Source organism: Pempheris klunzingeri, chromosome 20, assembly GCF_042242105.1.
Source record: "Pempheris klunzingeri isolate RE-2024b chromosome 20, fPemKlu1.hap1, whole genome shotgun sequence".
Classification (NCBI taxonomy): domain Eukaryota; kingdom Metazoa; phylum Chordata; class Actinopteri; order Acropomatiformes; family Pempheridae; genus Pempheris; species Pempheris klunzingeri.
Genome location: NC_092031.1, coordinates 21,088,206 through 21,232,384, shown reverse-complemented (window position 1 = coordinate 21,232,384; position 144,179 = coordinate 21,088,206). Strand labels below are relative to the sequence as shown.

Here is a 144,179-nt window from a genome sequence, read left to right as displayed (position 1 = left end):
ACTGTGCATAGGGCACCAAGTGCTGGCAGATTATCATGCTCTTGCATAAATGCGCACATTCACAAAAAATGGTTGCATATGCTGTGCTGAGATTGTATCAGTCAGGTCAATAAAAGGTGTGAAATATGATTTCCTGATACCACACTGTTACTAATAAAGTATGATGTGTTTACTCAAGTGGGCACCTAACATATTATTATTTACATTTTTTAGTGTTTGAGCTTTGCTCATTTCTATTAGCAGAGTGCTACAGAGATTTGATAGAACAGAAATTCCCCAGTGCATTAGTACATTGGTATTTTTGCTTATTGCCATTTCCACCTTTGTCGGCCTCCACTACACATTACCACACTAACTAAAGCGTTGAAACACTATAGACTTACACTAACTTTATTCTTTACACTATACACTAAGTATTCAAATCCCTTTGAAAATGGCTTTGCTAGTTTTTCCCTCGCCAATATTTAGCCTGACATTGGAAGGTTATTTATCCCCCGTGGCAACAAGCTAGGCTGATATGGTTGATACCAATGGATGCCGGAGGTCATCTAGTTTCATATGAACATATTTTATACTTTTTACTTTTCTGTTTGAAGTTTATTCTTATTCTTTTGGAGCTGTGTGTAACAAAAAGCAATTTCCCCCTGAGGATTATTAAAGGAATTCTGATTCTGATGATATGTTACTAGAGCCTCTTTAAGTCACCAACCCCACCAAGATGAGTGTACAACTCAAGAATGAAGTCTAAGCTTTATGCTGCAAAAAGAATTTGGTGTTCCCTTGCCCAGGTAAGGGACTCCTGGAGTCAGACCTGGGAGGGGAGCTCGCCAGTGAGTGTTTGGGTCCACGGGGCCCAGCTGGGCCCAGCCCGAAGGAATAATGTGGAACCACCGTCCTGTGGGCTCACCACCTGCAGGGGCCGTTACAGGGGTTGGGTGCATGGCAAGTCGGGTGACGGGCCAAAGCGGGATTTTGGGCATGCATCGTAGACTGGCTCTAGGGACTTGGAACGTCACCTCTCTGGCGAGGAAGGAGCTGGAGTTGGTGCGGGAGGCTGAGAGTAGTTGGGCTGGCCTCTATGCACAGTGTCGGCCCTGGAACCAAACTCTTGAAGAGGGGCTGGACTCTCTCCTTTTCTAGAGTTGCCCAGGGTGAGAGGTACCGGGCAAGTGTGGGGATACTCTCGAGTCCCAATGTGTTGGAGTTCTCCCCGGTGAGCAAGAGGGCTGCCTCCATGCGACTACAGATTGCTGGGGGGAAGGCTCTGACTGTTGTGTGTGCATATGCACCAAACAGCAGTTCAGAGTATCCAGCCTTCTGGAGGAAGGGGTCTGGTGACTCCACAATTCTACTGGGAGACTTCAACGCTCACGTGAGTAATGATGGAGAAACCTGGAGGGGGGTAATTGGGATCTGAACCAGAGTAGTGCTTTGTTTTTGGACTTCTGTGCTAGGCATGGACTCACCATAATGAACACCATGTTCAAGCATTGGGTGGTCATGGTGTACATGATACCAGACCACCTTAGACCAAAGATCTATGATCGACTTTGTGGTTATGTCATTGGATCTGCGGCACATTTCAATGTGTGAGATGATGTGTGTGCGCTGGGTGTGTTGTGTCCTCCTACAAGCCTGTATTTCTGTAGTGTGCTGGCCTCTCTGGTGAGCCAGGCCTCCACGGTGGTCCTCTTGCTCTGTAGAGAGGTTTCCCTCTGGGTCCGCTCGGCTGGAGGCAGTGAAGACAGGCTACTCAACTGGGCTGTCAAAGCAGGAAGCAAGAGACAGGCAGGACATTACAAACACCAACACCACACCAACACAGTTAGTTATTGGTTAAAAATGCAACTTTGGTAATCAGCCCGACTACAGGTCAGGTCCTTCTCTATTAAGATGTGTCAGCCAAACAGGCTGGTGATCAGTTCTCCTGGCAGCACAGAGACAAAATACCAAACTGCAGCTGAAGCTGAATTTTAACTTTTCTGGTTCAAAGAGGAGAGGATTTCATTGTGTTTAATCATTTGTGCATACAAGCCAATGAGTGGCCAGTGGGTTCTGTGCTGCTTTAGGTCACAAGTTTATCTTTGGTATTACATTTCAACTCATTTTTAGATTAGGACCACTCATCAGGTGCAATGGCGTGTAACAGTGTGAGTTTGATTTGCCTATATTGATTGGACCAGTAAATGACTCTCTACATCATGTATATATCTACACACGTGGACAAAATTGTTGGTACCCCTCTGTTAATGAAAGAAAAACCCACAATGGTCACTGAAATCACTTGAAACTTACAAAAGTAACAATAAATAAAAATTTACTGGAAATTAACCATTGAAAATCAGCCATTACTTTTGAATTGTGGTTCAACAGAATTATTTAAAAAAACAAACTAATGAAACAGGCCTGGACAAAAATGATGGTACCTCTATAAAAGATTGAAAATAATTTGACCAGAGGGACATGTTTAACTCAGGTGTGTCCTTTAATTGGCATCACAGGTGTCTTCAAACTCATAATCAGTCAGTCTGCCTATTTAAAGGGTGACAAATAGTCACTGTGCTGTTTGGTGACATGGTGTGTACCACACTGAACATGGACCACAGAAAGCGAAGGAGAGAGTTGTCTCAGGAGATTAGAAAGAAAATTATAGACAAGCATGTTAAAGGTAAAGGCTATAAGACCATCTCCAAGCAGCTTGATGTTCCTGTGACAACAGTGGCACATATTATTCAGAAGGTTAAGATCCACAGGACTGTAGCCAACCTCCCTGGACGTGGCCGCAAGAGGAAAATTGATGAGAAATTGAAGAGACGGATAGTTTGAATGGTATCCAAAGAGCCCAGAACAACCTCCAAAGAAATTAAAGGTGAACTCCAAGGCCAAGGTACATCAGTGTCAGATCGCACCATTCGTCGTTGTTTGAGTCAAAGTGGACTTCATGGGAGACGACCAAGGAGGACACCACTGTTGAAAGCAAATCATAAAAAAGCGAGACTGGAATTCGCGAAAATGCATATTGACAAGCCACAAAGCTTCTGGGAGAATGTCCTTTGGACAGATGAGACAAAACTGGAGCTTTTTGGTACGGCACATCAACTCTATGTTCATAGACGCAAAAATGAAGCATACCAAGAAAAGAACACTGTCCCTACTGTGAAACATGGAGGAGGCTCGGTTATGTTCTGGGGCTGCTTTGCTGCATCTGGCACAGGGTGTCTTGAATCTGTGCAAGGTACAATGAAATCTCAAGACTATCAAGGCATTCTGGAGAGAAATGTGCTGCCTAGTGTCAGAAAGCTTGGTCTCAGTCACAGGTCATGGGTCTTCCAACAGGATAACGACCCAAAACACACAGCCAAAAACACCCAAGAATGGCTAAGAGAAAAGCATTGGACTATTCTGAAGTGGCCTTCTATGAGCCCAGATCTAAATCCCATTGAACATCTGTGGAAGGAGCTGAAACATGCCATCTGGAGAAGACACCCTTCAAACCTGAGACAACTGGAGCAGTTTGCTCACGAGGAGTGGGCCAAAATACCTGTTGACAGGTGCAGAAGTCTCATTGACAGTTACAGAAATCGTTTGATTGCAGTGATTGCCTCAAAAGGTTGTGCAACAAAATATTAAGTTATGGGTACCATCATTTTTGTCCAGGCCTGTTTCATTAGTTTGTTTTTTTAAATAATTCTGTTGAACAACAATTCAAAAGTAATGGCTGATTTTGATTGTTTAATTTCCAGTAAATTTTTATTTATTGTTACTTTTGTAAGTTTCAAGTGATTTCAGTGACCATTGTGGGTTTTTCTTTCATTAACAGAGGGGTACCAACAATTTTGTCCACGTGTGTATATATGTGTGTGTGTGTGTGTGTGTGTGTGTGTGTGTGTGTGTCCTCACCCTGGATGCGGAGATTCTCCTGGTACTGGATGATGAAGTACTCCTGGCTGTGCTGCAGCTTTCTCAATTCACTCTCAGTCTCCTGTGTGGCCAGGCGGAGCTCCTCAAAGGTCTGGTTGATTTGCTGGTGGCGCTGTGACAGGCTATCCGTGGCCTGCCCTCCACTCCCAGAGCTGGCCTACACACAGTACATTCATGTGGGTCCAGATGTTGCTTTTTTTTGGACCAGAGCACTGAAAGCGCAAGGAACCTATTGTTTTTATAGAAATTATTTTTCTCACTAACAGTATCAGATTTTTGAGTGGCTTAAAATGCTTGAAAATTCATAAAATTCAGAGTTCTGGATTGAATGGGTCTGTGGCTTGTGGCCAGCTGGATCCATAGGGCCCCCAAACACAGGCTGGAATGCTGGAACACAATTGCTTTAATGAACTAAATTTGGGGGGATCATTGCTCTCATCATTCTGAATGTATTCATTTTTTTCAGATTTTTTTCACCAGACAGAAAGTCAGCCACTTTTGATTTTGTGCAAAAACACATTGAGGCTTTTAGGATGCACAAACGGTCATAAAATTTCCACCCACATTCAAATTAGTAAGTAGTTGTATTTACATGGCAACCTGGCTTGGGCATAGCATGTTGGCACGATAGAGCCCCGTAAATACTTGGAGCATTTTGAGGTGCCAGGGGTGCTAAGTTAACTTAATGTATCTGGAGAGGCAAACCATAATATATGATATGGGTCCTAGACCTGAGTATGGTACCTCAGCCCCTAGAACATTTGAAAGTCACTGAGTCCACCTTTAAATCTAGCATACATGTACAAACATTTGTTAAGCAGATTTATCCAGTCCAGACTTAAAAAAAAAGTCCTTAAGTCCAACAGGGAGTTGGCCATAATTAATTTGTGGTAACGCTAATCATCATGGGCGGTTCTCAAGAGTCTGATGAGTTTATCTGCTAGTAGTAAAAGCGGATTTTGAACTCCTATGTTTTGACACTGCAGTAGCAGTTTTGTCACTCAAAACTAATACATTAACAAGGTTAAACCATTGCTTAGCTATGCATACAGTTATGCTATGCTATATATGCCCAGTTTTTGTTACCAGTCTGTCTGTGTGCTGCTTTCTTAATCTGTTGATGAGCCAGGCTGGAACATTGATTGGGGCACCACCGCAATAAAATAGGAAAAGGATAGCCAATTGAACTGATTCAGTCTCATAAAATAACTAAACTATCAATTTGGTATTATGATTAATAATTAACTTAACTACTACCAAAGCTACCATATTGATAGCTAGCTGAAGGATTTCAGAGTTCTTGGCAGAATAGAGGTTGGCAGTATTCACTCTTGTACAATATTAAAGAACACAGCATGTGTATTAAAACATTTATTAAAACAAAGTCAAACATAAAAGTAATCTCATAAAATGTACCTCACTAACAAACAAGAGGGAGAGAGTGTGTGTGTGTGTGTGTACACACGTGTACATGTGAATATGCAAAAGAAGGTAAGCCTATAAAAAAGTGGGAGAACCAAAATGGCTGCCAGCCCCCATGGTCTGTGGGTCAGAGGAAGACAAAGGGCAGTCAGCTTTGTCTCTCAGTCGAAGCCAATTTGTAAAGCTGTATGTGTGAGTGTGTAGGATGAAGATGTCAGGTTAGGAAAGGATGGTTAGTTGCATGCGAGACAAGTGTCTGTGTGAGCAAACTAACATTAAACATTACTACTACAACATATTAACATTAAAGCAAACCAAAACATTAACAAGGTTAAACCATTGCTTAGCCATGTATACAGTTATTCTATGCTACGTATGCCCAGTTAGAGTTTGTTACCAGTCTATCTGTGTGCTACTTTCTTAATCTGTTGATGAGCGATGCTGGAACAAGGGTTGTGGTTCTTTGTCCTTGCTGTCCTGGTTGCAGGCTGAAGGAACGCAGTCGCTCCTTTGTTCCTTGCTAATTAGCAGATCTGTGCTAACTTGCTGGTGTGCTCCTGTTGCTTTGAAGATCAGCTGGCAGACTTCAAGTCATACCTGCTGACGCTGAGAAACTTGGTTCAGGCAGGGCTTTGTGTCACTACCATGAAAAAGGTGGTCTGCTTGATACAGGCCACACTGGGGAGAAAGCTCCAGGCCTGTAAATGGACTCTCAGGGTCCAGACGAGGAGAGAGCAGAGCTGGGCCCTCGGGGGTCCAGGCAAGAACTGAGAGAGAGGAAGACCAGTGGGGGAGCTCTGGTTTTGTTGACCTGAGGTTGTAGGGTCATGTGCCACACATTGACCAATGGTGGCAGTAAATCTGGGTACATATGTGCGTTTAGCACACATGTGTGAAATCAAGGTACTCAGAGAGGGAGCCCTTTGTTCAAAAGACAAAGAAACATGTAGTCCTCACCAGTTTTGGTGGGACCAAAACACCCATATTGAGTAAAAGTCAAAGCATCACCTATTAAAAACAGGATATCAGCCTTATGTGACAAATATCATTAGATTTACATTAAATTTATATGGTGTGGTCTACACATAATGGACAGTGACATGAACTACAATTAGTCCTCTGGCACCACATAGAGCACACAGGAAGTGAATTTTTTGTTTTCATTTTTCATCCTCTTCAGAATGTATACATATCTTGTGTAAACCACTTACATTTGTTGCTTCTTGAACCAGCCTCTCCTCTGAGTGCAGGATGTGTTTTATGCAGCGCACCAGCTCCAAAGGACAGCGGTCATAAGTGCTCTGCAGAGATATACATACACAAACACATACCTTGAAAGTCTGTGATAGTTTTCATTTGAGTGCTCCCTGACACCCCAACAATAATATACAGATTTTGAACAAAAGTCATCAGTATGCATGGACAGGAGTCAGTCAACAGAACCCTTCAGCAGCCAGCAGTATATGGCTCTATGTGAGGACACTAACCTGACCCCCAACTCTTGGTAATTGTGTCAATGCTGCTCTCTTGGCCAGGTCTATCTTGGAAAAGAGATTTTAATCTGAATCAGACTTTAACCTGGTTGAATAAAGGATATATAACTAACACTAACCTGTTACCGAGAGATCTGTCTGTATATGTTTAGCAAGTAACCACTGATGTACTGATGCACACAACACAACAGAATGCCTGCAAATACATCATCCACATCTACAAGGTTTACCTCTTCAACTCATCAACAAGGCTCCTCCATTGGTTCTCATAGGGTCTGACCATCCTCACTTAGTAGTGGCCATCAATCCTGTAAAGAAAAGTCTGGCTGGAACCCCATTAGCTGTCTATCCTGCCCTGGGCTGAACACTAAATGCCCCCCAATGCCATCTACTGACCAAATGTTCAGCAGTCTTTATGCATCACGTGCAATACTTGCACTACAATACTTCCAGAAAAACATACATTAAGGCTACGTTTCATCAGGTTCACTGACACAACTCTTTATAAGGTGATGTCTTCAAATATCTAGTTTTGTCCAACCAACAGTCCAAAATCCAAAGAGATTCAGTTTATAGTCATATAAAGCAGAGCAAAGCAGCAAATCTTCAGATGTGAGAAGGTGTTACCAGAGTGTTTGACATATTATATTTATTTCTTAAATATCATTAAACTTATGGTGATCATATAGGTCTTGTGTGTGTGAATCAAAAATAAGAACTGTCCATTTCTATTTAGCTCAAACGCTGATATGCCAATACACATCAGCCCAGAACAGATGACTACCCCAGCCAAAAGAACTAAAAACGGACAAAGCCAAGCAGTTAGGGAACCACTCTTTTAGTGTATGGAGTGATATTAGCAAATTTTTGTCAAACAGACTGCTGTTTTCTGTTGTTGCTAGCGTTTCTTCTCAAAGCTGTGAACAGAAATCACATCTTGCTCCTCTTCTAGCATTTCCTCTGCAATTTCTGTTGTTCTCTCTACCTAAGTTAGAATGGACAATTAAAGTTAATTGCATTACCTGTGCAAATGAAAATTAAAACGAATAAATAAATGTTTTGACGATCAGTCAGTCCAAGTATACCGTACAAACATAGCTTTAATTAGGTAAGTGATTCACAACAGTGATTTTCAATACAATTTTCGTATCGGCTTACTACAAACAAGAATAATGATAATACATTTCAGAGTGTTTGTCATGCCTACAAAGATTTATTTATTGTCTGTGGGGAAAGTTTCTGTGTTTCACTGGGTGTCGTCTGCTGTAATTCTGACTGTGGCCACTACACCAAAACACATGAGTGAAGGTAACACAGAACAGGACAGGTTTGTTTGAGCTGCTGGAGTATCTCCACAGCTGACAAATGAGACCTGTTGCATGTTAAGTGCACCGAATTGTTTCAGCATAACATTTCAGTGACTAGCAAATCAAGGTTTCAGGGCAGGGCAGTTTTCCCTCATCGTACAGTAGTTGACTGGTACCTTGAGCTGATTGGCGTAGTGGCCCAGCTTGATTTTGAGCAGGAAGCCATCCTCTCCTCCCTGTAGCTGGGCTTTCCTCTGCAGCTCGGCCACCAGGTTGTCCAGCAGACGCTTGGCTTTGACCTCCTCTGCTGGGTTGTCCAACTCTACTGAATCCCTGTGACAGATAAAAAAACAAAAACATTTTTAAATCTTAATCCAAAACCCCTGTCAAGCTCAGTGCTGCTCCATACAGAACTGTTTCGTATTATTAAACCTGGGCCCTACTTTGGTTTTTTTTTATACATATTTTGGGTATGACTGGTAGGTACAAAAAGTTTTGGAAATGGTCCAAGAGATCACCTCAGCCAGCAGCTGCAAACAGGTTACAATGGCTGTAATGGAATCCTTTAGGGCAAATGCACCCAACAAATCATGTCCTCTCAAAGTGCTGGTTTTTGCCACTGCAGAGTTGCAAACCCATCAGGGGTGGAAAAAGCTGACCTCGTGCCAAGCTGGCCAAGCACTCTGTGGCACGAGGTGACACATCAGCATGACCGTGACGTCCCAGCTTGTGGTAGTTGGACAGATCTATCACTGCAGTTTATACCACTACCCCACCAGAGAGGAAATTACTTAAGGGAGATTCGCCATTTCCCCTTTTCCCACTGTGAGTTACTGCTCTGTCTTTCTCAAACTCAGTGTAAACCACCACCAAAAATTTGAGTGTTACCCTTTTACTTATCTTTACTTACCACTTCAGTTCAGTTCTCTTATCTTCTTCCTCTAGCAGGTGGCAATTAGCATTTAAGGAGCATTATTGCCTCCTATTCCAGTGTAAGGGTGGCTTAACACTATATTATAACATTTATTGAATGTTCATTATATTTCAAATGAGAAAAGTTAGTAAATCAAAAGTGATTTACTGTTTTATCGCCCAGCTTAGGAGATCAATCAGCAAAATATCTACACAACATTACAGAACTCCTACTTGCATGGTTTCTTTTTATCACAAAATGTGGCCATGTACATGTACGGCTACATTCGCAGCTTGTATTGCTCACCCAGCTCTGCCCTGATCAGCAGACCTCTGTCTAACCTGATGGTAGTCACTCACTCCACTAGCTTATCATTAGCCCATTAGCCTGTACACTGCAGCTAAAACTGGAGCGGCACCTCAGATTTTGTTCTTCAACACAACTGTTTCTGTAACTCAATTTTAAAGTCATTTTTCAGCAGCCAAGTTAAAAATGTCTGATTTTCAGGCTATTCAAGTGCTTCAATTTCTGTGTGCCAAATTAAGTACTGCAAGCCCCCCACAAGCATTCTCATTATTATTACACATATTCTATAGGCATTGTGGTAATATGGTTATCATGAACTCTTTTGGCCATGATAATTGTGTAGTATAAATCTGATATTGATGTGATAGCCCTAAAACTTTTCTTTGAGAAGTTGCATGTGCATTTTTGAATTTTGAGTTTTGACTATTGGTCTTGATCCAGTTAATATCCTAGCATATCCTAGTTTTTTAAGCTGCTGCAGACATTAGGGATTTTTTGCTGATTCTAGTGCACAGCCCATTATAGATATCAACACATGGGTTGATGAATGGATGAATGACAGTTTCCAGGTTTTCAGAGAACTTGTTCAATCTTAGAAATGTTGTTGATCTGACACAAACAAGCCTGAACAAGTGATTTTATACGTTGTCACAGGTTGCAGAGTAAGATAATGATATGATAGATATATCTTATAGGTATAAGATGTCTCAAAGCATGCAAACATAGACACAATTCTGACCAAGCACTGAACCTTGCATCATAATACAGACAAGAATCTACTGTAAATCTGGAAGGTGCAAGCTGCATAATCTACTTAAATTTCTCATCAATTTTGTGATGCTGTCTCTATCACGATAGATTAATATTGTCATTTTAACAATGTAATTAAAAAAAGATCAAGGTATACAGCATACCAGAGCTGGCTTTCAATCCACTGCGCCAGGTAGTGTCGCACCTCGATGGGGAAGTGTTGGCCATACAGCGCCTGCATCTGGTGCAACGCCTCGCCCTGCAATTGCTGGGCCTGGATCCACATTGCCATGTTGCTCCTGTGGAAGCAGAAAAATGGTCTAAGGAATATTTCATATCAAGTAAAAGAAAATAAAGTTCAACAAAAGAAAAAAAGTAGAGCAAAAGGCCAAACTGCTGAGCTGTTCCAACGGCATGCATCTGTTCCCGTTAAACTCTCGAGAAAGCCTTACAGCTACATACAGATCACAAAATACTGGAATTATTCAAAAACTACAGCTGATTCAGCACAAACAAGATAGTCTACACTTCCCACAACTCAGCGTCAGATCATTGGTTTGACTCCTCTTGACACTAGATATGTGCACTTCAAACCAAAACACTATTCGATAGTCACTGTTAAATAAGATAGATTAAAATAAAATAGAATAGAAATAAAATAGATTATTCAAATAGTTGAGCCACACACACTATCACCGCCACCAGCTGCAGTAGGCATAGCGGTTGTATTATTGGCCAATTTGCTCACCATTATTGCTGAAATGTATTATTTGTGGCAGAATTACACATTTGACATAAGCCTTTGAATTCAAGTTAATTTGATTGCTCCATCCACCTGGACCAAGACCACAGTAGGAGGGGCGATCTCCCCAGCAGGAGGAGAGAGAGAGAGCCTGGATACCCAAGAAACTAACTGTAAAAAAGGAGTCAGCCTTTCAATTCAATTCAATTTATTTGTATAGCCCAGTATCACAACAGAGTTGTCTCACAGTGCTTTACAAAGTTCACTGAAATAAACAAGTGTAAGCGAACAAACAATCTTCCCCCCTCCATCACTGTCTGTCTTGTCCATCAACAGTAAAACAACACAAGGAAAAAAAAAACTGTTATCATCAATTTAACATTATATCCCAGTCTGGACTGGGTACACCAATTCAATCAGTGCTGAGCCGTATTAACTATGACAGGACAGCACTACTAACCATGGTAGGACAGCACTACTAACCATGACAGGACAGCACTACTAACCATGGTAGGACAGCACTACTACTAACCATAGTAGGACAGCACTACTACTAACCATGGTAGGACAGCACTACTACTAACCATAGTAGGACAGCACTACTACTAACCATGGTAGGACAGCATTACTAACCATGGCAGGACAGCACTACTAACTATGACAGGACAGCACTACTAACCATGGTATGACAGCACTACTACTAACCATGGTATGACAGCATTACTAACCATGGCAGGACAGCACTACTAACCATGGTAGGACAGCACTACTAACCATGACAGGACAGCACTACTAACCATGGTATGACAGCACTACTACTAACCATAGTAGGACAGCACTACTACTAACCATGGTATGACAGCATTACTAACCATGGCAGGACAGCACTACTAACCATGACAGGACAGCACTACTAACCATGACAGGACAGCACTACTAACCATGACAGGACAGCACTACTACTAACCATAGTAGGACAGCACTACTACTAACCATGGTAGGACAGCATTACTAACCATGGCAGGACAGCACTACTAACCATGACAGGACAGCACTACTAACCATGGCAGGACAGCACTACTAACCATGACAGGACAGCACTACTAACCATGGCAGGACAGCACTACTAACCATGGCAGGACAGCACTACTAACCATGGCAGGACAGCACTACTAACTATGACAGGACAGCACTACTAACCATGGCAGGACAGCACTACTAACCATGACAGGACAGCACTACTAACCATAGTAGGACAGCACTACTACTAACCATGGTAGGACAGCATTACTAACCATGGCAGGACAGCACTACTAACCATGACAGGACAGGACTACTAACCATGGCAGGACAGCACTACTAACCATGGTAGGACAGCACTACTAACCATGGCAGGACAGCACTACTAACCATGGCAGGACAGCACTACTAACCATGACAGGGCAGTGCACTACTAACCATGGCAGGACAGCACTACTAACCATGACAGGACAGCACTACTAACCATGGTAGGACAGCATTACTAACCATGGCAGGACAGCACTACTAACCATGACAGGGCAGCATTACTAACCATGACAGGACAGCATTACTAACCATGATAGGACAGGACTCCATGACAGGACAGCACTACTAACCATGACAGGGCAGCATTACTAACCATGATAGGACAGGACTCCATGACAGGACAGCACTACTAACTATGACAGGACAGCACAACTAACCATGGTAGGACAGGACTACTAACCATGACAGGACAGGACTACTAACCATGACAGGACAGCACTACTAACCATGGCAGGACAGCACTACTAACCATGACAGGACAGCATTACTAACCATGGTAGGACAGGACTACTAACCATGACAGGGCAGCATTACTAACCATGACAGGACAGCATTACTAACCATGGTGGGACAGCATTACTAACCATGGTAGGACAGGACTACTAACCATGACAGGACAGCATTACTAACCATGGTAGGACAGGACTACTAACCATGACAGGGCAGCATTACTAACCATGACAGGACAGCACTACTAACCATGGTATGACAGCACTACTACTAACCATAGTAGGACAGCACTACTACTAACCATGGTATGACAGCATTACTAACCATGGCAGGACAGCACTACTAACCATGACAGGACAGCACTACTAACCATGACAGGACAGCACTACTAACCATGACAGGACAGCACTACTACTAACCATAGTAGGACAGCACTACTACTAACCATGGTAGGACAGCATTACTAACCATGGCAGGACAGCACTACTAACCATGACAGGACAGCACTACTAACCATGGCAGGACAGCACTACTAACCATGGCAGGACAGCACTACTAACTATGACAGGACAGCACTACTAACCATGGCAGGACAGCACTACTAACCATGACAGGACAGCACTACTAACCATGGTAGGACAGCACTACTACTAACCATAGTAGGACAGCACTACTACTAACCATGGTAGGACAGCATTACTAACCATGGCAGGACAGCACTACTAACCATGACAGGACAGCACTACTAACCATGGCAGGACAGCACTACTAACCATGGTAGGACAGCACTACTAACCATGGCAGGACAGCACTACTAACCATGGCAGGACAGCACTACTAACCATGACAGGGCAGTGCACTACTAACCATGGCAGGACAGCACTACTAACCATGACAGGACAGCACTACTAACCATGGTAGGACAGCATTACTAACCATGGCAGGACAGCACTACTAACCATGACAGGGCAGCATTACTAACCATGACAGGACAGCATTACTAACCATGATAGGACAGGACTCCATGACAGGACAGCACTACTAACCATGACAGGGCAGCATTACTAACCATGATAGGACAGGACTCCATGACAGGACAGCACTACTAACTATGACAGGACAGCACAACTAACCATGGTAGGACAGGACTACTAACCATGACAGGACAGGACTACTAACCATGGTAGGACAGCACTACTAACCATGGCAGGACAGCACTACTAACCATGACAGGACAGCATTACTAACCATGGTAGGACAGGACTACTAACCATGACAGGGCAGCATTACTAACCATGACAGGACAGCATTACTAACCATGGTGGGACAGCATTACTAACCATGGTAGGACAGGACTACTAACCATGACAGGACAGGACTACTAACCATGGCAGGACAGCACTACTAACCATGGCAGGACAGCACTACTAACCATGACAGGACAGCATTACTAACCATGGTAGGACAGGACTACTAACCATGACAGGGCAGCACTACTAACCATGACAGGGCAGCATTACTAACCATGGTAGGACAGGACTACTAACCATGACAGGACAGCACTACTAACCATGACAGGACAGCATTACTAACCATGGTAGGACAGGACTACTAACCATGACAGGGCAGCATTATTAACCATGACAGGACAGCACTACTAACCATGGTAGGACAGTGCACTACTAACCATGACAGGACAGCACTACTAACCATGACAGGACAGCACTACTAACCATGGTAGGACAGGACTACTAACCATGACAGGACAGCACTACTAACCATGACAGGGCAGCATTACTAACCATGGTAGGACAGGACTACTAACCATGACAGGACAGCACTACTAACCATGACAGGGCAGCATTACTAACCATGACAGGACAGGACTACTAACCATGGTAGGACAGCACTACTAACCATGACAGGACAGCACTACTAACCATGGTAGGACAGCACTACTAACCATGGCAGGACAGCACTACTAACCATGACAGGACAGCACTACTACTAACCATGGTAGGACAGGACTACTAACCATGGCAAAAGATCGTTCCAGAGAAGTGACACCCAAAAACGAATCCGTTGAGTAACACACATGAGGAGGCTGTCCCACCTCAGCCCGCCCCCTCGGACCTAAAAACTCTTAGTTTCTGACACAGTAGGAAAAGGAATTGCTCGCCGATATGTTTAACTGCCACATTTGGCCAAATAAAAGCTTCAGAAACAGGACGAGTGTTTTGACAAAGCATGTAACTTAGTGAAGAAAAACTCCTCGGCATGAGAACGAAGGGAAGTTTCTCTCCCAACTCCTTTCAGATGTATCTTAGCTCGCTAACACTGCTGTATCTTGACACTGGCTCGTCGGCAACCATATGCAGCAACTTGCAACTTGCAAATGGCGATCTGTGACTATCACTGAACAGAGATACACCCGCTCAGGGGAAGGGTGGGGGACTTACTTACTTGAGGCTAACAGCTTTTGTTAAGACATCCTCCCAGCTAGCATAACGCTCGTGAGAAAGCCCACTGACGGTAACGTTAAAGCACTCAGCCCAAAACTTCACTTTCATGCGCCACATGTAGTTAACTGTCTTTAACTCACCTCTGAAGAAACTGCAACACACCTCACAACACCATTGGTGGGCAGCGGGCAGCACACACACACACACACACACACAACTTTTGAACCTAACACAAGTTAATTGAAATGCATGTCACATTACCAACTACTTCAGCGCCTTCTAGTTGATAGCAAAGCAGCTGTTGTTGACCTGCATCAAGATAAAAATCAAAATTGGAGATAGCTTCCGGTTTAAAATTTCAAAATAAAAATGGTAACGCTATGTCTAATAGCAGTTTATTGGCCACTGGTTGTTTTTTTTGGAATTGTTTCCTTAGTATATATAAGGCTACATAGACAACATGTTTAAGGTTGTTTTTTTTTTAGCCCAATACTTGTGGCAATAATTATTTTGACGTTTTTAATTTAGAGAAACTCTGAATTTCCGGTCATATTCATGGTAACTTCTGGTGACTTAGTACAGTCCTATTTCCGCTAACAGCCCCACTTCTGTAATGAGGAATCAGAATAATAGAAGATAACAGGTTAGATGGAAAGACTTATAAAAATATATTTTTAAATGGAATAAAATGAAGAAGTAAATGAGAAAAATAGAAGTAGGGGCGTCTTATTTCATTTAAATAGTTAATTTATTATCTATTTTATTTATTTTTAATCATAATTTATTTGGGGTGTGTCTAACTCTCTATATAGACCTGATATATATATACGATATTATAAATTTCAAATGCTGTGAACTGTAGCTGATAATAATTCCATTGTACTAACACCTCTTACACCTCTTGCTTACTAGCATCATTTGGAGATAGTCCTATGTATATTTCACAGTGGCAATGAATAATAAAGGCTATTGTGGGAGCAAAAAAATAATAATAACAATAATTTACTTTGTAGAGCATGTTGCATTAGGGCATGCAGAGACACTGTGAATACACTTTGTAATCAACAGTTGTTTTTGTGTCCAGTCCTTCACTTGTTTAGCGAACATTCATGAAAAATACAGAAACTGTGAACCAAATGGCTTTTATTAATTAAATCATTAGTGGTTAAGAAATGAAATGTTATACAGGTATCAATTACCAACACAACAAAAGTGAGGAAATGGTTAAGTATGACCTGCATTTTGTCTTCCATTGACATAAGCTTCAGCTCAGCTGCATGTTGTTACTGCTCTGACAGACATGGTATCACGAATCCCCTTGAATGACTGTGCATTAAACCACTCTAATAATTCTCCACAATTGTGCAAAAGCTAAAATATTTCATCACTGCTTAAATGTTAGCGTGCCTGTAAGAGTGCCAGTGTCATTGGTTTTATTGTGAAATCTGTGCAAACATCACAATTATTGGGCCGAGAAGCTGTTCTAAATGCAGAATAAGTGCAGGCAGCACAAGGCAAGAGGCTATATGGTAAATCTAATCAAAATGCATGATAATCCGCATTAGCAGTGATTCACATTACATACAAAAACATAACACAAGCACAAATCTGAGCTAGAAACTAAACCTTGACAGCACAAAATACAATGGCAATGTGGTCAACTTTGGCAACAGCTATATAAATGAAATATATGTATTCTTTTCCTTTAGATTCACACATGTATCTAATGTCTGTCTCTACGTTAGCCCATGGCTAACCTCCCCATGGTGTATACCCCTTCAATATGCCAGGCTTGATTCCAGCCTGCCCCTACCCCGACCAGGACTAGTGTGGAAAATGCAGGTGGATGATAATGTGTATGAATATGCAATAAAAATGCAGTCAAGGCAGAACATTCAAGAATGAAAAAAAGTTCTTGAATTCGTTCTTGCAAGTGCTTATGAAATATGTCCAGCAGGGGTGAATATATAAATCACATTACGCATCCTGTTACAAACAAGTGTTTGTAACAAGAGACAAACCCTATGTGGCGACATCTGGATGAAATGTTAATTTGAAAGAGAGCAGTGGTGATGTAGTAAAATGCATCTTAAATCTAGGCCAGAGGAGATTATAGTGAGATGATTGGACACCAGGGGTCAGTATCAGACTGCTGTAATAACAAACTCTTGAAACAGTCTCTTGAATAGACACGACCAAGAGCACACAGTGATGATAAGAGTCTAAACTGGCTTTACCAGAGGTTTGTGAAACTTGCTAGAAAGTATTGGTCCTTATCTCAGTTTCTGTATGAAACACATCTTTACATAGCACATTCCACATTTTCAGAGGAAATTCATAAAAAATAATCAAAGTGAGTAGCATTGGTGAGGAAAATGTTGTTGACCGAGGAATGAGCTGTCTCTACCTCATGTTCTGCAGACCTTACTTTTCATGAGTTGTTCTTTAGGAACACTGGCGGTTAAATATTACCTAAGAGTATTGCATGAAGACAGCTAGTAGGTTACATCTGTCTGTAATGAAAATGAAATTTCTTTTGGCCTGTGATGCTGAAATATCTTATAGAGAGAGTAAGCAGAGTAAGATAGCACTTCAGTATTCAAATAGCCAAACGACAAGGGTAGGGTGGAAGATATGGTTTTGCATATGTGATATGTCATATATTTCTAAAACAAAAGGAATTCCAGATAAGAATGGATTTGTACTCAATGTATTAATGAATAATTTGGGAATCCATTGCCCAACAGTCCATAAGATTGTGTTCCTTCTATTGAACAAATACAAGTGAAATTCAGTGGACAGGAGATAAGTTATTTCCATATTCTCATCACACAAGCTGTGAGTGGTTAATGTTTTGATTTAAAAAAAATAAAACAAGAGAGGAATGCTGACAAATGACATTTTTTACAGTGGGAATTTCTCCTAATAATCTCTTGATCAAATCAGATTGTTATCACTAAGTTATTTTTTGTTTCTTCTTCTGTCAATTTTCATGCTAATCTACACAATCAAAGCACAACTCTAAGCATCCAATGAAGTGCCTTTGCAAATTTGTCAAGATTTTAATTAAATGCTAAAACAATTCTGCTTTTTAAAGAGCCAAACCTATAGTTTAATAAAGTAAAAATCAAGTTGTCAAATGATAATTGTGTTTTTCAAACCATTGGCCATCATTCCGATTGATAATAATAACATTGTCTTGATGAAGTTAACTGCTGGGATCTGGGAATGCTGTAACCCAAGGTCAGGTCAACCTGGTCATGGGCCCCGTGGACATTGGGGCCCTGGTGACAAAGACTTTGCCAACTACTGATCCTCAGTTCCTCCCACTCTTTGTGCAAGCGAGAATACGACTTGACTTTGCTCTCTGGCAAGTCTTTGGCCACATAAGGGCACCACAACAAGCTGTAAACACAAAGCTGAGATTTTGTCACCATTTAAAGTTGACATGGCAAGCATGTTAGAGTTCCCTGACATGAACAACGCAATGTAACAACGTAAGGATTCATCTGGAGTCATGTTTTTGTCCACCTGGTAAATGGTAAATGGTAAATGGTCTGTATTTGTATAGCACCTTTCTAGTCATGTCGACCACTCAAAGCGCTTTTACTTCACATCTTCATTCACCCAACATTCATACAGGAGGAATCTAAGTTGGACTGTTCTTTCACGCACATTCACACTCTGAAGCTGCTTCAGGAACAAGTTGGGGTTCAGTGTCTTGCCCAATCACACTTCGACACGCTGACTCATAGCGGCCCACTCTACCACTGAGCCACAGCCGCTAAATGGATGATGAAGATCTCTTTTTGTGCTAATTTGATCTCCACCTCTGCCTGAGGGAGGTGTCTGGTGGTAGCTCCAACTGTGTTTGTCTGCTGTTTGCTGCTAAGCAGGTAGTGCACAGTGTGTCTGTTAGTGCATTTTCACTGAAAACAGCTGCCTGCTGGACATGCGTTTGATGAGAGCAAGTTGTGGGCCAATGAGCTGAAAGATGCAAAAACTCTGCATAGATCTAAGGAAAGCTGCAGAGACAGGTGATAGTTCTCTCTAGGTTCTTCACTACAAGCGACAGCTTTCACAAAACATGTTAGTGCAGTTTTATATTACGGGAGTCTTGAATTACATTTATACACACAGCTTTGCCTGGTTGGTAATATAGACATGGGCGACCTTGGAGTCAGGAGACACAAGAAGTCAGACAATCAGGTTAGCCTTTCATATATGGAAGAGACAAAGAATATTACCAACAAACATAACCAACCTCCTGGTAAGAATACTTCATACAGGTTTCCTGTGTAATGAAGAGTTATTAAAGACATTTTTGATGTATTCATTCAGTTTAACCTTAATAACCTGGATCAATTGTTGGGTTGTTAACAACCTGTCTGACTGACCTGTCAAACTTATAACAGATTCCCAGATTTCAGCAAATACTTTAGTGAGTACAAATTTATCATAATTGATAGGAATAATAGCCAAAATGATAAAGAATAAGACTGAAGTTGAAATTAACTGTAATCATTCTTTAGCAATCATCCCATTTATTCAGTTTTTACAAAAGACCTTCAAGGTTGGTGCAAATGATTTTCTTAGGATCTTGGCAAATTCTTTATTCTTGATCTAGTCGCTGTCTCTATCTCTGTCTTCGTTCTCCTGCAGGGCATCTCGGCTGTCCTCCTCTTCATCATCCTCTGCCTCTTCCTCATCCCCTCCTCCATTCATCATCTCCATCTCAACTTCCACTGCACCCTCTTCAACCTCCCCATCCATCCCACTGAAAGGCTCATCATCTTGGGTCACCTCCACCATCTCTGTGCCTTGAACCACCTCAACAGTGCCCTCACGAATTTTCTTAACGTGGAAGGTGAAGGGGGGAACCTTATACACGGCAGTCTTGGACCGGGCATAAACTACATGGTCTGGTGTGAAGGATTTCTTCATCTTGTCGCGGGATGTCTGTAACTTCTGCTTGCGCTCAGGGTTGACAGTCATGCGTGTTCCAAGCTTTCCCATCTTCTTCTCAATGTTGTGGCGTGTCTTCTCCAGAGTCTCCCTGGTCTTCTGCTTGGTCTTCTCTAAATTCTCTTTTGTTTGCTGCTTGGTCTTTTCCAGGTTCTCTCTTGTCTTCTGCTTTGTCTTCTCCAGGTTATCCTTGGTTTTTTGTCTGGTCCTCTCCAGGTTCTCTTTGGTCTTTGCTTTGGTCTTATCCATCTTCTCTTTTGAGAAGACCGTCTTCAAGGTTTGTACACGCTGCAGGCTGCTGCGCTTGATGCGCTCAGCACGAGTTTCCTCAATGGTGTCTTCAATCTCCACCACCTCCTCATCTGACGAAAGGTCTACATGGGGTTTGTCTGCCTTCTCTCCTTCTTCTCCATCCTCTCCAAGCTCTTCTGCAGCTTCTTTGAGCTCTAGCAGGCTGCCTCTTTTGCTTCCTGACACAGACTCAGAAACCTTCATGGACTTAGAGACGCTGAGTTTTGAGGGAACCTTCACTTCATCCTGTGGAGAAGAGAACATAGAACATGTCAATGCCAATGTGCAATGTCAAAGTGAGATAGGATGAGGTTTCAGGTAAAAGTTAAGTTCTGTTAGAAAGACAAGAACCTGTTTAAGTTTAAGTTTTACACATGAAATTATGGTCCAGGATGGCCAATAAAAATGTAAGCAGAGAAAATTTCAACAAAAAATAGTGTCAAATGCTGAAATAACTGTGAAGCCACAGAGAAATCTTTCTCGTGAACGAAGCTATAGCAACTCCAACAGCTAACTCGTACTATGATATACAGTTGGGCAAAAAAGTATTTAGTCAGCCACCAATTGTGCAAGTTCTCCCACTTAAAAAGATGAGAGAGGCCTGTAATTTTCATCATAGGTACACTTCAACTATGAGAGACAGAATGGGGGAACAGAATCCAGGAAATCACATTGTAGGATTTTTAATGAATTAATTGGTAAATTCCTTGGTAAAATAAGTATTTGGTCACCTACAAACAAGCAAGATTTCTGGCTCTCACAGACCTGGAACTTCTTCTTTAAGAGGCTCCTCTACCTGTATTAATGACACCTGTTTGAACTCGTTATCAGTATAAAAGACACCTGTCCACAACCTCAAACAGTCACACTACAAACTCCACTATGGCCAAGACCAAAGAGCTGTCAAAGGACACCAGAAACAAAAGTGTAGACCTGCACCAGACTGGGAAGACTGAATCTGCAATAGGTAAGCAGCTTGGTGTGAAGAAATCAACTGTGGGAGCAATTATTAGAAAATGGAAGATATACAAGACCACTGACAATCTCCCTCCATCTGGGGCTGCACGCAAGATCTCCCCCCTGTGGGGTCAAAATGATCACAAGAACGGTGAGCAAAAATCCCAGAACCACACGGGGGGACCTAGTGAATGACCTGCAGAGAGCTGGGACCAAAGTAACAAAGGCTACCATCAGTAACACACTACGCCATCAGGGACTCAAATCCTGCAGTGCCAGACGTGTCCCCCTGCTTAAGTCAGTACATGTCCAGGCCTGTCTGAAGTTTGCTAGAGAGCATTTGGATGATCCAGAAGAGGATTGGGAGAATGTCATATGGTCAGATGAAACCAAAATAGAACTTTTTTGGTAAAAACTCAACTTGTCGTGTTTGGAGGAGAAAGAATGCTGAGTTGCATCCAAAGAACACCATACCTACTGTGAAGCATGGGGGTGGAAACATCATGCTTTGGGGCTGTTTTTCTGTAAAGGGACCAGGACGACTGATCCGTGTAAAGGAAAGAATGAATGGGGCCATGTATCGTGAGATTTTGAGTGAAAACCTCCTTCCATCAGCAAGGGCATTGAAGATGAAACGTGGCTGGGTCTTTCAGCATGACAATGATCCCAAACACACCGCCCGGGCAATGAAGGAGTGGCTTCGTAAGAAGCATTTCAAGGTCCTGGAGTGGCCTAGCCAGTCTCCAGATCTCAACCCCATAGAAAATCTTTGGAGGGAGTTGAAAGTCCGTGTTGCCCAGCGACAGCCCCAAAACATCACTACTCTAGAGGAGATCTGCATGGAGGAATGGGCCAAAATACCAGCAACAGTGTGTGAAAACCTTGTGAAGACTTACAGAAAACGTTTGACCTCTGTCATTGCCAACAAAGGGTATATAACAAAGTATTGAGATGAGCTTTTGTTATTGGCCAAATACTTATTTTCCACCATAATTTGCAAATAAATTCTTTAAAAATCAGACAATGTGATTTTCTGGATTTTTTTTTTTCTCATTTTGTCTCTCATAGTATACCTATGATGAAAATTACAGGCCTCTCTCATCTTTTTAAGTGGGAGAACTTGCACAATTGGTGGCTGACTAAATACTTTTTTGCCCCACTGTATGTTAAGTTGAATAACATGTAAGATTCACATATTTGATGACTTTAAAAGTTTGGTTGATTTGTTGTTAATGTATCAAGAGACCTCCTAGAAAGATGCCTATTCTAGACTACAATACAGATACTTGCACTTGTATTACTTGTGTTTGCTAGCACTGTTATATTGTTAGGGTCAAAATACTTAGATATAAAAAATGCTAAATAACTCTCATTGTGTCTTGTCTGCTGTTTAGTGCTGGTGGGTGGTGTACAGAGGGTTTTCCAGAGACGTTGAGTGGTTCTCATTATTCATGTCAAATGTAGTCATTTCATCCATATGAAAAGACTGATTATTGCTTCGGTTAAAATAAGCTTTGGGTAAGAATTAGGGTTTGGTTAGCTGAAGGTTAGGAAAAGGTATGAGCATTGGGATAGAGGTATTATTAAAAGGAAAGGAATGTTTTCACTAATGAAATTTTTCTTTCTATGTGCACAGGTACACACAGGCTAACTGAGGTGAGCCACTGGGTTTGCAACACAATAGAAGCATTAGAGACCCGCCTAAACAGAGATATTGGCTAATGGCATTTGGCAGAGGCCAAGACCAAGCGGAATCTGTAAAAAGACTCCAGGTTTAACTCGTGTATATCATACCAGAGGGAGACGTGACAGAGAAAAACATGTCAGAGAAATGTAAGCCTGGAAATGGTGGTGGTGGGTAGATATTCGTAGTACACATACACACATACAAACACAAACAGACTGGATGCTGAGGGGAGGAGAGAGCTCCAGAATGTTCACATTAGGATCAGGTTGAGTTGAAGTTTTGTGGTCTAATTGTGTTTTTTTTCTCTACAGGCTGACACGTGCTCTGAGTCTCCCTCATCTTGTATTCAAGGAGAAAAACTCTCACCTCTTACCACTCTCTAGTACTATGATATATGTTAAGTTGAATAACATATTATTATTATTACTTTTGGGTTTGAAATTTATTCTTATTCTTTTGGAGCTGTGCGTAACAAAAAGCAATTTCCCCCTGGGGATTATTAAAGTGATTCTGATTCTGATTAGTAGCTTGCTGCCTAGATACACCTATGAAAAACTTAACTTCAGTGTTGACTTAAAATAACGGTGGATGGACAGATATGTCATGTGGACATGCCCTAAACCTGTATTCTTTCAAACAACTAGTAGGGGGTGGTTCTGTACACCATAAAACCAAGATGGTGATGCCCAGAAAGCCAAACTCAAGGCCTCAAAGTGGCAGTCCGCAAACCAATGGATGGCGTAACAATGGCTATGTCCACTAACTTATATATGTATACAGTCTATTCTTGTACTCAATATTTAATTGGCAGAGTAGAAATTTTGTAAAATGTTCCTGTTCCCATCAAGATCCAAGATAGTAATTTGCTCACAGGATAATTTTAATGGCCCCATGACCTTGCCTCTAGCACCCTCCTCTGGAAAAAGAAGCCCCACTGTATGCAAAGCTCTGAAAATGATTAGGGTGTAATGAACCATGGGTCCTTCAGAGCCTGCTAGTTTGGTTTTGGATGTTTATTTTTCTAACATAATGTCTTGCTCACATTTCAGCAAACATTTTTTTTTGCATTGTCTGTATAGAGCACCACACAGAAAACTCTAGTAAGTGTGACTCCACCTGACCCTGGCCCACCCTGATGAAGCATTCCTGCACTCTTCCAGATGAAAGAGCCTTTCTTTCCCTTTCTCTCATATGCCTCCTTCTCCTTGTAAATACAATGCTCCAGCTTGTTAATGAAGGGTTGGAAGGTGGGGTGAGGGGAGGGGGGGTCTTCCTCTTTCCATCACAGCAAATCCTCATCTAGCTGGGCTCCTGAATGTCTGCATGTGGGCCAAAAGTTGTTGCGCATATTGTATGTGTCTTTTCCTCTCCACACTGGCGTTAAGATCAAAACAGGAACACAGCAGAGCCAGAACAAAAGACCTTTGGTAGGGGGGGGTTATTTCTTTGCTGTCATATGAGAACAAGTAATAGCATATGTGGGATGGTGCCTCAGAGGTCTGGAAAGCCATCTGGATGATAGCATCAAAGTGCTGGCTGGAAAGTGGAGGTATGAGAGCTAATGGTGGGTGGGTAGGTGGGGCTCCTATCTATTGTGTTCTGTTGCAGTGTGATGGTGCTTTTATGAAGGTATTGTCCTGCAGTATCTTGGGTAAACTCAACCTTGGATGCGGAATCTTGGCTTTCCTGAACAGCTGTGTTGACAGGCAGGGTGCTGGAAAACATCTCTCTCACTCAAGTTCATTACAGCCTGTTTCAATCTCAAGGACAATGCAACGGGTGTTGTAAACTGCTTAAGCGATGTGTGTTCCAAGTCTCTGACATGGCTTCACGGTTTCTCACAAGTGCTTTTATTAAAGGTGGCAATTAGTGTTGAATGATGGAATACAGCATTTCGCTGTGAGCATATATCAGTTCTTTCCAAGGGGAAATGAATTCTTCAACATTTTGGAAAATTAGCTTATTTGCTTACTTAGTGAGGGTGACTAGAGAGGAATGGCCTAACTTAGCACAAGCCTAGTTCTGTCCAAAGAATACCACCCACACCACCTACGTGTCCAAACACATTTTCAGTTAATCAAATTACAAAAAACAACGAACAAGCAGTGAACCTAGGCCTTAGGGTCTGGGGACATGGATCACTTACTGCTTAGCTCTGTAGGTAATCCAGCTTTGTCTTCCGTGGATCTTACTGGTAATGAGAGGTCTCTAAGGAACACATGTTAGGACGATGGGCATGTGGTTGGACTGTTGCCTTATCACTGAGCAGCCTGGGCATACAGTGTATACAATGTGTGCCTGAGGAAACCCAGTCTGTTAGAGATGAGAGTCGGTCACAAGCTAATGTGTTTGCACAAGAGGGATTCAAGAGAAGCCAGAGTACATGAGGGAATTTTGTGCTGCGTGTGTGTATGTCTGTGTGTCTGTGTTTGTGTCCAAAGTGCATGGAAAGAGAGTGTGGGGAAGTTCAGCTATTCACCTTGGTGTGTTGACTTCCTGACCCTCCTAATTTAATGGGACATTGTTCTTCCATGAGGCTGCTGTGCCTCATGACAGGAAGGTATGCTCAGAGCCATGGAAAATAGATGAATGAGGTATGTAATGGTTCTGTGAGTAATAGCGCATTTAGGTGTGTGTGTGTGTGTGTGTGTGTGTGCGCGTGTGTGTGTGTGTGTTTATGTGGCAGTGACACAACATCTTTGCAAAACATACACAAGGAGATAATTTCCATATCTGGTTTGCACTTAAATTACAAAATAAGGCATGCTAGTTGCAAAACACACTGAACAGTGTGTGTGTGTGTGTGTATGCGTGCATGTGTGTGCGCACGTCTGTGTGTAAGAAACAGCGTGAGTAATTGTGTCCTAGAGCAATGGGAGTATTGTCTTGTGATTTGTTTTATCACAATATGGGACTCTTTGCTCTTTATCTCTATTTATGCCTTCAGGAAATTTGAGTAGAGGTTGATCATCTAAATATTTCAATTGTGAGCACATTATAGAGTAAAGTTATATCCAAACTAGTAAAAAACTCTTGAGTTTTATTATAGTTGTGATCAAATTCAGTGTATGGCACTTAAATGGAACATGAGATAGCAGTTGTCTCTGAAATCATTCATTCACTACTCCCTATTCACTATCTACGGAGTTCAGTGTAGAGGTGTTTGTGTGCTGCTTCTCTTGGACACTATCTAGGGTCTAATAATTCTCACTATACATTTAGAAAGCACTATAATTATACTCACTATATAGTGCGTGACACAGCCATGGTCTCCTCAGTAGCCATGGTTACTAGCCTGTGCATGTGTGACAGCCTCCTCCTTTGCGAGGAAAGGCTTTGGATGCAGAACTTCAGAATGCTGGAGAGGGAAGGAGGACGGACCTGAAAGTTGTACCCTTTTCAAATTGTCTTCTCAGTGCTACCGACTGCAGCTTTGACCATGCAGATAAATGTGGAAACAAAAGCAAAAGCAGAGCAACAGTGTGCATTGTGACCTTTGTCCTATTGTTCCACTCTGCTGCTGTGCAGGTCTAAAGACCACAGTTGTTTCTCATATATTGACAGATAACAGTAAAGTAAAACAAAGCCTTTGTGTTGCTGTTTGCCACAGGGATTTTTTTTTTCACATTATCATCAAGGGATGTTAAAGTCAGATATACGAGAGTATTTGCATGTTTAAGGTCAAGTACTAATAAGAAATAATAATATAATAATTTACAAAGCAAGTCATGCTGGATTGGATTCAATTCATTTCTATACCAAATGAAACTTGCTCCATTTGTATAATCCATTAAGTCACATTATTCTTGGGGGGCCTGTCAAAAATGAACGTAGACTTTACATTCACTAATGGAACACTCAAGTGTACCGTGTTATTTCATCATTTCATTTCACAAACAGAAATGAATGTAAAGTAATAGCAGCCTGGAACAGAAGTGAAAATATTTCAGAATAATTGAACATGGAAGCATGCATTCAAACACAGTCAATAACATAATGGAGTGCACATGAGGAAGTAAACATGCTTGAAGAGCTACCGCATTGGCATGGTCCTGTGAAATGATTATTCAAATAGAGTCTGTATTTTGTCTTATTTTATAGAGCAAATGCAATTTTTGTCTTTATCATTATCTAAACCTTATTGCACATGATCACTTCCATATCACTCTTAATCTGTTATCCTGTTTGTGTTTCCTGAAAGTCTCATTTTATATGTGACCTGTTACAGGTCTTACACAGGAGCATGGACACACACCAGATCTTGTTGGTCTACCTGTACAGCTTTCTCTGATCATAAACTTGTTTTATTTGAGATATCGCTCCCCTGTCATATTGCTAAACCGTATGCTCCAGTTGTTGCCGTATACTTAACCTGTCCACTGCTCTTCAGTACTGAGGAGCTAACCTCATTAATTTATTCCACTTTCAAAAAAATCCTGGGTACAGCCACCCCATTTAAAATCATGCATTCCAGACTAAAATTTGAGATGTGGTTGCATGAAACCTTAGGCCTTTCTCAATACCAAGTATGCCAAGTTCAGACTTCGTAGTTCGGACTCGGCAAGTTTGACTTGGGAGCCACGCTGCATTTGGAATGGCAGCAGACTTGATGACATCTCAGCTCTTAATACGTGTCTACTTCGGTTATCGTCATTAGAATATAAATTTACAATTAAACGAAATACAATATTAAACACAACTCTGCCTCTTTTGTTTCCATTTTAAAAACCATCATAACATTAAAAGAAATGTTAAAAATATTCAAGTAGGGTCTATGTTGACAAATGCACCATAGATTTGAAGTTTAAAAACTATATACTCGCATAAAAGTCTTAAAATTACATCCCATAACATAACAATTGTAGTGTTTCCAAAATTTAAACTTTAGATATCCTTTGTCCGCCATTTCCGCTGGTTGGTACGAAAAGCATTCTGGGATACGTGACTATCAGAAGTCCACACAAGTCACCACCTGATGCATCCTTGATAAAATGGGTGTCTGGGTTTTTGGACTGCACATGGCTTGATGTGGACTTTTGATTGGAACAGTACTTGGGCTGCGAATGATGACGTTTCACATGAACACAAGAACACGAGTACGGACAAGAACTCAGATTGAGAAAGGCCCAAGTCTTGTGGGTTCTATTTATCACTTTCACTGCTCTGATGTTTTTGACCAGTTTCAGCCTATGGACTTTTGTCTGCTTAAGGAAATTATTGGTTGTATGAATCCTTCAACTTCTTTCACAGATTTTGTCAAGAGCTAAAGAGGAGTCTAAAGCAAGCCAAGATCCAATGAGTTAAACCGGTTTTCCTTGCCCCTCCCTGTCCTTCTCATGTTTCATTGCAGTACCCAAAGTAGGGCGCCTGGCCGAGCTAAACTACCACAGACCACTGGCCTTCACATCACACATCATGAAGACACTGGAGCGGCTGCTTCTGCGCCTCCTGAGACCACCACGTGAAAACGTACTCAACCCCCATGGTTCGGGTACCATGAAAATATGGGAGTGGAAGATGCTCTCCTCTACATGTTCCACCAGGCTGGCTCTCACTTGGATGAGCCAGGTGGTTATGTGACACACTTAGAGACAAGCTAAAAAGGTGGAGGTGGATCCCTCCTTCACTTCCTGGATCATGGATTACCTGACAGGATGACTACAGTTCGTCAGGCTGGGGAAATATGTCTCTGGGATGGTGGTGAGCAGCACAGGGGCTAACCCTGAGTCCTGCCATGTTCAGAAATATTCTGTCGACACGGCAATTGTGGCGTGTGGTCAGACAGGGTAATACAGTGAGAGAGCCTTTAGTGACTGGAGTGAGAAGAATCTGGCATCTGAAAACCTCCAAGACCAAGGAGATGGTCAAGGACTTCACCCAGTCAGCATTCGAGGAAAGGGTTTGATCGGCGCAATCCTACAGTATCATTACAAAGGCACTTTCGACATTGTCCAGGGGTCAACACCTGGAGACAGAGAGAAAGAGAGAAAGAAAGAGAGGGTGGGGTGGGTGGGTCATGAGCCACTGCCTTCAACTGAGGTGTTGTACAGTCTAATGGCTCTGGGGACAAAGGATCCTCTGTACTGCTGGTCTCCAGTCAATCGCAGGGCCACACATAGAGACAGACACACCGTCACACCCACACCTACGGGCAATTTAGAGTCTTTGGACTGTGGGAGGAAGTTGTAGTACCAAGAGAGAACCCACGCAAGCACGGGGAGAACATGCAGACTGTAGACCAGCCCCCAGCAGATTCGAACCTGAAGCCTTCTTGCTGAGAAGCAAGAGTGCTAACCATCTCCTTCAATCTTAAAACCTGGACAAATAAAATAAAAATCATCTACATGGGACAGTACTTGGCACAGAGAAAATGTAGACTAAAGGAAGCGTAATAAACACTTAAAGTCTGCCAACATTAGCCACCACCAATGACTGGTCATACCAGATAGCAGCAACCCCCTGGTTGTATTGAACCATGTTTTGTTGCCTATTAAAACAACTTTTCATTTCAAGGGGAAAGGTTGTAAAACTTCCTTCTCTTAAATGTTACATAATGAGTCCTTCATAAATAACGCCAATATTAGTCCCATCTGTGCCCACTCTGCCAGACTGAGTCCTTTGGATGATTGGTGTGTAGGCACCCATTGCTCTAACAGGTCAAGGGTGTGTGTATTTTTGCGTACATTTCTCATGTGAGTGCCATGGGAAAGAGTGTGAAGGTCACACACAGCGTAAAACTCTGGGGAGCGAACTCCCTACTCTCCTCCTGTTTTCCACTTGTCCCCTTTAATCACAGACATGGGACCAGAGAGAGAGAGAGAGACTGCTATATAAAGTGATGGCATGCCACATGCCCCTGAGAGGCAGAGAGAGGGATGAGTCACCAAGCCTGTTGTTGAAATGGAGCACAGAAGAAACCCTCTTTTTCTTTTTTCCTTTTTCTTTCTTTTTGGTCTTTCCTTTTTCTTTTTGTCCTCCTTATGCTCACTCTATCCTCTGTGGTTTCCTTAAATTCGATGGTATGAGAATAAACTCTGTTTCCCTGATCACTGAGTAATCAGACGAATCACGTCACAGCTCCATGGCAACCAAACAAATATTCCTGTGCCAGTTGTATGAAGCTGACTTGCAAGGAAATGAGTAAAATGATCTTATATAGTCCATGGAATACTATCCCATTTTTGCATCACATTTTTCTCCATGTAAATGAATGCGGGGAAGTGGTGGGTTTCATTTTTTTGTCATTTGTCACCATTATCCAACCTATTGTTTCTGATGTTTTTTTAGACCCCTAGCATCAAGCGGCAACTTCACATTTTACAATCATAGGCAATAAAAAGCCTTTACTCAAAAGTTAACAGAGGGTTAACAGAGGATACAGGGGATTCGGCTTACAGCCCACTGGCAGCAATTCGAAATGGGATGATGCCAACTAACGGCGTAGATCCCAAAACAGTAACTGAACACACCCACAACACGGTGTACTTTTTTTTTTAAAGATACAGACATCGAATATCTAGTACAGCTGAATTAGTAATAAAACTACATATAGATGATCTATGATTTAGTTCAATGATGTAAACAATATAATAGTGTCACAGCAATAAGTAATGCATCTAATAACGTAATACAAAGCGGATCTGTTCGTCTGCATAGAAACCATCTTTCCAACACCACTTCTGCTCTGAACAAAGAGACAGAAAAACTTGTTTGTTTTTTAGAAATTTGGAAATAATTCAGACTGTCGACCTTAACAGTAGTCCGCTGTATTAATGAGCTATCAAGGACATTGCCATGTTTTTATGCTGAGAGGTGTTTAACAGGAAGTATCGACATTGAAGAAAAGCAGAGCGTCTTCGCCTCCGCTTCTGCAGCCTTTGTGCTCCCGGAGCCTCCAGAAGACGTGATGCAGACACGAAAAGATAATCCCATTGAATTACATTAGTTTGAAATGAGTGTTCAGGGAGATGGAAAAAATTTCAAAATCTACGCCGTTAGTTGGCATCGTTCCATTTCGAATCATAGATGGAAATTCTGTCACTATTTCACAAACTTCTATGAATCTGGGTTGCAACTTCACCCCACTGGATTGTTGCTCTGATTTACCACACAATGACATTTTTACAAGATGGTTGAAAAACACTTCACTGAGCTGTGTGTGTAAACTAACTCTGTGTGCGTTAAGTGTAAATTGTTCAAAGACACAGTGATGATGATGCCAGTGAGGTCAGAGGGGCAGTTTGTGTGTTACAGTGGTGTTCAGAGGATGAGACGCTGGATGAGGACAAGCATTACGCTCACTGTTGAAAATAAGTTAGGCTGGTAAGGTGCTGCAGCAAATTGTAAACAGAGGCTCTGACTGTGTTTCTGTTTCATTTAACGGTCACTCCTTTAACGTAGCCAGCGCATTAATTAATGGCGCTTTTCCATTACACAGTTTTAGCACTACTCGCCTCTACTCGACTCGACTCGGTTTCAGTCGTTTTCCATTAAATTGAGTACCACCTCAACGTGGTTGGGGTCGTCGTAGCAAGGCGGCCCAAAACTCCAGTGACGTCATTTGTATGCGACACAAACGCAACACAACTAAGAACATGGAGGCGATGGTGTACCTGCTGCTCGGCCTGTGGCTTTTCGTCAGACTCAAGGTACTATGCACGCAAGGTAGTACGCACGCTCATCCAGTGATGTCACTCCCTGGCCAATCAGTGGCCTGCAGTCTGTTGATGTCACATTTTCCGCTCGACTCGGCTCACTTGGAACCCTGGCTGAGTAGGTACTAAAAAATCACCTAATGGAAAACCCTAAAGGTCGAGTGGAGTAGAGCCGAGTAGGTGCTAGTGGAAAAGTGCCATTAGTGGGTGAATATTATCACTTTTGTCAAAGACACCCAGCAGTCAATCAGAATCAAGTATTCACCCAGATCACAGTAAAATAATAGCTAAACATTTTGGGGAAAAACACTTTACCTTAGCTTAGCATAAAGACTGGACGCAGGGGAAACAGCTAGCCTGGCTATGTGTGAAGCTCAAACACCTTCTAATATCTCTGTTTGTGTGTTTGTTTAGTTTCATACTGGAACTGCAGCTTACCAACCAAACCTACCAACAGCTTTCAAGGTGTTGGTAGGTTTAGTCAGGTTAGCTGCATCAACCTGTTTCCAGTTATTAGACTATGCCAGCCTAACCAGGCCCTGACTCCAGCACTGTACCGAAAACAGACATGATTTTGATATCACTCTCAGAAAGAAAGAAAGCAAATGAGTGCATGTTGAGCTGTTCCTCTAAACCACTTTTACAACATCCACTATGCTTCATATTTTCTTCACTTCCACATTCTCTCCTGGCCAGATGTATCTCCATGTGTTTTGTGTTTGTGGCCAACGTATGATGACAATATTCCGTCCAGGACTTAAAGGCTGCACAGCACTCTTCCTGTATTCAGGACGAGGAGCCTCACACCGGGCTGGTTTGCATAAACCTCACATAGGAGCTTTGTAAGGATACATACGTGAAGTACTGGAAGTGTTTCCAAGGCTGCAGACATGTGTGTGAGGCAGCTCCGTGCTGTTTTCTCACTGTTTTCAGTTCTCACTGCAAGACACAGCTTGCCATTGTTGACTAGAGCTTGTTTTTACGACATACTTTCTTTTGCGGGTATTCTGATCGTGTACTTTCATGTTGGGGGGGCACAGAAAAGCTCACACACAATCCTTTGTAGTGAGAAAACAGAACCCCGCCATTACTAAAGATAAAAATCTTCTGTGAATGATTACATCAATATGGATGTTTTTGTGCAAATACATAAGATGAGCTTACCATTCAGAACTTTTACATTTGACTTGCACACTTTGAGGCTCCATCCACTACCTTCAGCTGAGTTCTATTAAAAAGCATCTAATTATGATTGGCCGAGCAGCTGAAGCTCGGCAGCCCAGTCTCCCTCCTCTCTGGCCATCTCTGGGTCTATGTAGAGTTCCCCACACTTGAGTAACAGGGACTTGGACAGCCAGGGATGACAGTGATCGTTCCCATGGACACCCTGTTACTCTTTCCAATAACAATGGAGGAAGTTGGTGTTTATGGAGAGAGCCATGGAGCTGCACAAGAAGTGGCCTCCTCCTCTGTACCTCCTCCTCTAACATTCCTGTTAGCTTAAAGTGTCCTCCACTTTAAGCTAACAGGAATGTGTGGCTACTGATGGTCATGTGTCATGTCATGTCTTCTATTGTACCATACTCACCGATTTGGCTTCATGCCTGTTGTGATCCTAAATTCCAGAGTTTGTTGCCTGTTCTCGTGATAAATATAAAAATAGTGGATATTTAAGATTATCATCTCCGTGTGAACTGATAATTCTGCAGAAATCTGTATTAATAATTTGCACGTGTGTATGGGTATTGAAACAAATATGTAAGTAAGTAAAAAATGTGCTACTGTAATATATTTTGTAACTACTTAAGAGAGGGGGGCCATTTTTCACTTGAGCACCTGTCTTCTAAAACATCTGTTAGGAGTGACATGCCGATGCTATGACATGCACACTATGTAATGTAAAACACTTTGAGCGATCGAGAAGAGTAGAAGGGCACTAAAAAAGGTACAGAGCATGTACCTTACATTTATTTAGATTGATATCAGTCTCATGTCTCGTTGATAAGAACAGACCATTGTCAGGTACTGGAAATATTTCTAGGCAAACAACAGCCTGTGCCAGTGCTGTGACTTCGCCCCGCTTCCTGTAGTAATGCTGTCTCACCAGGTCTGACAACATCCTGCCCATACAAAGGCTAAATCTTTGCTCACTGATCGGATCTGGAAATGTTCACTACAGCCAAGCATGCTGCACAGGAGCACTGTGTGTTGTGTTCATTTTGTCAGCAACTTTTATATTTTGTCTTGGCACTGACATCAAAAGCCCATTTTAATTTTAGTCACATTTTGTCAAGCTCATCCTTTTTATTAACTTCGCGAAGGAGGTTATGTGTCCAGTGCTACTTGTTTGCTGTTTGTTATGTAATGCAATGTACTTAGTACAGAGGTATGTGCTCTTCCAAAAACCTTCTAGTTTTTAGTCTTTTTGTGCCCAAACCTCGGTAAGTTTGACTTGTCTTGTATTTGGGACGTGTAGGACTCATTGCCAAAATCTCCTGTCACAAGCTAGATTCTAAAGCCTGAAAACAGAGCCAAGGAAGTCTAATGCAAAGTTATTGCAAAGATGATTTGGGCACGCATGAAAAGCAACACGACTACACCCAGTGACAAGACATAGATTTGATTTATGTGTTTGAAACTGTTCAGGGAATTTTGTGCAATTTTTCAAGTGAGTTTTTCATTATAGCTGGTAACCCTAACCCTGAATAATTGATCACAGCTATTGCTTAATGAACTAAATAGTTTTATCTTCTAAACATCTCATCTTCACTGATAAATACAAACTATCTGACTAATCATGTGACCTGCCTGCCCTTGTATCTCACAATGAATTGGTATTTGTTGTTCATGTAACACTAGCAGGTGAATGTCTTCTGTGATAGGGTGACAAGCAAGGATCATCGTGTTTGTTTGATTCAAAACTGGCAACCGGTGAATCACATATGTAACATTTTTTTAACACTATGTCTGTAATGTAACTTCTCTTCAGTAAGTGAAGTGATTTTTTTGATCCGTACCTTTTCTTAAACCTAACCCAGTAATTTTGGTGCCTAAACCTAACCAAACTCCTTGCTTGTGGGTGGTCCCCATCCATCCTATTGATTGTTATTTCAAATATATCTGTAATCATACATTTCTCTTGCTAAATAGTCCAAAACAGAGACATTATGTGTATAAATTCTATCTCAAATGAGTAAAAAATGGTTTCATGAAATATTTATTTACTGGAAATATTGTCAGTACTGTGTGTCTTTGTCTAAAATCTGCTGTTCTGTTGTTTCACTTGATTCTCTCTCTCAAGATTCCTACAGTTTTTGTAGGAGTTGTAACTCAAAGTTTGGTTTTCCAGCAATCACAGTATCAGTGTGTCATGGCAGGATAACAAGCTTCTGCAGTTGCTCTCAAAATGATTCAACCCCCACTGCAAATTAGGTGTATTGGAAAATGTACAATCTCTCAGCTGTTAGTTAATGAAAATAATAATTTGAAAGCTACATATTAAAGTGCAATCCACTGTTTCACAATCAAAGTACAATGAATGAAATGACTCAAAACAGTCAGAAAACATGCCATAAACTAAAGTTTGAAGAAGGGATCCTAAGAATCAAGTCATCATAGAACTGGATAACATGGTGACTTATCACAAACATTCCTCTGTTTAGGGCCAATAATGTAACTAGCCATCAGAGGATTCAAAGCTGGAATCATATGACAGTGTGGATCATATGAGGAAACAAATGTTTTCAGTAACCACAGCTTTTGACTATGAGTCATCAACGTCTGACTCGTGGAAAAGCCTCTTCTCAGAAATAAAAAAATATTTGGGGTAAGAGTGAACAATAATTTGTCTAATGATGTCAAGTGAGCAGCATTAAAGACTTGTCATGCATTTCTCCTCAGCTGAAAAAAGAGCTAGTGAATGTGTGAAGGTATTGGACAGAAACCTTAAAGTGTCTGCAGCCTAAAGTCTACAACCCATAAAGCAACATTTAAACTAGTGACATCATTTTCCATTCTCAGCTTGAAAAAACCTCTGTTTGCATGTTTGAAGTAAAAGCAACCAAACTAAACTAAAGTGGCCAGACCTCTGTAGCCCCTCCAGGCTCCGGGAGCCTCAGATACTAAGACAAGAAATAAAACTAGCGATGAAAAATAATTTTGTTACCTAAAAAAACAAAAAAACTAAATAAAAACGACAATGAACGCGCAACATGAACTAAATAAGTTAGAACTGCAGGTAAAATCAGCTTTTTTTTCTCCCTCCATTTACATTTTAAAGAGACAAATGTTGATATCCGATTGTCAGTAGTTACTCACAAAGCCATGTCACAAATAGAATAAACCTTTTTGTTAAACCAATAACAAATGTCACTCATCAGACATTAACAAGGAAGCTGAAGCCGGGTCTTGAATGTCAGCACCACTTGTCGAGGCCCGGCCTGGGATTTCGTGTAAACCAAACAGGAACACAATCTCCTAAAGACCCTTTCCTTCTCACAATCAAAGAAGTATGTGATAGTTGCTATTTTTAGATCGCACTCCTCTTCTCTTTCTCAGTCTCCATAAGCCCCCCTGTTTACCTCCCTCTCTGTCTCCTTTATCCTCTCTCCCTCCTACTCTCAGTCTTCCGTGTTCTTACCATGTTGCAGGCCAACTGTGCCACCAAAGCTAAAAACAACTACCAAAAAGCCCCACTCCCATCTGAGACAACGTTACACACAATCGGGCCTGTAAACGGATTCACGAGCATTTCTGCCTCACATGTCCAAATATGGACTTTTGGAGAAGAATAGGCTCGCTCTTGATTAATACATGCAGACCATTACTGGGCGTGTGGTCACTCCCAGACTGTTGATGAAATGTGTACTGTAAAATAGCTAGTTTGCAAATCGTTGAGATGAAAGTGAAAACTGTGAAATAATCTGGCAGTTTGACAAGGTGCTAGTGGTTGAAATGTCAGGAGTGTGGAGGCAACTGGTGGTTTTGGTGCTATTGGTGGAAAGTACAGCACAGGAGAGAAGGCTGAGCAAAACCTGTTCTGACAGATTGTTTGTCAGAAGTCCTTTTTTTCATTTACAGTTTTATTTTAGGCATGTTGCTGATAGGTCATTGGCTGCATAGTGGTAGTGGTGTAGTGACTACAGGCCTGGCTGGTTAGCAAGCTAACTGGTCATTCTTCCCATTTGTGAGAGCAGAACTCCGTATGTTACTGTTTGATTAGGTGCCATGGGGTCCTCAACACAAAACTGAAATGATGAAATGTTTGCCCAGGACAAAACTAGTCTTTCAATTCAATCTTTCCACAGGCTGTGTCGCTCCACTTATATGACGGTGGTTTGTGGAAATGTTAGATTTGAACATTTTATCATTTCAGCCAGACAGTGGATCTAAGAGCATGACATATATATTTTAAGACAGAAGTCACTGCTGGATATTTGGTAAAAAGTAAACTTCTGCAGGGATTGTTATGCTACAGAATCACAGGGTAATGTACAAGCTAGCTACACAGTTGTTAAAGAGATATATTTGTATCTACGACTGTCTTACAACAAGCAGCATCTCCGTTATGGAGTAGGCAAGTTAGATTCAGTCTCATTTCGGAATGAGCTTTGTCTGCTTTGCCTTTATCACCTCGCTATATTATTTTTTTTGGTGCTGTGTCCCCATTTTGTAGCTTCCTCTTGGATGCATGCTTACAATGTAGCACCTGGTCACTATTGACTTGGGGCAACACACCCACTGCTCAAAAGGTGACTCCCAGCAACATTCTGAACACAGCAAAACTTACAAAAAGCAGGAGGAGGACAGGGTCTCTGCAGATACAGGCGTTTCCACAGACTCTTTGTGGGTCATGAGTGATGATTGAGATTATTTTTTTTGGAAAGTTCATCCCAGAGCTATGCACCCTGACAAAGTTTACAAATTCTACAGGTTGATTGGCTGACTGCAGTGATTTAGTGGAAATAGTTCATGTTGCTCTGAAAATGTTAGCGATCGCAAGACAAGTGGACACTAGAATAATATTCTCTATCAACAAGACAAGCAACAAAAAATCCTCAGGCTCATTACTTTTTTACCAGAATTCATTAAAAGAGCACAAACACTTATCGTGAACATGCTGTGAATATGTTTTATTGCATATCTCTTTTGAATTATATTTGATCCCAGGCAGATCTAATAAAGAAAGAAAAAGAAAGAAAAGAAAAATAATCAAGGAGAGATAGGGGTAGGTGTGTAGGGCGGGTTGGGGTGAGGAGGACACGATGTGAAGTGAATTATTGTGGTGGGTGGAGGCGCAGGGGAGGAGGAGGAGGAGGAGGAGGAACAGTGCTGTGACTGGTTCCACATGGAGAGGAGGAGGTTAGCATGCAGAGCTGGGGATGCCTGGGCTATGAATCAGCTGTCTAAATATGGTCCCTGCTCTTCATTACAACACACCCATCCACTCCCTGTACAAAGTGGATGGAGAGCTCCTCTTCTTACAGTGTATCTGACATTCTTCCTCTCCCATGGATATTATTATAGTCCCAGTCACTCACTACACAGTATGTACTGTGCATTTCTCAGCCTACTGTCTCCAGTATAAGTGGTTGCAGTGTGTGCAGACACATTCAGGGACATTCACAGTCATTGTCCCTAAATGCCCCTGGTGGCTGGGGCATTAAAGTCTGTGTATGTACCATGTCAGACCATGTCTAAAGTGAGTGTTTATACCTGTTCCAGATAGGAGCATTCGAATGCCTGCCATCACAGAGAAGATGCAATGAACTGTACAAATGGGTATGACGGAGGATATATTCAGTCAGCCATCGATAGAGTTGCACTTGTTGGAACAGTAGAAATTCAAACTCCGCCTACTTTCACTCCTCTACACACCTAGCCAATCAGATTGTCTGCTTCTGAAACTAAAACTGTTAGAATGGCTTCTAGATTTATGAAACACTGCAACACCTCCATCCATTCATCCATCGTCTGTACCGCTTATCCTTAAGGGTTGCTGACGCCAATCCCAGCTAACATTTGGGCGAGAAGCAGGGTACACCCTGGACTGGTCACCACTGCAAAACCTATTCCTAGCAAAACAAGAGAGGGCAGGCAGTAGCACCTTACTATTTTTTCTACTCTCTGCTGAGAAGAGCTGAAATCCAAAGAAAAAAAACTAATTTCAGATGAAGATAAACAGTCAGAACCATTAGCGAGAACTCTGTTTGGATCTGTTCGAGTGAGGTCAAAAAACTGGCTTGCGATCATACCCTATCCCCATAGTTGCTGCCAAAGAGAAGGAAACAGAGCTTTTTCGAGATTGCCACTTTAAATATGAACGACTAATTCATTTATTTGCAGTCGCAGTTGTGACCACCTGATTAATCGCTCTCCTTTAAGCGCTGGTTACAACTCCTCGGAGAGATATCAGGCTCCTAAGCTGCAAAATGCTCCAGGTTCTTGAAAACCAATTTCTTGCTAACTTTATTAGTCAAGGAACTGAGCACGGACATAAGGGAGTAAATCTCAGGCTGACTAGACATTCAGTCCCAGAGAGGGACAGCTGTTCATGTTGACAAAGAGAAAGTTGCGTCCAACTGATATACAGACTGAGCTGCCACTGATAAGCTTCCACTTCTACATCATAAAGTAGCATGAGCTAGGCCAGCATATCAGTGGCATTATGGAGTATTGTTTACATTGCTGACATTGAGTAAAGGTGGTTTGGCTTATGTTTGGCTGATATTAGTCTTGAATGGTTGTGATGACTGGTATCAAAGTATAATGTAATCTGACTTATGTCGTTCTTGTAATGGTAAAATTCAACTGAAAGGAGAAACATATCCATGCATTCTCACAGTGAATAAATCTTCTTAGAGCCTAAAGTAGGCCCTCTTTAACAGTAAACACCACTTAGTAGCGGTGTGCTTTTATTTTCAAGCAGAGAACAAGGGCAGGGCTTTTCCTCCTCAGGGAACAAACAGCCCAAGCAGCTGTTACAGTAACAACGCAATCAGGGGTGTCCCAATCTAAACTCTCTATTTCCCACCTCACACAGACTGACAAGTGAAAAGCATTTGGGAAAAACATCTGGAGTCACACTAGGTCACAGACCAACAGTGGATAAGATCACTACCCAGGAACCCGAACATGAAAATGTATTCATATTAGAATGTCCAGCAGTGTACATGAGGACGTCCTTGTTGTGGGAATGAAAATATATCCAGTAATTATTCTTGTGCATTCTTGAATAATGCCAGCTGAATTAGAATCATGTAAACTCTTAGATTTGTTGTTGTTGTGAGAAGTGATAAAGAGTAAGAATTCTGTTGGGGTAAAGAAGAAAGTACAGCAATTTGTTTTATGCATTTTGTTCTGCATGCTAAATGTAATACAATGCTAGCAGTGCCCCTGAAGTGACCTTGATTATATTGAGGAACAAGGCTTGGATCGCTACAGAAAAGCTTTGGAAAGACACACTTTGCAAGGGTGAATGTATAAAAATGTGCTCAGATTGCTAAATTATTGAAATGTCATGCATGAGAGCTGCTGATTTACATACTAAGATGTCACTTTGGGCATGATGAATATGTATGAGTTATAAACCTTTGCATTGTAATATTTTATATAATACCAGTGTTGATCAAAACACACTGTGTTACAACTCAATGTGATCCTTGTCAGGCTAGTTTTGTTTATTAGCATACTGCTAGTGGAACAGAGAGAAAACATGACATAAAGGACGGCGTATATTCAGTCTGAATGTACTGGACAGCACAACGACATGCTGATTAAGCATCAACCAATGTTTTGCTCAAGGGCATTTCAGCAGAGCATATAGCTTTTCCATTTTATCCTCGTTTAACACCTCCATACATACGTCCATACATACGTCTCCATACATACTGTCACGCAAGCAATTTAAGACCCGCCAGGTCTTCAAAAACGTTTTGGAAACTACAATCCGGTGTGCAAACACTCTTCTTGTTCCTATTTATGCTTCTACTGCACCAACAGCAGTTTGGGTTTGACCCCACCCAACCAACTGGCCTCCTTGTTGCTCATTATACTAACGTCACCTGACTTCAGCTTTGGGTGAGAACAGCCTTATGAACCTACTTGTACGTTTAGTAGGCCATTACTAGCCTATGTATTTAGGACAGCCGTGTGATAATAACACCCACTGCCCTGATATCAGTCAAACTGGGTGAATTGATACACTAATTTATCTGTGATGAAATAATATTGCCATGGTTTGGCTCTAATAGTTGTTTTCGTATTTCCATGATGTTCCTTTTACAAAAACAGACTACGTTACAAAAACTACTACCGCTAGTCCAGAGGTCTTGGTACTTTCACAGCACTGTAACAAAGGCCATGTATTGACGTGACGACATGCTGCCCAAGTAGCCACATGAACAATGTTATAGTTCAATGTAACTGTAAGACCGCTGGAAGAAGAATAATCTGCCCTTGAAGGGGAACAGAGGAGCACAGAAAATTGAAAACAGAACAACGTATTGTGGTTTGCTTTTTTAATGAAGACAAATCTGATATTATGTCATAGTTGGCAACCATAAACAAAACCAGTGTTTTGAGTTAGTAAGGGAGCGACAGATCGGCATTTCTGGGAGAGTTCCTCTTGCCACAGGGCCCAAAATCCCACCCGTTTAGTTTTTTACTGTATTATATTTCGAGTAGATTGTACTGGAAACTTGCAACCCTCAACACTTTATTAGATACCAATTAAAATGTTTGTTTATGACCCTTCAGATTGAGAAACAGTGCAGTCATCGAAAAATGCGTGCTGATATGCCAAGACAAGGAAGCCAAATATATTGTGAAAGCACATTAGGATAGCATTAATGCTCAACCATGCACAGTCAGTCCGTCTGGGTTGCCTAAAATGGAGTTCTCATTTGACTTCTACCCAGCTGTTGGACAGAGACTGAGAGAAACAGAGAGAGTAAGATTGGTTCAAGGGTGGAAACTCTGAATGTTCTTACACCACTGTGCAAAAAGCTGCAAGCTATTACACATCACACTGCAGCCTTACAGGCTATAAAAAGAAACAGGGCTCCACTCAACTCCTACCAAAGAAAAAAAAAACTTGCTTTCAGTCTTTTCAGATGAAACATCTGCACTTCAGAGCCCTCCTCTCTCCCTCTGTGCTGTCCTTTCTACTACCACCGCCACTCCTCCGCCTTACGCAGGACCTTGAGCATGTTTGTGGTATTTTCTGTCTTTGTTTAAGTAAAGGGGAAAGTGTGCAATGACTTTCCAAATGAATTCCGTATGACTTAGGAAACCAGGGAGGCTTGGCTCTCATATGCGAAGGCTTCAGTCTCTTAGATATTGTGCTACGGAAAGAAAATATCTGGAAGCCACCTGTAGAGGATCCTGAGTACTGACCAATGTACTGTAGATTTGGGGTGGGGCAGGGGTGGTGTAGAAAAACATCTGGGAGGTTAACAATCACAGACATCCACTCATGATCAGTGCTTCTGTGTGCTGTCAAAGAGCTGTTGTCTATGAATTGTGCCTATAGGCTAAGGTAGAATTACCAAGACTGTTAAACAACACAGACCATAAAGCCACAAAGCAAACAGCATTGCTGGGAGCAGGACGGTATTTGTATTTGGGTACTATTATTGTATGATTATAGGTTATTTATAGATAACTTGACTTGACAAACTGGGAAATGACTGGAAGCCGATAAATAAATGAATGTATCAGGTAATTGTTTCCATTGCTTAGGTATGGGTGTGTTCCAATGGTCATATTGGGTAGTGTATTTGATTTTTCAGCACAAAAACTTTGTTTTATATTGTACATACTGGTTACCGTAATGTGTCATTGCTGCATTTCTGATCAGTCATCACTATATTCACTCATATTTGACATGCTGTAAGGTCGTTAATTGCTCATTGTGTACATACATTTGCCAACCTGTCAGGTTACACTATACTAAAGACACTTAAGTTAAGGGTTATGGTGTACTTAGGGGTATATTAGGGCGAGTGTTAGAGTGATAAAGTGTATTAGCATCAAACCTGCAGTAATATATTGAATATTCTTGATTACCATGGTTGATTATGTATGATAAAGTAGTTAGTAAAGAAGCAAGAGGTGAAGAGTACCTTGCTCTTTCTTAAATATGATCTGTCTTGTCATATATATGTCCTGGGAAGAGCGTTTTCAAGGATGATCACTTGATCACTTGTCGGAAACACTGAGCTAACCTTTAACCACTCCCTGAAATCCTTTGTCCCTCAGTAAGGGACATCTTACCGAGTAACTTCTCTGGCGGCCCAACACTCTCAAGCCCCAACCCCTGATGTCTTTAAGGTGATGTGGCAGTGAGATGACTTTTTCAAACATTTGTTTGATTCCCCAGTGGGCCACACCCATCTCTTATCAGACAAGGTGTAACATATTTTACATACACAACCATACAACTTAGACAGACATACGACAAACACACACTGATGCATGTATGTACACACACATATGCTTTCCCACCTGGTAGATCATGACTTTGAAGTTGCGCCTCTTGAGCAGCTCAGCCTCGTTGTTCTCCAGCTTCTTGATCTGGCTTCCTTGCTTCTCCAGGGTGGCGCGCACCGTCTTGACATTGACGCTCACTTTGGTCACCTTCTCCATCATCTTGCTGACGCTGTTGGAGGTGGTGCTGTGGCTCTTGGCTAGTTTAGTCAGCTCGCCCTGGATGCCGGTCACCGAGCGCTCCATCTCCTGCTGCCTGGCCTCAAGCCCACTCTGGGTCTGCTGGATCTGGTCCACCGCCCCAATGATCTTGTCAAGCAAAGACAGCACCATGACCCCGTTCATCTGTGGGTCCAGCTTCCCTCCCTCATCCTTGTCTTCGGCACCGTCCCCCTCTGTGCCCATGGTAGACAGCTCTTTCTTGTCTGCTTTGAGTGCATCGTTTTCATCATCTGACGGTGGGAGGTTTACCTCGTCGTCTGAGATCTCAGTGAGAGTTTGAGGCTCTAGGTAGGCACTTGAGGATTCCAGTGCTTGCATGGATGCCATCTCAGTGGATTTTGGACGTTGTGTGTAGTCAGCTAATCAACCTTTCTTCACCAACGGTTCTTCTGGAATCTTTTTTCAACTGTATGCTTTCTCACCTGCTTCTTCCTTTCTTCTCTTTTCAGGAGCTCTGGTCGTTTTTCCTCCTACTTCTAAACTCACTTATCTCTCTGCAGCATACATGCACAGTCTCTCTCTCTCTGTCTGTCTGTCCTGTCTACTTCAACTCCCTGGAATCAGGCCAGTATTCAGGGGAAGCCAAGCAATGCTGGATGTTACCACATGAGCGTTAGGATGTGAATGCCACACCAGGCAGAGAAACTCTTCAGTCAAGCCACAGCAGGCAGGAGTTTTTTTCTCTCTAGGCCCCTCCCCTCCCCTTTTTTCCACTGGACTCTCCCTCTCTCATTAAACTCCTCCCTCATCTGCTCCCTGAATACACATGCATCAATAAGACTTCATCTGTGGCTGGTAGGTCCAGCCCCTCTGTGATTCAGTACCACACCCCCTTGGTCTGCCTTGTCCCATCGGCTTGGTTGGAATAGTGAGAGCACAGCTCCAACTGTACAAGCTCAGGCACAGCAGACGGAGGAATGTCAGGCAGAATCAATTCCTGTTTCCCCCTTTTTCTCCCATCCATGCAGAGCATGTTCAGTTCATGGAAGGCCAGGCTGGATTTATTATGGATGAAAACACCGGGAAGGAAAATGACATAAAGAAACTAAGATTGGAAACAAATTGTTCTTTTGATAAATTCAAGGAGTGTGTTGCCTGTAGAACTGGAGTATTGGGTTTGGCTTTCGATTCAATGTGAGGACCCTGGCAGCAGGATTTTGATTGAGATGGAGACTTTGGTTCAGAGGAACTGAGTATTGCACTTCCATACAGCTGGTGGACGGATCAAGGACAGATTTGAAAAAGAAAGGTCAAAAGAGGCAGCAGAGGCAGAAATATCCTAACTTGCTAGTATGGGTCCAACTGCCAAAATACAGGATCACACACTTTCCATAATGCAACTATATATATATTATTATTATATATGACCTTGTTTTTGCACTAATTCTGCTACTGACACTCCTGTCAATCTACAATCTATCTTATCTTATCTTATCTTCTACAGTAAACCAATGATGTAAATCTATTTTTCAAAGTATTGTATAGAAATAACACTCAGATTTAGATCTATCAGCAGGAGCACTGTGCTATCAGTCATGAAGGTTTAAGAAACACAACATGGTTGAAAATCTTACACTGTCTGCAGAAACAATAGAATTGTTAACACACAGTGGACATGCAATGGTGTGCGTTAGTTTGTTAAATAGACCAGAACAAAGTTGCATCACATGAATATGCCCACAGCCTGAAAACATATCAAGATAATTTCTCCAACAGCTACTCTGGTTGCTTGCTGCACAGTAAGGCCACAGCAGGATTAGACAGCATTGTGTTTATTACACACAAATTATTGGAAATTGTTTTCTGAAATAAACATATGTATTGACAAGGGCTTTACTATTAGCCTATAGACATAGTTGCTTGAGTTAGCCTATTATTTTTTTACAGGGACCTAAATATACAGGAAAATCTCAGAAAATGTAGAAAAGAAACAAGGAAAATTACAATTACTCCACCTAAATGTGGCTTTCTGGGGAACTCATGTCTTGTAGGTCCCCTGTATTTCAAACTCTGCCTGAGTCAATAGCAAACAGTCTTGCTAATCTGGAGTCAGAATCGACTGAGACACCTCAGCACCTTCAGGAGAGAAGAGACTACAGCCCTGAAGCGTGCTTAGCCTGCGTACTGAAAATAGAAAAAAGGAGGACTGATCCCTCCAAAACTGTCATTTTACATTTTACTGATTAACCTTAGGTGCTTGAGTTAGCCTATTAGTGGACACCACATCCATTCGGGCACTGAGCCATGATATTGATTCAGAAAGTACATTCAGTAGTTGCAAGCGCACGGTGAAAACTGATTTAGGGAGTCATTTACACAGCCGTTTTACTTATTACAAGCCAAAGGTCAAGGCCCAACTGCTGCGAGACAAATATTTTTTTATCTCTTATATGGAATACAAAAGAAAGAGCACATTTCAGTCATTACCTTCATATTTTACTTGTCAAGAAACATATGAGAACATCCTAATGCATACAAATTATGAAGACCACATGGCATCCTGGAATCAGGCAGAGAGCTATTTTTGTGAGGTTGTAGCTCGTTAAAGTCTTCCAGTAATTTATGTACATTATGGGAGTTCCATGATTCCAAAATTGCTCGCTCACATCAAGCCAGTGTCCTGAACTAAACTCTGAAGCACATGAAACTGAGAGGAGGTGAAGCTCCACTGCTGTTTGTGAGAGGAACATTTCTGCAGGATCTTGTTTGCACTGACTCAACACTTGGCCATTTGTGAACTGTTCCACCACATTTGGTAGACCTCATTCTCTAGTGTTTTCGGTGGCACTCTCCTTTAGATGGCATTATTAAGAAATAAGATCATTCCTAAGCATCTTACAGGCACAAGATTGACTGATTGATGGCGGAATATCAAGGGTGCTATAATCAATATTTACATAATAAATGCACCAAATGACAATGTGTAATGACGAAGAGAATTATAGCATCTTTATTGATTTGGTTCATTCTCACTATCCCCTAACAAAGACAAGCTGTCGATTTGGAAAGGTTTATTAAATGGTGAGGAGGTACGGCTGAGTTGAAGTAGGTAGGATGGATGGAGGGTTGAGGGATGGTGGGGTGAGGGGGGGGGGGACTGAAGTGATGGTCTGTTGGATGGAATACGTAGATGGAACGTGTTGGCTGGCGACATGAAGACGGGAGGGAACTGTGGTGTCGAAACTCTGGGTGGGGGAGCCGTCTCTTCTCATTGTCTAGTAAATAAGATCCCCAAAATAGATACTTCAGATGGTGAGATTCATATGAGTGTTTCAGATGTTGTTCAGGTCGCCATGGATATAAGTGAGGTGTGCAGGTGAATTCCAATGAATTAATTGATTAATTCCAGTGGGTGGCAGGTAAAATAAAGGATTTATTTGTCTGCGCATCGCTACCTGCGATCATTCTTAATTATTTTATCCAACCGTGCTTCTCACCAGCCACACTGTGGTGCTGGAACTGTCTGTCCTGCAGCTTGCCTTTAGATAGTCTGATGAGAGGGGGTTGATTGAGTATGCCGGGTGAACTCATGGCACGTTCTTGCTGATTTTTGCTGATATAGTATCCAACCAGGCATTTCTCACATATCCTCATACTATACAGATGAAACACACTACCTACTTAATGTGACATCATACTTAGTATGAATAGTATGTTAGTGTGTAAGACACAGACATTGTCGGCACCTGCTCCTTGTTAACCTCACTCGTCTTTACCTTCCTGTCAGCCACAACTTTGGTCCTGGTCAGTTTGTCTCAGTTTGTTGTTGGTATCTGTTCCTAAGTTTTGTACTTTGTACTGTTTTCTTGTATATGCATGAGTTTTGATGGCATAGTTGCACATCAGCCCCTACAGTGGATGCTACTGCATCATCTCATACACTGCTGCCCAGTGGGAAGCCATTGCAAGTGAAATAAAAAGGAGTGAAACCAAGATGGCCGACAGACAGCCAGAAACATCAAGTTGCTCATGTTCTTCTGTTCAAACCTTCTATAAAAAGACACCCTTTGCAGGTAAGAAACATATGATGACATCAAGTAACATCTAAGGAGTCATGCAATTGCTAAATTTTCCAAGTATTGATTTTATATTGGGATTAATTATGATTACTCGCATGTCCACTGAATTGTACATCATGCATCAGTAGCTATATTTCAACTACTGGACATATGGGTTGAAAAAAAAAAAGTTCAAACCGTGAGCTTCATGCCTAAAGATGAATAAAAACACAGGTTATCATAATTCATGCATGAAAGGGTTAAAATATCTGAAGATCAACCTCTACCTGTGTCTGCGTATGGGTCCTTCCCTTGTGTTGCTTGCTATTAACTGTGACACACGTTCAATTTCGAAAGGGTGTTATCAGTGGGTGCACACCAAAATGCCTCTGGACACAAGTGGCTAGACTTAAAACCTATCACAGTAACGAAATGTGCCACATGGTGCTTGAAGGTAAATCAAACTTTACCAAATCCTGTTGGACGCACGGCAAACACATCCTTCTCATCAATAAAAGCCTCAAGAAGAGCAATTGCTTGTTCTTCTTATAAAGAGAATATAGACTTCAGTTCGTTGCGTACTGACGCAAGTAATGAAAAATGCCCGCTGTGGCCAAAAAAGTCTTTTCACTATAGAAGAAGAGACGAGAGAGAGCTTCAACTGCAGTCTATTATTACTACTATATTATCTATTTTTTTTTTTTTTTTCATTTCTGAATGACATCATCACTGTAGTGCGAGCCAGTCACTAGAGCAGCTGGGCCAGAGGCATGATGGGATGGACAATTCTAATTGGACAGAATAGGTGCCATCTTTGCTTTTGGTATCCAGTTTATATAACACATCCATGAGTGCGGCCAGATACATCTGGTTCCTAGGTCAGGAATCATATTCATGAGGCGAACACAAACACAGTGCCAAATAAATATTAAAGTTGCTCTGTGTCAGCTGCGTGTGGGATGCTTTAGAGACGGGTCATGAGTCTTCAATATTTGAATAGTCATTAAATTATTTTTAAGAATGAATATCTTATGTGACTGTTCTCTCATTTTAAATATATTTTTTCCCTGTTCTCACTGGTGCCTGGTAGTACATCTGTCAGGAGTAGGAGCTTGATCCTGGGCACTGAGATGAAAATAGGTCTCTGTAAAGATGTAGAAACAGACAGTTTCTGATTTTCCATTGCTTAGGTCCCATTCAGCTCAGATGAGGAAATGTGTGACAGTTGTGAGACCAGAAGTGTCAGTGGAGGAGGATGCCATGGGCAGCGATCAACTTGTAAGTAAGGCATGTTTCAGCAATAAAGGCGAAAAATAACGTCAGTGACTATCGAATAGTATTTTTGCTCAAAATGTACAACCCATAGCAATTAACTCCCATTTTGGATTCCCAGCCAGACATCAAGCCAGTCACACCTGTATCGTATCATTCCTGCATGGAGCCCACTGACCTCACTCAATATTCATTGAGTAGTCATATATCATCAATAGTCATATGAAAGCTAAGTAAGACATGCATGAAAGATGTGAAGCAGATATTAAAAAAAATGTTTTATCTCTTCTACGTTCTCATAATTTATGTTTCTTATTCTAAGGGGCTCTACAGCCTCTCTCACTCTGTATGTGTGTGTGTGTGTGTGTGTGTGTGTGGAGAGGAGGTACACTTGAATCTATAAATTGTAGCCCATGTGTTTCTTTTCTCATTCTTTTATAAATATGTCTAAATGTATGTATAAATGTGTAGAGTGTGTATGGCTCCTTTCACTTACGTCACTGTTTTTTTTTTTTAGACGAGCTTCCGGTTGATATCTTCAAAATAAAAATAAAAACACAATGTCCAATCTATTAGTAAGCTTTTGACCAATGAAAAGCATCGGGGGTGAGCGGTTGAGTTAATAATATAGCAAATTAAATCCATTGGTATAATTGTGTTGGAATCAATCTCTCAAAATGTACAACTTCTCCGCCACGTAAATATACCATGCTTTTATTTTGAAATTCATTATTTTTTGGGTATTATATCTAACTTGACGTGCTGAGCCGCCGCATCCAGCATCCAGGGGGATATTATAGGCCGGAGCAGGGAGAGCTGCAGGTTACGCTGGTGAGTGATTGATATTTTGAAAGTCTTTCGTTAGAATGAGGTCATTTTGAGTGTTTCAGACTTTCTGACAGTGTGGAGATTATGAACCACATCTTGTCATCTTGTCATCACATTTTGATGTGAGGGCTGCACGAGCTGTTTGTGTGATGCTGAGCTGCTCTTCTTCCATCCCAGGCGAATCATGCCAATGCTCGCGGATCAGTATTTGTCACAGGGACCGAGTCGTCCCCGTTCTGAGAACATGAACATGACTCTAGAGTCAGAATGTTAATACAGCCTGTAACCTAAATGTGATGTTGGGTTGGCCTTTGGCTACAGCGGCGCACAAATGATTGTGTGTAAGGACAAAAGCCAATAAAATGATTGATTCTCTTAAATAAATAGTAGTATAATAAAAAGAATAGTATGTTATTTGTAAGGTAGGACTGGGAGCGCTGGGTGTGTGTGTGTGTGGGGGGGGGGGGGGGGGGGGTGACAGATGCTCTCAGAGCGGCAGGCCGGACAGCATCAGCAGCATCATGGCGGCTGTGAGCTGTGAAGGGCAAAGCTGCAGCAGACAGAGAGGATGCTCTACCCTGCACGGTAGCTAGGGGCCTTGAAGAAGCCTGGTTTTAAGAGGCAGAACTATTTAAAGGATATTTTGCATCGTGTTAAAATGTTAAAATTAAAATACTTGATCATCCATGGCCAATAGGCGCCGTTCCCTTCTGTGTGGAGCAGTTTCTTCCACACATGCAGTGCAGAGTGTGTGAGGACTGAACAGATGTTCAGCTGGACCGTGCAATCAGAATGGTAGTAATTCTGTCACCCCCATCAGTCACAATACATGAATAGTAGATGTTTAACTATGTTTCTATCTATGTTTAATATTTTACAAATACACAGTATATAGTATAATTTACAAATATACAATCAAAGATGTGATTAAAGATGGTTCAGTGTTAAATCAAGTCAACAAAAATTGCAATGAATTATGACACCAGATCTCAATACTTGTAGAATCGCAGTACTTAAAAATCCCATTAGAGTGCAGAACAACACAGTATATTGTAATGGGCTGCTAAGCCATACAACAGTATGTTGTTCTAGTTCGTATTAAAGGATTGCAACAGTTCCTTTAGGTAAAAACAAGTTTTCTATACATATTTCCTTTGACTTGACTCTTTTCATTTTGTAAAAAAAAAAAAAGAAGCAATGAATACATGTGAAAAAATCTTCAAATCTAATGCTTTTACGTCTCTAACTGTTGTAGGTGCGGTGCTTCTTTACTGTAGCTGGAGTGAGGTTTGGTTCTCATCATGGGGGAGCTGTTCAGGAGCGAGGAGATGACCCTCGCCCAGCTCTTTCTTCAGTCAGAGGCAGCCTACTGCTGTGTCAGTGAGCTGGGAGAACTGGGCATGGTCCAATTCAGAGACGTGAGTGTGAACGGTCTCATGGCAGAACTCCTGAGTGCAGAAGTGGCCGGAGAAGACATCACTCATGTCACTCATTTCCTGTCTTTCATATGACGTTACATGTGATAAAAGATGAATGAATATGCAGTTAATTCCCTGGGTAATAGTGACCTTGTATCTTAGCCAAATATCCATAATTCTAATTTTTTTTAAAAACTGTTTTCCACCCACAGCTGAATCCAGACGTCAACGTGTTCCAGCGCAAGTTTGTGAATGAAGTGAGGAGATGTGAGGAGATGGACAGGAAACTGAGTGAGTAATGAGACAAATGTACACAATGTACTTCCTACCTATACTTCAGTTCAGCTTCAGTTCCTGGTCCTCTGTTGCTCCTGTCAGATACCTACAGCCAATCTGCATGCGACGTAACATCAGCTAGAAGCAGCCTGAAGTACAAGCTGGGTTAGCTTAGCTCTTATACCAGCTCTCTCTCACCTCCTGCTGTGTTCTGTGTGGACAGAAGATGTTGTGGGCAGTGATCAAATCATCTGCTAATTCAAACTACTTCTAATTCAAACGTGAAATTCTGCCCCAAGTAATACGTGTTTCAGAAATAAAGCTGAAAAAATTGGCCGATAATAAAAACAACAATGTAGCGACGTTTGAACAAGAACAATCTGGCAGCAGTGCCGGTGTGCATGTGTGTGATTGTGTGCGGGGGGGTGTACCATTTGAATAGTCTTTGAATAAGATTCAAAGATTATCACAGTGACTATCGAATAGTATTTTTGCTTGAAATGCGCATCTCTAGTTTTAATTTCTATATTATTATATGTCAAGTTGGGTTTTTTCAAGAACTTAATTTTACACTGTTGTGGTATTGAATCATGGATTTTCTCTGCTGAACAGGGTTTGTGGAGAAGGAAATCAAGAAAGCTAATATTCCAACTGTGGACACTGGAGAAAATCCAGAGGTGCCTTTTCCCAGGGACATGATAGATCTAGAGGTAATCAGATTTTATGTATTGCACCTTATCAGCCCTTTAACTACAGGTGGTTTGTTTGAGAAACAATCAAACCTATCAGCAATAAATCCACAGCACTCGTATGTATGCTGATTGTGACTGACAGGCCACCTTTGAGAAGCTGGAGAACGAACTGAAGGAGATCAACACCAACCAGGAAGCCCTGAAGAAGAACTTCTTGGAACTGACAGAGCTCAAACACATCCTCCGTCGAACACAGCAGTTCTTTGATGAGGTTTGATGACGTCACTCACTCAGAGAAAAGCACCATACACCCAGAAGCACAATAGATAATTGATGTGCTTCCATAAATCAGGTAACTAAGGTCTTCCTAATGTCTTTGACAGATGGAGGACCCCAACCTGCTTGAGGAATCATCAGCCCTGATGGAAGGCAGTGAAGGGGGCCGCGGGGCCCCACTCAGGCTGGGGTAAAGCACAATGGACACTTTTAATCTCTTGCCCAGTTGATATAAATTAATATAGTTTGCATAATACATATTTTGGTGGTCAGTAGCATGTTACCAACTAAATAAATGTGCAGTCAAAAGATTGTCTTGACTAATTAGTTAAGTGATTTAATTGAAAATATTTCTTCAGATTTATTGTCCAACTGTGATGCTAAACCATTATTTGCCAGTAATGGAAAATGACAAATAGTGCATTGCCACATATTTTGGTGAATAACTGCGTGTAGATTAGTGAAATAAGGTGAAACCATTGGCAGGAATGTATTTTGCTTCACACGCATGCATGTGCACCGTTGTGCATGATACAAACAAAACAGGGACCCACTCGTAAAGACATATATGTAGTCCACAGGGTACCTTCAATATCCGTGTGTCTTCAAGGAATAATTCAACTTTGTTAGAAAAAAATCAATTTTAATTAAACTGCTGAATTAAACATGCCATTCAAGCAAAGAAACTTTGAAAACATTGCAAAATGTTTTATGGAAATTATTTAGTTATTGTTGCTACAGAGGACAAAGCCAATATAATGGAACCTCTTGCCCTTGCTACATACTGAAAAATAAAACCTGTGTGTTAGCTACACAAACTAGTTACCCTCGCTGGCCTGCTAGGTTCAGTATTTCCATGTATGTATGCACAATGGGCTCCAAAAGTCTGAGACTACATTGAGAATCTTTAATATTTTCATGTAAACTTTTGCCACTCAGATGGCCGACAATGTACACACTGTGGTTTGTTCTCTTTTGTGTTGCCTACCCTGAGCAATTGCATGTTTTGCCTGTGCAGATTTGTAGCTGGAGTAATCAGCAGGGAGAGGATTCCAACCTTTGAGAGGATGCTGTGGAGGGTGTGTCGTGGTAACGTCTTCTTAAGGAAGGCAGAGATTGAGGACCCTCTGGAGGACCCCGCCACGGTCAGCATACATAAGAAACAATCATAGAGACTATGAAGGAGCGAAAGTATAAAGACACATAGAAAAATCAGTCATACACATGTATAATATGTAATAACTGACATTTTTACATATTAGAGATAATTTGTTTCATAATGTGAGTTGTGCAAGTGAGTGTAGGTTTTCTAACAACTTCTCCAATTTCCAACAGGGAGACCAAGTCCACAAATCAGTGTTCATCATCTTCTTCCAAGGTGACCAGCTGAAGAACAGGGTGAAGAAGATCTGTGAGGGGTGAGTGTCACAGAGGAAGACACTGGAAGTATACTTACTGTATATACTGTATACTCTGTTGTTCTTCCTGTTTGTGTTTTCCTACAAAAATACCGATTTGTGGACAGAAGGTTGGGTTTAGGCATTTATGAGGTATATTCCTGATGTCATTATATGATAGTTATAAGAGTAAAAATGACTCACATGTTCACAGGTTATATAAAGTTTAGTAGGGTTAACATGAGAGGACGATGTTTAACTACGGAGAGATCCATAAGAATGCTGTTCTTCCTGGCAAGTAAAGAGTGGACATGGTACCATCGTGGACAGTAGAAAATAGCGGACAAGCCTGGGTTCCATTTAGCCATTTAACTATGGAAAAAATATTGTGTACTTTGACAGAAAGGTTTTTGAATAGAAATAAAAAGTGTAGTGCAGTCAGTTTTTTCTTGGCGCTAACGTTGAGTGGTCATTAAAGGAAGTGCAATACTAAATCAACGGAGGGCTTTTCAAAAACAAATTGTGCTCGTTAAGTAAAACCCTCTCCCTGCTCAACCGTGCAAGAACCACGCATTGTCTGTGCAGTATGAACACAAGTGAGAAAGAGGGGAACCGGATGGAAACAAGGAGTAAAGTAAATGTTGCACGCTGCCAGTTGACTCTGCTGGTGAATGTGTTTTTCCAGGTTTCGTGCCTCACTATACCCATGTCCAGAGACGCCACAGGAGAGGAAGGAGATGCTGGCTGGAGTCAACAGCCGCATTGATGACCTCCAGATGGTACTCTTGTTACTATACTGATTGTTTACTTCACTTTCGCAGCATTACACGTACATTAGATAAATCAAAAGGGTTCATAAAATGAAAATAGAGTGAAGAGAGTCAAGTTCCACAGAGGTGGTTGACCTTGGCCTAAAGCCTGTCTATTGTACAAGCTACATCACCATTAGCAGTGCACTTTTTTTGAAAAAAAATTATAATTCTTTCAATGTGTCTTTGTACTCCTTGTTACAATGCTGCTCACTGAACAACAAGAAATTTATCAGAAACCTTGCAAAACAGGATGTCTGTGTTCAGTTTTCCTTGATTTAAAGTATTTCCTATAAAATTCCAAAAGCCCTCATAATGTAGGTGGGTGTTTTCTTGTGCATTAGTTCTTATCTGTGACAGACCTTTGTCCTGTCCCATAGTGTTGTGGTTCCCCAAAGTTTGCCCTTATTAAGCCTGGAAAAATGGCTTGGTTCTGCTTGAGAGGTCTGCTCTAGTCTGAGCCTGCCAACCACATACAATGTGTCACACTCCACTACAATAGAGCATTTTACTCAGGTTTATACAGAAAATCTAATTCTGTGCACGGACATGACTTATGAGAGCCAGCACAGTAAGCAGTGTTGTCACCACACACACACACACACACACACACAACACAACAAATGGAAAGTGAAGAAATAATAATTTATTCAAGTAAGAACACTGTGGCTTTCGATTGTAGTCATCACACCTCACCGCAGGTCAGCCTTAAACAACACCAAGGGCCGACGCCATTCGAACATCCAGTGGTGAGCGGACCTGGCATCTACACTCTAAAATAAATCTCTCCACACTGCAACTGTAGGTGCTAAACCAAACAGAGGACCACCGTCAGCGAGTCCTGCAGGCCGCCTCCAAGACCATGCGGGTGTGGTTCATCAAGGTGAGGAAGATGAAGGCCATCTACCACACACTCAACCTCTGCAACATAGATGTCACCCAGAAGTGTCTGATTGCTGAGGTGTGGTGTCCCGTCTCGGACCTGGACTCCATCCAATTCGCTCTGCGCAGAGGGACGGTGAGTTTGGTTTTTTGGTTATGTCCTTACTCTGATCGTGTAATCATTTTCCTGTTAGTGTTTTTGAAGTGTAGTATAGAATAAAGTATCTCATATTTATTTCTATTAGGCAATAATGCAAGCACCTTGTAGTGACTTTGTAAAAATGTCTTTTTAGATTGACCAATCTCATACTTTGATTTGGGTTTGCTGTTATACCAGCAATTTTAGACAGATGACGACTCTATTGATTCACGCTAAGCTGTCTGTGCCTATGGTTTCTGTTGCTGTGGACTGGTGCTCCATGCTCATTAGTTGTAATACATTTTATGTTGGAATGAGTTTGCTGCTTCTAAACAGTGCAATATTATAACACACTTACACTGGTATGCTCTGGCTTTTCTCATTCTGTGATGAAACAAAGGAAAAAGTGTATTGATTATATGCACAGTAGCAGTTCAGACACAGGTCACTGAAAGGGTTGCTGCTATGTTAGAGTGCATATTTCAAAAGAGGATAAAACTGTAATTGTGGAAACAACATTTCTCGGCCTTGATCCTGTGAGTGGTCATTTCTGGCATCAATAATGGACTTCAAACTCAAGAATGTTACACCGTGTAGTTTAGGGATGATAAGGTTTGTATACCACTTGGAACGGTGAAACTAGGAGCCCAGCTTGCTAACATTAGTATTCATATTATTTCAAGACCAGCTCTCACCCCATCCTGCAGAATAGAAAAGAAAAAGGTTTAGCTGACGTTAGCAGTCTTTCACAGATGTGGTGATGGCAAAGAACCAGACTGTCAAAACTGAAAACAGCAAAAGTTCGTCTTGTAACTTCAGCACCGCCTGTACGAGCTTGTGGTTTGAATCACAGAGTAATGTGTGTTATACCGAGGTCACAGATGGAGCTAAGCAGTAGGTAACCGCTAGTCCCCCCCCCCACTAGTTCACACCCATACTGTGCTCACAGGTGCCTGTTAAGCTGTTGTAATTGAAGCGGTAGCACGCTATTTTGAGTATTATAAGCACCAAAGCCAAGACAAACGCAAAGCATTTCTATGTATTCAATTCACTTGGAGCTTAAGACATGAATCCTCTATAAGTCACGAGGTCGTGTAGGGGTCATCTGGTCTTACAGCATGGGCAAAATGGGGCTGATAAGTGAGGGCTTTTTTTGACAGGAAAGGAGCGGCTCAACAGTCCCCTCCATCCTCAACAGGATGCAGACCAAGCAAACTCCACCTACCTTCAACAAGACCAACAAGTTCACGTCAGGCTTCCAGAACATCGTTGATGCCTATGGCATTGGGAACTACCGGGAAATCAATCCAGGTCATACAGGAATATTTGAATTGATTACCATTCATATTGTTTCTTACTTGGAATAAAGATAGGGTCGTAGTTCAGCAGCAAAAAGGTCTTCTTTCAAAGACAATATGGAACTTTGCTTTCTGAAATCTCTATGGCTTTAATGTATGAAATTAAATGCATTGTCAGCAGTTTGTCAAGACCCCGTGTTATTCCCCTTCACCAATGCAAAACTAATTACCGGGTTCAACTCTGTGGTCATTTTGTGGATGTTTTGCAATGTAACTTCTCAAAAAGTGGTCGGGGCCTTTATTGACCTCAACTCCAGAGAGACAACACAGGCTTTTATTTGGAATAGGCTTAGCGACAAACCTTAATTTCTAATTTCCTCATTCCCCTGCCGCTCTCAGTTTCTTTTCTTGAGCAGCACTACTGTTTTCATTCAATTTCGTCCATTATTCAGCTTCTCTCAGCAGCTAAAATCATAATCCCTCTATGTCCTGGTAAGCGTTTAATGTGGAAACATCTTCCTGGAATTTAAGTTTCATTGTTAGTGACAACCTAGAATTTATTGGAAGTCATTTGTGAATGAATACTGCATATGTGTTAAAAAAGAGAACGTGACAGCAGCAGATGGGTATGAGTATGACATGACAGGTTCTCCACCTTCCCCCATTATATAGCAATTCTTTTGTTTTAGTTGGCAAGCATAATAAAGACATTGGGGGCTTCAATCTAAATCTTCTTCCCCCCAAAAATGTCTTTTTCTCTCATCGTAAACTATGTATAATTGCAATTCTCTACAATTTCTGCTACACATTTCAGTAATTTTCATCATTTCTAAAATAGGATTTTTGTTATTGTTATTAATAAAAAAGAATTCAATATCATGATCACAATCTGCTGATAAATGCAACTTCTTCATGCTTAAAAGTCTATTCTTGGCCAAAAAGAAGTGATGTCCTTCAGCTGTCAAAACATCTGCAGGTTTTTGCAGCTCAGAAATGTCAGCAGTGAAAAGTGGCTGATACCTGACGTCAGTCTTGTTGTGTGATGCTCCCCTCCTGTGTGTCACCCATCGCAGCTCCGTACACCATCATTACCTTTCCCTTCCTGTTTGCGGTGATGTTTGGTGACATGGGTCATGGGGTGTTGATGACCTGTGCTGCCCTTTACCTGGTCATCCGTGAGAGTCGCCTCTTGGCCCAGAAGAGTGACAACGAGGTACAGTAAAACATAAACAGGGTTTACAGTTCAACCTCACAGTACATTAGAAACGCACAATGTGTGACATTTCTAAGCTGTTGTGTGTCACTGTAGATGTTCAACATGGTGTTCGCTGGTCGCTATATCATCCTGCTGATGGGGGTCTTCTCCATCTACACTGGCATCATTTACAACGACTGCTTCTCCAAGTCACTCAACATGTTCGGCTCTGGATGGAGCGTTAGACCCATGTTCGGCCCCAAAGGAGCCAACTGGTCGTAAGTCAGCCACCAACTCTTTGTGGACTCGTACAGTCTGAGACGTTCCCCATCCTTGGTTTTCATCCTTAATGTTTTCTTCCAGTTAATCTAGTTTCTTAAATCAGTAGTAAGTTGAAGTCGAGCGCCATGGATACCTCACAGCCAGCTGACTGGGGCTTTTCTGTGTGGAGTGTGCATGTTCTTCTTCTTGTGCTTGCGTGGGTTCTCTCCAGCTTCCTCCCACAGTCCAGACATGCAGGTTTGGTTAATGGGTGGTGTAGGGGTGAATGTGAGTGTGAATGGTTGCCTGTCTCAATGTGTCAGCCCAGTGCTTGACTGGTGAACAGTCCAGGATGTTGCTCTTGCCCAGCGTCAGCTGGGATTGGCTCCAGCCCCCCCCCCACGACCCTTATGGATAAGTGGCATAGATAATAGATGGATAGTACATATGTATATTTTCTTTCTTTCAGAGAGTCCTCATGTCTTTATGGTAACTATAGTAACCCTCATATAGAGTAACATATTGTTAACACTCCTGTGATTTCTCATTTTTCTTTCTACGATACTGTCTGTGGTTGTTTCATGTACCATATGTTGCCCATAGCATGTAAATAAACTGCTTCATTTTAATACATTCATTAATTTCCTACTGGTCTGTGCTAGGATTGAGACACTTGAAGGAAATGCAGCTCTACAGTTAGACCCTGCTGTTCCTGGTGTTTTCAACGGACCGTATCCACTCGGAATCGACCCGGTAAAACCAGTACACTCACTAAAGAACAAAAATAAATAGCTGACAGTTATTTTCTGTCCTCGGTGCTAACTTCACCTGCGTCTTGCAGACTTATGTGCTGGCAGTATTCTGTGTTGTACAAGTTGTAGGAAAAGAAAGTTAAAGTAACAATGAAACAAGCTGATACTGAATGTATCTACTAACAAGTATTGTGTGTGTGTGTATCAATGCTTGATATGTATTATATTTCTGTACCAGAGTCCAAAAACTATGAAAAACACATCGCCGTGCCACACTGGGTGACATGTTCCTTCATTACCATTAACGCACATAGATTAATGTGCCACTGAAAATAGTCCCCAACAAATGCCCTATTTGCCCTGTTTGAGTGACGTTTGTCAAAAGCTACAGTGTAAAGTCGTCTTCAGGAGGAGCCAATTGGCTAAATGACCAAAAGTTTGAGCAAAAAGGAGCAAGTAGCATAGAGTTCCTGATGAAATGTTTTAACGTTAGTAAGGTCTCACACATTTGACCTTGTTTTGTCATCTGTGCAGATCTGGAATGTTGCTACCAACAAGCTGACCTTCCTAAACTCATTCAAGATGAAGATGTCTGTGGTCCTGGGCGTCATCCACATGCTGTTTGGAGTGTCTCTCAGTCTCTTCAACCACCTGTAAGTGCTAAACTCAACACTAATGATGAAAATGAACACCTTTTTTTTTAGTTTACAGGCTTATAGGCATAACATATCTGTAATTTTCACAATAAGCTGGCTTCAGTGCACCATATATCCAACCATATCTGAACAATTTGGCACAAACCTTTTGAAGTGACTGAGCGTCGTCCTATGCATGTCCTAACACCAGCTGTATGAGAAGATGTTTTTTCTTCTTAATTCCATTAGGGATGGAAATGTTTTGAGATTTTGAAATTTCATCATGCTTTAGGTTGACGTGACCAGAAAGTTTTTTAAGATGATGCGTTTACATTTTGGTGATTCTGCACCATGAAAAGTCATCCAGCAGTTCCTCATTGCTCTGGAATTACAGATATACAGACAGCAATAACCAGGATTACTGTCGATACTGAAAAAAGTGTGACTGATTCAAGCTGCAGGTTGAATGACGTGTGGTTGGATTTGAGGTATGACTCCGATTTAATAAGTATAATAGGAGTATAATGACAAAAGCACCCTGGTTGGAAACTCTCTCCGTATCCTGCTATTGAAACATATTAATCGGGTTTGTTAGGCTGCATCAGGTTACTAGCAGAGTTATTACAGAATCTCCTTTGGCTTCACTGCACTGCAGGTACTTCAAGAAATCGCTGAACATCTTCCTGGGCTTCATTCCAGAGATCGTCTTCATGTCGAGCCTGTTTGGCTACCTCGTCCTGCTCGTCTTCTACAAGTGGACAGCCTACGACGCCTCCACCTCCCAGCACGCTCCCAGCCTGCTCATCCACTTCATCAACATGTGTCTGTTCAACTACAACGACCCCACAAACAAGCCCCTCTATGCTGGCCAGGTGCTCCCTGCCTCACCCACCCCTCTGCCTCTCCTAGCTTCCTGTCCTCCCCCTCCCTCACAGACTAGCATAATGGAATCCTGACAGACAGATGGCAGGCGTTTTCTATCTATACTTCCGTAGGGCTTGAACTCACGTTATTCAGTCCAACCAGCAGTCTTTCAAACTGCTTTAGTACCATTTACTACAGTCGCAAAGTATCAGGACATTAATGGCTTTTTAATTTCTTGGCTCTAGAACATTGGACGTGAAATGAAGCAGAAAATGTTAGTTTAAAAACATTCTGCCTATATAGCGCCAGAGGGAAATGTTATTTTGGAGCTCGTTACCTGCAAGGTCTCCTTAGTTTGGGGGAGTTTTCCATCTAGTTATCTTTGTCAAGAGATGTAGCTGGGCAAACATTTTATCACAACATTTTTTCCCCATGCAGTGGAGAAGATCCAATTATATTAATTGCATGGGAGACTGTTCCCTATGCTTTTCTACACTTTTCTACCATATGTACGTTTCTCAAACCAACCACTCATCCCTGAAGGCTTTTAAATATACAGTTTGAAAACACTTGAAAGTTTTTGAGTGCTTCAGCTAAAGTTGGTGAGAACTGCTGTAGCATTTACAAACAATGTGTGCTGGTGTTAAAAGAGGATGAAGAACCTATTGTTAACTTCCCACCTCCAAACAGGAAGTCGCCCACCCTGTTTTTGGATGATTGGATTATTGTCTGCTCTTGACATTGGTTAGAAATAGCTTTGCTTCTGTTATGTGATTGGCTGCTGGTACATCATCGTTTAAAGTCGATACTGTTTCTATCACCCAGCTCTTGTGAAGAGCTTGTTTCATCTCAGAGGACCACAGCCGCTCAGATTAACAACTTACCTACATTTGCCATTGTTAGTGTTTGAAAACTTGGTTAGTATAGGCACTAGGTAGCAGTCAGCTTTCACTCTTTGTTTCCAGATGCGTCTGATTTGTCCTCAGATAAACATGTTGTTTGAAGAAAGCAACAAATAGCTATAAAAAAGTACCTATAAGCTTTGTTAACTTCTGTCTGTTTGAATCTGTAGATGGGGATCCAGGTTTTGTTGGTGCTGATTGCCCTTGCATGTGTACCCTGTATGCTGATTGTGAAAACTATGGTGCTTCGGCGTCAGCACTTGTGGAAAAAGCACCTGGTATGTGATTCCGACCCCACCTATCATATACTGCCACTTTTGATGAATAATAAGTATAACTTTTGCTATAACCTTTTTTTCACTCCTATTCTGCCATTCATTTCAATGCACATTGTATTGTGTAATGTGGTTGGTTGTGTTGCCATGAAAAATGCTTAAAGTCTGCCTTGGAAATGCTCCTATTTGGGGGAATAATTTGGAAATACTTCACAGAATGAGGGCACCCTTGCAACTGATAATATGCTTCTTGTATTATCATTTTTTCTACCTGTGAATTTGATAAAGTTATTGGTTATACAACACCTGGCGAAGCAGCTCTCATTGCTCTCACTGGTTGTCTTATACCTCAAAGAAATGCATGATGACTTTGTTAGTCAGTGTAAAATGTGGCACCTGATTTTGAGTTAGTTTTAGTGTCAGTCTTTTATTATTTAGTATGTTTTACATTACATTTTATAATGTTGCAAATATTGGCAGAGTAAGAGAAGTGCCAGGCTGGATCAGCAAAGCTTGATCACACTGATAAGAACGAGTCAAAAGGCATTAATGAACATTAGAACACAGATAGAAACACGGGTGGCAGAGTCAGAAATCTCTTGATGGCAGCCCGATGACTCAACAGGACATTAAAAACAGTTCATTTTAGTAATATGTAGACCAGAGTTTCCACTTTGCTATTTAAAGTTTTACTGTTACAAGTTTCTTGAGGTTTAACTCAACCAGTGACAGTATTTTGCCCTCCAATAAATGATTGGTTACCCTATTCTAATGCTGTAATACTGGTTTGGTTTGTAAAATAATGTTTTTACTAGCCAAGAGTATTCGATTTTGGAATGAGAGCTTTCACTTTCAGTGCTGGGTGCCCACTTTTACTTCAAAAAACACAAGTAAATTAGGAATAAAGCGTTCAACCCAAGGCTTGCTTTAAGCTAGACACAGCTCTTGTGGCTTTTGTATCTAGTCCCAGACGAGGGAAGAAACCCCTGCTGAGAATCTAGAGCAATCTTTAGAGCAAACAGGTGTGTCCTCATCATGCACCGGGCTCACCCAACAGGGCACGCAGAAGTTCGGAGGGGTGCGGGTGGGCAACGGACCCACAGAGGACGAGGCTGGCATCATGGATCACGACCAGCTCTCCCAGCACTCAGAAGAAGGAGATGAGGTGAGCCTATGAGATATCACCAAAGGCCAGATTAGATACCAGAGTCTTACCGCGCTCTAACGACTGCCTATGGTCTCTGTGCTCTCAGTAAGACATTCACTGATTCTATTTTATGGTCTGGAAATGAACAAATTAGTTTTCCATTTTTCCAGGCCCATAGTAACCCCGATCTTACTTGGCTTTGACATCAGCTTCATTGTGTTTGATTTGAAAGTTTCATTACAAAAAGGTTTTTTTCTCTGGTGTGTTGTAAATGCCATTTAAACCCCTAAATGGTGTCTTGTGTTGCACTACAATCGCTTCTATTTGGGCTCACTAAAAAACATGTAGTTAGCGTTATAATCAGTTATATTAGTTCAGTGATGATCATAGGTTAGTTCAGCGCAGTGTAGTTCCAGTAGATCCGGCTTTACTCGGTCAAAAGCTTATTAAATTACTTACTTATTAAAAAAACCCAACTCATTCGACATCTTCTCTCTCAGCCTGTTCTTACTCACCGTTGCTTTACTGCCTGTTGTGCCTTCATATCAGAGTCATGTCTCCTGAGTAGTAAAACAAAGTTGGGGCACAACAGTGTGCAGACAGAAAGGCAGGGCGGGGATGGACCGTAGCAGATAAGGGATGGATCTTCCATTTCAGAAACATAAACAGCGAGGTGGTTTTTCATGAGAACCAGCAAGTGGAATATCTGAAAACACCACCCCAGAGTGTTTCTTTTGTGATAACACATTCCATATCTATAAAATAATGAGATCACTATTCCACGTAGGAGGGTTAATGGGTTTAATAATGCATTGTCGTGAGTAGTCTAATCAGTTATTAGATAAGACCAGCACCTTCGTTCAAAGTGTGCTTAAGAGTTCTGCACAGTCCCAAAGTGAGACATGAACCTGGCCACGTCCACATCTTTAAAGACAGGAGTTACACTCTGCCCACACTCACATGGCATATATAAGTATGTTGAACAAGTTATGGTGCTACTCTGATGTTTCCTCCTGCCCGTACTGGCTGGGAAGCGACACCTTTGTAACATGACGATACTGTAAGAAACCAGCCTTGTTCTGTGCAAACACACACACATTCTGAAGTTCAGATGAAGTGAGTACAAGGCAGTCTGATTCACTTTGTGTGTCTTATCTTCATCCTTTGCAATGGCATGTGGGTGTAATGTGTCATTCTGCTGTGGCTTAGCAAAGATGACAAAGAAGGAATATTATATTACAAGATAAACACTTAATTTGTATTAATTACAGTAACCTATGACTTTCTAATCCATATGGCATGAGAGTATTGTATTAAGAGAAATCTGAGAGTAAAATAAGCTGCAAAACAAGGATCTGAATGTAAGAATGGAACCTCCTGGGTTGATGCAGCTCCTGAACCCTTCCACTAACCTTGGAACTCTGCTTACTTTCAAGCACGCAGAGGAAGAGCCGGTAAGATGCTGAGTTTCTTACAGTTGCATGCCTGGATGCTGTCTTTGCCTGATCTGTTTGTGCCTTTAGTACCAAGTGTTCTTTCTTTGAGCTCTGGTTGATCTGTCTAAACCTCCTGTACGCTGATGCTGCCCAACTCCCAGTAAGAGGCATGTTTATGTGTATGACTGTAAAGGTGTGTGTTTGTCTTTATGGCAGAAACCGTGAAAAGTCACGCTGCAGCTCACTTAGTCAGACACTGATTTTCAACTGCAAAAAACTGCTGACATTTGTTTTTCTGTGCAGTATTTCATTGTTAGCAAGATTCTTCTTATGGCAAATGTCATTTGTTGAGACAAGGCAGAATAACTTTGACTAGTTTGCTAGTGTTTAAGTGTTTAAGATAGTGAAACTATCTTGAGCACACAAAACTGAGACTCAATGAGAGACCTGATGACTTGTTATGTGGGATATTTTTGAAGTGTGCCCTTTAGTAGAGCTGAAACACTGAAGTAGAATCAGGGGAAATCCAAGTATGAGCAGTTTCGAGATCGAGTCAAGCCCAAGCCCAAATCACGGTTGAGCATGAGTCCAGTGAATATTCTTAACAATACCGTTGTCTTGTGCCAGGACCTTGTTACAAAGCATTTTTCCTTTTTATGACGGTCACTGTGTCAAATCAGGTGATGATAAAGAGTGTTTCTATCCACCTGTTTTCATTTTGCATGTAAAATCCCTGAGTTTTCACGCCTGGCTATGGTGGATGTTTCATGCGTCGTACATGAAACAAGCAGAAATTCAATATTTCCATCATATTTTCTACATTGTGTTTCATTGTTTCTGGTTTGACTGAAGCTCATTTAATTACTTTATCTGACTGAGTCAAAACACAATTCCAGGTTAAAATATTCACAAGTCCAAGTTAAAACTGTCAGTCTTAGTCAAAGCATGTTGTGAAGTCAAATGTTAGGTCACAACATTTCCAATCAGAGCTACTTGCCTTCATGTATTTTTCCATTACGGCATTTTAGCCGGTGTTGTTTTCATTAGCCACTTGTGGAGACCCTTTGAATGGGAACAATGAGTGCTGCTTCCATGAACCCTATTTCACAGGTCAAAAGCAAAGCATGGAAAGAGGAAACCAGAGCAGCACAAAGCCAAACCTAACAAGAGCAATGCAGAGTAATATACTCCCATGTTTCCCCCTCCCCGCCCGCTTCATACAGGAAAGGCTACTCTTGCTCCAGGAAGGAGAGAACGGAGGAACTCTGTTCACTTTACAATATACAAACAAGTCCCTGAGCTGGGATCCTGCTGGGGGAAAAAAGAAGGAACAAACTCAAACAAGCCAGATGTCTTTGCTCTTTTTTTTTTCCTGCCTGATCAGAGCGAAAGGCTCAGGCAGAGGTCAAAAGTCAAAGGAGCTACTCATTAAGATGATTCCATTCCAAGCCCTTTCTTTCCATACTGACAGTACAGTTGTTATTATTGGCCACATTTGGAATTGTAGACCCATGTTACTGCCATCTGTGTTAAGCAGAAAGGAGTGTTTGTTTTACACTTTTCACTTGATAGCTATGATATTAGTAAGGATGTCGTTTGAGTCTTTTTTTCCAGTGATCTTCACTATTACAGTCAATATGTTGAAAAAAAAAAAAATGTACTTAAAACTCTTACTTCTATATTTAGACAATGAAAACATCGCATGACATAGATTAGGACAAAAACACACAATGCCAGTAGTCCCAGTAAAGGCTTCACTCAACAGATATGTTCATTTCAACCTTTGGATAAGTGAAAGAGCAGCGCTTTTCCTCTCACTACCATCACTGAGGTGACCTTGAGCAAGGTCGTGTTACTATGATGCATGTACACATGGAGCTATAGTAACCAGGGTACAACAGTGCATGTACTTAATGCATTGCGCGGCTTTCTGCTCACCCGATTTCTCTGAGTAACCTGGTTTCTTGTGTGCATGTAAAAGTATTTAGTAATTAAGAAACAACAACAAAAAAACCCACCAAAAATAACAAATATTAAAAACATGAAAAGCAGCATAATTCTTTTACTATAACCACACTGTGTGGCTAACCATCCTGTGTTTCCACCACAGTTTGACTTTGGTGACGTAGCTGTCCACCAGGCCATCCATACCATAGAGTACTGTTTGGGATGCATCTCCAACACTGCCTCCTACCTGCGCCTCTGGGCCCTCAGCCTGGCTCATGCACGTGAGTTTGATTATCCATCTGTAAAATATTTCTATATACCCTTTCAGTACCCTGTCTGACTATACGCAGAAGGTACATTGGTTCCATTCAAAGATGCTTGGCATATATATCGGTGTCAGTCTCGCTTTTGTCCCTGTGTGTGCAGAGCTGTCGGAGGTGCTCTGGACCATGGTGATGCATCTGGGTCTGTCCTCTCGGAGCGGGGGCGGCTTCTTCGGGCTGTCCATCATCTTCTCAGCCTTTGCCACCCTCACTGTTGCCATCTTGCTCATCATGGAGGGGCTGTCGGCCTTCCTGCACGCCCTGCGTCTGCACTGGTGAGACACACACACAGATTAATGATATATACACTACTCACAAAAAGTCAGGGATATTCAGCTTTCAGGTGAAATTTCAGGATGAACCTAAAATGCATTCTAACCTTTCCAGGTGAACTTAATGTGACCTTCTCTAAACCTTTGAATGCACATGTCCAACTGTTCAGTGTCTCAGTACTTTCTGCACAAGTTGCTGTTCTCTAACAAGAAGCTTAACAGCAACATTCACAACAGGTTTGATCCATGAATCCACCAATACATTTCCTGCTTCAGTTAGAATTGGTATTTAAACAGTCCTCCTCATCCTGCTGTTCACATTCTGACATCATGAGACCAAGACGACACCTAACAGTTGATCAGCAGCACCTCAACACTGGAGGCTTCAAACAGGAAGTCAGAGACAGAGTGTCATCAGGAGGTTGGAACAGTGATACAGAGACTGGAAGAGTCACAGAAAGGAGAGGAGTGGACGTCCTTTGGCCACATCCCAATTTATTGAGACACTGACATGTTTTGTTGTGGTATACCTACCACTGTTGTTAGATTTTCTTCAAATACATTGTTTAAGATGAAGAAATGACCATTGCATGCTTCTACTTAAATGTCCTACTTTCATGATATAATATCACTGTCGCGTTTTCCATTTTCCATAAATTTCACCTGAAAGTTGAATATCCCTAACTTTTTGTGAGTAGTGTATATATATATATATATAGGAATTACCCACATATATACAGCCTACAGTACATGCACAGAGCATGTGCAGAAAGGGTGTAGCTATACAATGACTTCCACGTTGATAGAAAACATGCACCCACTGTCCACCACTTGCTCCAGCTATCTCTGCTTCAGCTGCACTTCTTCAGTTTTATATGCGCATGAGGAATGCAAGCAAAATGAAGCATTCCCAGCCAAAAGTTGTTTACTAAACCGAGCGAACGGGACAGATAACCTCACACCCTCCAGCTCCATCGCCTCCTAGCACTACCTCCACCCTGCTGATCCACCCTGCACCAGAGTAACTCACATATAGGGAGTTCAAACGAACAGCACCACACTCCTGTTTACCATTGTGAGATACAGCCCTGGAATTACACTTGTGCATTAACAGGTATTTATTATAGTTAGGAGTTATTATAAGTTGTTAGAAGGTAACAGCTGTTGTCATAAATCATATCAATGGGTGATGGTTTTAATAGATGGGATTTTCAATGACAGTGTTCTCCTCCTCTGAGAACCTCAGTATGAGGAGGCAGTGTTGTGGAGGTGGAGGATAATAAATGTTGAGTGTCCCAAGAGAGAAACATTCCTTTCCATGCAGAGAACATCATTTTTTGCATCCAGGAACGTATTCACACACAGATAGTTCTATGTGTCAAATTAAAAGAAAATAAAAGTAGCTCCATAAGTGACAGAGTCGATCCATCTAAATTCCAAACTATGCATATTCATATTTGTATTACTTCGAGTGGTATGTAGACAGTATGTCAAAATGAGTTCATGTTTTTTTGTAATTTTGGTGAATAAGCCTGTGATTATCCTCAGCAAAGTTTCTGTGAAACGGAGTTTTTCTTGTCGCAGACCAAAGTGTATTGTGATAGTGCTACGTGTTATTAAAGGTCAGAAAGATTAAGGATCATTGTCCGAGGACTGTGGATGTCTATAACAAAATTCATGGTAATACACTGAAATGACAGAAGCCCTGTGATATGTAATACATATAAATGAAATAATAGATAAAAGTTCTCTTGATAGAAAACATAAGATTTTACATTTCGGTCTGTGTAGAGATTAAACAAAGGCTCGCGACATGAGATTGATAATGACCCTCACAACTCAAAATGCTCCGATACCCTTTATTTATGTATGTTGAAGCAGAGTTCGGTGGCTCAGTGGCCACCCATTTATCGTTGGCTTGTGTGTCGTGCAGTACAGTCGAGATTAGAAGATACGCTGCTGTATTTCCATTTGACTCCTTTTAAATCTGTTAAGTGAAAGCAACACGTTTATTTTCTTTAATCCTTCCTATCTGGGTCTTGCCATCTACCATTACTACAGAGCCTTACGTCATGGTTATGAGGTGGATAAACAAAGAGGGAGGGAAGGTGTGTTTTTGTTGGACAGAGGTGTAGTACTAATGTTTAACTGCTGCTCTCAGGGCTGCTTGTTGTAAGTAGACTTCAGACAGAAGCTGTCTGTCTGTTGTTCCTACAGACTAGTGAAAAGTGATCTGATCATCTCTCAAATATGAGCGCAGCTGTCTTTTATCTCTGCAAATGAAGCCAAGGGCCTTTTTGGGCTCACCCAAATCAGGAATTCAAGACTAATCATGTGTAAAAGACGTGGGAGGAGCTTTAGACAGGAGAGGAAAAAGGAGCAAACAGCACAGGAAACACTCACAGCAGTAACAGTATCTACTGTATGTCAGAATTCTACACAGTATACAATGGGTGCAAGTGAAAGCCTGAGCTCATCACAAGGTGAGAAGTTACAAGACACAACCCACACCTGACAAAAGATTTCAGGATTCTAAAAATGCCAAAGAGGCAGTCTGAACAGCACAAACACCCACTGAGTGTGTTGGCAGTGAGCCTATCATAAACACTCATTGACATTCACAAGTTGTCTCATAATGAAGTCCACATTTTGGCTGCGCTTGTAATGTCTAATGATGATCAGAGGGGGCCTCATAATAGTGAGTCTGTCATAAATACCCACTGACACTCAGTGGTTTTAGTCCTCTGTTCCATAGAGCTCACAGATCAGTTGGTCACACTGTCGCACTCGATGAGATGCTCCTTCATTACCACGAACACACACATTTTAGTTTGTTTTGACTCAGTCCCACATACACCATCCTACTGCCCCAGATACTCACCAGAGCGCCACACATGAATTAATCCAGCACTGAAAATAGTCCCCAACAAATGCACATTTACACGTGTTTAAAACTACTTTGAGCAGTCATTTAAAAAAGATGATAATAAAAAGATGATGATATATATATATATATATATATCTGAGCTGTTCTTAACCTCTTAAGGCCAGAGCTCTTGTTTGATATGCATTTTTTATTTCTCCTTGCTATTTGGGCTTATTGGACCCTGATAAGTATAAAACCTAAGCATCATCTTTTTACATGGTGTAGTTTTAGAGAAGCACATATGTGGACAATCGGCAAAACTCTTTATTTCCACCCTGAACATAGCAGTTTTTTTTTCCTGACTGCTTTTGCATGTATTTAGAACACATACGAAACATATTTTGAACATGTTTTGAAAATCACGGTGCAAAAAACAATATGAAATATCAACAATTTTGCCCACATCCATGTCCATACGGCCCCAGCTAAGCAGAATTAACTACTATGGTAATATAACCCAAAATGTGATGTCCACGCATGTGTACGCCAGGTCTTTAGAGGTTAAAGTTTTATATTTTCAGTAGGAAGACGAGGAGAGCCACAGACAGAGTAGGGAAGTCGGACTAACACGCCGTTGGTTTTTTGTCCTGTTCAAGACTGCAAAGAACAATATGAAGAATAACCCTTAAATACAATATTTTTATTAGCTTCAAAAGTAGTGCTTGTACAGGGGTGATCGGCTCAGTGCCTCAGCCGTCTATCAATGATCTTTCCTAGCGTAAGTGAATGCCCACACTCCCAGTGACCCACAGAAAGAGGCTGTGCTGTATTGGCCAGCTTTCAGGCTCCAGTGTGTGTAACTGCATGAATGTGAGGCACTTTGCTAATTGCAGCAGTGTGTCGGCCCAACAGGTCTCTGCTAAGGTTAAAAAGAGTAGGGGTATGTTTCTCACACGGGAGGGTGAATGGAAATAGTCGTGTTCCAACCAAAGAGCAGTGAGCCTGGACCCTCTGCTCCGCTGCCCACTCTTCACACACACGTGCTGATGAGTTATCTGCACAAACACACACACACACACACACACACGCGCGCACGCACACCAGAATGTAGTGTGTGTTGCGTACACACATTTTTTCCACTTCCAGAGCTGTGTGGAGAGGTAGATGAGAGGATCTCTCATTTGTCTCCTCTCTCTGAGCGTTGCCCTGCCGCGGTTCCAGCACGCTAAGTATTCGTCACTGCTGGGAGACATTCCTGGGCACTCCCTTCGCCCACCGAGGCCTGGAACATGGGGAGCTGAAAATCCACTCTCAGTTTTTTTCCACTTAAATGAAGACATCAGAGGTTGTCAGGGTTTGTGAATCACAGCAAAGTGATCACAGAAAAGCCTCAAAGTTAGTTTTACAATTTGCACTAGTTAACATCTTAATTACTACAGAATACGATATCGGCCATTTTAAAAGTCGATACACACGGAGAAAATGATTACCGGCGTCAAAATTCATCGTGTATTCTTAACAACTTTATTATTCTAAAGCTCTGTGGGATGACTTTCATTTTAAGATATTAACCCTTTAAAAACCTCAAAATCGCATATATTTGTTGAAAAGGTTCATTTTTAGTGTGGCTTGAATGAGCAGGCAGTCTGTTTGTATAGGTAGAGATATGAAGGGAGGTGTGAGGCAGGCTGCTCTGGCTCTCAGCAGCCATATTTGGTCACACAGCAATCTGAGGTTGTGCAGACCATAACACTGAATTCCTCATAAATGTCCCATCCACTGATTCTCACAGTCCATTTCTACAAACTGCTGTCATCTCTGTGCGTGTGAATGTCTTAAGATTAAGCAAAGAGTCCAGGGAACTTCCTACTCGCTTACTGCCAATCATCTGGTCAGTTCACCGTGGAACATAGAGCCTGGGTATAGTGGGCTCTTACATGTGAAAAGAGTTCCACTTGCATTTCCCCAGTGGCATGCTCTGCCCTGCAGCTACAAAGTTTATTTGAGGTTTTATTCAGTCATGTTCAGGAAGTGGATGAACCAGTTTGCCACCACTTTCCAATAAGGAACCTCACCTAACTGCTTTAAAAGCCATTAATAACAACATTTTAAAACTCTGACTTATCTTTATCTTTTATATTTTGCAATAACAGAATTGGTCATCCAAATAAAAACTCATGTACTGGGTTTCTGACTTCCCAATAATCCACCAAATGTCCAATTATATATGTCAATAAGTCTTTAGTAAGGGGTTTAAATATCTACAGTCTCATAACAGGTCAGTTGAGTTTGATTTATGATTTGTTATCCATCAATAAAGTCACTAGTTACAACTTGTAAACCCTCATAAACTCTTTACGGTTGAATCCTGTTGTATTTATGAGGGTTTATAAGGTCGCCTTAGAGAGTGGCACAGATTTATAGAGTATAGTACGAGTCGCAACATAACAAGTAGACTCTGAAATTCAGCTCCAAGACAACACATGGGAACGGTACTCTGCGGAACATCCTGTACTAGTGGGAGTTCTTTATGTGGACACAAAAGCTTCAGGTAGAATTCCAGTCACAGCCTTTAATCTAATACGGGGTGGCTTTGATACGATGACTGTACGGAGGAGCTGTTCGGGCATTTTCATTTGCGTCCTGCGAAGGTTCTAGACTAAATCGCACTTGCAAATTGGCCCGGCGATGTCAGCCTGTTTTGTCCTCTTGCAGCAATGCTAACATAGTTAATGAGACTCCAGGGACGTTCTTTAAATGTTTTTTCCGAGGCATGGTTCTAGGGACGGCCATGCTGCTCAGTTGGACGTTCGACCACTTCCATTGTCAGGTTTTGATTTGTCCAGAACTTACGTTAATGATCAAACCTGCAAAACTAATGGCGTTTGCATTAGCCTCAGTTGTACTTACTTACTTACTTGCTAATTATCAAATATTAGCTATGTAGCTAAGATGGCATGCTTAACTATGGTGGTGGACATAAATATGTCAATATTATACCTGCTAAATGTTTGCTTGCTAAGGATCAAAAACTTTATTCCACATGATATGTTTAATTAACTGACATTATTTAACCTTGACAATGAGCTTCCTCATTTTCACCCTGAGAAAAATTACATTCAACTGGAAACGCTAATATCGGGTGTGTCGTATCGTACACATGGATGTATTTAAGAGTGTCGTTAAACCCCAGTTCTCACCACCACTTCCTCCACTGCTTGTCCTTCTTTTTCAGGGTGGAGTTCCAGAACAAGTTCTACTCTGGCCAGGGCTTCAAGTTTGTCCCCTTCTCATTTGAGAGCATCCTGGAGGGACGATTTGATGAGTGATCGCGTCTCGGCCCCTCCAGAGTCCACAGCCCCCCCCCTGCTCTCCTCTGTGTACTGTACCTGTTAGTGTGTGTGCATGAGCCCATGTGCAGCCCTCCTACACACTCTAGTGGTCATCAGTGAAACCCTGATTGTATGTGAGCTATAATGTAGTCCCTGAAAAGAGTTTTTCCAGTGCATGTGCCGAGCTGTACTCATACCGTAGCTTCTATTGCTTCGACACAGTGCGATCACTGTACTCAGAAGTCTGTCTGTTCACCACTGCTACGATAACATCCCCTCCATCAGCCTTCCCTCTAAGACATCCAGTCAGAATACATTTGGTGACATCATTGTCCTTGTAGATCTAGTTATTTCCCCCCGTGCTTTGTGACAGCACAGACTCCCCATATCTGTCAGAGGAGGCAACTGCTGACCACGATGAACCCAAACATCTCTGTTTTTACTGTCCATACACATCTACAGTCCACAGTGGAACTGCCTCACCTACAGCTAAGAAACAGGTTTTGTCTGTGAGGTTTGGTGGTGTATTATCAGACAAAAACCAGAATCCAGAGTTGAAATAAACTACTTCCAGCCTGTGTCCTGCGATGGCAGCCTACCTCGTGTACAGCTTGGAACAGTTAGGCAGCGGAAAAACAAGTGGCGTGAATCTTTGGTAGTGTCGCAATTCGATTCGTTTCCGTGTCGTGGATGTCCAATTCGATTCTAAATCCACTCTTTATTCAAAAGTGATTTGAAAAGAGATTCTTGATTGAAGTAGTAGAAAAGGGGGCACTATTTCCAGGCTCTTATTTCAGTATGTTGAGCTTAAGCTCGAATTGAAATCACCTTTAACGTGCCGTTAAGAGTTGGAAGTGTATTTATTGTATGACTACAACGCAGTGTGATTCATCCCAGTGTTTGAACAGTACACCCACAAGCCGCAGTTTTTGTTTCAATTCATAGAATCAATGTATGAATCAAATGGATGTGCCGATTTATTCCTCCCTCACCATGAAGCAGTGTTATATTTAGTAGAAAACAGAGCTGTCCGTCATTAGATGGTGACATGGTGTCCTCTTTGCTGTGATGTATAACTTCCCTGTGCTAATTCTGTGTGAATCGTTGTTGTAAAACAGAACTGAACCAATGCATTTAGTCTCAAATATCTAGAATTTGTGAAATCACAGAAATGTGGGGAATAATGTCACTCGTGAAAGAGTGACACAAGCTTCTCGGTTCTTTTGTTTCTGAAAAATGTACACCACTTTCTCATTTTTAGCTTTCATTTGTAAATCACAGTATTTCCAACAAAAGGTCCCATGAGGTCACCACACCCATTAAAGGGTTGAATGAGGTGAAGCTTCAAAGTGTGCAATTTGGATCCATGATAACAGTCTGGTTAGTCTGACCTGATCTGATCTAAGTTAATGATGTTGTATTTAATTGGCATTATTTTTTTTTTTACAATCGCTTGAGAAAATACACCCGTGTGTTAACATGAGAGGGTTTCAGTTCATTTGTATTTGCATTCTGTTGTCAAAAGTCTGCAGCTGATGTTGGTCAGTGGTGATATGTAAGGTAATGTGTTTGTGATCAATAATAAACCAGACCGGGGAATTCATCTTGTGTCCTGTGAGAAATATAGAAATCCATAGAAATACGGGGAAGTCAAGAGAACTGTCCAAAGAGTTAAGAGAGGAGATAATTGCTTTGCACAAGTAAAAGGATAGAAAAAGACACCAAAGGCACTGAATGTTCCTCAGGGATCTGTTGGAAGCATAGTTCACAGGTTAAAAGCTAAAGGAACTCTGGCTGCACTACCTGGACGTGACAGAAAGAGGAAGCTATCAATGACTACCACCAGATTTCTGAGGAGGCAGGAGGCCAAAAACCTTTGAGTGACTGCAGAAGACCTGCAGCAAGACTTGGTGGCAGCAGACACTGAGGTTTCACTTTCTACAGTAAGGAGCAGACTAAACACTGAAGGACTACTGACCCAAAAGTACAAGTCAGCTCCAATAAGCTGGAAACTATATACGTTTTTTTGGGGGGTGGGGGGGTTCTGTTCTGTGGAGTGATGAAACAAAACTTGAATTTTTCAGGTCTATTGATCAATTTTATGTGTGGAGGAGAAAGAATGAGGCAGACGATGAAAAGAACACCCTGCCTGTGATGCTCTGGGGCTGCTTTGTTTTTTCTGGCACGGAAACCAGCAGCGTTTGGAGGGCAAGATGATCGAGTATCAGGAAATCCTCTGAGAAAATGTCCTTCTGACGGTCTATACAGACGCTAAAGAGGGCCTAGTGCTTTGCTAGCAGACGCTAAAGGGGCATGACAAACTATCAGCATTTGACAACCTGGGAATGAGAGTTCCTGTGAGGAAGGGAACTGGACTTGGACGGTAAGGATGTACGATGTGCATGTGTATTTAGTGTGTGGCTCACATTACACCCTCCTGGTAATCAAGTGTTGTCGACCCAGTCCAGACTACATGTGTATTAAGGGTGGTGAGCAGGGTTGTAGAAGTGATGAAAGCCTCATCTGGGGCTTCTCTGTGGTCAATAAGCTGCCTTTTTGACTCTGATATCCTGTTCTGTTGACACAGTAGTTCTCTGTATGAAGTCTGGGCAGCTGTGCTTCACCAAAATACAACATTCATTCTGTATAATCATGCTGCTCCGTCTGATAGAGTATCACTGTGTCAAAAACTAGTCTTTTTTATCTCAGTGCTCACATGGTGCAGAGTCATAAAATAATGTTGTGTTTAATGAAACCAACACAAACTAATGACACACTGTTGAAAATGATTTAAGACATGGGGAATATGGGGCAGGACTGTAGTCCTGTACTGGTTCATCACAGATCCATGGGCATTAAATGATGCCTCCATAGTCTGTTGTGTGCACTGTGCTTATTGAGACATCACAGAACGATGCACAGTGGTGCTGAGGGATGAAGCTAGGATGGTGAACAATAACACTGGAACTGACAAGTTAATCCTGCCTTGTCATTTTTGTGGTTTAGACTTTTAATTTGAAGATCTCTGCATTCAAAGAGACACAATATTCTAAAGAAACAAGTATGAAAGTAAATGAAAGTATGAGCATGTCTTTTATTCGGTTTAGTGAAGCTGAAAACTGAAAACTAAACGTACTATTTGTTTGTTCATTGCCCAAGCGAAGCTAAAAGCTAAAAGTCCACTAAGGCTTGGCTTCAGGAAAAGTCCTGTGACTTGAATAGACTTCTATCTTGAAGGAGACAGGAAGTAGTGTGTGAGATGCTCCGCTGTGTGGCTTTGCTGGGAAAGTGTCTTTATTTTATAACTTGCTGAAGTGTATGTGCACACAAAAACCCTTGGCTACACAGGTTCATCAAATACCTAAGGAACTAAACTCCGCCAGACGTACAACCAGTCAAACAGTAATGACTCCATTTAAGCAAAATGGCGCTAACAAAGTGTGTCACGTCACAGTGTTGTCACTGCTGCAGCTCATACAGCATTTCATAATTCCCATCTCCATCCAGCACTCAACTCCAGGCATCTGCTGCCCCCCCCCCCCCCCCCTTGTTTAGACTGCACGCTCTGCTGTGCTGAGCTTGGTGTCCCCTTAGAGGAATGAAAAGGTCAGAGCCTAGAAGTCAAACACCACTGATGCACTGAGCCAGCCCCCCTTTTTCATCATCATGTAACCAGGGCAACTGTGTGTGTGTGTGTGTGTGTGTGTGTGTGTGTTTCCTCGTGGTCACTCTGTCCAGCAGCATCAAACAGAGCTGAACACCATATTCAAGGTGTGCACCTTTGTTTTGTTGTTTTTTTTACAACTTCCAAACTAATGTTAGTCACAAATGTCAGTGCTACACTTCTGATCCAGGATCTGTGGGGTTTTTTTTTTCCATCTATGACAGATGAATCTGATGCTGAATGTGAAATCTATGTAATATTCTGTTCCAGCTGCTTGAAGAGAGCATATAGTCATGTTTGTGAAGAATGAGTTGAAGACGTTTCAGAGGCAGAGAGAAGTGAACAGACGAGGGGCAGTGGGGAGGCGTTTGTGAGGATCACACCACCCTTTCTGAGGAGGAGTGAGGATGAGCAGCTGGCTGCTGGCTGCACACAAGTAAGAATGGTGAACATGCTCAGTCTGTGGCTGGTTTACTGTGCTGTCTTCTGCACAGTCCACACAGTTTGCATTTCATTTGTTTTGTGGTCACGACCGTGTGACCTGTTCGGGTGAAGGTGCTGTGGACCAGTGGTAGACCAGAGCACTTGGCTGGAACATTATCAATGGAATTTGTAAAACAAAAAATTAGGAAACTTGTATATAAATAACTACATATTGAATTATAAATATGTACACATGACTCTTACTATTGTTAGCCACTGCAATAAGACTTATTTTATAGTACAGGAAATAAAATCGGATCTGCTTCTACTTAATACATGCTCTTTGTGTCCATCTGACATTCAGCATTCGGAAGTCTGGGCCTCAGTTCAAGCAGGTAAAAGTCCAAAATTGGCAAGTGGTAAGTACAATAGATGATCTAGCAGGGTCTGAGTGGAAGTGAACAAATATCATTTAAATTCCATCCAAGTTCATTACAGAAAAGTTAAGGTTGGGGGAAGATTGTGGTTAAAGTTAAGAACAAATGCATGTCATGCAAGCTTCATTGGTATCTTTTCCAACCAAATTTCTAAAGGCCACATTCGATGAACAATGAACAATGTAGCTATCTATATACAGTGTGGGCTCCTTTATCATTTCTCTCATGTGCTTTACAAAATGATCACTAATGGACGGCTGATTATGACAAGAGTATGTAACATATAACATTAATAGTGGCGGTGTGGCAATAATGAATTGGTCGTAGTAGAAGTGACACCAACTTATGCGTCAATATAGTTACGTTACATCTCATGTGTGCAGTAAAAATGTCACTCATTCATTTCTTAAGGACATCGCAGAGAAGTGAGCATCGTTCTGACATCAGCACTGCGTCACTGTGGCCGGTAGAGGGCGCCAACCTGCAACGAACAGAAGTCATTGAAAAACACAAACAATCAGTGACTGAGCTGCGTCAAGCTGCGAGAGGAAGCCTGAGCAATACCAGAAGTGTGTTATTTTCAAAATAAAATAATCCTATTTAATGATATTTAAGTTTAGTAGATACTTGCTGCCAAATGTTATCAGTTTCACATGGGCCTAAAAGGCTGCAATAGGCCTATAAAAGAGGGGAAAGTACCTGAACCATAACAAATTATAGTTACTGCTTTTGCAATGCAATTATATTTTTGTAATATTGTAATTAATTTTTCCACTATTGCTTATTTTTTCTATTATTGCTTATCTTGCCCCTGCCTTTGTTGCTGCTGTAACGTGTAAAGTCCATCTTATCTTATCTTAACGGAGACAAAACACGTGCATTGTGGGTCAGTACCACATATTTGAATAAATTACAATATTACGAAAAGTAATTACATTTTTTTATTTGTTGACCGTGCTTACTGTTACACCAATGTCTTCTCGAGCCGTCTTGTTTTACCCAGCCGACAATAAACTGCATCAATTAATCATTTATTTTGAAAAACCTGAACGGAAACCGAATCTTGCTATGCTGCCTAGCTTGGCGCGGCTGCCCGCGAGCCTGTGGGTTTGTGAACAGTTTGACTCAGTCAGAGCGGACGGGCTGGCGGAGAAAGTAACCTTGTGCCTGCGTACTTAAACTTACTAACTTCCTAAACGCCAAAGAAGAGCGAGAGGGCGGACGAGGAAGCACCAACAGCGCTGTGGTTCCAGTTAAAGTCGCGTCGGAACATAAAGGAGGACAACGAGCCGAGCGGCGTCCACAATGCAGCAGAGTGGGAACTGACGACTGTTCTCCCAGCTAGGTTAGCTAGCGTGGCTCAGGAAAAGATTGGAGTGTTTTAAAAGCGTCTTCCTGGAGGAAAAAAAAAAAAAGAAGTCTTCTAATGTCTCATGGTAAGTGCTACAGCCAACTTTTTTTTTAATCGCCGAGCCACATTTGGGACTCTTTCCTTCTGGGCTGTGGAGCCCCCTGAAACAACCCGTGTGTCACAGCTGTGCTTAGTGACCGAGCCGGTCCTGAATGTGTGCACATTTAAAACACCATGTTTGCTCCACACGCTCGATGAGCTGGCTCAAGTGTCGCTAAGCATCAGGTGTGAGGCTGCAGCTTTCTATCAGATTAGCTGGAGTGTTTCCATGGGAGCGTGGGGAGGTCTGCCCACTGCAGGGCAGTGCTGGAAACCACCAAGCACTGCTGGAAAGCACACCTTTTTAAGTCTGTACATGATTTACAAGTATATCAGCATGTGTGGAAGAAGGTGGTGTCTTTAGAGTGGGACAGTGATGGGATTGACTCACTGTGGAAACTCTTTCTTTGAAAATGTGCTAGGTGTTATTTGAAATAATCACATTTAGTGTAGTTGTAAAATATTTGATTGCTTCCTGGTTTCATCTCTCATCGCCGTCCTTTTGCATTCTCAAGTGTTGCATTTGCGTGGAAAGTAGGTTTCTCACCCTCACCTGAGTTCTGAAGGACAGCCTCTCTGGGGGTGTTGCTGAGGTTTCCCTGTGTCCCCATGTCACCGTTCAAACAGTAAATATACTCCTGTGAACTTGCTGGTGACCTGCTGCCTCTGACTGTTTATTCGCCAAAGTCAGACCAGTTTGCACGCAGGAGCAGGAGCAGGAGCAGGAGCAGACCCTGCCTCATGATCACATGGGTTTCAATTCAATTCAATTCAATTCAATTTTATTTGTATAGCCCAATATCACAACAGAGTGTCTCATAGTGCTTTACAAAGTTCACTGAAATAAACAAGTGTAAGCGAACGAACAATCTCATAAAGAGTCCAGCAGTCGATGAGGCCAATGGATCAGTCCGGTGGATCAGTCCGAGGCATCACCTGCCCTTTATGACCCTCCTTCTTCGGGAAGGAAAAACTCAAAAAACCCAGTGGGAAAAGAGAAACCTCCGGGAGCACCACAGTGAAGGAGAGATCCAGCTCCCAAGGACGGACAGGCTGTAGCCTTGGACAGACGCACATCCATTGGCTGATGGAGAACCACATCAGCGGGGCCAGGACCAGGATCCATAGGAACCAGGGAACCACATCAGCAGAACCAGGACCAGGATCCACAGGAACCAGGGAACCACATCAGCAGAACCAGGACCAGGATCCATAGGAACCAGGGAACCACATCAGCGGGGCCAGGACCAGGATCCATAGGAGCCAGAGAACCACATCAGCAGAACCAGGATCAGGATCCACAGTAGTCTCGCACTGGATAAGCACACTGTCGGGGTCCTGGTTGGTAGCGGGGCAGACCACAGCCAGCATTCTGCTCCTTCACACCAGAGACGTGCCATCGCTCTAAACTGGAGAGACAGCCCTGTCTTTAGAAGTCACACCGTGTTCACAATATGTGCTTTGTAGGCTGTGCAGACTGCATCTCTGTCAAATGGACTTTCATTTCACTCCTGGGTTTTGTCGGCCGCTATTCACCACACGTACTGCAGTAAATATTTTCTTACGTTTCGGCTGGTGTTCATTCACTGCAAATGATCCGCTCGCGTTACACTCCTAGTTTGAATGTGATCCTCACCTGCCCCCGGCAGACTTGCAGGTCAGAGGTTACCTTTGTTCAAATGTAACCATGTGGATGCGCACGATCGACCAGTAAAAACGCTGACATGTCTAGAAATATAGCCATGATTCTTGTGTTTGTCATCAACCTGTTTGTACAGTATCATTCTACCAGACTAAAGACCCAAATGAAAGCAACAATACCTGTGGTTCATGCGGTGTAAGGGTGAACGATGTGTGAAGGGTACGACTGTGCCTCTAAATCCACTGTTGAATCTTTTTCTCTGCAGGACTCGTGGTGTGAGGATGGGACAGGGTGGTGTCGGAAGTGACCGCAGCCCTGGAGGCTGATGAAGCAGCTCCGTTGGTCAGTCAGGATGCGCATAGCTTCAGTGGGTGTCAGCAAGTTCTGCTTCTTGTTTTCCCTCGCGTTCTGCGGCCTCCTGCTCCTGCTCATCCCCACCCTTCAACCCCCAGCGCGCCAGGCGGACCTGCCTCAGCCCCGACCCCAAGTCAGACCTGCACAGACGGGCCCATCACACCATGCCAGGGTTCCGGCGGTGTCAGTCCTCACAGACTCCCCCACAGGACTCAATAGGAGCTCAGCAGGGCAGGGCAGAATCACCGGGACTGGAGTTACGAGGAATTCTAACCATAATCCTAAGAGAGACTCTAAAAGAGGGTCTCAACCTGGAGGAAGGGGTGACGGACTTTCAGGGTTTAAGTTTCGGGACCTGTTGGAGTTCAAGGACGTTTTTATTGCAGTGAAGACTACCAGGAAATACCACAAGTCCAGACTGGAGCTGCTGATTCAGACGTGGGTGTCCCAAGCTAAAGAACAGGTTAGGAGAGCTGGGCGTATTTATTGATTCGCACGTAGGCTGAACTGTTCTGTGCTCGCTGCAGAGCCGGACTATCCTGAGAGTGTGATCACTGCTATCATAAAACATTTGTACTCAGCGAATCAAATACTGTAGTCCTGAAAACATTAGCTGATCGACAGGAAATGGTTAACAATTTTAATAACTGATAATGTCCATCCAAATACAAATACAAAAATGATCCCATTAGTAAGTGGACGTCTTTGGCTGCATGTTAGACAAAACAAATGGAAAACATCACCTTGGGCTCAGACAAATTGCGGTGGGCATTGGCCCTATTTTTTAAGAAGTCTCGACGGATCAAAAAGTGATCAATTCAAAAATAAGTCCACAATAAGACTAGTTATGAACAATTTAAACACGTCAGGCAGAATGTAACACCGTTGCAGATACCAAATGTTGAAAGAGCGTCTGCGTGAATGCATATTTAGGCTCATAATATCACTGCCCGATCATTGGGGCGCTGATGACATCATCAACGCACATGTTGCCTTTCAATTCTTTTGTCTACCGGACACCGAACCACGTGTAACCTGCAGGTAACCAGGGGTGTGGCTCATGAGCTAAAAGCCCAGTGTAGAAGAACGAGTTGTGCTGATTGAAGCTGCTTCAGCTGCAGCTGTGATCGGCTGCCTGTGGGCGGCAGGTCATAACATCCAGAACACCTCTTTTAATAAATAAGCAGCTCTCGCATAAAAACATTCCCTCAGCATGCACTGGCTCATGTGGTGCGCAGGAGGCAGCGGGGCTTCACAACCACGTGGCAACTAATCTACATTTAGATTCATGTGGTGATATTAGTGCTAATGAACTTGGCCCTTGCCTGCGTACACTCTGTGTCTGTTGTCTGGATGGATTGTGGGGTGTTTCCTTATCACCACCACAGATTCTTGGCTGAGGCGGTTTGTCGCCCTTGTTGACATTTAGTCTAACTGGAGACCAAGTTGTTTATCAAGCTCATTGTGGTTATTATACGGTTCCACCCGCTGTCTGTTAGTCTTCGCTCTGGAGCTATTGCACTGTTGAGCAATTGCAAACCATGTTGACAGTGCTGAGTTTTGGGGAACGGAGAAATTCCTATCCTGTGATTGCCTGGAAGGTGGTTGCGATGAGCAAAGCAGTTCTCTCGATTTCCAAACTTCATCTCCCTAGACAAGCCATGGAAAAACTATTTCTTTTTAGCTAGGTGTTGGTTTAAGTTGAACATTCTATGATGTAATGGCTCTGCCTCATCCATTACAATCAGAGAACATACACCTTGTTAGGTATTATCCTTATGTAACCTTGCACACCACAAAAGTGATGTGGCATTATTAGCTGTCAGAGCTGGGTGAGATAGGAGCAGCCAGGGCAAATACAGCATGATGCTCAGACACTGACCAGGAGAGCAAGTAGTCACTTCATCACTAAGCTTCCATCACAACAACTTATTTCATGGTTTAAACTATTCTTAAGGACCTCATATAAAGTATTCAGCACAGACAGCACAGTGACCAGCTCTGTAATGAGCACTATTAAAAGCCATTGGTAAGTCCTGCTGCCAGTCAAAGAGCCTTGATGTTTAACTCTGGCCCACTTCACCCAGAAATGTCACAGTCAGAGAGGATGGAGGTTTTCCAGTTCAGTTTGACCAGCTTGGCTCATAGTCTGGCTCTGAGTCTAGGTCTATTCTGTGTTCGCTGTCAGATACTGAGAGCCGTTACAGGCCTGTTCCTGGTTCATTTTACTGCTGCTAGCTCAGTAAAGTCGGCCCCTTGTGTTTACGATTGGCTATAAAATTAAAAGCAACTCATACAATTAATAAATAATGTAAGCGTGTCGGCGTAGCTCTTCTACTGGAGTAGTGTGTTTGGTGTGTAGCGACGGTGTCCTGTCATAAACAGACAGATGGCGTTTGTTTAATATAAGTCCAAGGTCAAGTTAAACGAGCCCTTTGACTGTCAGTAGATGGTGTGTGAAGGGTAAAGCCTGCCCGCAGGGCTCTGAACAAGCTCAGCATGTCTCTGTCTACTGTAAACTCAACACGACTACTCGTATAGAGGTCGACTCATTAGGGCCCGAGCACCACGCAGTGCGGGGGACCCCACTGTAATGCCAGGAATTCTTCTTCTTCTTCTCCCCAATGAATTGCAATTTTGAAGACCTAAACCTACTCTAAAACTCATGAAACTTTGCATGCACATCATGTACATGTACGAAATGTATTGGGGGCTTGAATTTCGATGTTTTGCCATGAAACAGGAAGTGGTTAATAATTGGGCTCTGTGTGGTCCAGTCAATTCCAAACTTAACATGTTTGATGAGAGTCCTGCCCTGAAGACGTTTACATGGCAATATTCAGTTCTAGTCATAGCGCCACCTACTGGCAACAGGAAATGCTATGTTTTACACTATGATGTCTCAAGACAAGCCGGTTAACCAGATCCACCTCACTTTTGGTCAGAAAAGCCTCAAGACCTTGACGATGTTCCATAGCGAAAGTCTGGCAAATTGTTATTTGAGAAAACAATGGAGCACTTCATTGGGTCCCAGAGGAGAGCTGAGATGTACGTGTGCTTGCGCAAACAATTTTCAATAGCGTCTGTTTGTCTGTTTCAGACCTACATATTTACTGACAGTGAGGACAAGGAGCTGAGGATGAGAACAGGTAAGAGGCTGGACAGTTCTCACGGGAACAGACTGACCTTCAACGTTTCCTCAATCGTTTGTGTGGCCATGTTATGACCCAGCAAGTGAGGGATGAATATCATTAAGGCTTTGTGGCAGCAATGAAGAATAGAATACAGATGTGACATACACTACTCACAAAAAGTTAGGGATATTCAGCTTTCAGGTGAAATTTCAGGATGAACCACCACCAATACATTTCCTGCTTCAGTTAGAATTGGTATTTAAACAGTCCTCCTCATCCTGCTGTTCACATTCTGACATCATGAGACCAAGACGACACCTAACAGTTGATCAGCAGCACCTCAACACTGGAGGCTTCAAACAGGAAGTCCTCAGACGGAGGTGTTCACTGAGCTTAGAGGGTCACAGAGTGTCATCAGGAGGTTGGAACAGTGATACAGAGACTGGAAGAGTCACAGAAAGGAGAGGAGTGGACGTCCTTTGGCCACATCCCAATTTTACGTTTACCCTCATTTACCCTCCACTGTTGTTGGATTTTCTTTCAATAAATTGTTTAAGATGAAGAAACTACCATTGCGTGCTTCTACTTAAATGCCCTACTTTCATGATATAATATCACTGTAGCATTCACTTTTTACATTTTCCATAAATTTCACCTGAAAGTCAAATATCCCTAACTTTTTGTGAACCCTGTAAGTTGTAAAGCACCAACAGTATCTAGGTCAGTTTAAACATGAATTCCTTAATTGTAGTTTTTAATTGTTTCTACCTCCACAGATGAAAAAGGAGCTGCAGCTGTGTCATCAGTGTAACGATGGCAAGAGATATCTAAGCAACAAATACTGTGGCCAAGGGGCAATACATTCACAGAGAACAGGACACACCACATATTCAGGGAGCTGATGATGAAATGTTATCATTTATGATGACAAACATTCGGTTGGGCAGTTTAAGACTTAAGCATGAAGAAATGGAAAAAATATATGGAGGCAAACTGTCAGTGTAGTTAACATGTTGAAGAATAGTGTAGGTGCACACAAATGAATCATGTTGTCAGATAACCATGCAGACTGTATGTCTTTAATATGTTAGTATATACCAATACACTGTAGATTTCTGGAATATGTCCTGATGCAAATGTGCATCCTCTCTTAAAGTGTTGTGTCACCGTGTCCAAATGTTCAGTGTTCGTACTGTAGTGAATGTTTAGTAATATTTAGTCATGTGCATGAAGTGCAGTCGGTCAGCAGATGGATCACAGTGCACTATAAGAAGTGTAACATACTACTGTACACAGCAGCATGTAAGTGAACTGTGCTGTCCTCTGCTGTCTCTTTCCCAGGAGTGAACATCATCAACACTAACTGCTCAGCAGCTCACACCCGACAGGCTCTGTGCTGCAAGATGTCTGTAGAGTACGACAAATTCATCGAGTCTCAGAAAAAGTGAGTGAAAAGTGATTTGTGTCTGATCTGAGCAGACATTTTCAGAAGCTTAATTAGCTACTTCAAGAGTTATTTTTTACTTGACTGCAATGCCACCAAACCAATTACCACATGTTCACCTGTGTGTGTTTGTGTCGCAGATGGTTCTGCCATGTAGATGATGATAACTATGTGATCGTGCCCAGCCTGCTGCGCCTGCTCTCATCCTACCACCACAGCCAGGATGTGTACCTGGGTCGGCCCAGTCTGGATCATCCCATAGAGGCTGCAGAGAGGGTCAAGAGTGATGGATCAGTCAGTCTGCTCCCTTTTTATTAGAAGTTTCTGGCTCCAATAACTGATTATTAGCAGCATTAAAGCCAAATCCAGACTTTACACAGTTCTTTCACAAATCTGTGGAATGTGACAAAAGCTTTTTTCTTTAGGCCTGAGATTACCCATACCTATATCTGATTAATTATTGAGAATGATTAAATATTGACAGAGCATTGCTATTTTAACAGGCAAAGCTTGTTTTTTCTTTTCCGTGTTCCAGAACTTTGCCTGAGGACATTTTCTTTAATTTGAATCGAATAGCCCTGTTTTTTGCTATTATACCCCTAGCAGTTGGCTGATCTGGCTGTTTCTGTCTCATTTCAGGTGTCTGTCAAGTTCTGGTTTGCCACAGGTGGAGCAGGTTTCTGTATCAGCAGAGGTCTGGCCCTGAAGATGAGCCCATGGGCCAGGTAGGCCACGGACTTAACTGATTTAAACTGCTGTACCCTCTAGTACCATACTAGTAACCATAGCACTCACATTGCTGCATTTAGAGGTTAAAAAACCCCATTCGCATTAATATACATCAATGCATTGTGATTAATAGAGGAAAGGGGCTCTTCTGTATTAATAAAACTGAGGAACTGACACCAAACTCTCCAACTTAACCCTGGTGTCTCCCTGTAGACAGACAGGTAGTGCTTTGAAATAAGGACCAAAGGCATTCTGTTAAATGGAGGCGCTCACTAACAAGCACCAAACAAAGTGCTGAAAGTAGGCTTGTTCCAGATGAACTGCACCTTGACTGGAGCGTGGACAAGATCAGCCGTGGGGGGGGGCAGTGATAAAAAGCTGCAGTCAAGTTGGATCATTTCCAGCAGCCTTTAAAGACTGTGGGCCACAGAAATATTTACTTCTTGGTGCCTTCATCACTACAATAAGCTACTTTTCACAGTGGTGCAAGTTCGTCAGTTGTAACTTATCTGGTGAATGATGTCAGAGAAAGACTTTAGCCCTCGAGGTCATATTTTATGGAATAAGAATAGACTACATAGAAAATCAATGAAAAGTCATTTCTAAGTATTTGATCCCTACCTTTTAGAAGTTGAACTACTGAATTGACTGAGTTCAAACATTCTCACAGCTACATACAAGCAGCAGTTCTCTTTCATCTCTATTGGTTTATTTGAACGTGTGTGTAATTTCTCATTTTGATAAGTGTAATATTATTATTATCATTATTATCGCCTCGACCTCACGAGGTTATCGTTGCCAGTGTGTGTGATGTGCTTGACATCAGACACAAAGCTAACCAGCATGCATTGTGTGGTGATGGTCGGTTTTTATTGTATGTATTCATTGTGTTGCTGGCTGATGTTGTGGTTTTATGGTGCTGCACGCAGAGCTCTTGTAGTGGCCATCACATCCACGCTGCTATTCACTGCAGTAACCTTTACTGCTGTCACTGGTGTTTTTCTCTGTCACCAGAAGATGAAAATGTTGAAACGTGTCTCTCCTGCAAAATCTCCACTTACTTTTCTTAGATGCTAAATAAAGCCTTTATTGATCAGTTGTCAGTAATGGATCAAGTTCAGCTGACATTTGTATTGTGACGTGTAGTTGATATCAAAATGAATGCTGAGCTCGAAAATGGCCGTATCCCAGTTTCATTCCTGTCATTCATTCCATTCCTTTCCACTAATCAGATCAGATCTAGATAACATTCAACCATTCAACTAAAACGTGATGCACCTTACAGGAAGCAGAAGCGCCACAAACCCACTCGTCTCAGGTCGTGTGTTCCATTGCATCATGCACACTGATTTGACATTGCTGCTGATGTAACCGCACTGCAAGATGGTCTCTAGTTTTTTTTGTTTTGTTTTTTTAACCTGTTCCGTATGAATACGATGCAACTTATAAATAATTGCTCAAATGCTTTGGAGGAAAGTGACTGTAGTAATGGCTCCTGTAAGCAGCTGCTGTTGACGGGCAGAAACTCTGTCCTTTGCTTCCAGTTTGGGTAATTTCATCAGCACGGCAGAGAAGATCCGACTACCTGACGACTGCACCATCGGCTACATCATCGAAGCGCTGCTGGAGGTGACCCTAACGCACACACACCTCTTCCACTCTCACCTGGAGAACCTACAGAAGCTGCCCACTGACACTGTGCTGGAGCAGGTGAGTGAGTGTGTGTGTGTGTGTGTGTGTGTGTGTGTGTGTGTGTGTGTGTGTGTGTGTGTGTGTGTGTGTGTGTGTGTGTGTGTGTGTGTGTGTGTGTGTGTGTGTGTGTGTGTGTGTGTGTGTGTGTGTGTGTGTGTGTGTGTGTGTGTGTGTGTGTGTGTGTGTGTGTGTGTACATAGGCTTTGTGTTCAGTATGGTATGACATTTGACAGAAAATGTGCAAAGGTGAAATCTATCATTTGATCAGATGTGACATGAATCTTTGCAGTGAAAGCAGTTGAGAGTTTGTTAGTGGTGCTTAAAGAAATAACACCAGCATCATCTTGGCGTCCACAAATGTTTTTAATGGTTGTGTTTCTCCTCAGGCTGCTTTCATCATTTGCTCTCCGCACTGAAGTTGAAATGTGTATATTTTTCATACGTTTTGCAACAGGTGACTCTTAGCTACGGAGGCTTTGAGAACAGAAGGAACGTGGTCAGCGTTGTCGGGGGCTTTTCACTGACTGAGGACCCCACAAGGTAAGCACATTAACGACAAACCTCTGCTTCTCTTCCAATTTATTATCATGGACTATATGTGTGACACTTCAAACTAGGGTGAAACTATGCTACTGACCAAATATGTCCTTTTATTAAAAATGATTTGAGTCACTGAGGTGGTCAGCCTCTCATATCGTGCATATTAGCAATCTTAATGAACAGTATCACAGCTGAGCAGGTCTTTCTAGATTTTTAAAACTTATTCGTGAATTTTTACTGGTATGTTGGCAAAGAATATATCATATAGTAGAGATTCAGCATTCTGCATATTAAATGAAGTTTTCCAACACAGTACACTATATGGTCAGTATATGGACGTCTGAATGTTCCAGTCATCTTGAACGCCTGGTTCAAAAACCACAGGCCTTAATGTGCTGCTGTCACAGCCTCCACTCTTCTGTGAAAACCTTCCACCACTGGCCACCTGCATTTGTCCAGTTTTAGCCACAGAAACTTGCCCTGGTGTTACGGCATGGGCACAGGACACAGATAGGACAGACAGATCAGAGTTGGTGACAAAAACCTGTTTGAAACATGCTGAAAACACATGTTGCAGTTTGATAGTTTGTACAACCATTGAAATGATCAATGCTACACTCTTGTTTCCTAGAATCCCTTTACCTAAACTCATTTTCTTAAGGCTTTTACTACACTTGACGTTTGCCCTGTAAGAGAAGTTAATATGTCCCTACTCTTTTCTCCCCCCCCCCTGCAGGTTTAAGACAGTCCACTGCCTTTTGTATACAGATACTGAATGGTGTCCAAAGCTCAAACCTCGCCACAAAAACTAGAAGCCACAGCGTTTTTACCTTGCAGCGCCGCCACCTGCTAAACCTTTGGCCTGCTGTCTCACCCTGCCATGCTCAGCTCATGCTGCCTTCAGCTGGAAAGAATTCATACATGCCATTTGGTGAATGTCTTTATCCAAAAGCAGCCTCACTTTATGCTTCACGAATGCACAGTATTTGTGTCTTTACATATGGATGCAGAGCTGTGGGACATGTAAATTGATCTAAACAAAGACTGGATTTTGTCTGCTATTTCTTCCATATTACGCCAGTCCAAAGGGATTTCTGCACGGTCAGCGAGGAGAGGAGGAATGATGACAGCATTCTCTTAACATGCACATGGGCATAGAACTGTTGTATTAAGACAGACTCCTACTTCCTGCCATGATCATTTGTTCAGTGAAGGAAAGATTAGCCTATTCTTTGACTCTATTCACTGTGATTTAACTTCACTAGTAGAGTAGCCAAATGGGCGAGGTTAGTGGCCAAAGCAACAGTCGTAGTAATCTAAAACCTGAAGCTCATCCTGTGGTGATGAATGACCATAAAACAAGTCACTGCATTTAGAGTTCCTGCTTTGACGTGTGTTTTCCAGATACCTGACATTTACTCTGAAATCTAGTGGAGGCTCAACCAATGACAACATGTCTGTCAATGAAAACATTGGACGTGGAGAGCCACGCCAGGCAATTGCTACAGTATATGAACGACTCAACATTATTATCACGGTTTGAGTCCCCCCCCCCCTCTGTTTATGAAGACATGAATGACAGAGGAAAAGAAAGTCTTCCATAAACACTTGGCCACCCACAAACCACTGACTCCGGTCTCACCTCTGAACTGACCTTTGATTTGACAAAAAATGAGATTATGTCGGCGTGACTGACAGAAAATCAGTCTGTCGTAGTTGTCCTGATGCCTTTATGTTCTCAGCCAAATACCTTTTCCATGTAATAGCCTATTTCTACTGGGTCCATCTTTATGCCTCTACACTGCTTTTTGTCACTTCCTGTATGTTAATGACTGAAGTTCCATTTCATAGTGTTGGTGTAAATATGAATAGGATTGGACTTCAGTGGAACCATATGTCAACCACATTAATGTAGATATTCATGGTCCCCACAGGATGGTTGGTAAATAATTTAAGTGATCCCAGACCCTTTTGTTTGGCTCTGCCATCAGGGGAAAATGTCCTGTTGACTAATAACCCTTTTGGTCCATGATGAAATGTCACATGGCCTATTCAATTAAGTGTTTACGTTTTAAATATGAGCATTCTTTTGCTTGACATCAGCACATTTGGCTGCCAGTGCAGTAAGTAACGCTCACTTGAAAACATTTCTTAAAAACTCAATACCAAGAGATTAAATTACTTAATATAAAATTAGGCTTGTTCTTGTTTCTAGATGACAAAATGCAAAAGGAAGACCTGAACACTGCCCGACACAAAATGCACAGGGATGACCTGAATACTACTTGACACAACCTATGGCCTTCAAGTTAGGAGGCATGTGTGTAAACCACTGAATCTAGTGTGGTGGCTTCAGCCATGGCAGTGTTGTTTGGCCAGTCCAACATTTTGGTTCATTTTGGTCCAATTATATGATCGGCTATTGGATAGATTGCCACAGAATTTGGTTCAGACATTCTCAGGAATGGTTCAGGATGAAAACCTCATCACTTCAGGGATCTCTGACTTCTGATCAAGCTCCATAATTAGGTGAAATTTTGAATTGGTCCATTACTCTGGTTCATGACCAGATGCCTGACAAACTGATGATATTCCCATCAGCCTCAGCATGCTAAACATGCTAAGCATGTTAACATTTAGCTGAAGCATCAGTGTCTAAGTCTAGCCTCAGAGTAGATGCTGGATAATAACACTACATTGAAATCCAGTAAAAAGAAAAAGAAAAAAAAAGGTCTGTTAAAATGCCGCCTTTAGAGATTAAAGAAATATCTTTCTAAGTGTGCCAGTTAGTCCTTTCCTTTGCCAGTTTGCTGACTTGTACAACAATAAACTGGTTCTTCGGCTCAGTTCACCAACCAGCAGTATTTCTGCCTGTAAAAAGTATTGTATCGTAAGTAGTCGTATTTTTTGTTTGAAAAACTGTTCATCTTTTTGCACACAAGACTAGAATCCAAAATTCAGAGCATGTGCTCCACTGCAGGTCAGTGGAGGAGGAGGGGTGAGAGATTTGATTTTTGTAAATCCTTTACAACTGATGCATTATTGTATTGTTTTAATAAAAATAAAACCTTTCTGCATTCTCAAGTATTTGCCTGTTTTATTGTTTGATTTCCACAAGAGTTGAGGTGTGCATCTGTTTTGTTTGGATCATTGAGAAGAGCACCATGTAGCCAAACCAGTGCTTTTACAGTGCTGTAGTTACTGACACCACGTATTACTGACTCTCACACTGTCCTGCAAACTGTTTGTGTAATCACTTAAAGCACTGTTAGACAGGCACATATCCCTCCAACATAAATACTGAATGCATATGTGATTTGATGAAGTTGATGGAGATGATTTCCAATGTTCTAGCGCTGCTCCATTGGGCTGATGCAGATGAAGGAAGGGTTGTTAAAGGGGTGCTGGTCTGTTCACTTCAGTGATGATCATCTGTGTGCATGTGTATCTACTCATTGCTACGTGTTAACTGCTCACACTTAGCTGATTATAGTCATACGATATGAATGAGTTTTTGCATTTAAAAGAACTTCAAAGGAAACCACATATCAGTATGTTGTAGGTTTAGATATGGGAAGCCAAAAGCAAAATGTTCATTTCAAAAATGGCATTAAGTTTATCATAGGTGTATTTTTAACTAGAATCTGTGCACAAGTCTCTTTTTAGTTTTGAGGCATGACTATCAACAGCAAATCTGCCCACCTGAATTTACGCGTAGCATTGTACACAAATGGCGAGAGTTCAAGTTTGTATTTGTTGCATTTCACCAGAGGGGTGTGATACGAAGTTCAGCATGAAGTTCAACATAGCCGTGCGTGAGCTGACTCGACAAACCCTAGAGAATCTGCATCGCTCATAAAGAATATCGTTATGAACGTGGGTGGCGCTTTTTATGGCTGATTTTATACGGAACTCTTAACAGAACTTTCTCCGCACCAGGTTCAGTTACCATGGTGAGAGACATCCAGACAGTAACATCCAGATTGTAGAATCTAGTGAAAGTACGAGGCATTGCTCAGCAGGCAGCCGCACATATCTGTTCAAGAGAAACCACCTGGAACTGTGCCCAGGACGTAGCCATACTGCGGGTGGGATGGGATCGTAGGCCTGCAGGGGGTTGCAACCCATGGTAGTAGCCCCCTCAAAGCAGTGTGACAAACACTTTTGTTAGCGGCTTTCCCAAATGTGATGTAGCCCATGACACGAAAAGCTGCTCTGATTTCCAGAATTCAGCTGTCCTGTCCACATAGATGTACATTAAGCTATTCATGCTCCTGTGTAGAGAAAGGAGGAGGCTAGAACGCCGACAGCTCAATAGGGTGGCTTGATGAGGCCGGGTTGAGAACCTCGGGCACAAAGGCGGGGTTGGGTTTCGGCAGAAACTGCGGAATCCCTCATGACAAACTGCAGACAGATTCACCGACAATGCCTGGATGTCAGATGGAAGAACAAAATCTGTGCAGTCAACTAATCAGCCAGAAACGCTTCTAAAACGCTCCTGGTGGTTTTACAGCTGCGCTGAGGACAGAGCAACACCGGGCCACAGCCAGAACGCGACGCGGCTGGCCATGGTGGGCTTTTGGGGTCGGGGATTGAGGGGTGTGTGGGTAGACAGAGTGTTTATGCTTAAACAAGTCACTCTGCAGGCATATTTAGAGACAGACCAATTTGTGATGGCCAATAAGGGCGAGACCGGGCTGAGGACAGATGCTAGGATGGAGGGACGAGGAGGCTGATAGAAGGAAAAGTGAGAAATGGAAATGAGAGGACATGAGGTCAGCAAGCAAAGCAAATGCAGATCTCAGGAAGGTCACGAAAAGTTGGGACAAAAAAAACAAGGCCAAATTAAGGCATTCGGCCGGATAACCACAAAAAGGGATGCAATGGAGGTGTTAGGAGGTAGGGAGGTCTTAAAGACGGTGTTGAAAATGTGCAATGCTATTTGGCTTCTCAGGTTATGACACTCAGCAGGAATTACAGATTACCCTGCCAGGAATAAGCATCCTGCAAAAAAAAAGATACAGCGCATGAAATTTGAGCCTGATGTGTTGACGGAGGTCTTTGATTCCCTGAAAATGAAGGTACATGGATTGACAGAGCTTGAGAGCGTGTTAACGTTGGCTGAAATGGCGATCGCAGTGTAGAGTTGCACACGCTTACCGGCAAACTGTATGATGACGTGACTTTATCCGGTCACACGGGAGTGACAACACAACGTGGTGGAAGCAGGTAGTGGCATATCTTTACAGTGGCAATTCTATAAATAGAGCAGAGTACAGGCCAGTAATTACTGAAATAGCACAGAGGGCAGCATCCATAGGGCCACATGAGCTTGATGTAATCACTGACATGGATAGCCCAAACCGGGCCACATGGAAATCCTTGGACGTCAATAGAACAGTCAGTCAGTGCCACATCCGGCAACACCGGACAGTCAGATCTATGTTATGCCTGATGTCCCATATGTCGTAAAGAATCTAAAAAGTGCCCTTGTTGCCAGGTTCAACATCTTTTTGCAACAGAGCACAATGACGGCAGTCCTGCGAGAGAAAACAGCATCCCAACAAACTTAGTAGAATTCAAAGCCCTCCCAAGACACCTCTGATTTCATTCACCAAATTGAGGTACTATTTTGGACCAAGACCTCCTCATGGAGCTCCCTGATGCAGTGGGTATCTTGCAGAAAGAAGCTCGGGAACTTTCCAGCAGGCTTCTGACGTGAGAGTACAAGAAAAATAACATTCATACTGAGGTTCATAATTGAGGGGAAGCCAAAAAGGTGAAAGGACACAACAGTAGCCAAGCCTCAACCTTAACATACCAGCATCTGAAAGGAACCACTGTGTGTATTTAGAGCTGACCTCTTATCTCCAAACACAACCTGCTCTGGGGCAATCTGAACCACTGTGGTAGTACAGTTAACCTAGGGCCAGACCTCAAGTCACCCCCCTAACGCCAGATCCTGCCTCAGTTCAACATACCCTCGGTTCCTTTCCGTTATCTTGCTTCACCGACAGAATAAACAGTCCCAAAATGTTCTCATGAAAGGGGCTGTGTTTGCAGTTTAGGATTACTTTCGTGAAATTCATCAAAAATGTGTTTCTTCGTTATATTCTTACAGTGTGTGCCTGACAGGTGCAGCCTTATTCCTTCAGCTGGCAGTGTCACAGCTAGGAGGACACTTCTGTCATGTCTTCTATGTACAACAAGCAGCCTTTGTTGTTGCAGTCAGTCCCTGCTGCAGCCTGTCAGCACAGGGGAGCAGCATGAGGAGGCTTGGACAGAAAAAACAACTCTTGCATCATGATCATTCAGTTGTTCCCACTAGATCATCTGCCTGTGCACCTTCCGTGACCGCGTGTCCACAGTGACCGTGCAGGGTTCACACAGCAACAGTTCAGGGGGGTTGACTGTCTGAGCCCAGCGGAACTCAGACACGCCGCTTCCTGCCTGCGGGCCGGACAGAGCGGCCCGACCCCCGCACAGCCGGCGAGCTGCTCCCCGCTCTCACTGGACCCACGGAACACGCACGGACGTCCCGCAGGGTGAGAGAGACTGTGAGTTTAGCTCGGCCTGGCTCGGATCGGTCCGACGAGCGACATGAGCGAATCACGTGATTCTTCTTCTTCTTCCCGGTAGTAGAAGAAGAAGAAATCACGTGACTGGACTTGTGTCCAGTGTCTGACTGGGTCCGTGCTGTCACCCTCAGCTCACCTGGACCTCACCTGGACCTCACCTGGACCTCACCTGGACCTCACCGGACATGGAGATTACATTTGCCGGCAAACGAGCTCTTGTTACCGGAGCAGGAAAAGGTAAAGACAACACACACACACACACACACACACACACACACACACACACACACACACAGATTGTAGCAACACTAATGAGTCTAAATCCTCCAGTCACCTCCCACACTGCTATTTAAAATGTTGCAATCACTGTAGATCTTTTTATTACAGAATCTTCCTACAGACCCACATGGTTCAGATTTAACGTAGCCCCCCCCAAAGAGATACCGTGGAGAGAAAAAGTGTGTGAACCTTTTGGAATTTCATGGTTTTCTGCATTAATTTGTCATAAAGTGTGATCTGATCTCCATCTAAATCTAAAGGGACCGACTAATATAATGTGCCTAAAGTAATAACACAAATACAATTCTGATCTTTCATGTCTTTATTGAGAACAACCATAAGAACCTCATGGTGCCAGTGGAAAAACTATGTGAACCCTCGAGTTAATGACCTCAAAAAAGCTCATTGGAGTCAGGTGTCTGCACACCTGGAGTCTTGTTAAGAACATGAGTGTGGAGGTGTGGACCAGAGCTGCTGTGACTGAGAAAAACCCCTCAAACGTTTTGAGTTTGCTCCGCACAAGAAGAACACGCCTATGTGAGCCATGCCTCGCCGAAAAGAGCTTTCAGAGGATCTACGGTCAGGAAGTGTTGCTTTACATAAAGCTGGAAAGGGTAACAAAGTGACGTCAAAGACTTTACAAAGTCACCAGTCTACAAGTGGAGACACTTTGGGACTGTGGCTACTCTACCAACAAGTGGGGCGCCCAAAGATTTGAAGGCGTCACTGGAACTGGCTGACATCTGTCTTCATGAGTCTACAGTACGTAAAACATTGAACAAGCAGGGTGTCTATGGCAGGACGCCACGAAGGAAGCCGCTGCTTACTAAAAAGAACGCTGCTGCACGCCTGAAGCTTGCGAAAGAGCACATCGACACTCCAAAGCGGTATTGGCAAAATGTTTCGTGGACTGATGAAACTAAGATAGAACTATTTTGGAGAATAGTTATTTGAAGAATTAAAAGGGCTCTGCATATCATATTCAATTCAATTCAACTTTATTGTCTGTTCAGGTAAAAACAGAAATGTTTCCTTTGTCACGGCTATAAAAACAAGGTTTAAAAACCCACATTCAGGCATTAAAGGACACCCCCACACATCATGAAGACATCATCTCAACCGTAAAGTACGGTGGAGGACACATCATGATTTGGGCCTGCTTTGCTGCAGCAGGGCCTGGACAAGTGTATCAAAACGTTCTCCAGGATCATGTGAGACTGTCTGTAACCTCTGTAGCGGTTTGGTGATGCAGCAGGACAATGACCTAAAACACCGGAGCAAGTCCACAACAGACTGGCTTCAGAAAAACCAAATGTGCAGGTCTGATCCACAGCTACAGGAAGCGCCTGGTTGAGGTTATTGCTGCCAAGGGGGGGTCAACCAGTTATTAATTCTAAGGGTTCATTTACTTTTTCCACTACCATGTTGAATGAGTGTGTTCAACAAAGACATGAAGGATCAGAATTCTTTTGTGTTGTTGTTTCAGGCACATTCTATTAGTAGGTCCCCTTGACTTATATGATCAGATCACATTTTATGACAAATGAATGGAGAAAACCATGAAATTCCAAAAAGTTCACATACTTTTTCTTGCCGCCGTATTTGTCTGCAGATAAGTTCCCAGCTTGCAACTTAGGATACATGAAATAATAGATAAAAAAAACCCAGTGAGAAGATGAAATCAGTAACTAGCTGCAGCCTCAGACCTCCTTCTGTTGTGCAGTCAAACTCTGTTCAAACCAACAGACTTTTATTTTGTAAAATATGTTCCAGTGCATCTGAAACGATGACCGAGACGTGCAGAACATTCTTTTTTTTTGATAGAGCAGTGCCGTCATTTCACACACAGTATGAGACGCAGCTTCAGTGAAGCGTAAGCACACACAGATTTTAAAGCTTCCTGAGGTCGGGGGGAGAAAAACTAATGTTGGATTCAAGAAGTTAAAAAGTGAATCAACCTGTTTGAGTTTCATGAGGAGAGGAAAAATAAGTGTGGTGAAAATCCAAAGCAAGAGGAATAAACTTGTTCATTTTGTGATCCTACTGTGAGTCTTTATTAATGCATGAGTTCAGAAGTGTAGGCTGCTCTATATATAATTCATTAATGAACTATATTAAGCTGTGTTGTGAACCACTTATTCAGTGTGTGTATATTGCTTTTAACCCCCCTGTTGTGTTTGTTTCATGTTAATTCTGTGTTCTTCGTCCAAAATCACTGATTATAAATCCATAATAATTCATATATTATCACCTAATGTTATGTTAGATCTTTTTTTTTAATCAAATGAAGTTCTTGTGAACATTACAAGGCACAGGCCCAGAACTAGAAAGGAACTTTAACATATTACAAAATGTATGTCTGAATACTGAGACTTAACTAATTCATGTTAAAAACTGATCAAAGCTGATGTGATTAAAATAAATGTGAATTAAAACTGTTGACAGAAGCAAGTGCACAGAGCGGTGGAGTCCTGAGGAACAGCTCTGCTCTCTAACGCGTCTTTGTTCCTTGAATGTTTGGTGTGTCAGGGATCGGCAGGGCCACCGCTCTGGCTCTGGCACGCTGCGGGGCAAAGGTTACAGCGGTCACACGCACACAAGGCGACCTGAACAGTCTGGTGCAGGAGGTACGCCACCCCCCCCTCCCCTCACCACACACACACACACACACACACACACACACATACTCAGGGGCCCCAACCTCTGACACCCCCCCCCCCACACACACACACCCTCCTCTGTTCTATTTATCCCATTGTGCTCTCATTCCACCCCTCAGCTCATTATCATCTGCTCTGGTCCCTTTAGTCGCCATCTTGAGTAGTTTTTCATTCATGTGATGCAGAAACATGAACTTCCTTTGTGATGGACGGTGGAGATGGGACACACTCTCACGTTCATCACTTGCAAACCTGTAACAGACTCCGGCTGACTGTCAGTTTTCAGATTATTGGTATTATGGGTGTTGTTGTACAGCGTGTTAAGTGTCTGGATTTTATAAGTTCTTTCTGTTGCAGTGTTACAAAGAAATAAAGCCTTTTGTATTGTGAAAATATCCCAAATGATCTGGTCATCAATTTAAGGTAACATTTTGAAAGTCATCAAACAGAAAACTGTGAACGTGTGTCCACTGTAGTGTTCTTTAAAACAATAAGCACTCTGGATCCATCTATTAAAGCCGTTAGTAGAAACTAATCCCATTTTTCCTCCTTCCTCTTCTTCTGCTGTCTACTCCAACATGTCTGGTGTTGACCCCCCCGCAGTGTGCATCCATCACCCCAGTGTGTGTTGACCTGGCAGACTGGGGGGCCACAGAGGCGACCCTCCAGGACGTCGGGCACATCGATCTGCTGGTGAACAACGCTGCCTGTGCCAACCTGCAGCCGTTCCTGGAGGTCACGCCGGACCAGTTTGACCAGTAGGAATAAACACTCAGACGTTACAGTTCCATCACGTGGCAGGCGGCTCTGTCTCACCGTGCTCTGTGGCGTCTTTCCTCTCTAGGTCATTTCATGTGAACGTGAGAGCTGTGCTGCAGGTCTCCCAGGTAAGAGACCAGTCACAGTCTCTTTGCTTTAAGCCGACCAAACGCACCTGATGTCCAGATATTTCCAGCAACCTTGGCAGCAGATGTTTTCTTGATCTAAACATTAAAGGGTAACTCCAGTGGTTTTAAACGTAGGTCCTATTTTTTTTTGCATATTTCTTGCTTTCTGTGCTTTGCTCAGGTGCCCCTACCCACAAGGATTACATTCTTTCCCACCCCCCTTTTTCAACTGCTAGCTGAAGCAATAGACTGGACCCATTCCTAAATCTACTGTTTCTACTGTGTCATTTCAAACCCCAAATAAGTCAAAGTGGGCCCAGGTTTAGTTATCCTTTAATGGTATGGTGTCAGCAGCGTTGGGGAGTAGTGAACTGTATTTGATTCAACTTAAACTGTATTTTGCAGTTTATGTATTTTTTTTGGATTAAAATCTGAACTATTAGTGTTTATATTTGGTGACAGTGAAGTGAAAACAGTAAAAGCTCGGTATGTCTGAGTTGAAAGTATGTTCCCCATTTCAACATCTGGTTAGCATCTGAATCAGCTGTCAGCATTGATACCAAACAGTGAAAAGTCATCGAAATGAACAGAATTAAGAGCTGGAATACTGTTCTCTAATCACATCCGATCCTTTTCCCATTCGCTCTTGTTGCTCCAACAGCTTCTTTTACACATCTATGAACTATTTGAACTTCAGGTGGTTTTGTACGAGGATACAAAGATATTTAATAGTCATCACACAATGCAGGCAGGTTGCTCCTTCATGTCACAAGTGAAACAGGTCATTGTAAAGATAAAAATGTACAATACATATAATTGTCTGCATATAGACATGCACGTACACACTTAGGAAGTGATTCAGTGGTGCGTTTTTGTTTTTTTTAAAATTGCGTCTGGATGAATCTCAACAGCAGCAACAAGACGGTGGTGAAAAAGAAAAAAAAAAAAAGGTCTTCATATTCACATTGAAAGCTGTTCATTGCATTTGGGCATCAAGCATCACTGATGTAATGACATTACCTAGAACTGGGGTGTTAAGATGAAGCCTGATCTCGAGGATGTAGAGCCAGGTCTCTGATTTCCCGTAGCTCGACTAGGCTGAAAGCTGTCCTGTCCACGTCCTCTATCTTGAGCGCTGTTGTTAAAGACTTTTGTTGTCCTCAGGTGGTCAAAGAATCAGTTCTTGCAAGTTTGAAAACTGTTGATTACACTTCTTAGTCTGCTTGAAAGCATTAGCTTCATGGATTAGGAGATGGTTACGTAATATTTGACAGAATAGCACCATTAGCCTTTGATTTTTCAGCATGCAAGCAGCTGTGATGAACTTGCACTGGCCCTGTCAGATAAGCAAATAGATCAGATCAAATGAATACATGTGGCATTAGGGATATACAGGAGTTTCAGCTCTGACTTGGTAAACTGCTCGGTGTGTCTACTTTCACCTAAAGTCACCAAATATGCCCCTCAAATATCTAAGCTCAAGATTTAGTTGCTCTTATTATCTGCTGGAAAGAAAACGGGAAGAATTAAAATCATGTCTGTGTGAGCGCTATAAGACACGATGGTTAAGTATAGGTCTCTTTCAAAAGCATTACACCTGTGAGTTCTGTTGCAGAAATGTTTCCATTAGTGCCAAATAATACAAAAACATGAACACCGTCTGTACTCTGCACGTCTGATATTATCTGCGTCTGTTGCCTTGTGATGGACAAGCAGGGAATGTGAAGGTGTTTAATGACATCATTAGTCCATGGTTCAGCATTGTTCATGGAAGAGTCAAACAGAGGCTCCGTCTCTGTGTGCTCAGATAGTGGCCCGTGGTATGAAGGCCAGAGGATCAGGAGGCTCCATTGTGAATGTGTCCAGCCAGGCCTCCCAGCGCGCCCTCAGAGACCACGCCGTCTACTGTGAGTAACAAAGGAACGGCCGCCACGACGGGCACGTTAGAACAAAGTTGACATTAAAGCAGTTACCTGTGGGCCAGAGGGCTGGACGGCTGTCCCTGCTGCTGTCCTAAACATTACAGATCCTCACATTCAGTTAGTTATACATTTGTGTTGAAAGGTGAATGGTGGGGGGGGGGGTGTTTCATGCTGTATCCCCGGTGACACTAAGGTCTCTGTTTCTGTCCTTCACCATTGTCCAGGTGCCACTAAAGGAGCCCTCGACATGCTGACGAAAGTGATGGCTCTGGAGCTGGGACCCCACCAGGTGCCCCCCCACACACTCACACGGCAGGACAACCTCCCTGGACCATTTTAGCTCATTACATTTTACATCCAGTTTACATTCACCGAGCGATCAGAAAAATCTGCTGCCTGTACCTAAGTCTGAGCTCATCCTGCTGCCACGGCCTGATCTGGTCTGGTCTGGTAGCTTCTTGAGGCCAGTGTTGGGTAATATTGATTTGAGGTAAACAGTGCTAGATGACCTACCGTTATCATGTCACTAGTGTTTAGCAACGGTTAGTTTCACTTTTCTAAAGACAATACGGCGAAAGCTCACGTAGAACATAATGATTCTTCATTAATATTCTTATTAATGAAGCACAATCAGATTCTCTCTCTTAACAGTCAAAGTAACGAGAGCTTAGGGCACAGAGAGTGGATCCGCCCGGTGCTCTCACTGATCTAGCACTGGTCTCATTTGTGTTCCGATCAGATCCGCGTGAACAGCGTGAACCCCACAGTGGTGATGACTGAGATGGGCCGCATAGGATGGAGCAACCCTGAAAAAGCCGAGACCATGATGTCCCGTATCCCCTTAGGCCGCTTTGCAGGTCAAGACACGCTCACATGAACATCAGGGTCACATCTAACAATCATTTGTGTTACGGTTTAAATTTGCTGTTATTTTCTTGGTTAATGGTTTGGTGTATAAAACACAGAAAGCCTCATCAGATGCCTTCTTTCCTCTGACAAATAGTCCAAAAGCCTAAAATATTCCATTTATTATCATTGGAAACCAAGAAAATCTGCAGATTTTCACATTTAAGATCCTGAAACATGTTTTTTTTACTTTTACTTTACTGGCTTTTGCTTGAATAATAATAAATAATTGAAACAAGTAGTCATCAAACTACTCGCCAATTAGTATTCTGATGGCTAATCAATCATTGCAGCTTTTATATACGTGCTTCGTCACCATCCAAATCCAGATCCAAAGTAAAGTTAATCCCCAGGACCTGTTTAGTGAGACTTGACACACCTTGAAGCCGCAGTTCAACACTTTGGCAGATGGGATCATCTGCTGCCTTTCACAGAGTGAAAATGCTGTTTTTAGGATTTGCCATAGAACTGCTCTGATGCGTTCACAGCTATTTAAAGAGGGTGTGGGAAGCCCATAGTTATGTGATCCCACTGCTCGGCCTCCTCGGAGGGTTCATACCAGAGCGCTGAAAAGGAGGCTGATGGTCGATTCAGATTCAGGAATGTGGATTCCGTCCTGGTTGTAGAATAATGGAGCAGCTCTTTATTCTCCAGTCTACATGTGCATTACTTCCCCTTCTACCCAGAGCACGAGCTGCGTTCACACCGTCCAGCGTGTTCTCGGTCAGTGTTGGACTCCTCGTCACATTCAGGATCCTGAGGCAGTTAAGCTTAAATCTACACACACCTCATGAATCTAACTGAGCTCCTCCCGTGTGTCTGTGTGCAGAGGTGGAGGACGTGGTGAACACCATCTTATTCCTGTTGAGCGATAAGAGCAACATGACTACTGGAGTCACTCTGCCAGTGGACGGAGGCTTCCTGGCCTGCTGAATGTCCTCCTGCTCGCAGGAGAAAGAACAAATACTTCCTGTCTTATAGAAAATAGGTCCATTTTATTTAGGAATTAAAGTCAATCATTGCATAACCTCCAACTTTCCTCTTTTAAGTGTGCTTATTTACATGTAACGTTGCTGCATGCTTGTTTTTGTTTTTGCTATTTGGAGTATTATTAGTAATTACAGTGGTATAATAATTAGGAAATGTATTAACATTCATTGTAATGACTCCAAGCTTACTGTTGATTAGATTATATTCTACGACTCTAAGACTATTTTCTGGATTATATTAAATGTCCAAGGGGAATCCTCACATTGGAGAAGATGAAATGAAAGATTCTTTGGCAGTTTTGCTTGAAAACGTACATAAAAGATCAGGTGATTATCAAAATTGGTTTGAATTCATTTTCTGTTGTTGGACTTTTCAATCAATCAACTCATTGATTCCCACTCTGTGTATAAACTGACAATAATATACAACTTTGGAACAAGAGATGTTCATATCACTACGTGCTAAAGCCACGTCCTTTATGTCTGACTGAAGGTTAAGGTGACCACTGTCACTCTGCATTAGTTTGGGGAAACAGATTAATTAAACGATACTATGGGATTTTCCTCAATGACAGATTATTATGTTGTATTTGCCCAGAGTTTGATTTAAGATACCGTACAAGTACAAGTAAATTGCCCGAAGGTGTGTAAGTGTAACTGGCGGCCAGGCTAAGCGGTCCAGACCATGGATGGACACCTGCTAACCTGTTCTGTTTTCATGTGCTGCTGTGGAATAAAGAGAGAGGAAAGGCCGAGGGAAGAACAAACCATGACAGCACACGCAGTGCCTTACATATACATTTGTATTTAGTGTACAAAAATTGAAATATTTCACCACACAGACATGTGAAGTAATAAAAAATAAGACCAACAGTTGGGACAAGTATACAAGTCATCTTACATTACATACGTACATGGCCAATGCATTTCATCATACAACCTCTCCTAAGAATTATAGTGGGTCAAATAACCAGATAATTTCCATGCAATAGTAGATTTGAACTTTTTCGCTGTGTTTCTCAGCTACATTTCGACACCTTAGCTAGGCAGGACCACAAGACATGATTCAACCACAAAGTTCGCTATGCCAACCAGACAGTAGACGGCGCAACAGAGTGGACTGCAGTGCTGCGTCTCCCCACACCAGGGGGGGGGGGAGACAAACACACTGCAGGCCTGCAACCATACAGAAATGCATTTCATAAAGGTGCAACCCGGACGGTTTGCCACGAAGACAAACTCCACAAAGATTGGCCCCTTTATTGTACACTGTTAGCAACACTTCTAACTTCAACATGAGCAACTAGAATCCCTTTACTTTGAATTGTTTTAGAGCTAAATATTCAGGTACATGTAGATAGATACTCATAATGCATTCCTTTTCTAAGGATTATTCTGTACATCACTAGATGTCATTAATATCAATTTTTTCTTTCTTTATGTCCACAGAATGTTGAAAAGTCTTGTGCATTACTACAATACAATATGAGATAGTACCAAAAACTGGACACTAAAAAAGTTGGCTTAAAACAATACTGTCTTTTATGCACTACTCCAAACTGTCAAACAAAGCTGTCTCACTGACACGAACACATATTCGTCCACACACACACACACAAGCACCAGCGTTCATATACACGCCTGTGACAAACACTCACTCTCTCTCTCTCTCTCTCTCTCTCTCTCTCTCTCCCTCTCTCTCTCTCTCTCTCTCTCTCACACACACACACACACACACACACGCACACAGGAACAGAGACAATATCTAAACAATGGGATAAATTAAGACAGAATATTTTAAGACCCATGCAAGCTCCTCCACCTCAAAAGGCAGAACTCAGGCAGCAATGTTTTACAGCCCCCCCATGTTTAGCATGCTCGTCGGTCACGTGTTCACAGTTAGATGAAGTTACCATGACGCCTGACCAAGATCATATGTTCGTTGAAAGTCAGAACACAACTGCGTTAGATGGCGGCACACCCTGGATGCACCGCGTCCGCCTTTAGTAAGTAAAACAACTTCAGGTAATAATTATTCATCTTAACTCAAGAGCTCACCTATTAGCTTATTAGTTCTATCTTGTGGGCAAAAGAGGACCCAGTCTTTATCATCTCAAGGTCTTTGTCGGTCAAGACCATGAAATATGTTTGAAAGCTCGCAAAAAAAAAAGCTAGTGAGTGGAACTATTTTGTCCCTATTTGAGCAGGACAATGAATATTTGAGCTTGTAAACAGTTTTCAGCCACATGTCACCTCAGTCTTTGAGTCCAGGTGGAACCAAGAAAGGTTGAGAAGACTCTTTACAAGGCCAAGAATGAGCCTCCACACTCAGACCTGCGGTAAGTTTAGAATTTAGGATACACTGGGGTTCAAAACTCGCCTCTCTCACATCTCACATCACAGTAGTATTTTGATTTTGCTCTCAGTTTCAACAGATATCCGTGTGCGTGCCAGTAGGATTCATTGTGTCTCCACATTCTGACCTTAGATCAGGAGCTGAGGGTAACTTCAGACCTGAAGGCGTATCAACAGTTCACTTTCTAGCTAGTCAACACTGCATTAAGTCAAGCAAGCATGGCTGAGAAAGAAGAGATATTGTAGTATGAAGACAAGTAATAGAAACCTTTGTCAGCCCTCATGGCAACTTGATGTAGTTCTATGAGTAAAAAGTAGGTGGACAGTCAATGTCTTTCACAGAGAATCTATGAGCCTATTCAGTAATGGTAAAAAAATCAGATTAAATATTGGTCTTGACACCAATATCGCTTTGAAAAAACATCAATATAAAGAAAGCAATCTCAGCAGTGCACACTCACTCTCGCTAGTTTCTCTCTCATCCTCTCAGAGAAGTAGTGGTTGTTGTTCATGGTGATGTAGTGTAGTGTTTTAGCAGTGTTTTCCTCAGAACATGGTGCATCTCTTTCCCCTCTTCTTCACGGGCGGAGGGCAGAGCACAGCTCGGATGGCCTCGTCGAATACCGTCTTCAGGCCCCGCTGGGTCAGCGCAGAGCACTCCAGGTACTTCACGGCTCCTGCACAAGGAAGAGGACATGGACAGCGCAGTGAGGAAACCGTCTGTCACTGCTTATAGTACTCAGGAAGGTTTAAGAGGCAACTATTTCTTTAAGACTTTGATTTGAGACTTTGTTCCCCTTGTTATGTATATTTCATTTCGTGCAGGAAAACCTTACTGTATGGCGGTTCCTGATTCACTTGCTATATCTGCTTGGATCTCATCTATTGCGAGGTTTGCATGCATCACTCATCATTGGTGGCAAAGTAAATAGCGCTAAATGATCGCCTCTTCACACAATGTGTGTCCAGTTGTGCACATGGCACACACAGCCTCACCAATCTCTCTTGCCATGGCGAGGCCCTGCGGGTAGGTGATGGGGGAGAGCTTCTTGTCACGCAGCCTCTCAATGGTGTCCTTGTCATCTCGCAGATCCAGCTTGGTGCCCACCAGGATAATGGGTGTGTTGGGGCAGTGGTGTCTCACCTCAGGGTACCACTGCACCACCACACACACACACACACACACACACACACACATGTGCACATATGCATGTATACAAAGGACAAAGTCAGCGAGAGAGGAGAAAGACAACAGTTAGCAAGCTACAGAGGCAGAGCAGTGAGCGACTTTGCACGCTGTGGAACTAAATAAAGTTGTTTTTAATAGATGTGTTTGAATGAAAGCACAGTTGTATGAACACAAAACATCCTCCGGCAAAGTGACCTAGAATCACATCACATGATGAGAGAACCCTGTCAGAGCAGGAGCACACAGACTCTGCAGAGGGAGGCGGGACCTTCAGGAAAGTGTGATTTCATATGAGAGCGTCTCATGATGCTCAGCAGACCAAACCACGGCCAGCCGTCACCCCCCCTCTGCAGAGTGTTTGGGACCCATTCAGACCTTGCCTTGCAACACGTCTCTGAACCGCATCCCCTGGGGAACGCGGGTCAGATCCAGACCGTTCTAAGCCATGGTCTGAATGGGTGGGGCAGCAGTGTGAAAGCCAGGTGGAGCCAGAGATGTGCCTCCGTGTGGTCAGACTCGGCGTGGAGGGGGACAAAGGGAGGGGGGGCGGGCGGTCAGTCAGCGTACTGACCTTAGCTCGGACGTTCTCAAAGGAGGCCGGACTGACCAGGGAGAAGCATATCAAGAACACATCCTGGGAGAGAACCAGAGAGACGGCTAGTTGAAAGTGAGATCTATGTGTGTGTTTGAGTGCGTCCAGTAGTCACTATTCATTAATAAGAATTCATTCCCCACAGAAAGCATAAAAATAACTCCTCTCTTCTTAAATATAGCTAACTATTTTATCATTTAGTATTTATTTTGTTTTAGTAAGAGAACACATCACTTTATTTTGTAATACCACATATCACTTGTAGGTTTCCTCTAACTACATAAAGCAATATGTGTGCTTCAGAGTGAGAGCAAAAGTATAATCTGATATTTAAATTCTAAATTACTTCTAACATTTTAGGAATAATGTTTTGTAACTTGAGGTACATTGTACTATTTTTGTGACATGTTGGTGATATTTCGATAATTCATTAACATTCTAGGCACATCTCAGTGATCTTCATTAGGGTTAATGTTGAGTGGAGCGTGCATAATATGACTAACATTAGAAAGAGTTCATACCACATGTTATGGCTTCACCTTTTTGGTTTGTAAGCTGGTTACCAACTGACAGACAGTTAATGGCCAGACAGGTGTAATAACAGCCTTCTTCATAACAGCCACTTTGGGTTTTTTTTCCAACACATCTATATTTAGTGAGGTATAAAAGCTTCAGCTGTGACTAAGTTTGATACTCCAGACAGCAGGTGCAGCTGGCTCCAGATGTGCCAAATACTCTAAATCAAAAGTGAAAGTACAGAGCAGCAGATTTCAGCACGGTGTACAGCTATAGCTAGCTTTATGGGCTTCAGATAGAGCTGAACATGCATGTGAGAGAGCGTGAGTTGGCGTGTGTGTGTGTGTGTGTGTGTGTGTGTGTGGTTGGGAGCATTTTGAGTACCGTCTGTGGGTAAGACAGTGGTCTGAGCCTGTCGTAGTCCTCCTGTCCAGCTGTATCCCACAGGCCCAGATTCACTGGTTTCCCATCCACCATCACATTGGCAGAGTAGTTGTCAAAGCTGCAGGGAGGCAGATACCACACTCAGTAAGAGAAAACCACACCAGCACTGAGGCTTTTAGGAAAGAGCCAGCCTTAAAAAAATACCTGGTGTTTTGCCTGCATGTGACCAGGATGGCACAGAGTGTTCCAGTATCTTTATTAACATGGGTTTCATATCAAAAGCACTTTGAGTAGTTGAAATGTACAAACACAGACCATCTACCATCTACCTGTGACTTGATGATGTAACTTGTAGTGTATTGCCACCAGGTGGTGTAGCACACAAACATTTTAGGAACACACTTAGACGCTTTCTCGCTGAGAGTTAGATGCGAAGATTGCTATCAGTTTCACATCTGCCTGTCAAATATAAGGCGCAGAAGAAGACACAGGAGCCAACGGTTACACTGGCTCAGTCCAAAGGTCACAGAACAGGCCCACCAACACATTAGCATGCTCCACCTCCTCTGATTCAACAGAAATTGAAGTGTAAAAACAGCAAGTTGTGGCTTTAAGTGGCAGAGCACACCCCCCCACCCCCACACCCCCACATTCACCATGCTGGCTCTAGGAATGTATAGGTCCCAGCAGAAATAATCCACAACTTGTTGTTTTTCCGCTTCATCGCTGAGCTTTATAGGTGGAGAACCCCAACTCTATTCTGTCAGGGCTTTTCTTTCAGCATCAAGTGGGTCAGAGCGTCCGATACAATAAAACCACTGGAGCTTACTGTGAAGTCGTCCGTTGCAACATCAACATAAAGAGCACATTGTGGTAAAGTACATGTTATGGGAAATCAGCTGAGAAACTAGTTGTACATAGAAATCTTGAATGGAGTTCTACTTTACTAGTTTTTACTTTACTACTTTTACTACTCTTTACTCTCACTACTGGTCTGGTCAAACGTATTGTGTGTGTGTGTGTGTGTGTTATAATGTCATGAAATAAAATTTAAATTTCTGGACATAGCTAATAAGTCAACCTCAAAAACTATTTTTTCCTCCAGTCAAGAATGAACTTTATAGCTCAAAGTTTACAGCTAAAATGAAGTCAAAGGACTGTTTTGGGGTCATTCAGCATATTAAAATGGAATTCTGATCTTTTTTTTTTTTTATGTGTGGGATTTGTCACACAAAAGTTCTGTGTTCTGCAAGGTCAGCAGAGTCTTTGAAGGAAGAGATACATCTCTTTAACTCTACTACTCTTTAACAAGAAAGGTCCGTCTCTGTAGGGATCCCTTCCATCGTTTCATCAGGCACTGAGAACAACAAACTGAGCCTGTCACTCATTGGTTGACTTGAATTTTGTCTCATGTTGCGTAGCACTTGACCCCAAATGACGGAACAGTCCTTTAACATAGAACCGCTTGCTTATGTCAGACAACCGTGACGGCGTGTGCAGTGTGTGCTGTACTCACACGGTGGGGATGTATTCGCCGGGGAAGGCATTAGTGGTGTAACTAATCAGCAGACAGGTCTTACCCACAGCCCTGAGGAAGAGGGATAGCAGATGACACACGGCTACAATTGTATAATACAGTTCCACACTAGCATCGACCAAAACACAGTGTGTGTGTGTGTGTGTGTGTGTGTGTAACCATGACTATATGTGTGAGTGCAGAGGGAGGCTGCAACTCCCTTTTACTGTGCCACACAGACATTGGCCTACATTCATGTTGCCTGAGGGACACAGTTGCCCCTACAATACCCCCCATCCACACACACACACAGGCACCACCTACCTCCCCTGCTTACATACAATCCACATAACACCCCCTCCCTCCCTTCCTGCACTACTGACTCAAGCCGCAGGATGCCACACAGTTGTGGCATGGATAGGTATTGGCTGTGTGCTCATGCATGAGGTAACAAGCAATTCTGTGCGCATGTCTCCACAGACAAGTAAATGGTGGTGGCACACACTGCCAGTGGTGGAAAGAGTAAAAGAGAGAGGGAGAGAGGGAGAGGGGACACAGAAATAAGAAGATGTATGTACAACTGTCCTCCACTGATGTTATGTCCACAGACTTGTATCTTTGAATTTTCAACAAAGATCCAGATGTTTTCTATCTTTTGTAATGATCATTCAGACTGTCAGAGAAATGAGGGCCACTTTTACTTCTAGAACTCCCATTTGACACCTCCTACTCACAGCTGTATTGCATAGAGAATCAATTCAAAGACACAAATAGAGGCACATTTTACCTTTGGTAGCACAACATTTAGCCAGGAACTGTTTGTGTGAACTAATGAGAGGTGAAAGTGAGTTAAGTTCAAAATTCACAGGTTTTATGAATCCACCAGGGAGGTGGAGACCTCCTCAGGGTGGATCATGGTGGTTAACAGCAAGAGACAAACCAGTTTTTGTTGCACTTGAATTGTGCCATGAATTCCACACGTGCTGTTTATCAGTTTACACTTTAGTAAACTGTGGACATACATAATCAGAAAGGCCACACACCCAAAAGTCGTCGTCACTCCACGAGCTGCTCCACTCCACTGAAGCTACCACACCTGCTCTAGCTGTTCTAGCTCCTCTTTTTCTCCTCCTTGGTAGCACACATTGTGCAAACGAGTGATGTAGTTCATTGAGCGGTTTCACACAGAACTAAATGGTACTTAACCTAAACTGCAAAATTATTTTGCACAATTCAAATTGGCATAAAAAATGATTCGTTTCTTGCCACTGACCACCACACATAGGTCCTGAGGTGGGGGGGGACTTTGCCTCTTCATGAGTGCACTGAGATGAGAAGAAAAGGAGGGTGACTGAATGAGAAAGAACTGGAATCTCTGAAATCAGTCAGAGTCGGAGCTATTAAACCAACACACACACACACACACACACACACACACACACACACACACACACACACACACACACACACACACACACACACACGGTCTCCACATACTTGGCCTGTGCATGCTCTGCTAGCTTGCTGCTGCTAATGTCTGTGTAGTTGGTATAGAGGCCTTTCAAAAGCAGATGTGCACAGGTGTTACTACCAACATTAACAATGGCTCAGTGACAGCGTGACACCGAGCCCACATGAACAACCGTCGACTAGTCCAACAGTCAGAAAGGGTGCTGCTGCAGGGAGCTTTGCAATGACACATGACCTCCTGTCCTTTCATAAGGGATGATCTGGAGTAGACTACACTGACAGAGACAAGAAGGGGAACACCGGAGCACCTTTCCTTTGCATTTGCACCTGTGCTCTTCCTGGGTGGCGCCATGTGGGTTATTTGTTGAGACTTTAGAAAACTCCCACCAGAGCCAGCTGAGTGGTGCTCCCAATGAGTCCACTGAGCCTGACATAGAAAATAGAAGGAATGCTCCTTTAAATGATTCCAAACAACCTGTGTTCAACGGTATGATCTATTTTTCTGCAGAGGAGGATTAAGGATGAATACATTTTTTTTTTAAAGTCTTATCTTATCACAGGTTTCAGAAAAGAATCTAAATTCAGATTTTTGTTGCTGCTCCCAGTGAAAATCCAGCCTCCTGACTTTAACAATAAAAATGATTCTATGTGAGGCCTATCCTTGAATTTTCTGTGGATCACTGTCAGCGCTCATTTTTTCATGCAATGATTCTAAAAATTGTTAAAGCAGCAATGAGGAGGATCCTGCTCCAAACGCTCGCCCACATGGCGCAGAGTGGGATGTGGATGCAGGAAAGAAGCCAGTGAGAGCAGAATCAGGGCAGCAGCGGGGCCTGTTTGCCACTGACAGGGCCACAAATTCCTTAGCGTGCATCAGCACTTCAGCCTGCCTCCAGTGGCCTACGAGGCGTGGAGGTGTTCCCGTGTAGCATCCCGAGGCGCTCCATCGCCACCGTCACCGGGATCCGGGAGGCCACGACGGGATCGAATCGCATGCGGCCACAAAGCGGCTAAGGGAGGAAATCTGTCGAGTATCGGGGTGCAGACGAAAGAAAAGCAGGGCGACCGAACGGATCGCTGAGCCCCAGCCCCTTTTTCTCCATAGCATCCTCCCATCATCCATTCATCCGTTCGTGGACGCGTCGCCGAAGCCCCCAGCAGAAAAGAGCCTGTGTCGTGTCGGTGTAAACGTGCTCTTACCCGTCGCCCACCACCACACATTTGATGGCCTGCATTTGGACACGGCTCTACCGGCGCTGGTGCTTCACTAGATCCGACAGTCTGCGAAAAGGTCTCGGATGAGAGCAGCGGGCCAGTCCGCTCGGCGTTGGAGCCGCAGTGAAAAGAGTCGATGACGAGCAGCGTCGAGCGTCTCCGGAAAGTGCCGAAGAAGCTTAAAGGGACAGAGGAGTCGGGGGAGCAGAGGAAGCCGATCTATAGACTGATGCCATTAGACAAAGAGAGCATTCAGGTCTTCTGCTTCCGGCTTCGCTTCAGTTATTCTACTAAGCACATAGACAACGACATCCACAACATCCACCACCACCACTGCTATTACTTCCACCATCACTACTGCTACCACATCAGTTGGGTATAGAATAGAAGTAGTGCTACTATGTAAAACACATAATGAATGAAATAACTAATGGCAGAGGTGGAAACGTAGGATACTTTACTGTTTTGTTGCATGTACAAGTCCTGAAAATTTCTATGTAAGAATACATGAAAATGTACTTAAAGTGTCACAATAAAAGTACTTAGTGCAGAAAAATGTTCCCTGTCTGACTAGAATAAACTATATATATATATATATATATATATATACACACACACACACATATATACAATGTATATATACATATATACACACACACATATATACAGTGCTTAACAAATTTATCAGACCACCTGTCATAAAAACAAGAAAACACAAATATTTTAGAAATCTGTCAAAAACTTGTTTCAAATTAAACATTGTATTATTATTTATTAGGCAAATAACAAACTGGAACAACTAAATAGTCCTTATTCACAAATTTTAACCAAAAATCTTAATATTTTGTCTGACCTCCTTTGGTCCTGATTGTTTTCATGGACTTTTCGACCGTCTCTTTTGTTATTGAGTTCCAAATAGTTCCCAGCTGTTCCCTCAGACTTGCTTTGGATTAAATTTGTGTGTGATCTATTTTTTAATTCAATAATTCCCAGATCTGTTCAATAGGATTCAAGTCTGGACTTTGACTTGTCCAGTCCATCAGTTCCTCTACTCCAGATTCCTTTTACATCATTTCAAATACATCATTGTGATTAAAGAGCTGCACATACTGGAGGGTTAACCATCACAGGAACTAAAGAAATATTTTGGTGATCAGCAATACTGTTAATTTAGGGCAGGGGAGGCAAACACCTGACACTGGGTGGTGGTCTAATACATTTGTTAAGCATTGTATATATATATATATATATATATATATATGTATATACACACACACACACACACACACACACACACATTATTTTATTATTTATTTTACTTTTAAGTAATCAGTTCAATTAATTGTTTGGTTTGTAAAATTTTTGAAAATAGTGGCATCTTTACAATATTCTGTCCAGCCAAGAGTCCAAACCTCGAAAGCTGCAACCATGAAATGATACTTACATTTACAAATGACTTAAAAATAGTAACCATTTATTTCTCAATGACAACTGATCAATTGATCATTGTGTATATCGTTAGGTACCATTGTTTAATTAATAACAAAGCATAAGATCTCTGTGTTTTGTGTGTAAAAATCTCAATGTGTAAGTTAACTAGTAACTAAGCTGTCAAAATAAGTGTAGTTAAGTAAAACGTGCATCATTGCCCTCTGACATGTAGTGGATTAGAAGTCAGAAAGGAGCATGAAAAGAAAACACTAAAGTACCTCAAATTTGTACTTAAGCACAGTGCATGAGTGAACGTTAACTGTGACTAATGCCATGACAATAAGCCAAGAAAGGACAAAGTATATTCAATGTTAGGAATAAAGAATAAAAACACATTCAGTGAATCAAGATTCTAATTTTTGAGGACAAAGCTATGACCGTGAGTAAACTGTTTTGTGACATCATGAATGTGAAAACCTCATAGGTGTCAAATGTATGTGAACTATCTTGACAGTTTAGGATCTTTGGCTGTAATGACCTCATACATCCCCTCCCCACCAATAAACCACACTGAAAACTGGAATTTCATCTGAAATATAGAAAAATAGACTAATCCTGACCAAACACTACATTAGCTACTTATTGAGAAAAACCAGGAGACTTTTAATGCAGAAATGACCACATTCGACTGGTACGAGGGAAAATAAACGTGTAATCACAGACAGAAAAATGGTAAAAACACACCTGAAAAAATAAAATGGCAAACATCCATCACATATTAGAGATAATGTCAAGATATAAAATAGCTATTTGTAATATAAAAGCTGCATCCAGAGGTTTGGTCTTGGTAACATTTTGTGAATCAGTTTGCTATTCTTGTCTCCTGGTTTGACGGTTACAATATTAAGGCATATTTCAAACAAATCTCATTTTGTATGCAAACGCTAACAATGCTACTCTGTTTTCAGTTCCTGAAGACTGGAGGACAGCAGGAATGAGCACAACAGAATGGGGCTGAACGGTGAAAACGGATACAAATGATGATTACATCATTTTGTACAGTCGTTAGTTCATCTCATTTGATGGGAGTGCTAAAGACAGAGAGGACATTACTTGGCAATGATCTGACCACATTAAGCCATTAAAACAAGGCTGTGATCAAAGGAAATAAAACGACCCCTCAACTGCGGGCCAGTCTCATATCCAGGAGCCAAATGTAGTCTTTAATTGGACTGATTCATTAAAATGTAATAGCACTTCTTACACCTTCAGACGTGCTGAGGCGCTTAGCATGCTAGAGCCAAGTTTCCTTTGTGTTTTTACCTCTCTTCCTTCATCAGTCAACAGCGCCACCCCTTCATTTAGGAGAAATTATACACCATCGCTCTATTAATGTGTAACTACAACCTGATACTTGACCTTGAGAAGAGATAAAACTGGAAATTTCATCCAGATAGCAAATGTCTTGTTAGAAACAATAACAGCATGGTAAAGATCTAGTGCACTGGTAGCCGCCCCTAGAGGTGGAGGTGCTCATTACACCCCAACACAGGGGTTGGACTCAAACAACAAGCTGACATTATTATCATCATTATTAAGATGTTCATAGAACTTCACTAGACGTTGGGGTAAAAATTTAAAATTTGCTGTGAGGACGGCGATAGATGAAAGGTTGTTCATCCACTCAAGATGATTAATACGGTGCATTTATCTAAAGCTCGAAAAAGGTAAAGGAAGAGGAAGATGATGTAAAGATATCTTGCATTTAACATTTGTCCTCTGGGCACTATGAACATCGCAGCAAATGCCATGGATGCTGAGCCGATGCTGACCACTTCCACCCAGACTGAACTATCACAACTTTCTACAAACATTTGTGCTTTCTTAATGACTTCCCATGACTTTACCTCTCGTGCCACCATAAAGTCGATATTAATGTCTCCAGTTCTTTGGATTATGACCGACTGATGTAAGTTGCAGTCACCAAAGAATCAGTGGTAGAAGTGTTAATAGAGAAATGTGGCTTTAGGAGTGGAATCGGTCGCCAATAAGAATAATGATGATTCAGAGATTGCAGTGGTGTTAAAGAGGTAAGACAAACTTGAACAAAATTGAAAAATAAGACTTAAGTTGGAATGTTACACATTCAGTATGGGCTGATTTAACGACAATGCTATCGTTAAACTGAGCATGAGTAGGAATTACAGAAGTGAGGCTTGTACTGTTGAGGTGCACAGATGAGGCATAAGAACAAGGTTCCTACATTTTTGGTTTTAAAATTCCAGACTTTTTAAACCCTTCAGTTCTGGCCTGTACCTGCACATTGTGTTGTATGACTGTAGTCATTGCCCAGCAGTCACTATCTCCACCATATCACTGTTACACTCCTTTCCAGTCTTTTCCTCTTTTCAAGTCCAGAAAATTGTGATTTTTTTTTAAATTTGTCAGACTAACCACACCTGTGCGACAACACAGTGAGGATTCAGATGTTCCAGCTGAGGGGTTGGGGTCTCTGGGTCATTTCTTGGGGGTGCTGTAGTGTCCCAAAGGGGAGCCTTGAACATAGGTGAGGATGGCACTCTGTAAGTAGCTGGTTCTGCGAGCTTCATCCTCCCTCATCCTCTGGATTTCCACGTCTTTGAGCCGCAGCTTCTCTAACATTGAAGACATCTCGCTCTCTTTGTCAAGGAGCGCCTCTCTGTGGTTACTGCTCAGTACTGCAGGACACATGGGGGAGAAAGGCGTGAAATGTGGCAGTCAGTCAAAATATTTCATTTATATTTCATATTTATTTTTCAAACATGAGGTATTTGAAATGTCTGATCTATTAACAGGACAAAATATTATGTTACACAAATCAGTTGAGTATTTTTTTCTTAAGAAAAAACAGCTAATTGTACTTTCTATGTTGTAAGTATGTTGTTACACATGCAAAACCACTTGGTCTATATCTTGCAATAGGGCACCTCATGCTACTTGGCTATGGAAGCCCATTTCCACCTCTGTGTTGAAAAAAAAAAAAATCAAGTCATTATAATGAGAAATCTTTGACTTGATAATGACTGAGTATCTCAGATTATTAGTAGTAGTCATTATTTCCAGATACTAACCCATTATTTAGAGATACTAAGTCATTATTTGGAGAAAGTTTCTCATGAGTGTATAAATGGTGGGTGAATGTGAAAGTTGTGTTAAAGCACTTTGAGTAAACAGGGGCACACCTTTAATCTCTCTCTCCAGAGCACTTATCTTCTCTTTGAGTGATCCCTGTGACGTTCTCTCTGCCTGTAAATGTCCAATCGACTCCTGCAGCTCCACCCTCACCCGACTCACCTCAGCCACCTTCTCCTGGTCCTTACCCGACAGCTCCTGCAACAACACACCCGTTCAACGCCCAAAGCATTTTCTTGACAACACACACACACACCCTTCATTTATCACATCTGGAGGTTTGTCAGATGGATGAGGACACTGCACAGGAGTTGCAGAATGGAGGTAGGTATTTTGGGTGTCCAACATGTGTCTTTTTTTTTTTTTTCCCCCCTCACAGACAATGTTAGGTGACTGACATTTCTCTCCCCTTTAAGTCTTGGAAGGACATCACAATTCTCCTGGCTGAATCATCGATTCATTCGAATTCATCGATTGGGTACAGGCAGATGGCTGAGAGGTCTACTTATATTCTTAGGTTGTAGAAAGTCCTCTTTACAAATAGATGACATTTTGTATGAAGGGTTGGCAAAAAAGTAGTATTTGCAGAAAGCGAGAAAGATCCTTCTGAGCAACAGTTAAATAAGAGGTAGAGCTGTTCATCCATCAACCAGCGGATCGGCGGTTCGATCCCTGGGTTCTCCTGTCTGCATGTCTGAGTGTCCTTGGGCGGGACACTGAACCCCAACTTGTTCCTGAAGCATTAATATTACCAATATCAAAATTGTACTAACCTAAAAAATCCTGTAATGATCGAGCTATAGTGGACATTTGAACCATGACACAGAGCTGATGGACACGACACTGTTTAACTCCTAATGTGCCTCTATGGTGGGAACACATAAGTCACATGTGAAACATAATGCTAACTACACATCCATCCATCCTTCCACTGTCTACCCCGCTTATCCTTAAGCGTCAAGGCTGAGCCTCTAACCCAATCATAGGGCCAACACATAGAGACAGACAACCATTCACACACTCATGCACACCTACTGGCAATTTAGAGTCACCAGTTAATCTAACCTGCATGTCTGGACTATGGGAGGAAGCCTGAGTAAGATGACTACTGCACATGATGAACATAAACAGGTGATAATAATCCTGACCTGCTGGAGCTCCTCTATCCTGCGCCGTAGTCCGTCCATCTCCACGCTCTGCTGGCTGTTCTTGGCTTGCAGTTCAGAGATGGTCTGTTTCTGCTGGGAGCAGTGGAGCTGGACCTCTTGTAGGGAGGAACGCACCAAGCTAAGCTTCTCCTCCAAGGAAGACACATGCTCCTGCTGCTCAAAGGAAACAAAAGGTAGCAATGAGGTATATACCAGTATAAATACTGGTGTTCTGTCCCAGAGAGTCGTTATAACCACAATAAAATGTGAGGGGGAGTGTGTGAAAGTATTGTGAGTGTGTGAGGCATGGTCAGTCAGAATAATCTTTACTTTTTCAAGATTCACTTTTGGTGCAATCCACAAGGTGTCTGCAGTACAGAGATCCGTCTGTATTGACTGATCATAATAAGATTCCATATGATTTGAGATACGTTCTGGATTTGAATCTGATAAAATGCCATGGAACCCCATCCCGATCTGTGGCACCTGTGTCAGGTAGAACATGGTAGTGGGTGCTACAGCACTGAAGCTTGGGTTGTAGCCATAGACTGTAGAAAACAAGTAGACATAGCGGCTAGGTCTGAAAAGTGAAATGCAGAAGTGCCTTAAACCTGCATTCTTTCTAATGGCCCATAAAGCAGGGTATGCTTTTGGGCCAGGCTATCTTGCGACTCAGAAGGTGGGTCATGCCAGAAGTTAGCCAAGGGGAGAAGAAGAAACACAACACAACAAGGATCACTTCTAGCACCAAACGTCGCCTTGTGGGTATGTGCCCACGCCAACCAGCCAAGGTGTAGACTGAAAAAGAATTTGATTAAATATAGGTCACATCAAGCTTTGAACCAGTGGCCTTTCATACATAGAACATAAATCTTTCTTGAATGCAATCACACTGGTATGTAACTGGTGATAGAGAGGATATGTGTGCTGGATGTCAGTGGCTAGGACCATCTCGCTGCTCAGCATTAAGGGAAGATCATCTCAGTAACGTGGCTCAGTGACTGACAGAGTATCTCCCGAAAAGAAACACATACATCAACTCCTCTGTGCAGAGGGAGGGAGGGAGGGATCCCAGTTTTCCAGGATGCCTTGAACACAGCAGAGTGGTAACACACCTGATCAGAGAGGCGCGAGCACGGAAAGGAGACCTGGCCGTGCTATGGTTGGACCTCACCAAGGCATATGGCTCCATTCCACACAAACTGGTGGAGACAGCGGTGGTGCAGCACCATGTCCCGAGCAGCATAATGGATTATTATAACAACTTCAATCTGAGATTCACATCTGGGACTATCACATCTGAGTAGCATCAGCTGGAGAGGGGATTATCACAGGATGCACCATCTCAGTTAACCTCTTCGATCCCACAGCTATGAGTCAGCATGTCGAAGTGTCCTTGGGCAGGACACTGAACCCCAACTTACTTGTTTACTACATAATTTCATATGTGTCATAATGATCAAAGGTGCAGATTTTTTCACCCACCTCCTCCAGACGCAGTTGAGCTCGCATTCTTGCCAGCTCCTCCTCTGCCTTGACCCTCTCTGTCACACACGCTGCCTTAGCTTTACTCACTTCCTAAAGGAGATAGAAATACACAATGACATTGTATTAAGGCAGACTGGAGACTTCAGCAGTGCTTTTCACACTGAAGTTATCCATAAAGGTCCAAAACAACAAAACAGATATCTCCAGAGACGCTCTATTGGGTTTAGGTCCATTCTCTGGCTGGGCCACTCCAAGACTTTTCACAATTGTCAACATATTTGACTGCAGGGATGGCATTATTGAGCTGATGCTCAGTGCCTGGTTTCCTCCACACATACTTTTGGCAGCAGGACATTACAGAGTCTTTCTTCAATTTCTTGAATGTTGTATTCACTATCCAACGGCATCAGAATCTTGTGGGAACTAAAGACCACAGATCTTTGGGTCTCTCTATACCACTCTTTAGGTGGCATCTCTATAGCTGTACTAGTCCTGACCGGGAGTCACATTTTTGAGGAAACCAACATCAGCTACTGTGGCCACATGCATATGCTGCATACACTGCTGCACCATGACAACTTGATGCAGAAATGTATATGCAGTTACTTTGTTGTCTAAATGTACGTGTTACAATGACTATTGTGTTATTATTATCTTTTAAACATAGACTGACCTCTTCCAATTGTATCCGCTGTCCTTCCAGTTTGAAGATGCGTTCCTGCAGAGCTCTCTCACTCTCTTCTAGATGTCGATTCACATGCTCCACCTGAACACAAATGGAACTTTCAGTATTTTCTCTTTTCTACAAAAAACTCAAACTAAATATTGATATTTAGTACATAATAAGGAAAAGTGAAACAAACAGTGAACTGTCTAACGGTACCTAAATCCACCTACCAGAAAAGAGTTGATTTCTTTAGTACAAAGCCATTTAGAACAACAAGAAGAAGAGAATTGCTTGGGCCAAGAAACAAAAGGAATGGACATTAGACCAGTGGAAATCTGTACTTTGGTCTGATGAATCCAAATTTGAGTTTTGGTTCCACCCACCATGTCTTTGTGAGACGCAGAACAGCTGAGTGGATAGTTTCTACGTGTATGGTTCCCACCTTGAAGCATGGAAGACAAGGTGTGATGATGTGGGGCGGTTGGTGATTTATTCAAAATTCAAGGCACACTTAACCAGCATGGCTAGCACAGCATTCTGCAGCCACATGCCAGGCCATCAGGTCTGTGCTTAGTGGCACGAACATTTGTTTTCCACCAGGACAATGAGCCCGAACACATTTCCAGGCTGTGTGAGGGTTATTTGACCAAGAAGGAGAGTGATGCGTCAGATGACCTGGCCTCCACAACCCAATTCAGATGGTTTGAGATGAGTTGGACCACAGAGTGAAAGAAGTGTTCAGCACCTCTATGGAAATGGAAAACCATTGCAGGGGACTACGCCATGAAGCTGATAGAAAGAATGCCAAGACTGTGCAAAGCTCAAAGCAAAAGATAGCTACTTTGAAGAATCGGAAATGCAAAACATATTCTGGTATGTTTAGCACTTTTTTGTTTACTACATGAATCCATGTGCGTTCCTTCATAGCTTTGATTGCTTCAATATAAATCTACAATGTAGAAAAACAATTTTAAAAAAAGCCATTGAATGAGAAGGTGTGTTTTGGCTGGTACTGTATGTTCCTGAGACCACCTCCTTCTGGCGGAGACTATCCATGTCCTCCAGAGCCTGCTTGGATCTTCGCTTCTCTGTTTCCAAACGGTCTGTCAGAGGGCGACAAACAAGAAATCTCTGCTGGGTTTCTTGTGAAAACAAAAAGACGTTTTCTTTGTAAATCTGTTATGAAGAATACGTGTGTTCTGTGAGTGTGTGTTACCTTCTGCCTGTGTGAGTCGCAACCTGAGCTCTGCTGTGTTGTTGGTCAGGTCCTGCTTCAGCTCAAAGATCTGCTGCTGCTGAGACTTACACCTACGCTCCATTTCCTCCACCTAAGATACACACAAAAAACAGCTTTAGCATGTGTGTGTGTTGCTCAGCATGGACGTGCCATTTTGGTGCAAAATACTCATAGATTCACACTGTTGCACTGTTGAACAGGCCTAACACTTACTTTATTTCTGAGTTGGAGGTTGGTTTCTGTCAGGCTTTGCAGCTCTCTGAAGAGCTTGCCCTCTCTGAGTGCATTATCCTATGGGATGGAAACATATAAGGTACATTCATTTGTGACAGCAATATCTCAACAAGCAGAAATGATTCTGAGTTTGTGTTCATCAACATGCTATAACATATTATTGTTAGGGAGAATTTGATTGTTCAGGTTAGGGACTCTGAGCAGATTGTAGTTGGAAACACCAGTTATTAGTAGTTTTTGGAACACTGAACTGTGACTTGACTTTTTTCTCTATGTCATTCTACGTGTTTTTCCTTTTTAGGTTGTATATTGCTAAACTGATCAGCATGTGTGAACTGAAAATATAACAAATGAAGTGAATTGAAGATATGAACTGAAAAAGAATTTATGAAATAACGAAAGAAATGAAACACTCAAGTCATTATTTTCGAATGTTGCGACATTTATCTATGCTTTTTCTTCTCTTACTGCTTGTGTGCTGTGCACGTTAATGTTTATTTTTGTCTTTACTTGTTACTTGTTCCATAAAGTATCAAAAATAAATGACAAGGTCACCTACAAAAGTATATTGTGGACCTAGAATATCACTAGTAACATAATGTATCTCAATGCACATGCTCCTATTTTGAAAGAAACTGGACGCGTACCTCACAACACTTGCTGCACCACATGACAGAAGATTATTCCCAGTGCTGCAAAACCCATCATCATATTATCAACAATTATGACCTATGTATGTTGAATATGTCCCCTCGTCATGATTTTGTCACCCTTTTGCTACCCTTCCTCCCATCTGTCCGCACCTCTTGCTCTTTCTTCCTCTGTCTGCTCTGTCGTTCACTCTGTTGTTCTTTCTCAGCCGTTTCTCGTGCCAGCAGTTCTCCCATGTTGTGGTTTTTCTGCTCAGAGAGTACGAGGGCAGCTTCGGTCATCTGCAGTCTGCACAACATCACGACATGTGGTCAGAGTAATTGCATGTGTTTCTTATGATACTTAAAGAAATAGTAATGTCAAAGGTCAAAACACAATGTAATGCACTCAGGATAACACAGACTTTAGCATGTACACAAGCAAATAGACCAGCCAAAATAGTTATTTTTTGCCAATTGTGCTGCATTATTTCATTTTCAGGATACTACCACCATTCTAGCAAGAGGGTCTTTGTCACTTTTATGAGAGAATATAAAGTCAGATAAGAAATCTTTTCTTACAGTTCCATAGTCTCATTTAACATCGCAACCTTTAAGAGTGTATTTATTAATCAACACCCCCACAGCTGCTGCGATAACATGAACGTAGCTATGTAGAAATCATCCAGGCCTGAAAATGCTACAGGAAAACAGGACCACTGCTGAAATTCAAAATACAGGACTAGTATTGATAGAGTTTGAGTTTGAGTTTGTTACTATAAAGAATATGTTCTCCACTGAGATGTTTCTGGGGACCCTGGTTAGGCCAGGTCCAAATTATGTTTAATCCAATTGAGTGTGATTGGGTCCTGTTGCACTGATGCAGGTCTCTGTCTCTGGTCTGTGTGTCAATCTCTCCAATACCCAAAACACGTGTTTCATTAACAGAAGAAAATAAAAACAGCCCTGGGTTCTTTTTCAGCACGTTAACCAGACTGACTAAGAGCCAGAACTCTACTGATCCCTGTATTCCTTTAGAGCTCAGTAGCAACGACTTCATGAGCTTCTTTAATGATACAATTCTAACAGAGACTAAATTCATCATCTCCTCCTCAACTTAGGAATCATAGAAACAGCTGTTGGGCTCAATGTGCATTTGCACTGCTTCTCTCCAGTTGATCTTCCTGAATTGGCTTCAATAATTTCCTCATCCAAACCGTCAACTTGTCTCCTAGACCCCATTCCTACTGGGCTAATTAAAGAAGTCCTGTCCTTAATTACCACGTCCTTAACGGATATGATCGATCAGTCTTTACTAACAGGCTACATACCACCAAGTAGCAGCAACTAAACTGCTCCTGAAAAAATATGCAGTTTGTTGAATCGTTGGGTCTCTCTCTTAATTAAACAGTTTGGTCTAGACCTGCTCTTTATGGAAAGAGTCTTGAGATAACGCTGTTGTGAATTGGCGCTATATAAATAAAGATTGATTGATTGATTGAAAAATATAAAATTGAATTGTTTATTTTCATTGACTTACAAAATGCAAAGTGAGTGAACAGAAGAAAAATCAAAATCAAATCAATATTTGGTGTGACCACCTTCAAAACCACAATTCTTCTAGGTACACTGATACAAAGTCAGGGGCATTATGTTTCCTTCCCTTCAGAATCAGAGAATGTCCATCAGTGCCATCAGCTCAGAACCAGCAGAAACCAGTGGGACCCTGGTCCACCATCTACTGTCCAGAGAAGAGATTTTTCTTCTGTTCGCTCATGTTGCATTTTGTAAATTGATAAACAATTAAATTTCATATTTTTGAAAGCACTATTTCTTTACAGCATTTCTTCACGCCTGCCTTACTTACTGAGGCCTTTCATACATAGAACATACTGCACAATACTGTATGTGTATGTAATTATTTTTTATGTAGTAATGTTCATTTTTTCAATGTGTCTGCACTTCCCTTTATTGAGCATCATGCTTCAGTGTTCCTGTTCCTCTCTCAAGTCCACAGCATTTTGCACCAGACTGGATCCTCGGGTCAAGTCAAATTAGGTTTCTGTCTCTTTAATAATATTGGGTTCAGTTTTTTCACAGATACGTTTTAGTAATTAAATAAGGACTGAAAATGATCTTAAAATCAAGGTGCAATTAAAGACAAAGACTTAGTCAAGTGACATTAGAAGAAATATTGTTTTTTAAGTAATCATGTTAAGCTGATCATCTTTGGCAGTGTAAGTGGGAGGGAGATATATATATATATATATAAAGAATAAATAAATAAAATCTCCTGAACTTTTCCGTCGCAAGAAGAGCTCATAACAATATGGGCACCTGAGCCTCTTCACTAATATTTAAAAAACTGGGGTCCTTTATACAACTTTGTGTTTGAGTGAAAACGTATAAGTCACATTTATTACACACAAATGTGCAGTGCTTCATATTGTGAACATGGAATTAAGGAAAATGAAATGCTTACTTGGCAGTAAGGGAACTGACAACTGACTTTCTCTCATTCAGAGCTTCCTGGAGTTGGCCTATCTGAATGGACGTGGACCTTAACAAACAAAAAAAGAGGTAACAAGGTTATTGCCATGGGTTCATGGATACAAAATGAGGAAGATGTGGCATTGTTATATGTATTAACATAGTAGAAAATGTGTTGCCTAAATAATTCTATATCTCCCTGAGTTTATTTCTTTTCCCATGCAAATATAAATGTTGATCTCAATCTTGATTGAGTAGTGATGTATCAGGCTAGTACAGTTACTCTTAAATAGCTCATGATATCACAAAACATCTAGTCAAAATAAGCACCTCTTCTCGCTTCACCCCAGCAAGACTGGTGACATCTCACTCATGAGATGGAATTCATTCATCATAACATTCATTTCAATGTCTCACCGTATATATGGAGACTCCCGTATTGGCCAGACATGCTTCCCTCAAGCAATCACTAGCATTCAACAAACAGTACTCTGTCCCAGTGAGGGCCTTGAGCTCAGTACCGTGTGAGACGTTCAGCTTATAAAACTGAACAAAGTTGAGGGTTGACCAGCTCGCATGTCCCTGTGTAGTTGGAGTTGCCATGGCTGTCTGCACAGGAGTTGATATCTCAGTCAGTGCATTGCTGGCCAGTATGGAGCTATGAGGGTCAGTGTAGGTCAATGCTCCCTCACCCTGGATAAAGTGGAGGATATCAGAACATAAGCTGGGATGTGGAAATATGAATCTTTCAGATCAGCAGATGTGAACCATCTGGATGTTCTTGCCTGCTGATTGTCAGTCTGGGCTGGGTGAAACTGCTGTTCTCTCTGTGGCTCTTCTGAGCCAGCTCATCCTCGACTCCTGCCCAGGTAGAGTCACTGGGGCGGGTTAGAGTTGCGGCAAGGGTTGTGAACACTTCAGACTCTTGAATTGAAGAGGCTGTGGGACAGCCTGAGCGAAGGTCTGTCACCTGGCCAATTTCTGGGGAAAACAGAGCTGGGGAGCTTCATCCTCACATCTCTGCGGCATTGAGACCAGAGCAGTGTCAAAAATGCTGTCGGGGACAACTGGCATGTCCAAAATGTCCTCCTTCTCCCTGTCTGACAAGTTTGTCAGGTTTTGCCATCTGGCTCTTTCTTGCAGCACCATGACCCCAATAGACTTAGCTGTGGCTTGGGCCACACAGTGCTGCACATGGACACAAATGTCTACAATCACAGTAATAGCTGAATAGCTAGTAGCTGAATAGATCTTGCGTCACATCCTGAGCTACTTTAGGGTAGTAAGAAGATAAATGTTTCTGAGGAATACGCAGGGAGGCGTATCCTCTAATGAGACATCAAAACGAAGGTTATGACTGACTTGTGGTTATGTGGCTGGTGACTGTACACAGTAGCACCTCAACTCACTTGCTGGATCGTCCCATGTCCTCTCTCTGCCTGTCTATGGTTTCCATCAGGCTTAGGAACTGAAAGAGAAGATGAACATCCACAGTCATCACATCAAAATCTGTAGTAATTAACGAGCTAAAAGTGACTTTCCACAAAGAGTCTTGAGTGGATAAAAAAGGCCAAAAAAATCTTTTGTTTGAGTGTCAAATCCATCACCAGTAAGCTTTGTTTTTATCGGAGCATGCTGACTGCACTTAAGCTTTAATTCATGTAAGCTAATTTCTCTGGATATTTGAATACGTGTTATAATGAGCCATTAAAAACGGGTCACTACTGGAATCCATTCAGATGGATCAGAACATTCTAACTGAACAGATTCACGCTACAGGAGGTGTAGGAGGTTTTTCCTAACAATGTGAAGAGAAATCTGGTCAGTTGCTGATGTTGGACCCTAATAATGTTGTAGTGTGAGGGGTTTACTGATCTAATTTAAAATATCCAGATCTGCTCGCAGACACATCAAGGCCATCCTGATAACAGCAAACAGGGTAGTTCTGATTCAAAATCTGGACAATAATATCACTACTTTCCGAGCTGGACCACAATAGTCCATGCGGACTGCTGTTTTGGAGTTTGGCTTTATGGGCGTAATTGCCAGCAGGGGGCAACCCTGCATACTAACTTACTTAGGATTGTAGTTTAGTATTGAAGTATGCTAACATTATATAATCAGTCATTAGATTAGAACACCAAGTCTGTCTAAAAGTACATGTTGAGTTGAGAGGCTAAGTGAAACCTTTGACCTGCTGGTGGCTTTAGATGAAAAGTGGGGGGGATCCCCAAAGCCATCAGGATTCATCTTCTGGGGACCACAAACATCTACACCAAATTGCAATCAATCCCATAATTGTTGAGATATTCCACTAAAAATAATGTCAACCGTATATTTATCCTGTGAGGGATGAATGTCTCAACAAAATTTTATGGCAATCGTAGTTGTTGAGATATTTCCATCTGGGCCAAAGTGGTGGACTGACCGACAAACCTGAAATCTTTTGCAACTATGTACATGGCCAGATTCTCATTGGGATGCATTTTTATGTATATTTATATGATTTCCTCAACCACTTGAATCCACCAGTGTGCCTATTTTTATCACAATTATTTCATTCTTTAGTGTTAGGGTTACCTGCCGGCCCTTTTCCTCCTTTAGCAAATTAATTTCCTTGCTGAGGATCTGGGTCCTGCTGCGACTCTGTCTCAGGGTGGACTGTCGGTCCAAGTTGTGCCCTGTGGTCTGTCCTTAAAGGGTTAAACAACAGGAGCAAAAGAGTAATGAGTGAAAATACAGAAACGTGGTTCCAGCGCAGAGGTCAGCATGCATGTTAACAAGTATCACTGGGTGATAATCTGGACCACATTAGAGTAGTGTTGATCTTTCCCAGTAATGAGAGTGGCAACAAAATATTATTCAAACTGAAGCCATACTGTAGTGTTTTGGTTCTTATACTACCATGCTTTTCTTTCAAAAGTGATGACAGTATCTGAATTTTCACTGCTGTGCGGCACAATTTACAAACAGCAATGCAAGGTAGAAAAGAAGAAGAAGGTAAATTTGTATGGATACACATGCTTAACTATACACTGACACACACACACCTCTTACCGAGTACTCGGAGTGTGTCACTAGGTATATTGTTCCCTGCCATCTCCAGCTGCACTACGCTCTTGTTCTTCTGCAGAGCCTCCAGCAGAGACCTGCCACCCAGCAGACCGATGTTGTTCCACCTCAGATCTGTGGACACAGTCAGTGAAAAAGGCTAAAGACAACTCCAAGCTGTGGGTTAGATTTAGCATTCATTTGTTAACCTCAAAAGCAGGTATTTTTTTCTAGATCAGCACAGACTACTTGAATGGTTTCCCTGTATGGCACTGGTTGCTGTGGATCATGTGATCAGTCGAAAACCCTCTCAGATCTCACGTGAATAACAAGTAAAGTGAGTTTTTTTTAAATACATTTGTGACTATGCTGGGTACAATCATATGTACTTGACTTAAAGCAAGAACTTCATGTTATTAATGTTCAACAGAATTAGACTATTAGCTTATAAAGTGAAGAGGTCATATTTCATTTAATTGTGCGTCACCTAGCACTTCCACAGTGTTGTTGCATTTGAGTGCTAGAGAAAGCTCAGACGCTCCGTGGTGGTTGATCTGATTGTTGCGCAGGTCCAGATGTGTCAACGCACTGTTGGAGGCCAAACCGTCACAAAACAGCGAGAAGGCTTCGTCCCACACGCCCAAAGCATTCCACTCCAGCACCAGCCTGCAAACAGTATTTACAACCATCTTCAAACACCATCAGAAGCTAGATGAAAAATAAATGGAGCAGTTGCACAAACATCAGATGAAGTGTGAATTCTAAAACATATCAGTATGTTATTCTCCATATTTATTATAATCTATTTTAGTTATTTCAGTTGTAACAGACAACACACACCTGTAAATCTTACTTTATCTGCAAAGTGATTATGATTTGATCAGAAAACTTATTTCTTTACCTCAGAAATAGTAGTTTAACAAAATCATTCTAACTCATAGTCCCCATATTAGCCTTAGCTTTAGTTTTCTAAGCTTTGAAGCTTTGCATCTCTGGGACTGAGCAATCTCCATTCAGTGATGAGGAGCATGTGGATGAAAACATTGGAAACAGCTAACAAGTGCACACTGAATTCAGATTTTTGTTTGGATTCACAAAACAAAAATAAATACAACTAAATGATCCCATACACATAAAAATACATGTGCAGAATATACTCTCACATGAAGGGTATCATTCTCACCTACGAAGGGTCTTGTTATGTGCCAACAGCTTTCCCAACACCTCAGCCCCCGTCGATCTCAGATTATTCCCCTGTGAACAATATTTTGCATCAACCAATGAAATAAAGTCCATTAGTGTCTAGAGTGTGGACAGTTAAGTGGCAAGAGTTACCTTCAGATCCAGGACCTTTACAGTTCTGTTGCCAAACAGCCCAGTCAGCAGTTCTTTGGCACCTGAGAAGGGATGCAAGCTGATGATGTTATACGTGTTGTTATACTGCCCTCAAATCTCAAACCAACAATGAATGTTTCTGCTAACAAGTACTGTGTATGTATCAGTGCCTTACACAGTACCAGTCAAAGGTTTGGACACAACTTCAATGATTTCTTCTATATTTCTATTATTCTCTACATTATAGATTAATATTGAAGACATCAAAACTATGAATGAACACATATGGAATTATATAGTGAACAAAAAACTGTTAAAGAAACCAGTAAATCTTTGATATTTTAGGTTCTTCAAAGTAGCCACCTTTTACTTTCTCTCGACCAGCTTCATGAGGTCGTCACCTGAAATGGTTTTCAATGAGCATGTGTCTTGTCAAGAGCATTTGTGGAATTTCTTGCCTTAAGACATGAAGGTCAGTCGGACTAGGACATTTCAAGAAGTTTAAATGTTTCCTCAAGTGCAGTCAGGAAAACCATCAAACGCTATGATGAAACTGGCTCTCATGAGACACATCTCAACATCAACTGTTCAGAGGAGACTGTGAATCAGGCCTTCATGTTCGATTTGCTGCAAAGAAGAGAATCGCTTGGGCCAAGAAACACAAAGAATGGACATTAGACCAGTGGAAATCTGTACTTTGGTCTGATGAGCCCAAATGAGAGATTTTTGCTTCCATCCGCCCTGTCTTTGTGAGACGCAGAAAAGGTGAGTGGATGGTTTCTACATGCTTCATGAAGCATGGGGGGGGGGGGTGTTTGCTGGTGATTCTGTCAGCATTTTGCAGCCACATGCCATCCCATGTGGTTTGTGCTTAGTGGGACCATCATTTGCTCTTCAACAGGACAATGAGCCCAAACACTCCTCCAGCTGTGTGAGGGTGAGGGAGTGCTGCGTCAGATGACCTGTCCTCCACAATCACCCGACCTAAATTCAACTGAGATTATTTGAGATGAGACTGAGTTGGACTGCAGAGTGAAGGAAAAGCAGCCAACAAGTGCTCAGCACCTCTGGGAGCTCCTTCAAGACCGATGGAAAACCATCCAGGTGACGACCTCATGAAGCTGACTGAGAGAATGCAGAGAGTGTGAAGAATCTAAAATATAAAACATACTCTGGTTTGGTCAGGTTTGTAGGTTTACTGCATAATGCCATATGTGTTCCTTCATAGTTTTAATGTCTTCAATGTAAATCTACTATGTAGAAAATAATAAAAATAAAGAAAAACTATTGAATTAGAAGGTGTTTCCAAACTTTTAACTGGTGCTGTGTATCTTCTTCCTCTGTGCCATAGAGCTCCAGTGGTGTCCAGAAACTAATAAAACACACCAGTGAGCCACTGTTGCACTGGATGACAGGTTTCTTCATAACAATGAACACACAGTCACCATAGTTTATTTTGACTCTATCCTACATGTTGTTGCCACAAATAGCAAGCAAAGCTGTCCACTGCTGCAAATAATCCCCAACAAATGCACCATTCCCTCCTGTTTTGGTAACGCTTGTTGAAAACTACAGTGAGCAGCTGTTTTAAAACGAAACTACTAACCTGCAACTTCTTACAACACAACACAAGAGTTTACATGGGTAGTTTGTCAGTCTTAAGACATACACACCTTCTTCACTGAGCATGCAGTCACTCAGAGACACCTCTGTAAAGACGGAGTCTTTTTGGAAGGCCCTGGCCAGCACAGAGCAGGTATCTGCAGACAGGCTCTGACCACTCAGGTCCAGTCTGGATCCCTGAACAGCTTTGCTCTCCTGGAGTTTAGCCACGACACTCTCCTGAGGCTCTACACCTCCCTCCTTACACAGACGCAGGTACATCTGCCTGAAATCCTCCATTCTCAGTCATCAGTTTCCCTTTTCATGTGCAATGCTGTCTTCACGTCTTTCTTCTTTCCTCTGTGACTTGTCCTGTTGACCGGAAAAGAAAAGATCAAACTTACACAGCGGGAATTAAATGATTAGATGAGTATTGATTGACCAAAATTAATCTGGCAACTACATTGATGATTGATTAATTATAGAATCATTAGAAAATCTAGATAATGAAGATGAATAAGTCATGCATATTAGCTATTAGGTGCTGCAACAACTACATTTGACCCTTCAGGTACTCCACTACACTACGGCATACTACTGTAGTCAGGCCAGCCTCCACGTCAATGAACAAGCCTGCACTTATTCTTGCGAAGCGCGTGTGCACATAATAATACGGTAAACGCACCTGATTTCAAAATAAAAGCATTCCAGTAAATGTGATAGCCTTCCATCAAATACATGTCATGAATGAATGAATGAGTGATGATGATTATATAGTTATTTTAAAATGTACCACTTAGTTATCTATTTATTTATCTATCTATTTATTTATTTGTGTTTTATTTGTGTTTGCTTGCTTGCTTGTTTGAAGGTCCCCCAGACAGTAAGGGGATATTCTGATTCTGAATTTCAAAACTAAAGCCCTCTAAATTCTCACGTTATCTGCTTACTCTCTACATTCAGACTGATAATAAAAGGATTCCTCCTGTTGCCACAGACTAAATTCACTCCAGTCTGACAGAAGACCACCTCAGGGTGTCCCTCAGACACGCTCAGGCCATTCTGATGCAGAATTTAAAAATTAAAGCCCTCTAAATCCTCCTTAACTATTATTTTACTTCAGATTTATGACCGATATTAAAAGGGAGACCTCCTGTTTTCAAAGACCTATTTTCCATCAATTTCAGTAATGATAAAAAAACACAACGACAATAATGACTAATGACAATTTGAAGTAATAATAATAATAAACACATGGAGCATGAGTTTAGCTAAAGTAATAAAAGTAAAGAGAATATAACTTTCATATTGGCATATTGTTAATGAAGTTTAGTTCGCCGTGCTTCTTTGTCAACAAGCTTTTTTCAACATTTTTTTATTGGCTTTGTCGAAATTCTGTTATCGAGAAATATACATAATTGAAATCACCTATATAACTTTTACTTGCTGTCTCTTTTTACATCGATCGAAAAATCTTGTCATGAGCTGGAATAGAAGGCAACGGATATGTGCAAACAACCAAGGAAGGCTGGGACTATTCAGTAATATGAATATGTTAAATAGTGAGGAGATTTATCATTATTATTAAGGCTTTAGAGGGCTTTAACATCAGAATGTAGTGAAATTCTCTGAGGGACATCCTGAGGTGGTCTTCCATCAGTCTGGAGTGAAATTAGTCTGAGAATTCCTTTTATATCAATCTGAATGTAGAGCCAAAACAGATCAAATGTGAGAATTTAGAGGGCTTTAATTTTGAAATTCCACATCAGAATGTCCTGATACTGTCTGGGGGACATCCTGAGGTGGTCAGCTATCAGTCTGGATTGAAATTAAGTTGTGACATTAGGAAGAAATCAATAACCATATAGTACATTCATAAATAAGTACATAATCTCTCATTCATTCATACTTGACATGAATTTGCAAGGTTCATCACATTTACTAGAATTCTGCTTTTACTTTGAAATCAGTGTTGTGCTTTTACCGTATTGTCATGTGCACACGCACGTAGCAAAAAAAAAGAAATATATGGAAGCTAGTTTAACCGCGTTTTCCGAAGTGGAGGCTAACCTAATACTCCATAAAATCTTTAGCTCTTGTGCATTGTGATTCAGATAAAGATACATAGGCCAAAACATGAGGAGGACACTCTACCCATCACCAAATAGAGTCAACTCTTCAACTCGGAAACTTCCAACTTAACAAACACGGTGTGTTAATAAGACACGTAAACGTTTCGACAGTTATGTTCGCTTGTTGGCAGAAGTCCAACGGAATGAACGGTGACGGTGGAATAATGCGGAGCCTGAGAACGAGGCTTCTATTGAAACAGAAAGGTTACTGCGCTTTGTTTTACACCGTGTGTAGTGTGGTGCTCGTCGTGTAACATTATCCTACCTCTATTCAAGTCAAAGGCTCGCGCAAGGCTGTCAAATGGTTAACCGACGAGGACATTAAGACTTTACGGAAGTTTCCCCTGAGGAATAACAAAGCTATCTTCAGAATAAAAGACCAAAACACAAACCCCGGCGACTACTGGTCCAATGTCCTCCTTACAGGCACTGCTGTACTAACTGCCCCAAGCGCTTAAGTAACTAGGAAGTGTATTTCGGCGCAAAGCAGCTTGGTCAACGTAGTTTCGAAAACGTAAGCATTTTTTTCCACCCAGCCATCTACTGTGGTTCTGGTTGAGGACAACAGCTAGGTTAACTAACTGCACTTAACCAACCTTTACTGGTCAAACATTTGTGGCTGCACGTTATTTCCCGGCTTGCTATATAAACGTGTTATTTTTGGTTTTAAGCCAAAATGAGAAACAATTACGAATTTATTCAACCAGCAGATGGCGGAATACAAGAATGACTCGCTTAACTGCAGTTGATAACTAAACGAGTAGAAGAAGAAGAAGAAGAAGAAGAAGACCGTATTGGACGAAGAAGAAGAAAACAAGCATGGCAGGAAGTATCACTGCGGCACCGATGACTAGTTCTCTATCTTCAATACAGTCTTTAAACGGACTGTTTGCGATATATAAAAGACAAGGGCCGACATCTGCAGACGTGCTAAATGCTCTCAAAGAAGCCTTACTCAGGGGTAACACGGCCTGCCGGGGGGGGGCAGCTGACATCCCCAGGTCTACTGTCATTAGTGGAAGGTGACAGTGAAGGGTTTCTTGTCTCTTGTCTTTCAGAAGCTGGAGTACGGAACCCGAACCCGAGGAAGAGGAAGAAGCAGAGCCTGAAGATGGGGCACGGGGGGACGCTGGACAGCGCTGCCAGCGGGGTGCTGGGTAAGGGTGGGGGGGTGGGGGTGGGCTCTATAGGAGCAGATCCTCTGGTTCTAAAGCTGGAAGGATGGACCAGAGTTATGGATCATTTAGTAAAGACGTGTACTTGCCTGCTGTTACACAGGTATTAAATGATAGGCCTATATTTTTCATGTGAGTAATTTTAATGCCATCTTTGTGCTAAAAGTCTTGTAGTTCAGGCTAAGGTCAAATTAAGTGGGTATGTTCCACATTTACAGTCTTAGTACAGAAGTCTTAACACTTATCAAGGACTGTGGATTTTGTCCCTTGATCTCTAGAGTGGACAGTGTTGACTTTCAGCACACATGAGGGCACGTGAGAATTAGTTTTAAGGTAGATTTGGTCAAACTGAACACACCCTTCTAAATCAGGGGGAGATGTGCCAGGTGACTCAGGCTGCCTCAACGACGACACTGTTTGTGCCCACATCTTAACAGAGCTGGCTCCACCTCTACGCCCCGTATCGTCCTACGATACTGACCGCCGTACCACCGGGCGCCAGTGAAAATGGAGGAAAATATACTTAAACGAGACAATAGTTGTATAAACTATTCGATTAAAAAAAAATAATAATAATTTAGCCAATATTCGAAAATCATGGCCCATCCCTAGTTCATTGCAGGACTGTTAACTAGAACAAGTCCAAATTCCCCCAAACGCATCCCCTTAAGAAACGTTTTAGTAGACACCAAACTATATATACAATAAAATGTTTCCATTATATTTACTCAGTGACTGTATAGTTCTATTTTGTGTGGCTAGAATTCTGCTGGATAAATAATCCCTATATTATGTTAATCAATGTATTTATTTCAAGTAATTTAACTTAGCTGCTCTCACTATAAACAGACACACGAATACAGTGACCCTAATAAATATCTAAATCAGTGTCCTCTGTAGTAGTTATGGCCCTGGTTTATTAAGCGACATGTTACGTATGCACAAACCATCTAACAAACACCTTTGCTTTTTACTAATGTTAAAATAATGGCATGCGGTAGAGAGCAGTTTATCAGAAGGCTAACAATGGTTTGCAGACCGTTACTTCTCTCTGGACTATAACATTTGCCTTGCTAATGATTTGTAAGAAAATGGACAAACATTTGCAGGGCAGCTGCTACCGGTGAGGTTGTAAAATGAACAAAATCTCCACATCGCCGTCCGATCTGTGCTGCCACTTGTCGGGGATGCCAGTGTGGACTCTAACAGTCTCTGTTTCTTTCAGTTGTTGGTGTTGGAAATGGCACAAAGATGCTCAGTACAATGTTGGCTGGTTCTAAGGTGAGTTTATACCACTAGGCAGCATTATGGAAAAGCTAACAGAATTTCTGGGGACGACACAGCACTAATCTGTGTTTCTGTGTTTAATTCTGTTCCCATAACGTAGGAGCAGGTGCTTAATATGTTATTGCATACATAATGTCTTTACAGTATTACTGTATTTACAGTATGCATGCTTTTTTTTAAAAATTACTCTCATCTTAATGTTATGTCAAGACATTCACATTAAAATGCACACAAAGTGAATTTCAGTCATGCCAGCAACTGCTCATTTTAAGCCAAGAAAGAAGATTGGTCAATAGTTCAAAATATACAAGACAGCCAGTTGCATGCAGCAAAACATGTTTATTATAGAATATGTCCAGGGAGGGGATAAAGGTCCATGCTGCACCCCAGGCCTGACAGACCAACAGAGTGGACACACAGAGACACATCATCGAGGCACCTTAGGATTTGGATTTCTACTTTTACCTCCCCAGTTTCAGATTTATTCAGTTTTAATGTGTCTAATTGCTAGATTAATTTTCTATTCTATTCTATTTATCTATTGTATATAATTGTTAACTTTGTTCTGGTGTTAGACAACTAAGAATTTCACCTTCACTTCGATAAACGGGGTCAAACTATCCTCCACATATTTTTTGGATGCGTGCGTACACATGACATTATGGTAAAAGCAACATTCCAGTGGATGTGATGAACCCAAGCCCCCAGGAAGTGCACCTGGCCTTGAAGCCAATTTTACATAGTGGCCAAACCTTGTGATTATCACAACGGCGTCCATCATATGATCCAGTTTGGCTCAAAAAGACTCTTTTCCACAGAGTGACATTGTGACAGAGACTTCTGTAATTGAGCGGATACAAATGTTTGAGTCACCCCTCCCACAAAATGACTCACTCCACCATCAGAATGTGATCCATTTGGTCTGATAACATTTGGGAAGTCTAGAAGAGCAGCATGATTACATCATTTTATTCCCATTCACCATAGCGGAGGGCTAGGTGGCTCAGCAGACCCGACACACTAGCGCACATGCTCCGTGTGCCCAACAATGTGGTTTAATGGGCCACTGAGGAACCGTCATAGGAATGACAACACTGTACCCACTTCTCTTTATTCTCTCATTCATAGATGAACCTGGCTTTATACATGAATTTATAGCTTAATATTTGGTGTGTAGAATGAACAGCATAAGTATTTCAACAGTTTCATAAAAGTGTTTATGGATGCACAGAGATAGTGATGTGTCCTGTCTGTCTTTTAGAAATATGTGGCTGTGGGGGAACTGGGCAAAGCAACAGATACTCTTGATGCCAGCGGCAGTGTGATTCTGGAGAAAGACTTTGGTAAATTTTCAACCCCACTTCCATAATATCTTCCTGTTCCAATTCAGAAATCTATTTTGCGTTTGCTCGCCTCTCTTCATGCCGTTTGTTTTGTGCCTGTTTTACAGAATATTTGTGATTTTTTTATTTTTTTGCCCATAGAGCACATCACCAGGTTGGACTTTGAGGAGAAGATGAAAGCTTTCACTGGTAACATCATGCAAGTTCCTCCACTGTGAGTAAAGCCTCCAGTCCAACAAACTGTTGTCGTCACGGAAACGTTTGTGTATGTTAAAGTAAGCTTTTTTAACTTCACATCATTTTTCTAAGTTAACCAATCAGGTCAAAGATTCCACTTACGCATGCATAAAACACATCTAACCAGCAGTAAGCCGCGACCACTACTCTGCTCTACTCTTCATTCATGCTCCTCAGTGGATGAATCTCTTGCACCACCCAGGACGAATTGTCAACTTTCTATACGTATACTTACATTCACTGTTCTTAAAGCGTGAACCCATTTCATTGTGGTCATCCCGTGGAGCGTCGGGCACCAAAGGTCCTCTCACACATAAGATATTGTCAAATGTAACAGTCTGAGCAGAGAAACAGGCAGAAGAGGCCTTTTTGAATCTGGTGCCTGTAGGGTTGAGCATTTTCAGATGGTTAAAAAGGGACAGTTGGTAAAAGTAAAAAATGTTATCGACAGTCAGGATTTGACTTAAAAGAACTTAAATTCAGGGGAGCTCCGCAATGGAAGTAAGCCTCTGTCCTCCTGATATCTCCTGAGCTCCATCAAAGCTGTCTAAAACATTTTATTTCAGAAACTAAACAACCTGTATATACACAGTACCCATCAAAAGTTTGGACACACCCTCTCACTTCATGGATTTTCCTTATTTTGATTATTTTCTACATTGTAGGTTTATATCGAAGACTATGGAGGAACACATATGGAATTATGTAGCAAACAAAAAAGTGCTAGACAAAACAGAACAATGTTTTATGATTTAGATTCGTCAGAGTAGCCTCCCTTTGCGTTGATGACAGCTTTGCTCGCTCTTGGCCTCCTCAGTCAGCCTTTCTGTATACTCCAGCCTACCACCAGGGGGCGGTCAAGATGCTTTGGCTTAATTTGTGGCGCTTCACATTGGTCATCTTAAAATACATTCCTGATTTTAATTTCATATGTTAAAGGTGTAAGAGGTTCACAGTGGCTGAGGACAGTCGGCCTGCTGGAGGACGCAACATGTTCACCATGAATCACCCTAGGATCAGTGTTTTATGTAAAAGCCTAATATTAATTGCTGAGTAAGTAGGGTGTAGGGAATTTGATTGTGTCACTAGAATTGCACACGGAGATCACAGACTTCCACCAACCCAAAAGTTTTGTTGCATGTTTAGTCGCACCACACTGTTCACTTTGTCGTAGACACCGGTGCTAAACCTTGGACACTATTCTGCTGGTTTTGTGAGTCGGATCCACATCTGCTCCTAAATGTAATGGGTTCTTCCCTGGCTTGGGCTTGTAGTTTTCCTGTAATCTTGCTGACAAACAGACCTCCTTGACGGAGGTAATGCAGCTATTTAATTCCCTCTTAAGAGTGTGGCGCTGTTAGGCCATTTGTCACTCCCTCTGCGAAGAAGCTGGCTTGAAGCCATCGCACTTCATGTGGACTAAAGGGAGCGCTCGTGTGGTGCAGTGTCGCTCAGTGATACAGAACAGTGTGATGGATGCCATTAACACAAACCGTTCTTCACAGCTCATCTTTCTAATCGATTTTCCTGTAATTTCAGCTACTCTGCGCTGAAGAAGGACGGCCAGCGTCTGTCTGTCCTGCTGAAGAAAGGTCACAAGGTTGAGGCCAAACCAGCCAGACCAGTCACAGTGTACAGCCTGACCTTGCAAGAGTTCAAGCCGCCTCTCTTTACTCTGGGTTAGCACATGCTACGTCATTGCTTTCTTCTTCAATGTAATACTGACGTCTGACCTTCTGGACGGTTAAAATGGCCTTATTTGTGTAACAGGTATTGAGTGCGGTGGAGGATTTTATGTCAGAAGCTTGGTGGATGACCTGGGAAAAGGTGAGCTTCATTTATTCTGCACTAACCGATCACAACTCAATCACCTGCTAACACATAAAGAGCAAATCTGGTCTTTTTAAACCTGGATCATATTTTTTTTCGGTGTCAAAATGATTAATAGCTGCAAAACATTTTGTACTTGGTCCCGTAGACCGCCTCAGCCAGCAGCCACAAAACGGGCTGCAATGACACAGACACTCAACAACCTTCAAGTGGAAGTACTCTGACGGGCACAGTTGTGCTCAAGGATTATGTTGCAGGTCGCCGTTGCAGTCAGTTACACGGCTGTTGGCTAAGGCCATCTACTGGATCAGTTCTATCCATCCATTGTGTACACCGCTTACCCTTAAGGGTCGCAGGGGGGGGGGGAAACGGAGAACGGGGCGGAGAACCCATACAAGCACAGAGAGAACATGCAAAACTCATTTAATTTACATCTATTGGTCATTTAGAAACCGAAATCTGTTCAAATAGGGCCCAGGTTTATATATACACTACTCACTAAAAGTTAGGGATATTCAGCTTTCAGGTGAAATCTCAGGATGAACCTAAAATGCATTCTAACCTTTCCAGGTGAACTTAATGTGACCTTCTCTAAACCTTTGAATGCACATGTCCAACTGTTCAGTGTCTCAGTACTTTCTGCACCAGCTGCTGTTCTCTAACAAGAAGCTTAACAGCAACATTCACAACAGGTTTGATCCATGAATCCACCAATACATTTCCTGCTTCAGTTAGAATTGGTATTTAAACAGTCCTCCTCATCCTGCTGTTCACATTCTGACATCACGAGACCAAGACGACACCTAACAGTTGATCAGCAGCACCTCAACACTGGAGGCTTCAAACAGGAAGTCCTCAGACGGAGGTGTTCACTGAGCTTAGAGGGTCACAGAGTGTCATCAGGAGGTTGGAACAGTGATACAGAGACTGGAAGAGTCACAGAAAGGAGAGGAGTGGACGTCCTTTGGCCACATCCCAATTTATTGAGACACTGAAAATGTTTTGTTGTGGTATACCTACCACTGTTGTTAGATTTTCTTCAAATAAATTGATGAAAAAGATGAATAAACTACCATTGCATGCTTCTACTTAAATGTCCTACTTTCATGATATAATATCACTGTAGCATTCACTTTTTACATTTTCCATATATTTCACCTGAAAGTCGAATATCCCTAACTTTTTGTGAGTAGTGTATATATACAGTGGTGTGAAAAAGTATTTGCCCCCTTACAGATTTCTTCTGTTTTTGCTTTTTTGTCACACTTACATGTTTCAGATCATCAAACCAATTTTAATATCAGACATAGATGACCTGAGTAAACACAAAAAGCAGTTTTTAAATGATGATTTCATTTATTAAGGGAAAAAAGCTATCCAAACCAACCTGGCCCTATGTGAAAAAGTAATTGCCCCCTAAACCTAATAACTGATTGTGCCACCCTTGGCGGCAACAACTGTAACCAAGCGTTTGCAGTAACTGGCGATGAGTCTTTCACATCGCTGTGGGGGAATTTTGGCCCACTCTTCTTTGCAGAATTGTCTTAATTCAGCCACATTGGAGGGTTTTCGAGCATGAATGGCCTGTTTAAGGTCATGTCACAGCATCTCAATTGGATTTAAGTCCGGACTTTGACTAGGTCACTCCAAAACCTTCACTTTGTTTTTTTTGAGCTATTCGGAGGTGGACTTGCTGGTGTGCTTCGGATCATTGTCCTGCTGCATAACCCAAGTGCGCTTGAGCTTAAGGTCACGAACTGATGGCCGGACATTCTCCTTCAAGGATTTTCTGGTAGAGAGCAGAATTCATGGTTCCATCAATTATGGCAAGTTGTCCAGGTCCTGAAGCAGCAAAGCAGCCCCAGACCATCACACTACCACCACCATGTTTTACTGTCGGTATGATGTTCTTTCTCCGAAATGCCGTGTTAGTTTTACACCAGATGTAACAGGACGCACACCTTCCAAAAAGTTCCACTTTTGTCTTGTCAGTCCACAGAATATTTTCCCAAAAGTGTGGGGGATCATCAAGATGTTTTTTGGCAAATGTGCGATGTGCCTTTGTGTTCTTTTTGGTCAGCAGTGGTTTTCACCTTGGAACTCTCCCATGGGGGCCATTTTTGCCCAGTGCCTTTCTTATTGTTGAATCATGGACACCGACCTTAACTGAGGCAAGTGAGGCCTGCAGTGCTTTAGATGTTGTTCGGGGTTCTTCTGTGACCTCCTGGATGAGTCGTTGATGCACTCTTGGAGTCATTTTGGTCGGCCGGTAGTCCTGGGAAGGTTCACCACTGCTCCATGTTATCTCCATTCGGGGATAATGGCTCTCACTGTGGTTCGCTGGAGTCCCAAAGCCTTAGAAATGGCTTTGTAACCCTTTCCAGACTGATAGATGTCAATGACTTTGTTTCTTGTCTGTTCTTGAATGGCTTTAGATCGGGGCATGATGTGTTGCATTTTGAGATCTTTCAGCCTACTTCATGTTGTCTATTTAAGTGATTTCTTGATTCTACAGCTCTGGCAGTAATCAGGCCTGGGTGTGGCTAGTGAAATTGAACTCAGCTTTCAAACATGTGGTGAATCACAGTTAATTCATGATTTAACAAGGGGGGGCAATTACTTTTTCACATAGGGGCAGGTTGGTTTGGATAGCTTTTTTCCCTTAATAAATGAAATCATCATTTAAAAACTGCTTTTTGTGTTTACTCAGGTTATCTTTGTCTGATATTAAAATTTTTTTGATGATCTGAAACATGTAAGTGTGACAATAAAGCAAAAACAGAAGAAATCTGTAAGGGGGCAAATACTTTTTCACACCACTGTATATATATATATATATATATATATATATATACATGTATATACCGTCTATATGCACATCTATACTCTTTAACCTGCACATGTGCCGCAGCTCTGTCATCGTGTGCTCACGTGAAGGAGTTGATCCGGACCAAGCAGGGTCAGTTCACCCTGGAGGAGCACGCCTTACACGAGGAGCAGTGGAGACTGGAGCACGTCCTGCGCTCGCTGCAGCCCTGCCAAGAGTCAGCGCAGGGGGTGCACTGTGCCGAACAACCGTCCGACACCAGTGGAACACACTCGCGTTTGCAGCAGGACCCTAAATGAAAGTGACCCGTTGGGGCCGTGACCCGCCTGCTCCGCTTTGTCAGTGAGGAGAATGTACTGTTCAGATTTGTGTTGTGAGCAAATGTTTTCCAACTCCCGGACCAGTGTCATTCCTCTCCATTGGACTCCTGATTTCAAGTTCACATTCCAGTGGTTTCCTTTGTAGTTCCATTTGTAAATGGTTCTATATGTGGAAATGACCTGGTATTAAGAGCCAGGTGACATTAAACAGTGAACTATACATTCTACTCACAATCTCAGAAGTAACTTCCACTGTATGAATTTTTCAGTTTTCGAGACTTTGAGTGGAACATGAGACAGACTTGGAGTATATTAAGAAACATTTCATAATGTGTTAGGATTTATGCTGAAGATATTTTATGTTTTTATGATTTATTAAAGTAGTTTGTGTTTGCAACTACAGTTGTGCGGAATCTTTAAGATCAGCAAGAATCATCTTCATTTATATTGCGATATTATGGTATTTCCAGAGATGTACAGCGGCCCTCAAAGTTAGTCAACCCTCATTGCAACTTAGGTGTGTTGGCAAAATGTAAATGTTCAATGAACGGCTCATTAAAAGCTGCAGTGGAGAACTACACGAACATTCCATGCAAGGCCTCTATTGCTAAACTCCCTTCATGCAAAGGAGCCCTTCGTTTGATGTGCTTTTGTCTCTGAAATAGTGGAAATGAACTGTTCCCCATTTTTGCGCAGGAACCCCTACGGCCTATTTGAGAACCACTGCTTTTGCATCTTAGTCAAACTTCCAAGAAATGTTTTATAATTTAGATTTCCCAAAAATGAGGGAAATAAGATCCTATCTTTATCATAAGGGAAGAGGCACGGTGGTGCGGTGGTCAGCACTGGTGCCTCACAGCAAGACAGTTCCAGGTTCACACCTGCTGGCAAATAAGCCGTTTGTAGTTCCAGCCCGGGGTCTTTCTGTGTGGAGTTTGCATGTTCTCCCTGTGCTTGTGTGGGTTCTCTCTCCAGGAACTCCGTCTTCCTCCCACAGTCCAAAGACATGCAGGTGAGGTTAATTGGTGACTCTAAATTGCTCGTAGGTGTGAGTGTGAGTGGGTGATTGACTGGTGATCAGTCCACATTCATAACGTAATGTAATATTAGTATACATTATTCTTAAAAGTACTTTTACTTTTGGTACTTAAAGTATATTGTGAATGCTGGACTTTTACTTGTACCAGAAAGTCTACACTTGTATTACTACTTTGACTTCAGTGGGTTGTACTCTTACCTCTTACCTCCAGTGTGTGCAGCAGCAGCTTTACGATTTTCTAAATAAATCAATGTGTAAGTCACAGTAGAAACCATGCATGTGTTGTTGCGGGAGGGGGTGGTGTCAGGCAGTGTTAGTTACTGAGGGTGATGACAAAAGTGACGATGAAGATGTGAGGAGAGCTAAAGGGTGAGCAGGTAGAAGAGGAGGTATTTCTTCTGTCTAACATAGTTCCTTACCCAAGGACAGCGATGATGAAAAGGCTCAGAGAGGAAGAAAAACCTTTCTTTGTCACCGGATCCTCAAATGCAGAATTAACAGTTAATGAGCCAATTTTAGATTTGAGACAGTCGTATTCCAACTAATGCACTCACACATAGGAGAAATATATACAATTCTTTTTGGATTTTGTGCAAAAAAAAAAAAAAAAAAGCAAAACTTGGATTCATGACTGTGTATGCAGTTGTAGAAATCAACATCATCAAGACAAGACTGGTGTTCTTGTAGCAGACTGCACTGCCTTTGATCTGACCCAAATGTAACAATATTGCCCCTTTGTCTGTGGATTCCCAGAGGCTATAAAGGTGCTGCAGATGACAGTACCCCGAATTATCTCTGTGCTGAAGCCATGAGTGCGCGTCATAACGTCGAACAGGCTCTAGAGCTGATTTTTTCAGATGTCCAGCAAGACAATTCAGAAGAGGAAGTGGAGGATGTATCAGAAGAAGATGGGGAGGAATACCCTATAATACCCATAATCTTAGCAGGTGTATACAGTGGTGTCTTGAATAAATGCAATCTTTCTGCCAGGTGAAGAGGGAAAACTCAGGTATTCACACAATTTATGGTGAATGACAAGTTGTTTCTTCAAGCAAAATAAGATTTGGTGTTTCAAATTCAATTAAGTTGCTTATATTGGGGGTTTAACGAAGATGGGTCATTTTGACCCGGAGGACACGGGGTGTATACAGAATATGAGGACAACAGGAGGGTTAAAGTTATAGCCCCTTCATGCTACACATAGCTAGAACATACTGTATATATCATCATCACTTTATTCCAGACACATTAGTCCATGATATAAAAACTAGACAGTCACGCCACAATGATTGAAGCACATACAGGTATTTCCTCCAATGTTTCCAAAAACAAGAGTACCACCTTGTGTGGGCTCAGTTAAGGCCATTAGGAAATCATCGAAATCATCGAACATTCATTCAAATGTCAGACACAAGTCATCCAAATGATAGAGAAGAAAAATAAGGAGTGCTATACTGGGTAAAGAAAAACAGTAGTAGCGATATTGGTGTTAAAAAATCAATAATGAGATTGGAGAAAAAAAAACTGTGCAAAATAACTACAGTGTAAAACATCACAGCCCCTTTTAGTTATGTCAATTTACATTTTCTCTTTAACTCAAAGCGCTCTGATAAGTTTTAGATTTTGAACTCAGCTATTCTAGTTTTCGTAGGTTAAATTTACATTTATTCA

General features: G+C 42.1%; 8 protein-coding genes across 8 annotated transcripts in view; 4 read left to right on the top strand and 4 right to left on the bottom strand.

Annotated features, from left to right (window-relative positions):
• The window catches only part of LOC139220322 (signal transducer and activator of transcription 5B-like), a 30,555-nt gene extending 15,145 nt beyond the window's left edge, over positions 1-15,410 (bottom strand). Inside the window, exons 1-6 of the mRNA XM_070852400.1 lie at positions 15,254-15,410; positions 10,277-10,411; positions 8,320-8,476; positions 6,555-6,644; positions 3,901-4,078; positions 1,632-1,762 (exon numbers count right to left, since the gene is read on the bottom strand). Of these exons, the coding sequence (XP_070708501.1) occupies positions 1,632-1,762; positions 3,901-4,078; positions 6,555-6,644; positions 8,320-8,476; positions 10,277-10,404 (684 nt within the window). The 5' untranslated portion in view covers positions 10,405-10,411; positions 15,254-15,410. The remainder of the gene's footprint in view (positions 1-1,631; positions 1,763-3,900; positions 4,079-6,554; positions 6,645-8,319; positions 8,477-10,276; positions 10,412-15,253) is intronic.
• Positions 15,411-16,239: 829 nt separating this feature from the next.
• LOC139219760 (caveolae-associated protein 1-like) lies at positions 16,240-44,021 on the bottom strand. Its single transcript, XM_070851709.1, has 2 exons — positions 43,173-44,021; positions 16,240-20,615 (listed from the first exon to the last, which is right to left on the bottom strand). Exons 1-2 carry the CDS (start codon positions 43,701-43,703, stop codon positions 19,737-19,739), a joined length of 1,410 nt encoding a protein of 469 aa, XP_070707810.1. The 5' UTR covers positions 43,704-44,021; the 3' UTR covers positions 16,240-19,736.
• Positions 44,022-50,775: 6,754 nt separating this feature from the next.
• atp6v0a1b (ATPase H+ transporting V0 subunit a1b) lies at positions 50,776-73,217 on the top strand. The gene is made up of 21 exons (XM_070852401.1): positions 50,776-50,892; positions 51,105-51,183; positions 51,781-51,878; positions 52,003-52,131; positions 52,244-52,326; positions 53,155-53,281; positions 53,472-53,554; positions 54,219-54,312; positions 55,148-55,360; positions 56,524-56,674; positions 57,735-57,874; positions 57,971-58,134; positions 58,780-58,870; positions 59,404-59,522; positions 60,160-60,376; positions 61,441-61,548; positions 62,603-62,710; positions 64,129-64,146; positions 66,239-66,356; positions 66,502-66,673; positions 72,772-73,217. Exons 1-21 carry the CDS (start codon positions 50,776-50,778, stop codon positions 72,863-72,865), a joined length of 2,523 nt encoding a protein of 840 aa, XP_070708502.1. The 3' UTR covers positions 72,866-73,217.
• Positions 73,218-78,719: 5,502 nt separating this feature from the next.
• On the top strand, positions 78,720-89,822 carry rfng (RFNG O-fucosylpeptide 3-beta-N-acetylglucosaminyltransferase). The gene is made up of 9 exons (XM_070851695.1): positions 78,720-78,828; positions 80,750-81,301; positions 83,939-83,987; positions 85,314-85,416; positions 85,557-85,710; positions 86,056-86,141; positions 87,690-87,855; positions 88,292-88,377; positions 89,114-89,822. The coding sequence occupies exons 2-9, from the start codon at positions 80,810-80,812 to the stop codon at positions 89,187-89,189; spliced, it is 1,212 nt and encodes a 403-aa protein (XP_070707796.1). The 5' UTR covers positions 78,720-78,828; positions 80,750-80,809; the 3' UTR covers positions 89,190-89,822.
• A 4,998-nt stretch (positions 89,823-94,820) lies between these two features.
• On the top strand, positions 94,821-102,926 carry dcxr (dicarbonyl/L-xylulose reductase). Its single transcript, XM_070852031.1, has 9 exons — positions 94,821-94,922; positions 95,087-95,192; positions 97,764-97,861; positions 98,498-98,652; positions 98,739-98,781; positions 100,589-100,688; positions 100,928-100,992; positions 101,443-101,560; positions 102,439-102,926. Exons 2-9 carry the CDS (start codon positions 95,141-95,143, stop codon positions 102,540-102,542), a joined length of 735 nt encoding a protein of 244 aa, XP_070708132.1. The 5' UTR covers positions 94,821-94,922; positions 95,087-95,140; the 3' UTR covers positions 102,543-102,926.
• A 2,188-nt stretch (positions 102,927-105,114) lies between these two features.
• rac3b (Rac family small GTPase 3b) lies at positions 105,115-111,936 on the bottom strand. Its single transcript, XM_070852487.1, has 6 exons — positions 111,821-111,936; positions 109,151-109,222; positions 107,635-107,752; positions 106,714-106,776; positions 105,950-106,109; positions 105,115-105,630 (listed from the first exon to the last, which is right to left on the bottom strand). The coding sequence occupies exons 1-6, from the start codon at positions 111,853-111,855 to the stop codon at positions 105,500-105,502; spliced, it is 579 nt and encodes a 192-aa protein (XP_070708588.1). The 5' UTR covers positions 111,856-111,936; the 3' UTR covers positions 105,115-105,499.
• A 1,479-nt stretch (positions 111,937-113,415) lies between these two features.
• On the bottom strand, positions 113,416-130,685 carry lrrc45 (leucine rich repeat containing 45). Its single transcript, XM_070852391.1, has 17 exons — positions 130,390-130,685; positions 128,717-128,778; positions 128,565-128,635; positions 127,869-128,047; positions 127,388-127,516; positions 126,911-127,023; positions 125,740-125,798; positions 124,323-124,400; positions 122,015-122,150; positions 121,191-121,268; positions 120,957-121,068; positions 120,773-120,843; positions 119,747-119,839; positions 119,071-119,163; positions 117,586-117,759; positions 116,488-116,635; positions 113,416-115,983 (listed from the first exon to the last, which is right to left on the bottom strand). The coding sequence occupies exons 1-17, from the start codon at positions 130,616-130,618 to the stop codon at positions 115,784-115,786; spliced, it is 2,025 nt and encodes a 674-aa protein (XP_070708492.1). The 5' UTR covers positions 130,619-130,685; the 3' UTR covers positions 113,416-115,783.
• A 2,577-nt stretch (positions 130,686-133,262) lies between these two features.
• Positions 133,263-142,099, top strand: trub1 (TruB pseudouridine (psi) synthase family member 1). The gene is made up of 8 exons (XM_070852040.1): positions 133,263-133,411; positions 133,509-133,607; positions 134,851-134,906; positions 136,174-136,255; positions 136,397-136,469; positions 138,032-138,171; positions 138,263-138,319; positions 141,234-142,099. Exons 1-8 carry the CDS (start codon positions 133,270-133,272, stop codon positions 141,446-141,448), a joined length of 864 nt encoding a protein of 287 aa, XP_070708141.1. The 5' UTR covers positions 133,263-133,269; the 3' UTR covers positions 141,449-142,099.
• Positions 142,100-144,179: the final 2,080 nt, after the last annotated feature.

Excerpts from the sequence above, each read along its gene's own strand:
- LOC139219760 (XM_070851709.1), bottom strand. The coding sequence starts at position 43,703 with ATGGCATCCATGCAAGCACTGGAATCCTCAAGTGCCTACCTAGAGCCT. Across the intron at positions 20,616-43,172 it reads TCAAAGTCATGATCTACCAG|GATGAAGTGAAGGTTCCCTC; the intron begins GTGGGAAAGCAT and ends TCTTCTCCACAG.
- atp6v0a1b (XM_070852401.1), top strand. The coding sequence starts at position 50,776 with ATGGGGGAGCTGTTCAGGAGCGAGGAGATGACCCTCGCCCAGCTCTTT. Across the intron at positions 55,361-56,523 it reads TCGCTCTGCGCAGAGGGACG|GAAAGGAGCGGCTCAACAGT; the intron begins GTGAGTTTGGTT and ends TTTTTTTGACAG. Across the intron at positions 60,377-61,440 it reads AGCCCCTCTATGCTGGCCAG|ATGGGGATCCAGGTTTTGTT; the intron begins GTGCTCCCTGCC and ends TTGAATCTGTAG.
- rfng (XM_070851695.1), top strand. The coding sequence starts at position 80,810 with ATGAAGCAGCTCCGTTGGTCAGTCAGGATGCGCATAGCTTCAGTGGGT. Across the intron at positions 87,856-88,291 it reads CTGACACTGTGCTGGAGCAG|GTGACTCTTAGCTACGGAGG; the intron begins GTGAGTGAGTGT and ends GTTTTGCAACAG. Across the intron at positions 88,378-89,113 it reads CTGACTGAGGACCCCACAAG|GTTTAAGACAGTCCACTGCC; the intron begins GTAAGCACATTA and ends CCCCCCCTGCAG.
- dcxr (XM_070852031.1), top strand. The coding sequence starts at position 95,141 with ATGGAGATTACATTTGCCGGCAAACGAGCTCTTGTTACCGGAGCAGGA. Across the intron at positions 95,193-97,763 it reads TGTTACCGGAGCAGGAAAAG|GGATCGGCAGGGCCACCGCT; the intron begins GTAAAGACAACA and ends TTGGTGTGTCAG. Across the intron at positions 100,993-101,442 it reads TGGAGCTGGGACCCCACCAG|ATCCGCGTGAACAGCGTGAA; the intron begins GTGCCCCCCCAC and ends TGTTCCGATCAG.
- rac3b (XM_070852487.1), bottom strand. The coding sequence starts at position 111,855 with ATGCAGGCCATCAAATGTGTGGTGGTGGGCGACGG. Across the intron at positions 106,110-106,713 it reads TTGAGAACGTCCGAGCTAAG|TGGTACCCTGAGGTGAGACA; the intron begins GTCAGTACGCTG and ends GTGGTGGTGCAG. Across the intron at positions 105,631-105,949 it reads CGCCATGGCAAGAGAGATTG|GAGCCGTGAAGTACCTGGAG; the intron begins GTGAGGCTGTGT and ends TTCCTTGTGCAG.
- lrrc45 (XM_070852391.1), bottom strand. The coding sequence starts at position 130,618 with ATGGAGGATTTCAGGCAGATGTACCTGCGTCTGTGTAAGGAGGGAGGT. Across the intron at positions 128,779-130,389 it reads CTGCATGCTCAGTGAAGAAG|GTGCCAAAGAACTGCTGACT; the intron begins GTGTGTATGTCT and ends ATCCCTTCTCAG. Across the intron at positions 117,760-119,070 it reads CTCAACTGCGTCTGGAGGAG|CAGGAGCATGTGTCTTCCTT; the intron begins GTGGGTGAAAAA and ends TCCTTTGAGCAG.
- trub1 (XM_070852040.1), top strand. The coding sequence starts at position 133,270 with ATGGCAGGAAGTATCACTGCGGCACCGATGACTAGTTCTCTATCTTCA. Across the intron at positions 133,412-133,508 it reads CAAAGAAGCCTTACTCAGGG|AAGCTGGAGTACGGAACCCG; the intron begins GTAACACGGCCT and ends CTTGTCTTTCAG. Across the intron at positions 136,256-136,396 it reads GATTCTGGAGAAAGACTTTG|AGCACATCACCAGGTTGGAC; the intron begins GTAAATTTTCAA and ends TTTTGCCCATAG.